This window comes from Pleurodeles waltl, chromosome 2_2, assembly GCF_031143425.1.
Source record: "Pleurodeles waltl isolate 20211129_DDA chromosome 2_2, aPleWal1.hap1.20221129, whole genome shotgun sequence".
NCBI lineage: Eukaryota > Metazoa > Chordata > Amphibia > Caudata > Salamandridae > Pleurodeles > Pleurodeles waltl.
In genome coordinates, this window is record NC_090439.1 from 492,008,810 (window position 1) to 492,152,988 (window position 144,179).

The window sequence follows — 144,179 nt, forward strand, 5'->3', positions numbered from 1 at the left end:
GGGGCAGTATTTCTATCCTGCATGTGCACAGGGGATGTAAAAGAAGAGGCATGTTACACTGAGGGGGTCATTCTGACCTTGGCGGACGGCGGAGGCCGTCCGCCAAGGTACCGCCGTCAGAACACCGCACCGCGGTCAAAAGACCGCGGCAGTGATTCTGAGATTTGCCCTGGGCTGGCGGGCGGCCGCCAAAAGACCGCCCGCCAGCCCAGGGCAAATCAACCTTCCCACTAGGATGCCGGCTCAGAATTGAGCCGGCGGAGTGGGAAGGTGCGACGGGTGCAGTTGCACCCGTCGCGTATTTCAGTGTCTGCTAGGCAGACACTGAAATACTTTGTGGGGCCCCCAGGGGCCCCGCGGCACCCCCTACCGCCATCCTGTTCCTGGCGGGAGAACCGCCATGAACAGGATGGCGGTAGGGGGTGTCAGAATCCCCATGGCGGCGGAGCGCGCTCCGCCGCCATGGAGGATTCTGACGGGCAGCGGCAAGTCGGCGGTACACCGCCGGCTTTCCGCTTCTGGCCGCGGCTGTACCGCGGCGGTCAGAATGCCCGGCGGAGCACCGCCGGCCTGTTGGCGGTGCTACCGCCAACCTCCGCCATGGCGGTAATTACCGCCGGGGTCAGAATGACCCCCTGAGTGTTGGTCTGTGATCATATCGTGCTCTGAGGACACATGTGTACCCCTCAGGTCCCAGCATGTTGCGTCATGACCCTCACAAGTGTCAGCAGGTGTCCTAACTACACCCTTTTCTCAAGGCTTCCGTTGGGTTACCTTTGGACTTCTTTGTTTGGTTCCTTGGGCATTTTTCTAGACTTCTCATCTTTACTTGCTGTGAACTAGAGATGGTTGGAGATTTGTTCTGCGGTCCCCATGTGCCTCTGATTTAGAGTTCGATATTGGGATTGCTGCTCTTTTCAAAAGGTGTGTGTGTCCTTGCATGTTGTCTGATTAGTAGGCCTACTGCAGGGGTGAGAATATTTCTGCGTTCTACTCTTCTCGGAGCTGCAATGGGTGTTCTGGACTCCCTTCCCCAGTGCCCCGCTCTCCCTCGGACCATATCCTTTTTGGGCCTACAGTTCCCAGCTACTATTGAGAAGCTCCGAATGAAAAAGAGGATGCAAGGATATTGCCACCTGGAAAGTCTGGAGCAGGGCCGGGAACTCCTCGGAGTTTACCTAGATTATGGGAATGGACTGGGATGGATAGATGTCCTGGTATGCCACCACTACTGACTCGATGCAATGTGGTGTTCCGTTAGGGACTCATGCGTGTGCTGTTAGTGTCACATGGTTTTCTTCATCCCAAGTGCATGGAAAGCCTGGCCCCCAACACAGGAGGACACCTTCATTTTGGAAACAAAAAGAGGGCCCCCATTTAGCTGGGGGCCATGGGAGGCACTATTGCTGTTGGGTCTAAAAGACACTTTGGTTACAGCTCGGGGCCCGAGAATGGGGACCCTTGGACTTCATTATATAAACGTCTCCAACCTGTTTGTGGGTGTGAGGACCTGGGCTGTCTGTTTTTTAAGCACCTTTCAGGGAGACATACTATCCCCTCCTTATCAGACAGGCATCAGTGCTGTCTAACCAACCCTGCACTGATTGATCAGCAGTAGGATAGGGCTCATGCCTCAGCCGGCACCTGGAATGGCAAACTTCTGTGGCAGATACCCAAACGCCAACTGCACAGCTACCCAGCATGGTAAGTCCTGGCGAGGATACCCAGTCGACAGCCACACAGCAACCCATTGTTTCTCCGAATTAAAGCTAAGGTTTTCCATTTTTGTTGTTGCCTCATTTGCCTGTCTGTTGAATTTTTTACTGTAGTGAAGTGAAAGGTATGTATGAAATGTAGATTCTGCATTGGGGGTCTTACGGCTTCCTGTGGGCTGGGTTTCCTGTCTGTATTTACGAATGCCATGCACTGGTCCAATTATCTGACCCCTGTTGTGGCAGTGCAGCAGTGGACTGATCTCTCTGAGGCTGAATATAAGGTGTGGTCAGGTTTCCCTGGGCTTAATTCTGTGGAGGGGAATTTTGCGGGACCTGACCTCCACTCAATGACTTCTGCTTGCGGTGTGCCTTTAGTCAGCATCTGTCAGCCATGTGGCCCATTCTGTGGTAATAGTAGCATTATATAGGGATTGGCTGCTGCCAATCTCCCTGGTTTCTATCAATATGGCCATACAGGAGCTCTCTTGGATTTTGTGTTGGAGCGCGCTTCAGAACAGGTGCAATTTGTATGCTTGCAGCCAACGTGACTCCCTCAAGGGTGGTCTTAGTCACCTTTTGTTGGACCAACATAGCTTTATCTCTCTGGGCCTGTTCCTGTTTCTCCTTCTCCTTTTCCTGTTTTCTTTTGTAGAAGTGCAGCATGTATGCTTGCTGTCCGAAATGGTTTGCTTTTCCATGGGCAACCCCTTTTTCAGGATACTGTAAAAGAAGACAACTTGAGGGCCTGTGTCAGTCCATGGTTTTCCTGTCCCCACCGTTCTCTCATCCTATCTAAGAATTTAGAGATGGTGACCCTAGGTTTCATGGTTTCAGCCATTAACCCTCCTACATCTGGGTAGTCAGGGAATAATTTTCTCATGGCCGTCCATATTTGATGCCTATGTGAATTGTACGCGGCTCCGCCATGCTCCGTGTTGGTCAGCATTATTGCTAGGATGTGAGCCTGGGCAAAAACCATGTTAATCTGCTTGCTGATAGTGCTACTTGGCAGACTCTTAGCATCACCTATTGCTAGGGTTATTCCCACAGTGTTCTTCTCCAAACCCTTCCTTGTCCATCTGAGCCCAAGGCACATAGATGGTCTCTGATGTGCCCTTCTGTTGTAACAGGCATATTCTCATTTTGGGCTGCTCCAATGGTTTTCCCTCAACATAGCATTCCCATCTCCTCAAATACTCCTGCATCTACAGAACTTCCCCCCAGCCCTCCCCGAATGCAGACTTCTACAATTGCTATGTCCGCTGGTTCGAAGGATCCTTCCTCGGCCATGGTCTGTCATATTTATGACTACTCTCTGACCTGCGGGCTAGCAGGTGGCAAAAGGGTAGTGCAAAATGTTCACCATCACCCGGAACTACTATGTCCTTGGGGGTTGATTTACCAGTCCTGTGCATTCGGGTGGGAGCAGGGGAATTCCTCATCACTGCTGTCCTTGTGCACACACAAAGGTGCCATCTCGGTCCTTCTGTGTCTAAACTAGGTTTGAACAGGTTGCCTTGGTACTTAACTTCCTGCTCAGCGTTTCTCCTTTCCTGACACTCTGATGAGGTACGGACCCCAGTCAAAAACTTTCCTTCTGATTCTACCTCAGATTCCTCCATGACTGGGGCTCTGTACCTATCCCTGTTCTACTCAGGCGGAAGGTGTGCTGCTAAACTCTCTTGTTGGGCCTCCAGCATGCCAGCTCTCTATCTCTCCCTCATTAGTATGTGTCTTTCCTCTGACTACCATCTAGTTTGCCTCCTTCGCTTGGAGCTTTGTGCTGTCCTTTTAATCTAGATGTGCTCTCAAGCTCACGCTCTGTGGTTCCCTCTGCTACCTAAGCATACCCTGTGACTCCCTCCTTGCCATCAGATCCCAGAGGACTGGGACCCATTTCCTCCTTAATGATAGCTTTCTCATTGTCCAAGACTGCTATGAATCTCCCTTTTACTCTGGTTCACTCCCAGAACCATAGGGGGTATGTATCCTCTGTGCCTCTGAGTTTCAGTCCATCAACCGCAACAGGTGGGGAGGTTTGAGTTTCAGGGTGCTCTAGTGTTTTTCTAAGGTAGTGCAGGGATTGTCGAGGCCTGTAGGCCTGTAGTCTGCCATGCTTAGACCTAGCAGCCTGTTGTTCTGTGGGGGGCCCCTTGGGCTCCCTCGACTGGTGGGTTAGTGTATCCTAACATGGGGATAGCAAGCATCAGGGAGAAAACCTCCATATGGCAGAGGAGGTACGGATGCCTTTTTTGCCAATGGCAGGTCAATGTTATTGGCCTGGGCTTCCTCAACAATGGCCTATATTTCTAATAATGCTTCCTGTTTTGCTTTATTTTGGCCTGTGCATTTTGTTTGTATGTATGTTCTTGTGTGTTCAATTAAATTGGTGTTGAAGGTTCCCTCTTTGGCCAGGGGAACGTGTGTGTCTTGGTATATGTGTCTAACTCACAGCAGAGCTTGCTAAGCTTCTTAGTCTGAGAGGGGAACTTACTCTCCATATGTTTTGAAGAGGATTTCCATGATGGGTTTGGGTATTCATTTAGGGGAGATATACTGTTTTAGTGTTTTACGTTTTTAGGGTATTTTCAACTTATATGTGTCCTATTTTTATAGTTTTCCCTAGGTTTTACTCTGATGGTAGGGGAATATGTAGAAGGGTATTACTAGATCTGCTTTGTAGTGGGAAATATATACATAAGGGAGTAATTGGATCTAATTTGGTGGTAGAGGATATACACACAGGGAATTCCTAGGTCTATTGAGCTCAACGTTATTCACTGATGCATTAAAACATTTACCAAACAAATGCATATGAAGAATCATAATCCTAGGAAAAACTGTTATTGTTAACGCACAGCAAGATGGAATTTGGCAACAAAATAGCAAGCATTACTTTAACATCAAATACCAATTTGTATGAATCAGCAATGACCTCAAAATGCATTAAATGATTGACAAAACACAGCATTCACAATTTAAGTCAAACAAAGTCACATTGAGCTACCAGTATCACAAAATCAAAACAACACCATTTCAACTGGCACAAGAGAAGTTGACAAGGCCCCAAGAATAAAGGGAATGGCCTGTCTGCAATACCTTAGCCCACTCTGAGCACACTTTATACTATGAACAAGGGAAGCTCTGTGCAGTGCAGGATTAGGGAAGCCTGATAATCCTAGGGCTATCAGATCAGGGGTAAAGATTTCAAAAATTTAGGTGGAGAAAGAAAGGAATCACTTCCAATGACTATAGACCTTTCTTTGGCAAAAACACAGGCTATGCCTGATATCCTGGATCCTAATCATTTTAGTTCCCTAACATCTGAATTACCCCTATGTCACACCCAGAGTTCCTGCTTACCATCTGTGTGATGCCTATTGGTCCAAGTGAACACAACTCTGACTTCTTTCAAATACCACCAGTGTTAAGAAACCAGTGGCACTGAGAAAACCAGGTTAGCCTAATAAGAGATGTGGGACCTGTATCACCTACACCCAGGACCTAGGCATGCCATCTGCATCATGCCCAGCAGTCCAAGCAAAAGGCACCTCTTAAAACAGAGGGCTGGCCCTTTGGCACTCTCAGATCCTTATATATACCATCTGTGTCACGTCAAGCAGTCCAAGCAGCCAGCAGCCGAAATACCCTGTTTCACACCCAGAGGACAAGTGGACCATCTGTGTTACACTCAGTGGTCCAAACGATCACCCTTCCTGACACTGACAGTCAAGAAAGTAACTTCCGTGGATTATGCTTTTTCCTAGTTTTCCAAACATCAAATTCTAGGACTAAGGCTCTGATGTATCCTCTTACCCTTGTGACGGTGTATTCAGGACAGACCTCAACCCCGGGGATTCAGCAGAACCTCATACCAATTGTGGTGTCTGCTCACCTTTCTTGTTGTGCAAATGTGAATCCATCCGGGTGGGGTCTCCTTCCTTTGATCGCAGTCAGGTTCGAAGAACCAATCAGGTTCTGGCTGGCTCGCCAAACCTTTGCTCGAATGAGATATTTACCCTAAAAAACTAAAGACAAGAAGCGTCTGGCAAAACAGGAATGGTTCATTCAATTAAACATTACAGCCAGGAAAGCATTTATAGAACTCGGGTCTGAGGACAGTCTCTCCTTGTACATTGGATTGAAGCAAGTTTTTATACAGTGCAATGAAACCATAAAATATATTCTTTTCTTGGTGCAAAAAATTTGAACAGTTGTCAAGGAATAGTAAATACACTTCTAGATAGTGGATGCATGTGGGCCTTCCCTGGGTGGATACAATGTGGGCCAGCAAGTACGTTTTTAGATGTCCAGCCTGAGGCATGTGGGGTCGCTGCATGTGCTGTATGTGCTGGGTCCTGATTGGCTTAGTGTACCATCTACATGTGAAATCTAACTTTATGATGCTTTGGGAATGCACACATCACTCTGGCCATGTGTACTTTATAGGGACCAGTCTGGGGAGCCATTGTGGTGTTGTTGCCTATCTGTGGAATCTGATCTAAGTTTTCCTGGTTGCGTTTGGCTGCAGGCTAAGTGTTACCCCATCTATGACCTGCCAATCATTAACATCAGGCCTAGGTCTCAGAGCCTGCCTGACCACGTACCTACATGTTTGGGTTGATGGACAGTTCAGGACAGGGGAATCTAGCATGTATGTATCGCTGGTGCACAGCAACATTTTTTGTTAGGGGAGCAGGTATGTGGCCCCATTCCCAGGTACTATTTTGGCTCCAGGGACTCCATATCCCAGCTTTAAAATAAATGGGAGGGGGCATGCAACCCCCTGGGCTGCTTTCTGACCCCAGAGACCTCATCACCTGGAGCTCAGTCATATTTAGAAGGTGGAGGAAACACATGGCCCCCCTCCCCAGGACATATTTCGCCACGGGGTCCCATCTCCCAGGGCCTGGCCTTATTGTAAATGGGAAGGAAGCACGCAGCCACCCTCCCTTGGCTGCTTTTTGGCATCAGAGACCCATCTCACAGGGCCCAGCCATATTTGCTAGGCCAATATTGGCCTCGGAGACCCCATCCACCAGGGCTTGGCCAGTAAACTGTTTGTGCCCTGGAGCCCATCCAAGGCACCCACTGCTTCTTTGTTTGGTGGCCGCATGGGGTGCCCCAAAGCTCCACTGCCCCAGTCTGCTCTGACCTCCAGTGGGAGCTGAGATTGCTAGCCCTGCAGGGTTCAGCTAAAGATGATTCTCCCTGGGAGTGGTAGCAATTTTTGCTGGGAGATTGCTATATACCGGGACTGGGAATCCTCAGGACATAGCTGGAGCCAACCATAGGGGATGGGGTGACCAGGGCCATTAATGGCTCTGAGAGGGAAGCCATGCAGCCCCTCCTCCCTTTTGCATTCACAGCGAGGCACTGGGGTCACCAGGGCCAAAACTGCCAGGGAGGTGGGCCACATGCACCCCCTCCACCAAATAAATGAACTAAATTCCCCCAGGGACCTGACTCACCTGATGTGACCAACAAAAAACAAGTGCGGGTAACTGCACTTGCTTTTATAAAAACACTTTTCCCACAGATTTGTGGATCCTCCATGAGTTAATGGGATAATTTAAAAAGAAAACATTGTTGGCCTCCAGTAGGGCCCCTGTGGGACTCCACCACCAGGCCTAGGGGGTCAGAGTTTTACTACTCCTTCTGTTTTTTTTTTTCTTGGAACTGGGCTAAGTCTGAGTCCTAAGATAGCACTCACTTTCTGGTTGAAGTGGTGGCAGCCAATCAGATCTCATTGTTATATCTCTGGGATGCGTTGAGACTGTGCATCCCTAGTTAGACATAAATCTTTTTTCTATATTAAATCCAAAAATACTGAACAGATTTACACCAAATTTAAAAAAAAACACTCTTTCTGGACAAAAAGAATTCAAGCTCTCTCTCAATGTGGTGTATTCTTTTCAGTAGTTAGAGCTATAGTCATGTCTAAAATCCTTTAGAGAAATAGCATGAGGGAAAATGCATTTTGGGCTCCCCCCTTTTCTCGGTCCCTGCTTGACAAATCGCCTTAAACTTTCAATACAGAAGCTGGATTGGAAAACCAGTTTTAAAAATTTCATGAAGATTTGTTAAATGGTGCTGAAGTTATTAGCAAAACAAAGAAGCTTTTCCTAAGAAATCTAGGTCCTAATTATAACTACCTGCTAGTGACACACATCTATCTATCTATCTATCTATCTATCTATTTATAGACAGAGCATTTTTTGTTTTGCCAATATCTTTGGCACTGCTTGACGAATCTCCATGAAATTTTCAAAACTTATACTTTGGTCAGTTCAGCTCCTGTGTCGAAAGTTTGACTGTGATCTGTCAGGCGGGTGCTTAGCTAAAGAGGAGGCCCCAAAACACTGTTTCCAAATTTTACGTCAAGGGGATTTTTCAAAATGTCTTAACACAACTACTGCATGTACTGCTGAATAGAATTGCACCAAATTCGGCCGAAAGCTAGCTCTTGGTCCACAAAGCAAGCGTTTTGTGATTTGGTGTAAATCCCTTTAGTAGATTAGGAGAAATTAGAGTTTAAAAAATATGGATATATAGGGATGCGGATCCAATTGCTCCTGTGCTGATATCTGGTTGTCTGTCAACACTTCAACCAGGAAGTGTTGGCAGCCATTTTGGGACTCAGATATATATATATCGACCGAATGCCAGGAAATGTTCCTTCACTCACCAATCACACAATTCATCCACTTTTGGAAGAACTTTAAAGGTACTGTTTCAGGTATATATCCTATATTAATTGAACATTCTTTTTCTATTGACACATCCAATATTTTGAGATCCTGGTGGTCCTCCCCACTGACTACAACTTTTTCAGACAAGGACTGAGCCACGTTACTGGAAAATAATAATAAAGGTCTTAGAGATTCACTTCTCAAATGTATTTACTTTAAAACATTATATTGATGGCACAGACCTCCTGCACAACTTTATGCAGCCAAGCTTTGTCCCACTTCAAAGTGCTGGAAATGTCAAAAGGATGATTGTGATATAGTTCACCTAATATGTGAAATACAAAAATCTGCTCCTTCTGGTCACAAACTGAAAGTTACCTAAAGGACATATTCATCGGCTGATCTTTCGCTTACTCCCTGACTTTCACTGTTACAGGATATAACAGGTTTGACTTCCGCCTCAACACATTCTTTTAAAGTGCTTTCTACAGCTCTTAGTTTAGCCAAAATTAATATATTTTGTTTCTGGAAATCAGATACTGTTCTAACACTTAACTCATGACTGAAAGATATGTTTGATGTAGCACATTTTGAAAAAATGGTTTATAAATTAAATGATAATCTACATCATTTTGAATATATATGGGTCTCTTCTTTAGAACTGTAAGTCATTTTTATTTTTGTAAAGTGTTATGTTGTCAACATATTTCTTTTTGAAGATATTTGTTTGAATTGTCAATAAAAATTATTGTAATATGTTACTACATCTTAGAACTGCCTTATTACTGTATCTATGTTGAATCTACCTCTCAGTTAACTGTTATTTCATCTCTCTCGCTTTATATCCATTTATGATTATTACTTTAACCTTTTGAACACTGCTTTGTATTGCATAAATATTGTTTTTGAATAATGATTGTTGTTAGAATGTTTTATACTTGAAAATGTAATAAAGAATCTATATATATATATATATATATATATATATATATATATATATATATATCTGTATGTGTGTGTGTATATATATATATATATATTTATATGTATATATCTTATTGGCAGCCACCAGTAAGTAGTTATAGTTAGGACCCAGTTTCCATAGGAAGAGCATTTTTTGGTTCAGCAATAACTTTGGTGCTGTTTGACAAACGTTCATGAAATATTCAAAACTAATACGACAGTTGGTTCAGGTGCTGTGTTGAAAGTTTTAGGGTTATCCATCAAGTGGCTGAGAAAAAGGGGGGTCCCATAGGGACTTTGAAAATGACTACTGCATGAACTGCTGGACAGAATCACAACAAATTTGGCAGAAAGGTAGCTTTTGGCCCAGAAAACTTGCTTATTGTGATCTTGTAGCACGACAATCTGCAGATCCAACCATGGTGGGTTAGCAGATTCACGCATCAAAGCATTAATCTGATTGGTTTGCCACAACCTGACAGAGAAGTTGTGGTTGCCATTTTCTTTTATCAGGAAACGGTCCCCTGGTCTAAAATTTTCACTGCAATGTACATGAAGGGGTCATGGTAGAGAGTCCCTGACCACATGGTGTGATATAAATGGGGAAAACAGTAAATTATGGTCTTGAAATATGTAGAAATCATTTTGTGATGGTTTTCGAGATCTGCAGATCCACTTGTGGGGCTAAGCGTGACCCCCTGGTGTAAATCCGTGGGTGGATCCACTGACTTAGCATAATGTTAAAACAATTATAGGCATTTTGAGCCCAATAGTTAGTGTTCTTTTTACATTTATATTTCCCCCATGGGGTTAGACAACCTCTACTCTGACCCCATGATCTACAACCCAATCTATATTTCAACTCTGGCAGACAGTTTTCTACTAAAACAAAATGGCAGCCGTAGTGGTCCCCTGGGCTGAAATGTGGGGTACAATACATAAGATAGGGTCATGGTAGAGGTTCCCTGACCCCATGGGATGAATAAAAATATGTAAGGGCAGTGACAAATGGATTTTAAATGCCTATACTTTTTTTTTTACTTTAACCGAGATCTGTGGATCCACTAGTGGTGCGCAACACGATCACTAATGTAAATCTCCGGTGGATCTATATATATGTATAGAGAGAGAGAGAGAGAGAGTGAGATGAGGAGAGAGAGAGCGAGATAGAGATAGATAGATAGATAGATAGATAGATAGATAGATAGATAGATAGATAGATAGATAGATAGATAGATAGATAGATAGATAGATATTCTCACAGCCACTCAGCCACCCAATACGGGCACTCTTACAATGACATATATACCCAAACACTCTCACATCCACTCACACACCCAGACACACCCTCTTATACCCATTCACACCCACTCACACATCCAGAGCCACACTGTCACACCCAATCTCACAACCATAGATAAACTCTGATACCCACTCTCACACCCACTCTCGCACCCAGACAGACACTCTCCCTCCCACTCTCACACCAAGGCACAAACTATCACACCCATTCTCACACGCAGAGAGACACTCTCACACCTACTCACACCCCAACACTCTTGTGCCCACACTAACACCCACAAACAGACTCTTACACTCAGTCTCACACCGAGCCAGACATTCTCACACCCATTCTCACATCCAGGGACACACTCTCACACCCAGACACTCTCACACCCACTCTAATACCCAGAGACACACTCTCACATCAACTTTCACATCCAGATACACCCTCTCACACCCACAGACACCCGCTCACATTCACTCTCACAACTGGAGACATCCTCTCACACCCAGTCTCACAACCAGAGAGATATTTTGATACCCACTCTCACACCCAGACAGACGCTCTCACACCCACTGTCACATCCAGACAGACATTCTCACTCCCACTCTCACACCCAGGAACACACTATCATATCCATTCTCACACCCAGGAACACACTATCATACCCATTCTCACACCCAGAGGGACACTCTGACACCCATTCTCCCACCTAGACATATACTTTCGCAACCACTCTCACACCTCGACACGCCCTCTCATACCCACTCTCACACACAGACATATATTTTCACACCAATTTTGATGTATCTGTAAAAGGGTCCTGGGGCTAAAATGTATGCTTTAATGCATATGAAGGGGTCAGGGTAGAGGTTCCCTGACCCCAGTGGCTTGATATAAATGTGGTACAATAATTAATAATGGGTATAAAGTTTAAAACATATGTTTTCTTTGGCATTTTCAAGATTTGGGGATGGATCCTCAGGTCTAAATGTTATTTAAAAAGAATAGGAATACAAAAATAAAATATTATATCTATGATGAAGAGCGTTGGCTCTGAAAAGAGTCTTTGTTTGTATAAGGCTATTTAGTATCTACATATGAAACAGTATGCAGTCTTTCAAGTTCTGCAGAAACACTCAATTGCCTTTCTATGTCAGGGGAGCTCCATCACTTCTACATTTACCATCTGTATCAAACTGTAAATTATTGTGCTATATAGAGCCCCTGTTAGAGTCTTTGAGGAACGTCGAAACAATTTTATTAATATGTTTCGTGGATTTGACTATTTGTAGACAGAATTCACTTGACTAATCTGTCAACACCAAAGCAGTACACGCTCTATTGGTGACAACAATGCAAAAACCCAGCACTCTCAAAACAACGCAATTTATGCATTGGGCTGATATGTTGTGGTTTAACCTTTTGCATTACAGAGTTCAATCCTGAAAACTTATTTTTAATATGCTTACAAATACTGTTCCTTTGCAATGTATTGCTGCAGGTTTTCAGAGTGTGTCAGGGTGTGGCCCCTTTCCAGCTCCTTCCAGAGACTTTCCCTGCAACATGCCTGGGCGTGGTTCTGGGGCTGGGCCAAGACTCTATAAAAGAGAGCCAGCCCAACTCCCAGTGCTGACTATTCAGAGGTCCCGGTGCAGAGCAGCAGCTTCTTCCTGAGCTCCTGTCCTGGCGGCCTATTTGGATCTTCCAGTCTTCTGCCCTTCATCCTTCATTGGTGATCATTGTTCCAGGCGGTAAGACGGTGGTTGGACTGTCCCAACACCGTTATTGAAAATTTTCATATTCTTGGTTTAATTCTTAAATTAGGAACAGATTACTTGCGCGCTACCATTTCTTGACATTTATATGGTAGTTTACAAATAGGCAAGACGCGCGATTTGTTTCATAAAGGTTTGACTTTGTTATTCATTGCGTGCTACCATTTCTTGACATTGGCATGGTGGCTTAAGAAGCAGCAAGACGCGCAATTCGTTTTATGGTGTTTAAACATTGTTGTCCATTGCGCGCTACTATTTCTTGACATTTACATGATGTTTTACGAATTGGCAAGACGCGCAACTCGTTTCATGAGGATTTAACTTTGTTTTTCATTGCGTGCTACCATTTTTCGATATTTACATGGTGGCTTAAAAATCGGCAAAAGAAGCGTGATTCGTTTCATTGTACTTTGATCTTGTTATTTATTGTGAGTTGTTATTTCTTGACATTTACACTGTGTTTTACGAATCGGCAAGACGCGTGATTCGATTAATGATGATTTGAGTTTGATATTCATTGCGTGCTACCATTTCTTGGTATTTTACATGGTGACACTCGAATCGGCAAGACGCACGATTCTCTCCTCGAGTTTATTTCATGTTGTTTATTGTATGCCACTATTCTAAGATATTTATTATGTAATATTCGAGTTGACAAATTATGTGATTTGTTTCCTGAATCTATATTGTGTTATTCATGGTGCACAATCCTTTTTATGGAGTTTACTATATATATATATATATATATATATATATATATATATATATATATATATCTGCAATATGCGCCATTTGTGTTGAAACATTTTAAGAGTACACAGAAGGCCAGAGTTTCTAGATGCAATATTGTATGGTCCTAGTATACAGTCTCAAAACAGGATTTTTATGACTGGTTTAAAATTTAGTCAAAATGTTTTTCTGATTCTCATGTAAAGGAAAGTACTTGAATAAGAACGTTTTCATTTAATTCATCTTGATTCCCCTACAGGTATCTGGCCATCTTGAAACTTAGTCATTTTAAACTTAACTCTTAGATTGTTCATGTTTTCAGAGTGACTAGGCTCAGAATCATAGTCTAGTATTGATTTCAGGAGATATAGGGGGTGATTCTGATTGAGGCGGGGGCGGTAGCCGCCCGCCTCGCGGGAACCGCCATATGGCCGCTCCGCGGTCAAAAGACCGCGGAGGCCATTCAGGCTTTCCAACTGGGCTGGCGGGCGACCACCAGAAGGCCGCCCGCCAGCCCAGCGGGAAACCCCTCCCCACGAGGAAGCCGGCTCCGAATGGTGCCGGCGGAGTGGGTATGTGCGACGGGTGCAGTGGCACCCGTCGCGTATTTCAATGTCTGCATAGCAGACACTGAAATACAAAGTGGGGCCCTCTTACGGGGGCCCCTGCAGTGCCCATGCCATTGGCATGGGCACTGCAGGGGCCCCCAGGGGCCCCGCGGCACCCCCTACCGCCATCCTGTTCCTGGCGGGAGACCCGCCAGGAACAGGATGGCGGTAGGGGGTGTCAGAATCCCCATGGCGGCGGAGCGCGCTCCGCCGCCATGGAGGATTCACAAGGGCAGCGGAAAACCGGCGGGAGACCGCCGGTTTTCCACATCTGACCGCGGCCGAACCGCCGCGGTCAGAATGCCCTGCGGGGCACCGCCAGCATGTCGGCGGTGCTCCCGCCGACCCTGGCCCCGGTGGTCTCTGACCGCCGGGGTCAGAATGACCCCCATAATTTTCATATTGTGTGTTCTAACCTTTTTTTACTACAGGTCTCCTTCCCAGCTGTTCCCTTCCTAATCCCCTCTTCCCCTCTTGAACTCTCTCTGTGATTTATCTATCAGGGTCTTTGAGCTGTTCAGTGGTGGACGTGTTGGGAATGTGCACAGACCCCGAGGATCTGGTGACTCTGACATAATCCCCTTCTGACTTTGGGAAATGTTAGAAAAATAGAGGCAGTGTGTGGGAAAAGTGCCATTAATTTCCCAAAGGTATCTTTCATTGGGATTTCCAAGCCTACCCCAGTACTTGTGCCCAGGTCATTGCCATCACAGTGCACAACATAAGTTGCGGATGTTGGCAATTCATAATGCTTTTGACCAAAGGCAGCAATTGATGCCACATTAACCTCTCAGGCCAGCCAAAGTAATATCTGCTTTAGATAAACCTAGGCCCCTGTCAATACAACTCTCTCTAGCAATCTCTCTGGTGCAAAAAACAAAGCTGTGACCCACAATCCTAACTCTGGGCACTCTGGAGGGAAGCTAGAGTACCACACAGGACAAGGTTGCAGTTTAATGAGACCGTTTTCAAATGAAATTCAGTTGAAATGTAAGATACTAGTTACAATTTGAAAAAACACATTTGATTTGTTGTTCTAACTATGTCCATACATAAAGCTAGGTAGTGATTTTGTGAGAAAAGTAAATCAATGTTGGATTGGGTTGTGAGATATTAGAAAAAGTATTACTGTTTGGGGTATGTTTATCGTTTCAACTGTTCAATCACGCCTGTTGCATTTGCTTTAGAAGTAAGCCTGGTGGTCTCAGAAACTGTTATGAACTTGGGACTTACTGCTGCAAGAGAATGTTGCAAATTATGTTACCATGGTACACACAGCTACAGAAGAAAAGGGGAAGGGAATAAAAAAAGACTAGACTGTGACTTTGTAGTTGCCGTTCTAGTGGAAAAAATTACTAAAAGTCTGATCAGGTGTGTGCACATTTTTTTATCAAACGGGGTCAAGTCAGCATTGCTTGACAATAAATAGCAAAAGTGAATTTCATGCTCCAGCCTAGATCTGCGGATCCACCACTGAGGTACACTAGTGCTGTGCTGAGCACCGCAGAGGATCCACAGATCCAGCAAAAACCCCTATCGAATTGAGCTTTTTTGGAGGAGTGTTGGAAAGGGTTAACTATGTCAGCCAGTCAGAAGGCCTATAATGTAAGTTAAATATGTAAGGGAGATTGTGATTGTTTTTTCTCATTGAGTACCCTTGAAAGCAAAGTTTAAACTTTTGCCATTAATGGTTACTTTGTATGAGAATGGTGTACCATTCTTCTGCTTGGTTTTTCATAGAGAAGAAATTCTAACTGATACTGAAAGACATACATATAGGGACATATTTATGAGCCCCTAGCGCCACCTCGTGCCACATTAGCGTCATTTTGTTTTATGCTAATGGGGTTCTGCTTGGTTTTTCAGAGACAAGAAATTCTAACTGATACTGAAAGACATACATATAGGGACATATTTATGAGCCCCTAGCGCCACCTCGTGCCACATTAGCGTCATTTTGTTTTATGCTAATGGGGCCCAATGATGCCAAATTCCTTGTGCCATATTTACAAAGTGGTGCAATGCGGGCATTGCACCACTTTTTAACCCATTGGACTACATTATGTTTGCACCAGGCGTAATGTATGCAAAGGGGGTGTTCCCCCATTAAGAGGGCCCAAAAAATAGTGCAAGAAAATCGAAGAGATTCCCTTGCGTAATTTTTTATGGCACTTTTAATGCCTGTTCAGAGCAGGTATTAAAAGGGGGCTTCCATTATTTATAATGGGCCCCTGTGTACTCTGCTGGAGTAGCGCCAATATTTTGGCTGTACTCCTGCAGAGTACATCAATAGCATCAACAAAAATTATGCTATTGCCCTCTCTCTTGTACCATGGTGTGCCATATCTTAGTTACGGTGCACACATGGTGGCGATAGGGTTGTGCTAAGGGGCACAAGGAAAGTGGCACTGCACTTGATGCAGTGCCACTTTCAATAAATCTGCCCCATAGAACAGCAAACACCCTTATCAGCTATGTGTACTAAAATGTAGTTTACTTTAAAATGCATTAGTAAAGGCATGGCTGTAAATATGGTAAATGAATGTGAGTAACTTGTTCATATAAACTACAAATTAGGAAAATTTGAATAATCAGCAAATGAAGAATTAAAGGATCAACTTGGAATTAGAAACCCTAGTTCACAAGCCTTGAGCTGTTGTTTTACTATGCAAAGCTCACCCCTTAGGTAGGTTACAGCTAGGCCACAGAGTAGGGTGCATTGTGATTAAAACGTGAAATATGTAATTCTGAGTTTCAGTGACTTAGATGTACAGTTGAAGACCAATATGCCTAGTTGCATATGCAATATCTCACCCATACTACAAGTCACATACCTATTTAGAAAACCATAGAGACATTCACACAATCATTCACTCACTGAAAAAGTCACTTATATATTTACACACACATCCAGACACATAGGGCATGTTTATGACCTTGAAGCATGGGGTACTCCATCACTAACATGATGGATATCCTGCCCACCATTTTACAAGTTCCATATGATATAAAGGAAATTGTAATATGGCAAACAGGATATTCACCACGTTGTGATGGAGTATGGTATACACCAAGATCGTAATCAGACCCCAAGTATTTATGCAGTAGTGTCACACCCACTTAGGGACTGATGCAGTTGGATTGATGCGGCCATTCCAATATGTAGAGAACTACTCAGACTACCAAGGGAAACGTGGTCTTTTAGCATGACTTCAGCTTACTACTACAGGGCCTGACTGTGCAGTTTTACTACCAGCTTCACTTGGCATTCAAATATAATTATTCAGGTGTTTAACTCTCCTTTTAGTACAGAAGGTTTACTGCTCAGCTAGGTTGAAGGTAGTCCATAGAGGAGAGTAGTTTAAGATTAAAAGCTGAAACGTGTTTCTGAGTTTCACTGAGTTGAATAAACACTTGCAGAGCCTTATGCCCAATTATATATGCAGTGTGCCACCCATACTGCAATTCACATACCAATGAACAAAAGGATAGAGACACCGACACACCCAATCTGACACTGAGAGAACCACTGATACATTCATACACACACCCAGACAGCAGTTATATTTGCAGCACTATTGGACCCAGTTGCATCCACGGTTACATACCCTTGTACTCACCATATTTACTTAAACATCTGGTGGCACACATATGGAGGCATTGGTATACTCAGTCAGATATGTAGCCAAATACTAACACAACCTACTCACCCATCCACATAAGTAGTCCTTTAAACATGGTGCAGGCCTACTACTGCAGACCCAGGGTGTGCAGTTTGTCTGTTAGCTTGACTTTCCATTGGACAAGCTGCTTGAAAATCCTTAAACTGTCCTTTCACTACAGAAAGTGGAGCACTCAGCTAGACTGTCAATGGGCCATAGAGCAGGATGCTTTGTGTTTAAAAGATGAACCATCTCCTTCTAAGTTTCACTGAGTTAGACGTGCACTTGCAGACCTTTATGCTCACTTATATATGCAGTGACCCACCCATACTGCAACTCATATACCTATTACCAAAAGGATAGAGTTGCTAATACACCCAGTCAGACACTAATAGAGCTGCTTATACATTCATGCACGCACCCAGACAGCAATTATGTTTACAGCAGTATTGAAGACAGTTGCACACACGGTTACATGCCCTTGTACTCATCATATTTACTTAAACATCTGGTGGGACACTAATAGAAGTACTGATACACTCAGTCAGATATGTAGTCAATTACTGATTGGCACAACCTACTCACCCATTTACACAAGTACTACTTTAAACATAGCTCAGGCCTCCTACTGCAGACCCTGAGTGTGCAATTTTACTGTCAACTCAACTTGCCATTAAAAAAGCTGTCTGACAATCCATAAATTCCATAAAGTGGCCTTTTACTACAGAAATGTCAGCACTCAGCAATGCTATTTGTGAGCCATAGAGCAGGGTGCTTTGTGGTTAAAAATGTAACATTTCCTCTTAAGTTTCATTGAGTTAGATGTTCACTTACAGACTTCGATGCTCACTTATATATGCAGTTTCCCACCCATACTGCCACTCATATGCCTATTAACCAAAGTACAGAGCCACTGATACACCCAGTCAGACACTGAGAGAGCTGCTTAAGCATTCATGCCCACACCGACACAGCAGTTATGCTTCCAGCAGTATTGGAGCCAGTTGTGGACACAGTTACATACCCCTGTATTTATCATATTTACTTAAACATCTGGTGGGACTCTCATAGAGGTACTGATACACTTAGTCAGATAAGTAGCTCAGTACTGACACTATCTACTCACCAAGCCAGACAAGTAGTTCTTTAAACACGGCTCAGGCCTACAACTGTAGACCCTTGATGTGCAATTTTACTGAAAGCTCGGCTCATCATTACAAATTACTTTGCCACACCTTAAAGTCTACCTTTACTACAAATATCAAACCCCTCACCTAGGTTCAGTGACATCTGTGTGCATGGCAATGAACAAACTGACAAACCTAATTATTTGTAGCATGTAATTTAATACTGTTTTCTGAAGAACTAAATGTATTTTATATTTGATTTACAGATGTCCTCTTGTATTGAGAAAAGATGAATCAGAATATCTGATAAGAGGCAAAGAAGAAGCAGACAGAGGAAACAATACTTCATTGAAAGTGAAAGCAAAAAGAAAGATAAGGTGGCGAAGGTAGAAAAGAAAAAAGCAGCTGGTAAGAACATTTAGGAGTTTCTGAAAAAAGTTTGTCAGAAATTGCTAACTGAAAGAAACTTGTCCAGTAAAAGCAGGAGTTTAAAATCAAGTGATAAACAGCAAGGACTACATGCTTTTAAAAAGTAGGAAATGTAATAAGGAAAGAGAAAATGTAACAGTAAAAACATTTTGTACTAGAATAATTCAAAGTTTGCTAAAGAAAATGAAGAAGTATAAGAGGAGATATGCTGTACCGAAACAAAGACAACATATTGAAAGTATAGCTGACAATGCATTTGCTCCGAAGACGAAACTTTTTAATCTCAATAGTGAACAGAATGAAGACACTAGACTAAACTGTATTGTGCATGATAAAAAGATCATTAAAGAAAAAGCTTATGAACAGAAATAATTTTTGTAAAGTTTTTAAAGGTGGTGGAGGCACATATCTAATACAGAACCATTTTTAGTAAAGAGAGCTACTTACGAGAGAGCGTATTAGTGCATGCAGTTATACAAATGGTTGTTGCTATGAAGTTAAATATTGTATTCCCATAGAAAAAGAAGAGATATTACAAGGAAGACTTTGACAAGTGGAAGTGTATTAGTATTTGCACTCTCTGTAAGGAATCAGTTGATAAATTGAGATGTTTCCTAATAGAATTTTTATGCAGAAGTCAAAAACAGGAAATTATAGTTGTGCTAGGATTAGGTCCATGCAAAGTTAGGAAATGCACTAACTTACAGGGCATTCACTGGCATGTCTTTCGAAGAAAGTGTGCAAAGCCACTTTTCATCACTTTAGAATGTTAGCTGTACATCTTTCAAAAATGCAAAGTTTAGCTAGGAGACTTTACTATGTGTAAAAGCACAAGCTTTATGTTTAGAAGAGATGAATAGAGCTCTATTGCATGGTACTTTGTCAGAGGTAGAGAAGATTTATGAAAATGTTCAGTTTCATTTTCTTTTTACCTGACGAGGAGTGTAGGAAAAATGAGGAGGTAATGACTGCAGCTGTAGCGCAACAAGACACATTAGTATTGAAAAAGGTGTGCAATATATAGCCATGTTCAACACAGTGTCTTCAGATAAACCAGAGTATGTTTGTATGTGTTGTCGCCGCACTTACTACAAAAGCCAAACTCGAAAAGTAATTGCATTTTGTAAAAGTGAGGAAAAACTGAGATAAGTGGCAGGAATTTGGTGCATACCTATTTGTAGAAGGACACTTTGATTTAACCACAGAGCAAACTATATGTAGGTATTATTATGATAAACTAGAGCATATTAAAATGCAGATTAGGATAGGCATCGATCCCAGTAGAACTCCAACAATGAAATGTTTATTAATCAATTCTTATTCAAACTACGCATCCATTTCAAGCAATAGTTCGAATGGAACCGAAAACAACCAACAGAGCTACAGAAAGAACTTAAATGAAGAGTAGTCTATTTATGTCTAGATTTGTTGAAAATATGTTGAGACTGTGAGTATTTAGAGAGATATTGATGAACCATTCATCACTCTAGTGAACAGTGTGCCCATCAAAAAATTTAAAACATGACAAGAGATAGTAGAAAGGAATAAAGTGAAAAATGCTACATTACGCATAAGAGAAAATAATGATTTTTGACAAAAACATTTATATTATTGGAGATGTTACTTATATCGATGATTAAGTATTACAATCAAGTGGACAAATAGAAAAGGTGGACAATCAAAGTCAGAAGAAACATATAAGCACTACATTATCTATCCACTTCATTCCAAAGAAGCTGATAGGGATGTCATTGATCTATTTCATATGAAACAAGCTAGAGGATCTCATATGAGTGTGTGGGAAAAAAGCTTACAGGTTTGCTGCTTTCAACAGCTATTTTCCCGAGTCGTAGATTGGCTATATGATGAACGGCCTGTATAGTACCAGCAGCTGAATATAGGTCAACAAGACTATATTCCAACGACCAGAGGCTTCGCCAAAGTATATCCAACTAATTCCATCTATTATTTGAGAGCAACTTGTCAGGACTGTCTTACGTTGTGAACCATATTCTAAAGACAGGTGCTAATCTGCAAAATCTCTCTGCAAGGGAGTTTGTTGACAAAATACAAGGTAAGGATGAAAACCTAGAATACACCTTAATTTGATGACTTGCAAATGTAGTAACAATAAGTATTGGTATTGTCATCATGGAGAACTTAATATATGCTGTGAAACCTAGGTGCACTTACTCAGTTTGTCACACTTAGTTATACAGAGTATGCTTGGGATGATTTATTTGAGTTTATAAGAGAAGTAAACTCTAAAATTAAGGATATTAGTTTCAAGACAGCAGGAGAACTTTGCTCTTTAGATCCTGCTAATGTGTGAAGATATTTTAATAACAAGTTTCAAGGGATGATGGGTTTCATATGCAACAAAACAAATCCTCCTCTTGGTGAAGTTATAGATTTTTTGGGGCGTAAAGAGTACCAGGCAAGAGGTGCTCCTCAAACAAACATGCTCTGATGGATAAAGGATGCACCAAAATTTGGACCTGACAGTGATGAAGCTGTGCTTTCTTTTATAGAACAGTATGTTACTTGCACCATTCCAAAAGACAGTGATGACAAAGGCCTAAGACACCAAGCTGTACACTTCCCCAAACACATAGATGAGGCAAGTATTTTAGTCCGGCATACACTGACACGAAAATCACCATAAAATACATATAATCTGAAAAACACAGAGGCCTCCAAGTATATTAAAGATTATAATCCTGTCATTCTGAAATTATGGAATGCAAATATGGACATACAGTTTGTTGCAGACAACTCCATTTCTTTTGCTCGCTATGTCACTTCGTACATCACAGAATCAGACAAAACAGAGATGAAGAAAATGTGGGAGGAGCTTTCTACAGAAAAATCTCTAACCAAGAAACAGTATAGCTTCAGCTTGAAAATGCTTTCCTATAGGGAGATAAGTTCCTATGAGTGCTGTGATAGGTTGAGTTCAGCTAGCCTGTACTCAAAGTCACGGGGAATCTTTTGGGTTCGTCTAGGCCTTGCCAAAACACGAAAGAGTGGTGAAGTATTTCCCAGAAATTCAGTACTTAGCAGAGCAGTGGAGAGTATAGATGCTGTAAAAACAAATATGTTGGATACCTACCATCCAAGAAGAAGCCCACAACTTGAAAACATGTGCCTTTACAAAATTCTGCAACACTACAGGTAGGGAAATATGATGTGGTTGGTAACTTAATAAATAAAAAAAAACTTAGGGGCATATTTACAAGGAACTAGCGCATCATCTCTGATATGCAGTTTCCTTGCATTGCCCTGTGCCCCCCTAACGACTCCATGGTAGCACTATATTCACAATTCAGCGCACCATGGAGCACATTAGCTTCAACAGTTTTTATGCTATTGTGGCCCACAGGAAATAGCCTCTCATCACTTGAACGCCTACCCTGGGCAGCCATTAAGAAATGGTATTAGAATGGTGCAGTGAAATCTTGTAAATTTCACTGCACCATTTGTTTGGGCCACCCTTTGGGGGATCTCCCCGCTTGCATACATTATACCTGGTGCAGGTACAATGTGTCACAAGGGTTTGCAAAGTCGCACAATGCTAGCAATGCACAGTTTTGTAAATATGGCCCAGATGAAGGCCTGTTTAGCTCTGCAGTAATGTAAACAAAAAATTATGCTACAGCAGTGCTAAGGGGCAAAATTTGCCCCTTCATTGCCAAACTGCTGAGAAAAAAATAGTTTTTCTGCTTAGCACTTCTCCAACTATTTAAGGCTTTTTTTTAATGTATTTTATTGGTTTTCAATATAAAACAGATACTTCAATGTGCGTCCCCCCAAGGAGGGCTCTGGAGCTCAACAATAATATGTCATATCAATCTCTTTCAATAGTATGTATTTCATGTTCTACAGTTGCCGCTACCTGATACCATCCACTGAATCACATCTTATGCATGGGCATCTATCCATTAGAGATTCGGTAAGCCAAGTTTCATGGATTAACCAAGTAGACATTCTTAACGTTTCTATGGTATGGGCCTCTCTCTGTGGGGATTAAACCCCCTCCCTCCTCCCTCCATGCTTGTCGCTCGTGTGCCTAGTCAGTGCTGTATGTCAGAAGATTTCAGGGTTCTTGTGTTACTCTGTAAGGTGATGATTTATATATACTATTAGTTAGCTCTATTAGTTTGTTTCTGTCTCTGGGGATACTTATTGTGTTGTGGGTTGTTTCGAAGGTCTGTGCTAGTGTCCGGTTCTGGGGTGCTGCGGGGCACTTAGGATTTTTCTGTGGCTAGCGATGTTCCCTCCTCCCGTTGCTCCTAGACATACACTAATGTGCTCCAAACCCTGGCTCTCTCCACTGTACCCTGGTGTCTCTGTGCCTCTTGATGTCTTATCGTCTCCTCTGCCTTAGCCTATTTTAGGACGTCCTTTTCCACGTGTGTATCCGTGGCCCCGCTGTTGCTTTCCATGTTATTGCTATTTCTCTTTTGGTCAAAACCAAGGCAATTTCTTGGAACTGATTAGTGTTTTTGTGTTTGGCCTGATGGCGTTAGCCTCCCAACAGACAATGTCTGGGATAATTAGGTATCTCTCGCCCAATAATTATCAGTAAGGAGCTGCGTGATCATGTGCCAATATTCCAATAATGTTGGGCAGTGCCAGAACATGTGGATGAATTCAGCACTCTCCTCCCCGCATCTGGGACACCCGGCCCCTGAAGCTCCAAAGTGTCTCTCAATCCTACCCGGGGTCAAGTATGCTCTGTGTAAGACATAGGTGTTGATCAATTTAAATTGGGCGTTCCTAGAGGCCCTCGGGGTCCAAGTCAGGACTTCCTCCCAGTCCTTGTCTTCTATGGAGGATCTCAAGTCTGCTTCCCGATTTTAGTTATGACCTGTCAGTGGTTGGCACATTGTAGTCCTTATTTTTCTGTAAAGGCAGGTCACTGCCCTGTGTGTCCCCGTGGCACTTGCCAGGTACTGAGTCACTTCTGATGTAGGGGGATCCGTACTCCCAGTTTGCCAGTGTTGGCCTATCATGTCAGTGAGTGCCCTGTAGAGCAGGAAACTCCCTGCGGAAATCTGATATCGGACTCGAAATTCTTCAAAAGGCAACAGGGAGTCTGCCTCACACAGGGCGCCCAAGGTAGTTGCTCCCGCCACCTCCCATCTTCGGATTCCTCCCCAGTTCCCCCTGTGCGGCAGCGACAGCAGGCACCTCAGCGGTGTCTCTGGAGCATAAGGCCTAAGCCACTTTTTTTTTACGGAGGTGACGCTGCCAGCATTTATGGACCACTACTAATGCATGAGGCCTAGAGGTCAATGCGAGGCCAAGACCAAAGATGACCCTGGCCAATGTGGATAGATCGGGGTGAAAGGTGACACCTCATGTTCCTGCGTCGCACGGCTCGCCATCCATCTGGTTAGCCATTGTAGTTTACCTGCCAGATAATAAGCTTCAAAATCGGGGGTGGCCAGTCCTCCTTCCTCGAGTGAACGTTGTAGCACTGTGAGCAGCAGCCTTCGTCTGCCTGTTCCCCATATAAATCCTATGACTAGAGAATTCAGTTCTTTAAAGAAACTACTCGGGATCCATACTGGTAAGTTCGTAAAAAGATATAATAGTCGGGGCAGCACTATCATCTTCAGAAGCGCCACCCTGCCCGCGACTGAAATTGGCAAGGTAGCCCAGAACCCCATGGATCCCTGAACATCCCCCAGAGCCCGCTGCACATTGCCCTCGAACATGTTCTGGGTACCATGGTAAACATGGAGCCCTAGATATGTCAGGCATCTAGGTTACCATTGTAGTTCCCCAATGTTGGGGGCAGTTCTACCCTACATTGTCGGGAATTGGCAGGATTTCTGCCAATTCACTTTCGGTTCAGACAGTTCACCAAACTCTTTTAACAATGCCTGAGCTCTCTGCAGATCATCTTTCGCACACCTTAAAAAGAGTAGGAGGTCATCCGCATACAACGATATATGATGGGTTTGCTCTGCCAGAGTAATCCCCCTATAAACTCTCCCTTTTCTGGCTATACAAGCTAATGGTTCTATTGCTAATAGCAGAGGGGAGAGAGGGCAGCCCTGCCTAGTTCCCCTAGCCACCCAATAGCTTTCAGAGATAGTGTTGCCTGTTCGGACTCTAGCCGTAGGGTCACTGTACAACAGTATTGTCCAGGCTATGAATCAATCTCTCAAACCAAACTTGCGAAGTACTTCATATAAATAGCGCCATTCCAGACTATCAAAGGATTTTTCAAAGTCAATGGCAAAGACTACTGCTTCCTGCTTTTCATATCCATCGCCATGGAGTAAAGAAAGGAGGGGTTGTATATTCATCGCCGTTTGGCGTCCTGGAATAAATCCAGCTTGGTCCATATGTATCAGGTGTGGCATGTGGCGCATGAAGCAGAGCACCAGTATTTTACTCAGTATTTTATAATCCACTGCCAACATCGATAGAGGGCGGTACGAAGCCACATCTGTCTGGATTTTCCCAAATTTAAACAATGGGATGATCAGGGCTTTACGGGCAGACACTGGGTGAGTCTGACATTCAACAGCTACTTCATAAACGGCTGCTAGTCTTGGTCCCAGCTTGGACAGATAAGTCAAATAAAATTCTATTAGGAACCCATCTGGGCCAGGTGTTTTATTACGTGCCATAGTTGCTATGGCCTCTTTCACTTCCGCTACCGTGATCGGTGCACCCAGTGCTGTTGCTCCTTGGGCTGACACTGTAGGGAGCGGCAGATGTTGCAGAAAGGCATGTATCTCCTCATCTGTTGGGTGTACCTTGCTAGTATAAAGGTCTGCATAGTATTTACATAATTCATCATTAGTTGCCAATTGGGAACCAATGCTATCCCCCTCAGGCTGTATGAGTTCTACTATAACAGAGCCTCTCTTTGCTGGGTTCGCCAGCCATGCCAACAAGGAACTCGTGCGGTCTCCATCTGCATGCGTTTGTGCCAAAAAAGCAATATAAACATAACAGTCTAACCGGTCCATCGTCACTATAGTTGTTTCTCGCACGGTCAGGAGTGACACTTGTAGCTCTGGGGCATTTGGGCGTTGTCGTTCTATCCTTTGCTGATTCTGTTCGTCATCCTCTATATCTCAGAGCAGTGCGTGATTTTTGCCGGCCACTGCTGAGAGACAATTTCCCCTGATGACCATCTTAAGCACATCCCACCCTAGTAATTTGAAGTCATCAAGCACTCATTATTCTCAAAATAACTGTCTATTGTTAAACCAATGGTGTGCTTAAAGGCCTCATCCTTTAGTAAAGAAAGTTGGAGCCACCATGCAGGTATTGGTGTTCGTACTCTGGACCATCCTAGACTAAGGATCAGTGGGTTATGATCTGAGATTGTACGGGTGAGTTATTCACTCACGTGGGCTAGCCCATGTATCTCTGGAGTGCAAAGGAAGGTATCTAATCTGACATGCAAATCATGCATAGGTGAGTAAAATGAATAGTCTCAGTCCACTGCGTGTTGGACGTGCCAAGTGTCCACTAGTCCCCAGTTTTCTTGCCATGTCCTGTATGTTTGGGTCATTCTAATGGTTGGGGATGAAGGCAGGGGTGGGGTGCGACCTATCTAACATTATGGGCCTCATTATGACCCTGGCGGGCGGCGGAGGCCGCCCGCCAGGATCCCGCCCTCCAAATTACCGCGCCGCGGTCAAAAGACCGCGGCGGGTATTACGAGTTTTCCCCTGGGCTGGCGGGCGGTTCCAGTTAAACCGCCCGCCAGCCCAGGGGAAAACGACCTTCCCACGAGGATGCCGGCTCGTAATCGAGCCGGCGGAGTGGGAAGGTGCGACGGGTGCTACTGCACCCGTCGCGTATTTCACTGTCTGCAAGGCAGACAGTGAAATACATTTTGGGGCCCTCTTACGGGGGCCCCTGCCGTGCCCATGCCATTGGCATGGGCACGGCAGGGGCCCCCAGGGGCCCCGCGACCCCCCCTACCGCCATCCTGTTCATGGCGGCTTTCCCGCCATGAACTGGATGGCGGTAGGGGGGGTCAGAATCCTCATGGCTGCGGAGCGCGCTCCGCAGCCATGGAGGATTCCAATGAGCAGCGGAAAGTCAGCGGGAGACCGCTGACTTTCCGCTTCTGACCGCGGCTGAACCGCCGCGGTCAGAATGCTCATTGGAGCACCGCCAGCCTGTCGGCGGTGCTCCCGTGGTCGGTGGCCCTGGCGGCCACCGGCCGCCAGGGTCAGAATGACCCTCTATATCTGCTATACAATTGAAGTCCCCTCCCAAGAGTATCGGACCTACTAAGTGCGCTGCCAGCCTTGTCGACACGGAGGCCAAAAATCCCCCCAGATCTGTGTTAGGGCCATAGATGCTACCCAGGATTATATCTCTGCCATCCAGTTTTCCAGAAATTACAGTGTAGCAGCCTAGTGGGTCAATGATGGTTGTCATGTGCTGGTACGGCTCCCCGGGCTTAACCCATATCAGTGTCCCTCTGGAGAGGGCGGAATAGGTGGTACAGTAATCCTGACCCCGCCACCGATTCTGATGGGCACGACCCTCATTAGCATCTAAATGTGTCTCCTGGAGCATCACTATGTGGATTCTCGACATAGTGAGAAAGGAAAATACCATATGGCGTTTAGTCATGGAGCGTATCCCTTGAACATTCCACATGAGGAATTTCAGATTCAACAGAGTACCCATTAGCAGTGAATTGGATAATCCATATTATATAGATATACGGCTTGTCTAGGCAACACGACATGGATTGAACCATAACCAAACAACTTTCATCCCAACTCCCCTTCCCCAGGGCAAAGGAACACATTGTCTTCGTCCAAACTATTAAACAACAACAGTATTTCGACAGTGATCATAGTCTCTACTGTGTGGCACACAGTGAGTGTGGGGATGATGACCTCAGTTTTCAACAGCTGGAAGCTAGAGGATGCCCCCGGCATGTCCCCCCTCTTCATCAGTTTGTGTATCAGATATGATGGGTAGATATTGCAAGAGGGAGTATTTAGCATCAGTAGTGAGGGCGAAGTATGCTTTATTAGTCACTTTGTCTTATTCAGAATCTTACCTACTGAGTGACCCAGTATAGTGTTAGTAAAGTCCTGTCAGGGCAGCCCTTCTCGTTCAAATTAAGTCATTAGCCATGCCTGGGGTAACCACAGGCAGCGCTATGCTCGACTGAGTAGAGGTCGCAGTCTCGCTGTCGGAGTCCGAATATCCATCTTCCTTCTGTAGGTTCGAGGGCAAAGCATGCCTGATCCTTCAGGTGTTTTCCTCCGAATAGTGCAACCGCCTCCATCACTCATTGTCTTTCTTGATGTACTTCTTCGGGTGGGTGGGCCAATCCTGTGTGATGGTTGTTGCCTCCTCGATCTAGACCGCTGTTTCCTTTTGTTGTGGTGTGGCATAGTGTTCGGGCCTGAGTCCAATCTTGACTCTAGCCAGGCCACAGGCCTCCTCTTGAGCTGAGAAAAATTCCACTCCTGTCGGCGTGATCACCCGGAGTCTAGCTGGAAACACCATAGAATAAGAAATCTCTAGATCACTAAGTTTGCGTTTCACTGAGGTGTAAGCTGCCCTTCATTGTTGCACTTCCTGAGAAAAGTCTGGGAATATAGAAATTTTACTGTTTGCTATTGTCATCTCACTGTTTTGCCGGGCTTGGCATAATATATGGTCTCTATCTCTAAAATGTAGGAGTCTCGCTATCACTGGTCTCGGAGGAGTACCCGGAGGTGGTGCTTTGCTAGGTATTCTGTGAGCTCTTCCAGAGCGAAGAAGGTAGATAGTCCCCTCCGGGGCAACCACTGTTTGCAGCCAGTTCTCCAAATATCGCACCATATCAGACCCTTCACTCTTTTCCGGGATACCTATGACTCTGATGTTATTACGCCTCGCTCTGTTTTCTGCATCCTCCGCCCCATTTTCCAGTACCTTGTGGCGGTTATCTATGGTGTTCAGTCGGGTATTCGCTATAGCCAAGGCGGGAACCACGTCCACTACGTCTCGTTCCATCGTGGTGTCTCTCTCCGCCAGTCGCTTATGGTCATCCTGTAGGATGCCCAGGTCTATACTCAGCGTGTCTATTTTAACCTCCAATGCTATCCAGGAGGCCGCTATGGCTCGAAGCACATCCTGGAGTGTTGGCGCGGCGGGTTCAATCTCCGTTGTGGGGTGCACGACCGGGTCTGCCACTCCCGTGCGTGGCCTGGGTCGTAAGGGGCCACCTATGTTGCAGTCTCTTTTTTGGAGGATATTCCCCATTCGTATATCAGGGGTATTTCTCTCGCTACTCACTCACGTTCGTAATTCTGGGTTGTACAGTGGTAATCAGCGTTATCTCGTAGCAGAGTGTATATTCAGCCTAAGCAGGGGGTTCACAGCGCTGCACGCTTTAAATTTGAAAATATATCCTATCTGTGCTGTGCCCCATCACCCGGGAAGCCTGAGGGTCTGTTGTGGCACACTACTTCTGGTTCCTGAAGTTCAGCAGCCGGCCCTGGCAACGGGCGGTTACGATTTTTCGTTTGCGGTCCCCGCCACGCTCTCCCTTCACCTTCTCCAGCTATGGGGCCCTTCCAAAGCACCTCCACCCCCTACTGGGTTCTTCATTCGTCTATGCTAAGGCACCTTTAGGAACACCCCAGGTGCCAGTTTTCTTGCATGCCCGCTGGGGACAACGCTCTCCCCGTGGTTGCGGGTCTTCAGCAGTATGTGTAAGTCAGAGCCCCATCATCGTGCCTCTCTCTTACTGAGAAGTCTGCAGGGGGAGCACACTCCGCCTTCACGTGTCTCGGTTGGGCGCTCTCGGTTCCCCGAGACCCAGGCGCCTAGTCCGTGGAGGTGTCGCTCCAGTCTCCCGGGCACACGGGTTTCCGGCAAGGGCTCCAGCGCTCGGATTCGTGCCTCTCTCGGAGTTCAAGTTTCTTGCACTGCCCCGGCCATCGCACCTCATCGGCAATGCCCCCTGGCTTTCAGCAGCAACCGGGCTCTAGCGTAGCCGCTATCATGGGCGTATGAGCGTCCGCTGACGTGGGCGTTCTCATTGGCTCCCGCGCCGGTGTCTCCTGGAGCTCCGTTGCCTCTGTCTCCCACCTGTGCCGTTAACTGCAGGCGTTAGCCTCAGTGTGGTCGCTCCACCTCACGTCAATGTTCCCGGCTCTCGGCCATCTCCGTCCGAGGGGATGGCCGCCATTTTAGGTAGCTGTGCTCTGTGGCACAAAGAGTCGATTGGGGGTTACACAGTTAACCACATGAGCGTCTACCAACCTCTCATGGTCCTCGGGGTCTTGCAGGATCTCCCCCACTCTAATCCCTTCTCAGAATGGGCACTGGGTGATAAAGGGAGGCCGCGGGTCCTGGAGCTCCCGTATTCCGCTGCCTACTCCATGCGAGACTTGGCCACGCCCCCCAACTATTTAAGGCTTGGCATTCTGAAACAGAGTTACTTGAACAGTATGACTGCTAAGAAGATCTTTTAGTGCTGTAAAAGGCAGCGTTGAGTGTCCAGTCTTTCCCAGCTACCTGAAAATGTTAAATGAAGAAATTCAACAAGAGGAAACAGTCTATACTGAGGTAGCAAAGGATAGTTCACAATGCAGCCAGGGTTCCAGACGTCTCAGTCAAGATCCTTTTGGACAGTCAATAATCAAAAATAAAGCAACCATAGTCATAAATGAGGTGCAGACAACAATGCAACGAGCAAGAGAAGAACATGTTGACTTGGAACAGTTAGTTGGACTACTAAATGATGAGCAAATAGAAATATATGTAGAAGTGAAAGAAAAAATAGGGCATGGATTACGCCATGAAAAAAGTCAATCTAAATGTCTAACATTTACGCCAATGTTATTGTATGTCAGCAGACAAGCTGGCACTAGAAAACGCGTTTTAATCCAAGTTTCAACCACTTACCTATAGAGGACTACAGACTCCATTTTGTTGTGTGTAGTAACCTCACCTACTAGATTAACTGCAAACAATATTAATCGAATTATCTTACATCAACTACTTATGCTGCCTGTGGAACACAGTAATAAACTTGAACACCACAATTTATCTAGTGAAGTTTGTCACAAAGTTTCCAGAGCTTTGAAGAAATTGAACATTTTAATCATCAATGAGGTGAACATGGTCTCAAATTTAATGTTTGTTTTTGTCCATTTGAGAATGCAAAAGATACTAAAGACAGAGTACGATGTACTTTTGGAGGAAAGCCTGTAATTGTTTTTGGTGATTTATTGCACCTCACACCCCTGAAAGGACAGCCCATGTTTAAGACACTTCTACATGAAGAAACTCAAAATTCTGTTCAAAGTATTGAAAACTTACACATTTGTTTAAATTTCTAATACAAAGAACTATTTAGAAATATGCATTAAACATCTGATATGCAATATGCTAATGTTCTGAAGTATGTAAGAGTAGGAGTGCTGTCAAAAGAAGAAAAACATTGCTTGCAAATTCGACTTATAAAGAAAATATTTCCTTCAGAAAATTGTGCAGCACAACTAATGTTTGACTTTATTTAATAACAAAAATCCATTGTGTGTCTAATGCCTACTTTTAGGAATGCGCCTCTTTTAATAAACAATTGCTACAACTGGAGAAAGAATAAATATTGGATCTCACATCAATTGATAAAATAGAACACTAAGGAGTGACAATACTGTTGACTGAAAAACTACTATCAAAATTGGATTATTTGGAGAAGTCTGTTTTCACAAATGCAGGATTGGAAAAGTGTTTACATGTTTGTAAAAAACTGTAGGGTAATTTTGCAGCTTGATGTAAATGTTGGGGAAGGATTAGTTAATCGTACCTGAGTAAAATAATTGATTTAATTTTCTAGTTGAACCGAAAAATGTAAAACAGATGGCAAGATCTGTTCCATGTTTCTTGCTTATAAAAGACTATTATGTCTGAAGGAAATAGTTCCCAGTGTCTCTAGCACATGCTCTAACAAGCCATACATATCAAGGTTTAAATGTAGATACAGCATTCATTAACATTGATAGTACCATATTTAAGGAAGGTATGTCATATGTAGCATTGTCATGGGTTAGAACTTTGTCCGGATTGTATCTCACAGAGTTTGGTGACAGGAAAGTAAATGCCAATTCAAGTTGTGTAAAAGATTATAATCATTTGCAAAGCTTGTATGTTTCTCATTTAGGACAGTATCCAGTTTAGGAAAGTTTAGAATATTTGAAAATAAAGGCTTCAAAGAATAATAGTGAAATTCCTGAGATAAAGTGCAAGAAAGGCAAGAAATAATATTTGGGGAAAAAAATAAAAGTGCTTGCACAATAGTTGGTTGTCTGTTGTCAAACCCCGCTGGAGTCAACTGATATGCCAATGTAGTTCTCAATGCTCTATTATCTTTGCCTCATCTGGTTCAAGCAATTGAAGTGAAAAAATAATAACAGGTTGCACTTGGAACTCTCTACCTAGTTACAACACTTGTGCAGTGATAGAACAAAGAAATATTCTGCATCTGGTATCAGCGATCTTGCAGATCTGTGTACTGGATCTGTACACTTCACTGAAAAAACACAAGAAGATGCACAAGAATTTTTGATGGTCATATTTGGTATTTTAGAAGACAAAATGGTAGCTATTGACAACCTATTTGGTTTTAGTTACACATTCCAACATGTCTGTGAAAATTGTTATTTTCTATCAAAAACAGAAATTGATTAAGAAAGATACATCTACATAAGTCTACCAGACTGTAAAACTGTCAGATTTGACACATTGTTTAACAATGCATCACAGAATAATTCATGGATGAAATGTCACTCAGAAATTCTATCAGCTTTGACTATAAGAAAAACTGGTATATCATCCTAATGCTAGAGCGATGCAGAGCCGATAGAACTAATTGGAAACAGGTCAATGAATATAAAGCTAAAGAAATCTCTATTTCTGGTAAAGCATATAGCTGTATAGCTATTTTTTTTCATGAAGGACTAAGTACTACATTTGGACACTACCCCATCTGATTAAAAAATACAACTTGATGGACAGAGTGTAACAACAGCAACCTTAAATTCAAGAAGAGATTACCTTATGAGCTACCAAATTCCAAACTGCTCTTTCTTACACCAAAATTCAAAAGAGGATTGCTGCTTAATAAAATGGAATAATACACTTCAGGGACTTCTAATACTATCAGTTAAGACACCATACGGCCTAGCAACAGTGCTGTCTACACAAGGGATTCCAAATAACGAAATGCACTTACTTATGGGACAAAACAACAAACATACCACTAAATTGCAAATAAAGATCCCAAACTAGAAACCAGGAGAGACAATTATTTGATACAGAAATAGATACTGCTAAAGTTATTAAAGTTAAACATATTGCAAAGTATTGAACTTGTTTTTAAAAAGTTAAACCAGATGGACGGAAAATCATAAGAACAATGTTACAATGAAAGTGAAATTAGAACACCAGCCACTAAAATATAAAATGAATTAGAATTGGAACTCTGATCTATTCTACTACTTTCTAAGGATTTACCAGATTCTATGACATCATGTGGCCTACCAAGTGTGATGTCTTTATAAGGCTTTTTATATAGTGCTATCCTTAATACATATTAAAAATATTATAATGCTGTTAAGATAAGAAATACTTTCCTTAAGCACATGTCTATTATATAACTTAATAAGTACAGTAAATCAGTTAGGAATTGAGTTGTAGTGAGTGTGATGCATATGAATGTTAATTTAAAATAATGGACTATGCTTTTATGGGTTTTTTACAGTCTATATGATTGATATTCCCCCACTGTTCAGTGATGAGTCTCTACACACCATTTCATTTATGGTGTAAATGTATGGAAGCTCAGAAGAGTAAAAAAGGGAAAATACATGCTTAAATTATATGTATAATAATTGCTTTAAAATGATAAACATTTGTTGTGTTTTATTATTAACAACACATTTTTCAATTCAGATTGTGAAACTTTAATTATCAAATTTATAATAGGAAACTTTAACTTCCATTTATGTTTTCTTTCTTTTTAAACAGATAAATGGACCATTTTATTGTAGACATGTAGGTAACTAGTTATGTATTTCTTTATTTATAGACCATTCATAACCATACCAAACCAGACATAGATAATGAGAGTGAATGCACTAATACACAATAATAAAAACACTGGCATATCCACATGCATACTTGTACATACAGTACACTAACTCACCCAGACACATATTCATGCATACACTAACAAATCCAGACAAACAGAGAGGCAGGCACTGACACACCCATACACACACTCATACACACACTAAGGGCAAGATGTAGGTAGCTAAAAAATTGCGAATCGGAAATTGCGAGTTGGTGCGACTCGCAATTTCCGACTCGCAAAATGGTATCCAACAAGAAAAAGCAACTTCATTTTGCGACTCGCAAATGAAGACGCACCGCAGATTGCGACTCCGCTGTTTGCGAGGTCGCTTTTTGCGACCTCGCTAAAAACAAACACGCAAATTGCGAGTGGGTGTCGCAAATTGCGACTGTGCCGCTAATTGCATGAAGGTGCAGCAGAACACTCTGGAAAACACTTCCTGGCTCTTGATGATGACATCACAGCCAGGAAGTTTACTAATACACCTGGGAGGGGGGAGGACCACACCCATTTCCAACTGCTGAACAGCCAACAGGAGGAACAGCAGCAACAATGGAGGAATCAGCCAGAAAGAGGAAGATCACATTTTCTGAAAAAGAACTGGAGGTGCTGACGGATGAATGCTGCCAGCACCATGATCTACTCTTTGGAAGAGCAGCCCTCAGTGTGCCAGAGCTGGAGAAAAAAAGGATTTGGACTGAAATCCAAGACAAGGTGAATTCAATGGGGGTGAGCTACAGGAGCATTGATTAACTCAAAAAAAGGTGGAATGACCTGCGCTCCCGGACCAAGGAGAGGGTGGCAGAGCACCTCCGGGAGATGAGGGGCACTGGAGGAGGCCCATCTACCGTACCACCACCCACACCCTTGGAGGAAAGAGTGGAAGGGAGCCATATGCAGTGTCTGGAATAGGAGAGCTGGACACATCAGCGCCAGGACCATCAACCAGTGAGTACAATGAAACATGCATGTACACCCATATCTGCCATACCCCCACCCACCCAGTACACAGCAGCATGCACAACCAAAATAACTCCATTTCAGAGTAGCAACCACCAGAATGGTGCATTATGGGCAATGTAGTCAAGTAGGCAGCTGATAGGCAACAGTTTATTAGGAAGCATACAACAAATGGTAGATACTGACAGTGTGTTCCCTATGTCCCACAGGTCTCCCACAAGACACCACCTCCAGCCACACCATCCAGGGGTCAGAGGTCAGCCACCAGGCAGCACAGGACCCAGGAGCAGCCACCACAGGGACCTGCACCACCCAGCCACAGTCCCCTCCAGATGCACCAGTGGCCATAGTGGAGATAGAGCCAGCACCCGGTCCCAGCCACAGTGACAGCCAACAGGACACAGATCCACCACCGCGTCGCAGGCGACGTGTCCTTGTCCCTACAGTGTCACAGGGAGATGTAGGGGATGCCTCCATGTCCGCTGCCGAGGCTGCACTCATTGAAGGACAGTGCCTGCAGACAAGGCAAATGAGATTGATTTCAGGGGCCATGCGGCGAATGGAAAGGAATCAAACAACAGGGCTGGCACAGGTCCACACAGAGCTACAACACCTGAACAGTAATGTAGGTGACCTTGCGCTCTCCATCAGACAACTAGTGGCTGAACTTGTCACAGAGAGAGAGGGTGCAAGGCGCCGTGACCGGCAACTGATCCACCGACTAGACCGCATGGCTGCCTCCATCGTCCGCCTGGCTGTAAATACCACAGTGCTGTCACGTCGCACAGTCAGCCTACAGGTGGACATGGGCCACTTTGCCAGCGATGTGGCTCACGGGCTGGGACGCATAAGCCACGCTGTGGACATGATGGAAGCAGACACGCCGCAAGACAGTGAGGAGGGCTCTACTATAAGTAGTGCATCTGCCACAGACACCAGGGTGTTGCATAGTGGAAGTGCACGGCAGGGAACTGCAGACGCTCCAGGCACCAGCCATGCTGGGCGTCCCAGGCGTAGGATGTGAACTACGCACTGACAAACAATGGAGGCACATGAGGTTAGTGTGTCCTCATAGCAGGTGGACTTTTACAGCCCCTGATCAATAGTTCATTTCAATAGTTTATTGGTTCACATCATTAAAGTCCTTGTTTGTTCCACTTCACACCTGGGCTCTTTGTGTGTGACATTCGTGTGTGTGGTGACTGTTACCACGTACCTTCCAAAGTATTGGTTTGCAATGTGGTCCCGTCTCTGTCTGCCTTGATTTGCAATGCTTCTATCCCCATGATGGCGATGTGGTAGCTCTTGCTCGTCATCCTCCGAATCTGGGTCTTCTGGGGTGAGATGTAGACCACGTCTGGTGGCAATGTTGTGCAGTATAGCGCATGCGCCAATGATCTTGAATGCTGTTATTGGGGCATACTGGATGGCACCTCCACTTCTGTGGAGGCATCTGAATCTTGCCTTCAACAGTCCAAAGGTCCTCTCTATAATATTTCGGGTCCTCCTATGTGCACTGTTGTTTCGCCTCTCTGTCTCATTGCTGGGTGTTAAGTACGGGGTAAGTATCCGAGGTCGTAGTGCATATGCATGGTCACCTGTTTGGCACAAAATGAACAATGTTAGCTGGGCATAGATGGGTTCCACATTGACCCTGTCTGCAGGGTGTATTCAGCTATACCTAGGAGATATCCGTCTCCAAACTTCCCACGTTCTAGGCGTTGGTGTATCCCACTGTGCCTGAAAATGTAGGAGTCATGTGTACTCCCTGGAAATTTGGCAACCATGTCAGTTATAACATAATGGGCGTCACATACCACCTGGATGTTCAGTGAGTGGGTACACTTCCGGTTGCGGAACAGATATTCCAGATTTGCAGGAGTGTATCTTTGTATATGTGTCCCGTCTACATACCCTATTACATGCGGGAAGTTGGCAATCCTGTAGAATTCCTACTTGGTGCTGTTGATTTCTGCCTCATTCCTGGGTAGGTATATGTATCTGGACATGTGTGTGTGAGTATGGCATCTAGGAATGCTCTGAAGAACCGTGAGAGTGCACTTTGAGATATCCCACCTGCCACAGCAATGACCCCCTGATAGCTACCCGAGGCCAAGAGGTGCAGTGAGCATAGCACTTGCACATGTGTGGGGATGGCGCTGCCGCGCACAGTCTGGCGCTGAAGCTGCGGATTGAGTAGATCTATTAATTTTAATATTGCTGCACTGCTGAGTCTGTAATTATCATATATCTCCTCCTCAGTTTGTTGGAAAAGTGTCTGTCTGGTTCTATATATCTTCTCCTGTCTCTGGCTCCTCCTCCTCATCTGCTGTGCGGCGTGGGCTCTCCTCCTCCTTGCTATCACATATATCTCCGCCATCTTGAGTGACCCAGGTGCCTTCTGGGTCTCCTTTTATACTTTGGTTCTGGTTACCACCTGCTCTGAGTTAGTGGTAAATTGGAAGTGCAAAATGGGCTTTTTGCGACTACTCGCAATTTGCGAGTGGCTATTTCATATGGTTTGCGACTCGCAAATTGCGACTTCCTATTTGCGGGTCGCAATTTTTGCGAGTCGGTAATGGCTCACGTCGCAATTTGCGATTCGGAAATGGGGTTTTTGCATCCCATTTCCGATTTTGTGGGGTCGCAAATTGCAATTCGGGCCATTTGCAACTCGCGAAATTTTGCTACATCTGGCCCTAAGGCACATAGCCATACACTGTCACATACACTAACGCACCCAGGCACATACAAAGGCACATACTAATAACCCCAGCCAAAAAATAATACCTCCAATGATACACCTTGCACTCTCTGATGCATAAACTGAAACACTCAAGTATACATTCATGTAGACACTGACACACCCAGAAACACACCAGTGCAGACCCTTAAACAGTCAACCATACACTCATGCAGGTACTGACGCACCCAGGCACACACATATATATACAGAGAAACCCAGGCATACACCAATCCAGACAATGACACACCCGCCCAATCACTAATGCATTCCATAACATACCCAGTCACACACTGACGCATACACTGATACACCAAGGCACATACCAATGCAGAAACTGGCATTCCCAAGTAAACAATAATGCATCCAATACCACACCCAGGCATACACTAATTCATACACTGACACAACTAAGCAAACAATCATTTATACAGTGACACACCGAGGTACATACTGAAATAAATACTATTACACCCAGACACATTTCCTTCCATACACTAACACACCCAGGCACATACTGACACATACGCTGCTATAACCAGGCACACAGTAACACATACACTAACACACCCATTCACACACTGATGCAGACACTGTCACCCCAGCCACGCATTCATATATACACTAAGAGACCCAGGGACACGTTCATACATACATGGACAGACTCAGGCACACACTAATGCATACACTGGTGCACACAAACACACACTGATGCATACACTGATACACCCAGTCACACACTGATGCATACATTGACACACCTTGACATGCTGATGCATACACAGAAACACCCGGGTACACACTCATACATACACTGACACACTCAGCATACACTGTTACACATACTAACATACCCTGGCACACAGTGTTACATACACTAAGACATCCAGGCACACACTGACTCACACACTGACACACCCAGGGAGACAGAAAACCTTGCAAAAACATATTAAAGTACACAGTTAGACACCTAATAACATACAAACAACACTACTCTACAATAATATATAGACAGACACTGCTCCTTCATTGATGAAATGGTTGTTCTAACAAGAAACATTTTTTTAGTTTTGTAAAAAAAGTTACAATTTTGGGCTTTTTTGTTATTTTTTTGTGAAAAAGTAACCGAAATGCAAACCAATAAACAGGATGCAAGAATGTTGCATTGCTTAGAAGAAATAGGCCCTCATTCTGACCCTGGCGGTCTTTGACCGCCAGGGCGGAGGACCGCGGGAGCACCGCCGACAAGCCGGCGGTGCTTCAATGGGGATTCCGACCGCGGCGGTAAAGCCGCGGTCGGACCGGCACCACTGGCGGGGTCCCGCCAGTGTACCGCGGCCCCATTGAATCCTCCGCGGCGGCGCAGCTTGCTGCACCGCCGCGGGGATTCTGACCCCCCCTACCGCCATCCAGATCCCGGCGGTCGGACCGCCGAGATCCGGATGGCGGTAGGGGGTGTCGCGGGGCCCCTGGGGGCCCCTGCAGTGCCCATGCCACTGGCATGGGCATTGCAGGGGCCCCCGTAAGAGGGCCCCTACATGTATTTCACTGTCTGCTGCGCAGACAGTGAAATACGCGACGGGTGCAACTGCACCCGTCGCACAGCTTCCACTCCGCCGGCTCGATTCCGAGCCGGCTTCATCGTGGAAGCCTCTTTCCCGCTGGGCTGGCTGGCGGTCTGAAGGAGACCGCCCGCCAGCCCAGCGGGAAAGTCAGAATTACCGCCGCGGTCTTTCGACCGCGGAACGGTAACCTGACGGCGGGACTTTGGCGGGCGGCCTCCGCCGCCCGCCAAGGTCAGAATGAGGGCCATAGTGCCCTGGAACAGGAACAACAAACCAGAAAAAACCTAACCATGATGCTGCTTAATAGCATTTAATTCAGTACAAATAGCTAGTAGAATATTCCTAGCAGGAGTTGGAGTTTGTGCTGAGCTTGAAGCACCTGCACCATCACCAGAGGTTGTCTCTCTCTCCCTCACTAACCATAGGTAGGCAATCTCTGGAATACATGTCATGGCTATATTTTTTGGCAGTGCCACGTGACAGTTCTGTGCCACAAATTTTGCACTGCACAAATCCTGCTGACACTAATTTCTCCCCTGTGGGGATAATGAAAAACAGCAAGACAACACTGCCCTTTCTACTGGCCGATGGTTGTTGATCTTCATTGTCAGGACTAACCTGTGAATCTCCAGATAGAGGTGGAGCACTTATTTCTGCCATTGACATTTGTTCAGGAGCCAGGAACTCCAGAACAGTGATGCTTCTCCAGCAACAGACAGCAGAAAAATAACTTATTTGGATGTGATCTTCTCAAAGTAATGGGTGTAGTTAAACATTAACCAATAGAAAAGGAACTTTTATTTTTGACGCTAGCTGGATCCTCTGAAATCGTACACCTACTGATTTTTGGGGAAAATAAACAGGGTTGTTTTTATGGTTTCAAATAAGTTCACCCTTATACTACTATAATTCAACAGATAGGGCCTGATTCTAACTTTGGAGGACGGTGGTAAACCGTCCCAAAAGTGGCGGATATACCACCTACCGTATTACGAGTCCATTATATCCTATGGAACTCGTAATACGGTAGGTGGTATATCCACCACTTTTGGGACGGTTTAACACCGTCCTCCAAAGTTAGAATCAGGCCCATAGATTCCTATATACGTAAAATTATATATTTTTTTAAAAAGGCAAATCCGCAGATTCGGATCTGCAGATCCATCCCAATCATGTGAGTGGAACAGAAACCATGGAATATGTCCCGTCTGCACTTGCTGGATGGTAGAGGATCCACAGATTCAATTTTTTTTCAAAAATGAATGCAATGGATATAGTTATATTTATATTTTCAATACTTTCTTATTATTTTTTTAAACCTATTTTGTTGGACCTCTCCTTGTTTGTCTCTTATTAACACTACTTTGTCCTTCCTATTTCACCAGTTTTTTTACGGTCCTTACTTTTTTTCCCCTTATTCTCAATACTTTCTACTTACTTTTTCTCCTCAATTTGTATGTCCTCTTCTTGTTTTCCTCTCATTTTCGCTGTTTTCACCTTGCTTTTCTTGTTGTTTTTTGAGGACCTTCTCATTGCTGTGCACTATTTTTCATTATTTTGTCCCCGCATTGGTTGCACACTTTATAAGTAATTACTATAGGTTTTCTTCTTATAGTGTGGGATTGGAACATGCTAATGCATACACTTACACTCCCAGATACACACTAATGCACATGCTGACACAACCAATCATACACTCATGCATGACACAGCCAGGCACACACTGATATGTGCATTAACACAACCAGGTACACACTGATACATACACTGACACACCCAGGCACACACCGATAGAAACACTGACACGACCACGCACAATAGGTGCATACACTAATTAATACAGGCTAACAATTATGCTTACACTTACGCTCCGAGGTACACACTAATACACACACTAACAAAGCAGGCTCACACTGATGTATGCATTAACACACCCAGACAGACAGTGAAGCATACAATGTCATACCCAGGCAAAAACTCAGACATGCACTAACGTATCGAGACACTCACTGATAGATATACTAAGACACTCACACATACACTTATCCATGTACTAACCCACTGAGACAAACACTCACTGATACAGTCAGGTACACACTCATAACGTGTACTTTGAAACTAACCCCCCCACTGTGTGTTTAAAAAAAATATGGCAATTCAGTGAAAAAACTTAGGTTACAGGGACATTATAGTTGGGGAATAGAATCACAAACACTTTTAAAATGTGTTGCCCAAATGAAGATTTAATGTAACAAATCAAGGGACAAAAGGCATCTGGCAAAAAAGGAAACAGTTTGTTTAATTAATCATTACAGCCAGGAGTGTTCCGAATGCATCATGCTCAGTGGTCCAAGAGAAGGCAGCTCTTAAAATAGAGAGATGGACCTTTGACACTCCCAGAGCCTTATGCGTACCATCTATATCATGCCCAGTGGTCCAAGCAGCCAGCAACCCTAAAACCCTATATTACACCCAGGGGTTAAGCGGAACAGCTGTGTTACACCCAGTGGTCCAAGTGATCACCCTTGTCTACGCTGACAATCAAGAAAGTTTATTCAGCTGATTATTATTTTTCCTAGTTTGCCACACACCAAATGCTAGGAGTAAGGCTCTGATGTACTCTCTTACCCTTGTGATGGAGGCTTCAGGATGGACCTTTGCCCCGCAGATTCAGCAGAACTTTCAATCAATTGCGGCATCTCCTCACCTTTCTTCTATGCTCAAATGTGAATCCATCCAAGCGGAGTCTCCTTTCTTTGTTCGCAGTTGAGTTAAAAAAAACAATCAGCTCCTGGTTGGCTTCACAAAATATTGCTTGAATGAGGATTTACCTTAAAAAAACAAGAGACAAGAGTCGTCTGGCAAAACAGGAAATGGTTCTTTATATTAAACATTATGGCCGGGAGAGCAGTTACAGCATTGAGGTCTGAGGACTGTCGCTCAAAGAACATCAAAATGACCCATGTTTTACACATTTCTCTCGGAGCAATAAATACATAAAACATTCCTTCCCTGGTAAAATATGTGAACTATTGACAAGGAGTCAGAGATACAATTTCCAGATAGTGAATTCAGGTGGGCCTCGACCTGGGGTGGATACTATGTGGGCCAGCAAGTATGTGTCCAGATGTCCAGCCAGGTAAGTGAGAGAATTCGTCATTTGAAAAGGATGCTTTCAACATAGCCAGACCATGAGGTTTTTGTCCTTTGCCTCTGTTTTATTTAGTTTTCTTCCATTTTCTTGATCTGCTGTCTGTCTCTTTCCTTTTGAATATTCTATATGTAGACATGGGGGTTTGTTGGTGAAACATAGGGATTTATTCTTTGGGGAATTAACTCCTGCTGGTCTTTAGATTCCTCTAGCCCTATTTTGCAAAATGTTAAACACAATATTACTGTCAGGAACAAGGCCAGGCGCGGTCCAGGTCTCGACTGAAATTCCGCTGCGCAACTCTGCAGCGCTTTATGCGTACCACTGGTCATCCCCGCTTGTTCCAAGAATGGCCATCAGCATCGTCTGCCCTGTGGTAAAGCTCACGTAGCTTCAGGTTCAGGCCATTGGTGGACAAGATGCACTTATCAGTGCTATCCTATGAATGGACTACATTTCCCGTGTTTTTGGAGGCAGCGGCCATCTTGGGGTGTGGCAGGCCTATAAAGCAGAGCCACACCCAAGCACGTTGCTCACTATTTTGAAGACTTCGATGCAGCCAGACATCATGGAGGTTTCTCTGGAGAAGTCCAGAGTTTCTGAATGGCAGAGTATCATCTAACCAATGTCCATGGTGCGTTCTAAAAATGAGTAGGTCGTACTCGTAGCGATAAGGCCTTGCTGAATCCAAGTTTGGAGGAAGTTATTACTTCCAAAAGGTAACACAATTTTATGCCTAGTAATTCAAGGTGTTTCCGTTCACAGATGTAAAGCGCTCTTTCGGCTCAGTAATTCAAAGCGTTTCAGTTCACAGAGATAGCGCACTTTGTGCACAAGTAATTCAAGGTGTTTCCGTTCACAGATGTAAAGCACTCTTTTGGCTCAATAATTCAAAGCGTTTCAGTTCACAGAGGTAACGTGCTTTTGTGCACAGTAATTCAATGTGTTTTCCGTTCACAGATATAAAGTGCTCTTTGGCCAGAGTAATTCAAAGCGTTTCAGTTCACAGAGATAACACACTTTTGTGCACTAGTAATTTAAGGTGTTTCCGTTCACAAATGTAAAGTGCTCTTTTGGCACAGTAATTCAAAGCACTTCAGTTCTTAGATGTAAAGCGCTCTTGCCATGATAATTCAGGCGCTTCAGTTCTCAGATGTAAAGCGCTCTTTGCTTGATAATTCAGTCGCTTCAGTTCCTAGATGTAAAGCTCTCTTGGCATGATAATTCAGGCGCTCCAGTTCTTAGATGTAAAGCGCTCTTGGCATGATAATTCAGGCGCTTCAGTTCCCAGATATAAAGCGCTTCAATTTACAGGAGGAAAAGGTCCTTGGCACAATAATCTAAGTGATTTAGACTACTTGAGTAAAAGCTCTTCCTGGTGTTATTAAGTAAGGCCCTTTAGGTTTAATGAGTAAAACCTTTTTGGCATTTATTGTTATGAATGTGAAAGTATTGCTGGAGATAAACAAATCAAAATTTTCATTGTTCTTTGAATAGCTTAAGATATGAAATGATATTTAAGTCTTTCAGATTTTCTAAGTCATGATCAAAGGTTTACGTTGTGAATACATAAATGTTACAAGATTGATATTCTGTGTTTAATCACAGTTCAACGTTCTTGCCATCTCTTGACTCTGAGGTCGTGTTTTACAAGGGGCTTCACCCTCATTTTAGAAGAGGTCTCCTCCTGATATCTCGGAGACACATTTAGTCAGGAGTCCATAAATGATTTACCTTTCTATGAATGAGTAAATGCATATTGTTCTAACCTTTCCTTTTCAGATCTCTCCCCCTGCTGTTTCCTTCTCTAATTCCCTTCCCCCCAACTGGCTTCACCATAACTCTGTGCTATAATAGCTTTCTGAGTTGGTGATGCCGGGAGGTGGGCCTTTTGTCCAGCGACATGCAGATCCAGAGGAAAGGACCACGTGACAATTACACATAATACATAACTTTCTCACATCTTGGGATACACCACGGAAGGAGATGTCTGTAGTCTTCTGGTGGTTGCAGTTATGATAGTTTCAACATCTCAAAGAGTTTGTGGCGAAGTTCATGGGGATGTGCTGTAGAAGGCTTCAGCCACATGTAGGTAAGGTAGACCCATACATCTCTCCCCTCCACCTTGAGGGCGGAGTGGCTAAGATTATTCAGTATAGTCCTTCAAATGTAGCTTGCTTCCAATTTCTTACAAAGTCCTGAATGTAAAATTCTTGACTGGGTTGAGGTATTTCATACTGTAACTTGGCGGTGGTGCACTTGATGGGCGACCTATTTGGATGAGAACTTGGCCATTTTGATTTGTTCTGAGATATACACATGTAATTTGTCCCCCAATGCTAGAGAGGTGCTCTAAGCACTCAATTTGGTCCTAGTTTGGAGGAAGGGTTTCTACCTGTTACTATCTGGTGTGGTGTGAGGTGTTGAGCACAGTTGGGTGTATTTCTCAATGCAAACATGGATGGGGCAGGCAATGGAGCCACTTCATGTTGAGGCTGGTGCAAATTTTGCATTTTTTTTCAGTGGGCTGTTGAGCCTCTAAACAACTCTGTTGCTTTGGGGGTTGTATACTGAGACTATTTTATGTATAATCCCTAATTGGGTAGAGATGTGGTCAGTCATGGAATTAACAAAGTGCTTTCCATTGTCCAACTGGATGACATCCCACACCCCCCTTCTGGGTATTACCTCTCTGGCAGGGAACTATGCCACTGCCTTGGTCTTGCAGTGCATAGAAAGACCGGCTATGATCCACCTGGTGTATGGGCAGACCACTACAATCAGGTACCTACAGTAAGCACATCAATCAATCATGTCAAGGAAGTAAATGTGTAGTACCCTGAAAGCCCCATTGATCTGGGGATAGCTGATGATACGACCTTGAGAGTAGGTGTGGGGGAGTGCAGTTGGTAGATAGAGCATTTATTCAGGTACATTGTTACTATTTCAGAGAGGTTGGGAATGAACTAGTCACTTTATAGCTCTGCATTAATGCTATCCTTGGATGTGTGTGTTGGTAGGTGTAATTGGGACAGAACTATGTTGACTAGGTGCTGCTGCATAATAGATTTCTCTGTGGGTATGTGCCTGTATATGATGTTGTGTGATGTCTATGTGCAGCCCCTGGCTACCCATTTCTCCTCTTTTCCATGTGAGGAGACTAGCCCCAAACCTCTGTACTTACCCAAGGTGTGACCTCGCAGCAGTTGGGAGGCTGCAACACCCATGAAAGAGACAAAGAAAGGGGTACATCAGAAAAGGAAAAACTACCTACTTATCAGAAACCAGACTCCTATCTCTTTAAACAGGGAGGCAGGGCCACCTCTGAGGAAATTCAATTGAGGAAGCGGGAAGGAGGAGAAAACAGGACTTTTACCAGGCAGGATAAGGAAGCCAGGAGGATGGAGACGCTGGATGAAGGAAGACATCATATGCCAAACAAGGACTGGCCTGAGAAGAAAGAAACCCACAAGGGCAATGCCTATCAGGAAGAAGGTAACAAAACTTGGAGCGCGGAGTTGTGGTTGGTTCTGGAGGATGCTGAGTCCCAATAGGAGGGAGTGGGAGCAGGGTTTTGCTGACATTAGGTTTTTGGGGGGGTATGTCTTGTTACATAAAAAGAGTCCATCGTGTTAGAAAAACTCAAGCCAACCTCTCACTACTAAGCAGTAAAATGATGAGTTTATACAATAACAAACCCAACTTGGTTCCCCTACAATGAACCAGGAGAACGGACAACCTGGTAAGCTCACACCTGCAGTTTCTTTTGATGTAAAGGATGAGAACCGAGCAGGGGCATGCAAAAAACTCCCATTGAAGATATCCTTTCCTAACCCCTTTTGTCCCCAGAGCACAACAGGGAGCGGTAACAGTATATGGAAATTCTTTGCCCTATTACATACTTACCCCTATTTTGTTCTTTTTCTGAGACTACGGGCCAACTTCAACTAGCAGAAGAACCTCTACAAAAGAAAGACAAAACAAGAGAAGCCTGTCATTATCATTTTCATGTGCCTTGCTATCAATCAATCAATCACAGATTTGTAAAGCAGGGTTAATCACCCATAGGGTCTCAAGGCGCAAAATGTAGGCGTGCTGCTCAGTCGAAGAGCCATTTCCTGAGGTCCTTCTTGAACTGCTCCAGTGATGCGGTCTGCCTGAGCTTGAGGGGAAGTGTGTTCTGTGTCCAGGCTACTAGGTAAAGAAAGGATCTTCCTCCTGCTGTACTTTTTTAGATATTGGGAATGGCTGCACAGACGAGCTGGGAGGAATGTAGACTTTTGTTGGGTATGTAGAAGGTGAGGTGGTGGTTGAGGTGTGCTGGTCCTATGTTGTGCAGTGCCTTGAAGGTGTGGTATTTATATGTGATGCGCTTGTTCAGGGGGAGCCAGTGTAGGTCTCTGAGGTGGGAGGAGATACGGCTGTGAAGGGGGATGTCCAGGATGAGTCTGGCTGCTTCATTCTGGACTCCGTGTAGTCTAGATTGAAGTTTCCTGTTGGTGCCGGCATAGAGTATGTTGCCGTAGTCTAGTTTGCTGGTGATGAGTGCGTGGGTGACTGTCTTCCTTGTGTTAGGGGAAATCCATTTGAAGATCTTCCGCAGGAGACAGAGGGTGTGGAAGCTTGATGAGGAGACGCATTAACATGTAGGGGCCCTCTTACGGGGGCCCCTGCAATGCCCAATAGTTATATTTATATTTTCAATACTTTCTTATTATTTTTTTAAACCTATTTTGTTGGACCTCTCCTTGTTTGTCTCTTATTAACACTACTTTGTCCTTCCTATTTCACCAGTTTTTTTACGGTCCTTACTTTTTTTCCCCTTATTCTCAATACTTTCTACTTACTTTTTCTCCTCAATTTGTATGTCCTCTTCTTGTTTTCCTCTCATTTTCGCTGTTTTCACCTTGCTTTTCTTGTTGTTTTTTGAGGACCTTCTCATTGCTGTGCACTATTTTTCATTATTTTGTCCCCGCATTGGTTGCACACTTTATAAGTAATTACTATAGGTTTTCTTCTTATAGTGTGGGATTGGAACATGCTAATGCATACACTTACACTCCCAGATACACACTAATGCACATGCTGACACAACCAATCATACACTCATGCATGACACAGCCAGGCACACACTGATATGTGCATTAACACAACCAGGTACACACTGATACATACACTGACACACCCAGGCACACACCGATAGAAACACTGACACGACCACGCACAATAGGTGCATACACTAATTAATACAGGCTAACAATTATGCTTACACTTACGCTCCGAGGTACACACTAATACACACACTAACAAAGCAGGCTCACACTGATGTATGCATTAACACACCCAGACAGACAGTGAAGCATACAATGTCATACCCAGGCAAAAACTCAGACATGCACTAACGTATCGAGACACTCACTGATAGATATACTAAGACACTCACACATACACTTATCCATGTACTAACCCACTGAGACAAACACTCACTGATACAGTCAGGTACACACTCATAACGTGTACTTTGAAACTAACCCCCCCACTGTGTGTTTAAAAAAAATATGGCAATTCAGTGAAAAAACTTAGGTTACAGGGACATTATAGTTGGGGAATAGAATCACAAACACTTTTAAAATGTGTTGCCCAAATGAAGATTTAATGTAACAAATCAAGGGACAAAAGGCATCTGGCAAAAATGGAAACAGTTTGTTTAATTAATCATTACAGCCAGGAGTGTTCCGAATGCATCATGCTCAGTGGTCCAAGAGAAGGCAGCTCTTAAAATAGAGAGATGGACCTTTGACACTCCCAGAGCCTTATGCGTACCATCTATATCATGCCCAGTGGTCCAAGCAGCCAGCAACCCTAAAACCCTATATTACACCCAGGGGTTAAGCGGAACAGCTGTGTTACACCCAGTGGTCCAAGTGATCACCCTTGTCTACGCTGACAATCAAGAAAGTTTATTCAGCTGATTATTATTTTTCCTAGTTTGCCACACACCAAATGCTAGGAGTAAGGCTCTGATGTACTCTCTTACCCTTGTGATGGAGGCTTCAGGATGGACCTTTGCCCCGCAGATTCAGCAGAACTTTCAATCAATTGCGGCATCTCCTCACCTTTCTTCTATGCTCAAATGTGAATCCATCCAAGCGGAGTCTCCTTTCTTTGTTCGCAGTTGAGTTAAAAAAAACAATCAGCTCCTGGTTGGCTTCACAAAATATTGCTTGAATGAGGATTTACCTTAAAAAAACAAGAGACAAGAGTCGTCTGGCAAAACAGGAAATGGTTCTTTATATTAAACATTATGGCCGGGAGAGCAGTTACAGCATTGAGGTCTGAGGACTGTCGCTCAAAGAACATCAAAATGACCCATGTTTTACACATTTCTCTCGGAGCAATAAATACATAAAACATTCCTTCCCTGGTAAAATATGTGAACTATTGACAAGGAGTCAGAGATACAATTTCCAGATAGTGAATTCAGGTGGGCCTCGACCTGGGGTGGATACTATGTGGGCCAGCAAGTATGTGTCCAGATGTCCAGCCAGGTAAGTGAGAGAATTCGTCATTTGAAAAGGATGCTTTCAACATAGCCAGACCATGAGGTTTTTGTCCTTTGCCTCTGTTTTATTTAGTTTTCTTCCATTTTCTTGATCTGCTGTCTGTCTCTTTCCTTTTGAATATTCTATATGTAGACATGGGGGTTTGTTGGTGAAACATAGGGATTTATTCTTTGGGGAATTAACTCCTGCTGGTCTTTAGATTCCTCTAGCCCTATTTTGCAAAATGTTAAACACAATATTACTGTCAGGAACAAGGCCAGGCGCGGTCCAGGTCTCGACTGAAATTCCGCTGCGCAACTCTGCAGCGCTTTATGCGTACCACTGGTCATCCCCGCTTGTTCCAAGAATGGCCATCAGCATCGTCTGCCCTGTGGTAAAGCTCACGTAGCTTCAGGTTCAGGCCATTGGTGGACAAGATGCACTTATCAGTGCTATCCTATGAATGGACTACATTTCCCGTGTTTTTGGAGGCAGCGGCCATCTTGGGGTGTGGCAGGCCTATAAAGCAGAGCCACACCCAAGCACGTTGCTCACTATTTTGAAGACTTCGATGCAGCCAGACATCATGGAGGTTTCTCTGGAGAAGTCCAGAGTTTCTGAATGGCAGAGTATCATCTAACCAATGTCCATGGTGCGTTCTAAAAATGAGTAGGTCGTACTCGTAGCGATAAGGCCTTGCTGAATCCAAGTTTGGAGGAAGTTATTACTTCCAAAAGGTAACACAATTTTATGCCTAGTAATTCAAGGTGTTTCCGTTCACAGATGTAAAGCGCTCTTTCGGCTCAGTAATTCAAAGCGTTTCAGTTCACAGAGATAGCGCACTTTGTGCACAAGTAATTCAAGGTGTTTCCGTTCACAGATGTAAAGCACTCTTTTGGCTCAATAATTCAAAGCGTTTCAGTTCACAGAGGTAACGTGCTTTTGTGCACAGTAATTCAATGTGTTTTCCGTTCACAGATATAAAGTGCTCTTTGGCCAGAGTAATTCAAAGCGTTTCAGTTCACAGAGATAACACACTTTTGTGCACTAGTAATTTAAGGTGTTTCCGTTCACAAATGTAAAGTGCTCTTTTGGCACAGTAATTCAAAGCACTTCAGTTCTTAGATGTAAAGCGCTCTTGCCATGATAATTCAGGCGCTTCAGTTCTCAGATGTAAAGCGCTCTTTGCTTGATAATTCAGTCGCTTCAGTTCCTAGATGTAAAGCTCTCTTGGCATGATAATTCAGGCGCTCCAGTTCTTAGATGTAAAGCGCTCTTGGCATGATAATTCAGGCGCTTCAGTTCCCAGATATAAAGCGCTTCAATTTACAGGAGGAAAAGGTCCTTGGCACAATAATCTAAGTGATTTAGACTACTTGAGTAAAAGCTCTTCCTGGTGTTATTAAGTAAGGCCCTTTAGGTTTAATGAGTAAAACCTTTTTGGCATTTATTGTTATGAATGTGAAAGTATTGCTGGAGATAAACAAATCAAAATTTTCATTGTTCTTTGAATAGCTTAAGATATGAAATGATATTTAAGTCTTTCAGATTTTCTAAGTCATGATCAAAGGTTTACGTTGTGAATACATAAATGTTACAAGATTGATATTCTGTGTTTAATCACAGTTCAACGTTCTTGCCATCTCTTGACTCTGAGGTCGTGTTTTACAAGGGGCTTCACCCTCATTTTAGAAGAGGTCTCCTCCTGATATCTCGGAGACACATTTAGTCAGGAGTCCATAAATGATTTACCTTTCTATGAATGAGTAAATGCATATTGTTCTAACCTTTCCTTTTCAGATCTCTCCCCCTGCTGTTTCCTTCTCTAATTCCCTTCCCCCCAACTGGCTTCACCATAACTCTGTGCTATAATAGCTTTCTGAGTTGGTGATGCCGGGAGGTGGGCCTTTTGTCCAGCGACATGCAGATCCAGAGGAAAGGACCACGTGACAATTACACATAATACATAACTTTCTCACATCTTGGGATACACCACGGAAGGAGATGTCTGTAGTCTTCTGGTGGTTGCAGTTATGATAGTTTCAACATCTCAAAGAGTTTGTGGCGAAGTTCATGGGGATGTGCTGTAGAAGGCTTCAGCCACATGTAGGTAAGGTAGACCCATACATCTCTCCCCTCCACCTTGAGGGCGGAGTGGCTAAGATTATTCAGTATAGTCCTTCAAATGTAGCTTGCTTCCAATTTCTTACAAAGTCCTGAATGTAAAATTCTTGACTGGGTTGAGGTATTTCATACTGTAACTTGGCGGTGGTGCACTTGATGGGCGACCTATTTGGATGAGAACTTGGCCATTTTGATTTGTTCTGAGATATACACATGTAATTTGTCCCCCAATGCTAGAGAGGTGCTCTAAGCACTCAATTTGGTCCTAGTTTGGAGGAAGGGTTTCTACCTGTTACTATCTGGTGTGGTGTGAGGTGTTGAGCACAGTTGGGTGTATTTCTCAATGCAAACATGGATGGGGCAGGCAATGGAGCCACTTCATGTTGAGGCTGGTGCAAATTTTGCATTTTTTTTCAGTGGGCTGTTGAGCCTCTAAACAACTCTGTTGCTTTGGGGGTTGTATACTGAGACTATTTTATGTATAATCCCTAATTGGGTAGAGATGTGGTCAGTCATGGAATTAACAAAGTGCTTTCCATTGTCCAACTGGATGACATCCCACACCCCCCTTCTGGGTATTACCTCTCTGGCAGGGAACTATGCCACTGCCTTGGTCTTGCAGTGCATAGAAAGACCGGCTATGATCCACCTGGTGTATGGGCAGACCACTACAATCAGGTACCTACAGTAAGCACATCAATCAATCATGTCAAGGAAGTAAATGTGTAGTACCCTGAAAGCCCCATTGATCTGGGGATAGCTGATGATACGACCTTGAGAGTAGGTGTGGGGGAGTGCAGTTGGTAGATAGAGCATTTATTCAGGTACATTGTTACTATTTCAGAGAGGTTGGGAATGAACTAGTCACTTTATAGCTCTGCATTAATGCTATCCTTGGATGTGTGTGTTGGTAGGTGTAATTGGGACAGAACTATGTTGACTAGGTGCTGCTGCATAATAGATTTCTCTGTGGGTATGTGCCTGTATATGATGTTGTGTGATGTCTATGTGCAGCCCCTGGCTACCCATTTCTCCTCTTTTCCATGTGAGGAGACTAGCCCCAAACCTCTGTACTTACCCAAGGTGTGACCTCGCAGCAGTTGGGAGGCTGCAACACCCATGAAAGAGACAAAGAAAGGGGTACATCAGAAAAGGAAAAACTACCTACTTATCAGAAACCAGACTCCTATCTCTTTAAACAGGGAGGCAGGGCCACCTCTGAGGAAATTCAATTGAGGAAGCGGGAAGGAGGAGAAAACAGGACTTTTACCAGGCAGGATAAGGAAGCCAGGAGGATGGAGACGCTGGATGAAGGAAGACATCATATGCCAAACAAGGACTGGCCTGAGAAGAAAGAAACCCACAAGGGCAATGCCTATCAGGAAGAAGGTAACAAAACTTGGAGCGCGGAGTTGTGGTTGGTTCTGGAGGATGCTGAGTCCCAATAGGAGGGAGTGGGAGCAGGGTTTTGCTGACATTAGGTTTTTGGGGGGGTATGTCTTGTTACATAAAAAGAGTCCATCGTGTTAGAAAAACTCAAGCCAACCTCTCACTACTAAGCAGTAAAATGATGAGTTTATACAATAACAAACCCAACTTGGTTCCCCTACAATGAACCAGGAGAACGGACAACCTGGTAAGCTCACACCTGCAGTTTCTTTTGATGTAAAGGATGAGAACCGAGCAGGGGCATGCAAAAAACTCCCATTGAAGATATCCTTTCCTAACCCCTTTTGTCCCCAGAGCACAACAGGGAGCGGTAACAGTATATGGAAATTCTTTGCCCTATTACATACTTACCCCTATTTTGTTCTTTTTCTGAGACTACGGGCCAACTTCAACTAGCAGAAGAACCTCTACAAAAGAAAGACAAAACAAGAGAAGCCTGTCATTATCATTTTCATGTGCCTTGCTATCAATCAATCAATCACAGATTTGTAAAGCAGGGTTAATCACCCATAGGGTCTCAAGGCGCAAAATGTAGGCGTGCTGCTCAGTCGAAGAGCCATTTCCTGAGGTCCTTCTTGAACTGCTCCAGTGATGCGGTCTGCCTGAGCTTGAGGGGAAGTGTGTTCTGTGTCCAGGCTACTAGGTAAAGAAAGGATCTTCCTCCTGCTGTACTTTTTTAGATATTGGGAATGGCTGCACAGACGAGCTGGGAGGAATGTAGACTTTTGTTGGGTATGTAGAAGGTGAGGTGGTGGTTGAGGTGTGCTGGTCCTATGTTGTGCAGTGCCTTGAAGGTGTGGTATTTATATGTGATGCGCTTGTTCAGGGGGAGCCAGTGTAGGTCTCTGAGGTGGGAGGAGATACGGCTGTGAAGGGGGATGTCCAGGATGAGTCTGGCTGCTTCATTCTGGACTCCGTGTAGTCTAGATTGAAGTTTCCTGTTGGTGCCGGCATAGAGTATGTTGCCGTAGTCTAGTTTGCTGGTGATGAGTGCGTGGGTGACTGTCTTCCTTGTGTTAGGGGAAATTCATTTGAAGATCTTCCGCAGGAGACAGAGGGTGTGGAAGCTTGATGAGGAGACGCATTAACATGTAGGGGCCCTCTTACGGGGGCCCCTGCAATGCCCATGCCAGTGGCATGGGCACTGCAGGGGCCCCCAGGGGCCCCGCAACCCCCCCTACCGCCATCCGGATCTCGGCGGTCCGACCGCCGGGATCTGGATGGCGGTAGGGGGGGTCGGAATCCCCGCGGCGGTGCAGCAAGCTGCGCCGCCGCGAAGGATTCAATGGGGCCGCGGTACACTGGCGGGACCCCGCCAGTGGTGCCGGTCCGACCGCGGCTTTACCGCCGCGGTCGGAATCCCCATTGGAGCACCGCCGGCCTGTCGGCGGTGCTCCCGCGGTCCTCCGCCCTGGCGGTCAAAGACCGCCAGGGTCAGAATGACCACCTTAATTTTTACATTAAGACCACATTGGCAGATTTTCCCTTCATTTGCAGAACCTCCAGATTCCCTGACATAAAGATTAGGTTTATTACACATTGAAACCTTAATATACTTTGGTGCATCCTCATGTTCGGAATCTTGTCTCCGAGGAATTTTTTAAATCTGAGACTGAACATTTATTACACAGGTACAAAAGATCCTCTTCCCTAGAGACCTGTTGTAATAATCTTTTAAACTCTGCCTTACTTACTGCCACCTCAATACCCCTTGTTAACTGATTTTTTAATGCCCAGGCACATGCCTGAATTCCTCCTCTTACTCCCCATGCCCAAGATAGTTCACTTTTTAGAATCTCCATTTTGTATAACAGGGAGATTTTGGATATTCCTGCACTATAAATTCTTGTCCAAAATATTAAAATCTCTACACAAGCGAGCTGTGTCTACCCTAATAAACATGTGTCTACTCTAACAGCCTGCCCCATGATGGAAGATGAAAGGCTGAGTAGCTTTTTCAAGCAACTTCCTTCTTCCAGGTCCCAGCTCTTTTTACCCCTATAACCATCAACTCCAACCCGTACATGAATTGCGTCTTGCCATTGCTTGATAAGCCCATAGTACTGGTTGAAGAGAAGGCCCCCCATATTGTTTGTCGAATTTCCTAAGCCCTGCTATTGATACCAAGGCCTTATCTTGTGAAGTGGTGAAGTGGTCTTCCAACCTAAATTGTGTGAAAACCATACGCCTAGGTATTTATATTCATCACTCTCTCTATTTTAACTTTATTAATTATCCATCTCATACTCTTCCCATGTGTAGGAAAGTCCTCCTTTTTGCCCTGGTCACCCCTACACTTTTTGGACAGGTACTGGTGGTTACTGACTCTTGGCTGTGCCCTGGGTACTGCTTACCGTCCCAGGGCCAGTGCTCTGTGTAAAATGGATATGCAAATTAGGCTAATTATAATTGGCTAAGTTTACCTACCTATAAGTCCCTAGTATATGGTAGGGCATGTAGGTTTAGGGACCACAGCATAGATAGTGCACCCATAGGTGCACTGCTGAGGTGCCCAGTGTCATTTTAAAGACAGGCCTGCCTTGCTGGCTGCTTTTAAATTAAAGTTATATGCAAATTCGACTTTGGAATTAAAAGTAGTTCCAAAGTCTTAAACTACCTTATTTTTACATATAAGTCACCCCTAAAGTGTGCCCTATGTGCCCCTAGGGCTGGGTGCCATGTAACTATAAGCAGGGACTTTATAAAAATAGTTTTATAACCCCTGGTGAGGTAAAAACAACCACATTTGTTTTTCCTTCATGGTAGTAAATGGCCTTCATAGGCTAGAATGGGGAGACTTTATTTTAATTTTTAAAGTCTCCTTAAATGATGCATACCAAGTATTTGGTATCAAATTAATTGTCGTAATAAATCCCACAACTTCCAGTTGTTGGATTTAATATAACTTGTTCAGGTAAAGAGTTTTAAACTTTACCTGAAAAGTTGCCAATTTCAGCCCTGCATTGTTTTTGCTGCTGTGCTCTGATTGGCCAGCCTTTAGCAGCCTGGCCAGGCTACCTTGATGAGGCGTAAAGTGGCCTGGCTTCACACAAAGGAATGTGCCTGTGGGAGGGAATCTTCCCTCAGCAGATGGTGAGGCAGGAAGGGGAGGGCTGCCGAACTGGTCTTCAAAGGCAGAGAAGGACATTTGGAGCAACCAGCAACACCCCCACACCCTTGATTACATTAGGAGCGGGCAGGAGAGGGGTGTGTTTATGATTTTTAGCCACACCAGTGGGTGGGCTCAGCCAGGTGTAACCTCCAAAAATCAGATTCAGCCATGATGGATTTTTGGAGGATGTTGCCTCCTGGGATTGATTTTTGCCACACTTCCCAGGAAGTGGTCATCACAAGGGGAAGGACCCTGCACCTGATTGGAGAACCAGGACCTCCCTGCTTTTCACCCAGGAGCAAGGATAAAACTGGCAGACCTGCACCCACACCTCAGTTCCCTACCACATCCAACAAGGAAGAACAACATAAGAAGAAGGACTGCCCTGCTGGACCCCTGGCCTGCACCTGGAACCTGCACTCAGAAGGACTGCACCAGCTGCACACTTGGGCTTCACCACAAGAAGGACTTTGCCTGGCTTCCACTGGTTCAAGGAGGGACTCCCTGTTTGCTACAGGTGAAAAATTGCTATCCAGAGTCCCCTGCACCAACTCCTGAAGAAAGCGACCAGCTGACCACTGTCCAGTGGCCAAAAAGGAGTTTGCACCAGGTGCATTCTGGGAGTTGTAGTCCGCACCCCCCAAGGACCATCTCAGAACTTCTGGACCCTTGGGGTGAGCTGTGGACCCCAAAAGAACCTTAAAAGGACATCTGGGAGAAGCCCCAGAAGTTTGGAGAAGTTTGGACAACTTTTGTAAAAAAGCTCCATAGAGGGACCGACCCGCCGCGGCATCTCTAGCCGGCTTGCCTCAACCGTGACTCGGCCTGATTTGCTGGTTCATCCCGGTAAAGAAAATCTCAGAAAAAGAGACTAAGGGGGTCATTCTGACCTCGGCGGTAAACGGCGCTTACCACCGGTCAGAAGACCGCCATTACACCGCCGCGGGCGCGGTAAACCGCCACGGTCATTCTGACCCACAACTGCCAAACCGCCAAAAAACAGACATCCACTGAAGCCCGCCTCATCAGCGGTCAGCGATTAACTGGAGATGACAAAACCTCCACCGTCACGCCAACACAAACACGCCCATGCCATTACGACCCACGAATCCACGCGGCGGTCTTTCAACTGCGGTATTCCATTGGCGGTACACACCGCCGCGGTCAAAATACACACACCTTTACAAAACACAGCCACATTGGACAATTCGAAATACACACACCTGATACACATACAAACAACACACCCACACACCCATCACTATATAAAACACACACCCACATCACCCACAAACCCCCACAAATCGAAATACAGAGACAAGGCGCAATACACAGAGAGAGAGCACAGGGAACGCAAAGCACAACACACACAGGAACCCAACCTCATTACCCACACCACATCTATGCACAAAACACCACACACCACCACACTCATCACCACAAACACCACCCCACACCTCATCCACACCACCCCATGGCACCCCAAAGACACCCCAGGTTCTCGGACCAAGAACTCAGGGTCATGGTGGAGGAAATAATGAGGGTAGAGCCCCAGCTCTTCGGCACACAGGTGCAGCACACCACAATAGCCAGGAAGGCGGAGCTATGGCAAAGGATCGTCGACAGGGTCAACGCTGTGGGACAGCATCCCAGAAATCGGGAAGACATCTGAAAGCGCTGGAACGACCTACAGGGGAAGGTGCGGTCGATGGTGTCAAGACACAATATCGCTGTGCAGAAGACTGGCGGCGGACCCCCACCCACTCCACCCGAATTCACAGCATGGGAGCAAGAGGTCTTTAACATCCTGCATCCTGAGGGCCTCGCTGGAGTAGGCGGAGGAATGGACTCTGGTAAGTCTAATCTCAACTACTTCACCCCCCCAACCACCAGCATGCCAACCCACACCCCCACCCTCACCCCCAATCCCCCAGCACACATCCTCCCTGCTAATGTCTCACCAGCACAACCCACCCAACCCAACACCAACCCCTGAATGCCAACACAAACCATGGACACCCATCACCTAAGCATGACCACTGCACATACCCATCCCCCCCCCCAAACCACCCTCACAACTCCTCCCACAAGGGACTGCCAGCACTGGGGGACAAGGGCACCCACAAATCGCATGCCATGGCACACACAAAAGTAACAACCATACTCTTTTACCCCTGCAGGGCCCGAACGCCAACACACCGGCCAGGAGGGTCCAGAATTGTCCATCCCACCCGCAGAACAGGCCCCCAGTGATGACAGCAGCTCTGTCGACCTAGAACCTGATGACCAGCCTGAACCATCGGGGACCTCGGGACAGTCGGTTACCCTCAGTCAGCCACAGGCCACAGCAGACCTACCCCCCTCTGAAAACACCAGCACAGCACCCACCCAGCGGGCCCATGCCTCTGTCTCCAGGACAGGTCAAGCAGCGGTGTGTCTACCAGTACAGGGCACCCAGGGTAACCCACCACTCCAACAACAAAAGGGACCTGGGGGCAGTGGTAGTGGGCACACCGTCCAGGGGACAGAGGCCCAGGAACAAAGGGGAACTGGGAGTGCTGCTGTGCGACAGAGGGAGGACAGGCCTAGGGAACCCACTGTCCAAGAGGCCCTCACCACTATCATGGGAGCATACCACCACTCCCAAGAGACGATGGCGACGGTCCTGGCCAGGTTGCAGGAGATCCTGCTTCTTCATGAGCAACAGAATATGGGGTTCCGGGAAGAACTGCGCAGCATCAGTTCCGCAATGGGTACAATGGTGGTGGCACTCAACCAGATTGTCACCACTTTGCGGGACCATGTGGCCCCCCAAAGGGCCCCTGCCACTAGCATGGAGGAAGAACAGCCCACCACCTCCGCCGGCGCTAGTGGTCAGGATGCCCCGACACAACAGCAACGGCCCACCCGGACCCCACCCCCTGCAGAACAAGAACCACCCCGCAAGAAAGGCCTGAGATCTAGGAAGAAGACAGAGTAGGATGTCAAGACCCCCGCCATGCACGGATACCCCCGGATGTCATCCCACTGTCCCACTTGTTTACCCTGTCCAACCTTGAACTGCCCCTGCTCCACCTTCCACAGGCATATGGACAATGGACCTGTAGGAACAACAGTCTGGACTCTGCCATGGACATGCCTCCACCATCACCCTTTTTTAACTATACACCTCTTTTAAAACTTCAATAAACACAATTATTGCACAAAAACCAACTGGATTCTGCTATCTATTTATTTAAACCAAATGTATTCGATATAACCAACAAAACATTTCTATTTACATTGTGATGACAACATACCAGTGTCACACAGCGGTAGTCCATGGGGAAAAAAACCAGAGGGCACTCCGTGGGGATCAGATCACTGAAATAGGATGTGAAATACACAACTAAGTTACCATACATTGGGGTGAAAGGTCAGACAGTAGAGAGCCACTACAGTTACAGATATAATACAATGCAGGAGTAGATTCTTACCTGTGTGTTACTGGAAATACTGCAGTATCACTCTGTCCCTGTTGTCTGTGTCGTCCTCTTCGTCTTCCTCCTCTTCACTCTCCGCAGGCTCCACAGCGGCCACAACACCACCATCTGGACCATCCTCCTGCAGGAAAGGCACCTGGCGTCGCAAAGCCAGGTTGTGAAGCATGCAGCAGGCCACGATGATATGACACACCTTCTTTGGTGAGTACATTAGGGATCCACCAGTCATATGCAGGCACCTAAACCTGGCCTTCAGGATGCCGAAGGTCCGCTCAATCACCCTCCTAGTACGCCCATGGGCCTCATTGTACCGCTCCTCTGCCCTGGTCCTGGGATTCCTCACTGGGGTCAATAGCCAAGGCAGGTTTGGGAAACCAGAGTCACCAATTAGCCACACACGGTGTCTCTGTAGCTGTTCCATCACATAAGGGATGCTGCTATTTCACATGATGTGCGCGTCATGCACTGACCCAGGGAACTTGGTATTTAAATGGGAGATGTACTGGTCAGCCAAACAGACCACCTGCACATTCTTCGAATGATAATTTTTTCGGTTCCTTTACACCTGTTCATTGTCTTTTGGGAGAACCAAAGCCACATGGGTACCATCAATGGCACCAATGATATTGGGAATGTGTCCAAGGACATAGAAATCATCCTTCACTGTAGGCAAGTCACCCACCTCAGGGAAAATGATGTAGCTCCGCATGTATTTCATCAGGGCAGACAACACTCTGGACAACACCTTTGAAAACATAGGCTGAGACATCCCAGATGAAATGGCCACTGTAGTTTGAAATGATCCACTGGCAAAAAAATGCAGTACTGACAGCACCTGCACTAGAGGCGGAATCCCTGTGGGTTGGCGGATGGGTGACATCAGGTCTGGCTCCAGCTGGGCACACAGTTCCTGTATAGTGGCACGGTTGAGTCTGTAGGTGAGTATTGCGTGTCTTTCTTCCAGTGTCGACAGGTCCACCAGCGGTCTGTACACGGGAAGATTCCTCCGTCTCCTCGCAAGTCCCAGCGGACGGTGCCTAGGAAGGACAACATGGGTCACAGAGTCAATCAACCCACAGGTAAGTGCCCACAGCATGCACATAACACGAATCTCTCGGGATTGAATGGCTAGTATGAATGTCGGTGCAAGGCCTAGCCATGTGTGACGCAGTAGGAATTAAGCCATGTGGGCCCTTGAAATGGCGGCTGCCTGACCTGTGAAGTGTGACAATGTGAAGTAAGGTCATTGCGCTGGCGTGGCACACCGTGGCGGTAGGCGGTCGCAGTCCGCGGCGCAAAGCCGCATTGGACAACATTGAACCCTATGGGTTTCAGGAGCCAATGGCGATGAGCGCCGGCGGTCGCGGTACGCACCGCCGCTGTACGCACCGCCGCTGCCGTAACTGCCATTTTCTCTATGCTTAATCACACGAGACCTGAGCATCCACAGGAGAGGACCCATACTGCAAGTGCTGCTGTGACCTCGGTCTGGAAGTGACAATGGCTGCTGCGACTGGGGAAAGGGCCCCCGCCTTCAGTTCGGAAGAGTTGGAGAAGCTCGTGGACGAGGTCCTCCCCCAGTATGCGCTACTCTACGGTCCTCCAGACCAACAGGTGAGTACACGGGGGCAATGCATAGTGGGTATGCCTGTGATGAGTGGTGAGGATGTACGATGGAGGGGAGGGCAGCGACTGACGAATGCATGGCACAACAGATGAGAGCATGTGCCACAGGTCTAGTTTGGGGAGGGGGGGCAACTCACATCGAGCATGCAGAAAAGTGATGATGTTTCTCTTCCCCCCCTGTACATGTCACATAGGTCAGCGCCCATCAGAAGATCGACATTTGGCGTGCCATCGCCAAGGACGTCCGGGCCCTGGGGGTCCACAACAGACGGGGCACCCACTGCCGCAAGAGGTGGGAGGACATCCGCCGCGGGAGCAGGAAGACCGCCGAGGCTCAGCTGGGGATGGCCTCCCAACCTAGGAGGGGTGCCAGTCGTACCTTGACTCCCCTGATGTCCCGGATTCTGGCGGTGGCCTACCCCGATTTAGATGGGCGTTTGAGGACATCACAGCAGACACAAGGGGGTGAGTACCAGCACATTCAGCTATTTAGCGCGCAGTGGAGGTGTCTGGGTGGGGGAGGAGGGCTGTGGGTATCCCTAGGCCAGGGCGATTTCAGTAGGATAGGCCCCTCCGTGAGGTATGGTCCTGTGTCCCTGCCCCTCACCTCAGTAGGGTGCCTAGTAACGCGATTCATGGACCTGTGTATTTTTGTGGGCAGTTGTCGCCCATAGGCTTGTAGGGCATGTCCCATGGAATGAGTTGTGTACCCCAAGTGCACAGCGTAGTGCAGGGGGCTTCTGTGTCTGTCCTCTCCGCCAACGATGTCTCCAATGCATGCACTCAACTTGTCTTTATGTTTTCCACCCCCCCATTTTTTTTGTTTTTCTGTGATTGTGTGCATTAGCATCATCAGGCGGAGGAGAAGTGGCATCGGCGCAAGAGGGAGCTGCATCTCACATGGCCCCGGAGGGCCATGCAACGGACTCTGACATGACCAGTGAGACGGAGGGCGAGGGGGGCTCCACCACGGGGACCCGTGCAGACGTCAGTGACACCGACACGTCCTCGGATGGGAGCTCCCTTGCGGTGGCGGCAACATCCGTGCCCACCGATACTACAGGTACAGCCGCCACCCAGCGCACCTGCACCGCCCTCCCAGCAGCCCCTCGGCCTTCGGCCCGTGCCCGCACGGCCAGGAAGCCAGCCATCTCCTTCGCCCCAGTTACCTCAGGCCCTGCCCCAGTCACCCCTGCTGCCCTCAGTGAGGAGGTCATTGACCTCCTGAGGACCATCATTGTTGGGCAGTCTACCCTTTTGAATGCCATCCAGGGTGTGGAGAGGGAGGTGCATCAAAGCAATGCATACCTGGAGGGCCTTCATTCGGGTCAGGCTGCCCAGCAGCGATCGTTCAACGCTCTGGCCTCAGCACTGACGGCAGCAATTGTCCCTGTCTCCAGCCTCCCTCTTCTAACTCCCTCCACCCAGTCCCACTCCCCTGTTCCTCTGCCTATCCCATCCACACCTACAGACCAGCCTGCACACACCTCAACACCCAAGGGAAGCTCATCCAGACATAAGCACCACAGAACACACAAGTATTCACCCAAGCAACATACAGATGCAAACATGCCAACAGCCACTACCTCTTCTGTGTCCCCCACCTCCTCGTCTCCCTCCTCCCTCCCTGTGACGTCTCCACTCACACCTGCAAGCACACCACCATCAGCCATTACACCCATCACCAGCACACCCTCCAGTACAGTCCGCACACGTGCAGTCACCACCCCCACAGCCATGTACACGTCCCCTGTGTCCTCTCCCAGTGTGTCTGTCACCCCCGCTTCCAAACCACACAAACGCAGGCAGGCACCCACCCAACAGCCATCCACCTCACGTCAGCCTCCAGCCCAAGCACCAGCACCCAAAGACAGCACACTTGACTCTCCTACAACCACATCCTCTTCCTCCACTCCCATACCCACTCCAGCTACCCTTCCCATGGCTCCTAAAAAACTTTTCCTCTCTAAAGTGGACCTCTTTTCTTCACCTGACCCACCCCCTCCATCCCGTAAGAGTTCCACAAACACCTCAGCCACCACCAGCCCAGCAACTCCCAAGAACGTCGTGTCTGGTATTTGGAGTCCGCCCTTTCCTTGGGCTGGGACATCGTCCAGCAGCAAAGGCACAGCCAGACCCCCCCCCCCCCTGGGAAGAGGACCAAAAAACTGAAGGCCAGGCGTGACAGGCCTGATACGCTTGCCCCCAAGGAGGGTAGCCTTGCACCGTCACCTGCCACATCGGGTAGGGGAGCCAAGGGCCACGGCGAGTCTGCCAAGGAGGCCAAGGGCAGCAAAACAAAAAAGGCAGGGAGCAGCCGACCTGGCCATGAGGGCCCCACCAGCCCCATTCCGGGGGTATCAGAAGAGACCCAGAGACCCAGGACTCCATCACAGGAGGGCCCCGCAACGGAAAGGTCCGATGCTGACTGAGCGGCAAGTATTGGCCAGGTGTGGTTCACTCGAAACACAAGACAGGCACCTCTGAACAGGGACCGCCGTGAGAAGCACCGCTGAACAGGGCCCCGCTGTGAAGAGCACCGCTGAACAGGGCCCGCCGTGGGAAGCACCGCTGAACAGGGCCCGCCGTGAGAAGCACCGCTGAACAGGGGCTGCCGTGAGAAGCACCGCTGAACAGGGCCCCGCCGTGAGAAGCACCGCTGAACAGGGGCCGCCGTGAGGAGCACCGCTGAACAGGGCCCCGCCGTGAGGAGCACCGCTGAACAGGGCACCGCCGTGAGGAGCACCGCTGAACAGGGCCCGCCGTCTCAAGCACCGCTTCGCTGGGCCCTTCCTGTCAAGCACCGCTCCGCTGGGCCCTTCCAGTCAAGCACCGCTCCGCTGGGCACCGCCGTCTCAAGCACCGCTCCGCTGGGCCCTTCCTGTCAAGCACCGCTCCGCTGGGCCCTTCCTGTCAAGCACCGCTCCGCTGGGCACCGCCGTCTCAAGCACCGCTCCGCTGGGCCCTTCCTGTCAAGCACCGCTCCGCTGGGCCCTTCCTGTCAAGCACTGCTCCGCTGAGCCCTTCCTGTCAAGCACCGCTCCACTGGGCCCTTCCTGTCAAGCACCGCTCCGCTGGGCACCGCCGTCTCCAGCACCGCTCCGCTGGGCCTTTCCTGTCAAGCACCGCTCCACTGGGCACCGCCGTCTCAAGCACCGCTCCGCTGGGCCCTTCCTGTCAAGCACCGCTCCGCTGGGCCCTTCCTGTCAAGCACCGCTCCGCTGGGCACCGCCGTCTCAAGCACCGCTCCGCTGGGCCCTTCCTGTCAAGCACCGCTGGCCCATTGGCAGTCCTGGTTCTGTGTCGGGCAGGGCTTCACGAGGCACTCTGCCCGCCATGCCTCCTCCATGACCAGTGGAGACTGTTATCCACTTGAGAGACTGTGACTTTGCACTCCCCAGGATGGCACAGTGGCCAACCCACCCACTGTAGAGACTTGTGAGACTGTGGCTTTGCACTCCCCAGGATGGCACAGTGGGCAACCCACCCACTGTAGAGACTTGAGAGACTGTGGCTTTGAACTCCCCAGGATGGCACAGTGGGCAACCCACCCACTGTAGAGACTTGTGAGACTGTGGCTTTGCACTCCCCAGGATGGCACAGTGGGCATGGAGGCCCTTCGTGGATCTGTCATCGTGGACTCATGTGGCTGAGGTGCCCCCCCATCCCTTCCCCCTGAGGTGCCTGTTTTAAATTTTTGTGATGCCCCAGCAGTGTTCTCTCCAATGGACTCGATCTTGTGTGAGGGCTTTGCCCATGTGTTGCTGAACATTGGCCCACGGACATTTGAACTTTGCATAACTGTGCCGGACTTTTGCTACTTGTATGGATATGGTTCTAGATGTGTTATAATTCTTTATATATTGCTAAGATCGCTATATTTTATTGTTGCAATAATATAGTTCTAATTTTACAATCATTGCCTTTTGTCTTTGCTTTTTTTTTATGGGGGTTTGGGGGTGTCACTCTGACTTTTTAAACTGCATTGGTGTGTAGGTATATCGGTGGGGGTGAGGGTGGGGGTGGGTGTGTGGCGTATGTGTGTGCCCGTAACCTTTCCTCCTCCCCCCTCCCCTGTGTCGTAGGTGCAGTACTCACCGTTGTCGTCTGCGGCGAGGTTCGTGATCCTGGAAGAAGAGCAGGAAGGCAATGGCTGGGAGGATGTGGAGTTCCGGTTCCATGCTGTCCCGATTCCGCGTGGAGTATGTTGAGGTGAGCGTTTTCCATTGGAAATGTCTGTTTCCGCCGTGTTTTTATCGGCGGGGATCCCGCCCCGGAAAAGGTGGCGGATTGGTGAGTCGTGATAGTGTGGGCGGTACATTGTCTGCCGCCTGCCTGTTGGCGGTGACCGCCGGGCTGTTTGTTTGTCCCGCCGTGGCGGTCGGAGTGTTAAAGTGGCGGTCTGTGTTGACGGTTCCCGCCAGGGTCAGAATTCAATTTTTTTGACCGCCTGCCTGTTGGTGGGTTGGCCGCCGCTTTAACCCCGACCGCCAGGGTCAGAATGACCCCCTAAGTCCGAAGGTAAAAAGTTGACCGGGACCTCGCTGCCAGCGTATCCAAGGAGGGCTCCAAGGACGTCGGATCAAGATCCAAGTTTACCCCGGTCAAAGGATTTTCACCTCGAAAAAACGACTAAGTCCGAAGGTAAAAATCTCCACCGAGGATTCCAGCATCGCGTAGCCGGAGAAGGGCTGCAGGAGGTCGGATTGGACTGGTAGGTTCGTCCCTCTGAAGAAACTCTTCGAAAAAAAGACTGAGTGTGAAGGTAAACTTTTAACTGAGGCCTCCCGCGGCCTGTAGCCGAGCAGGGCTCCATCGCGGTCAGCCTTAAACTTTGACTTTGCCCCGGTCGAGGTGCAACCAGATGACCCGATTGCCGCTTTTTGTTTCTTGGCGCTAAAAAAATATTAATTCTTTAAAAATTCATATCTCCGGTTCCCCTTATCCAATTTTATTCGTTTTGGTGTCATTTTAAAGATAACAATATAATCTATTTTCATAAAGTGGTTTTGGATTTTTAAACTGTTTCCTGTGTTTTATTTAAATACAGTTTTGTGATATTTGAATGCATTACACTCTGGGGGTTATTCTAACTTTGGAGGAGTGTTAATCCGTCCCAAAAGTGACGGTAAAGTGACGGATATACCACCAGCCGTATTACGAGTTCCATAGGATATAATGGACTCGTAATACGGCTGGTGGTAAATCCGTCACTTTTCCGTCACTTTTGGGACGGATTAACACCTCCTCCAAAGTTAGAATAACCCCCTCTGTCTCCTAAGTGAAGTCTTGACACTCGTTGCCAAGCTACCAAGGGTTGAGCTGGGTTTAATTTACTGAGACCTAACTGGACCTTAGTGGAGGTTAGTGGCCTATTGCTAAGTGTAGGTACCTACCTGCCCTTACCAATAACCCATTTTCCAACACCATGGTTCCCTATTTGGAGCACTGTCTTTTTTTCCATATTTATTATTAAATGTTTCTTAATGCAGTAATACCTGAATATATTCAATTTTCGATTTAGTCTGTTTCTTGTCCGATCGAAAATCAATAAGTTGTCCGCATATTAAAGACAACTAATATGCCTGCCATTCATTTTAGTGTTAAAAACATTTGGCAGGCTGAAAACCTTAGGAAGATGAACCAGAAAAATGGAAAAGAATGTTGGGGCCAATATGCACCCTTGCCTAAGCCCATTTCTTACATTTATTTTCCTCAAGATTGAGCCCCCCACTTTCCAGCTCCACTTGGGCCCAGTTAACCCTGTGGAGTTCCTACAGAATTCAAAGCAAGTCTTTTGGGATCTCTTTATTACCTTCCACAGCAATACATGAGCAACTGAGTCAAAAGCAGAGCTAAAATCAACAAAACAACAATAAAGTGCTCCGCCCTGCTCCAGGGATTTCTTTGCAATGGCCCACGAACTAAAACAGTGATAAATCATCAAGTGACTCTCCATGAAACCACCCTGCTCTTGGGGTATGATAGAGGAGTTTACATCTGCCTTAATCATCTCCAATAACATTTTGGAAAAAATCATCTACTTAATCATCTCCAATAAAATTTTGGAAAAAATGTAAACACCTACGTCCAACATATTAATTTGACTGTAGTTTCCCGGGAGGATATAGTCACCTTTTTCATCGAGTTGTTTAATCACTGCCCCCTTCCAACTATACAGAAACCTTCCTGTTGCTAGGATTTCCTGGAAGAGGGTGTAAAACAACCTGGACCACCATACAATATTAGTTTTTATTACCTCGGGAGGTGGGCCTTTTGTCCAGCGACATGCAGATCCAGAGGAAAGGACCCCGTGACAATTACACATAATACATAACTTTCTCACATCTTGGGATACACCACGGAAGGGGATGTCTGTAGTCTTCTGGTGGTTGCAGTTATGATGGTTTCAACATCTCAAAGAGTTTGTGGCGAAGTTCATGGGGATGTGCTGTAGAAGGCTTCAGCCACATGTCGGTAAGGTAGACCAATACATCTCTCCCCTCCACCTTGAGGGCGGAGTGGCTAAGATTATTCAGTCCTTCAAATGTAGCTTGCTTCCAATTTCTTACAAAGTCCTGAATGTAAAATTCTTGACTGGGTTGAGGTATTTCATACTGTAACTTGGCGGTGGTGCACTTGATGGGCGACCTATTTGGATAAGAACTTGGCCATTTTGATTTGTTCTGAGATATACACATGTAATTTGTCCCCCAATGCTAGAGAGGTGCTCTCAGCACTCAATTTGGTCCCAGTTTGGAGGAAGGGTTTCTACCTGTTACTATCTGGTGTGGTGTGAGGTGTTGAGCACTGTTGGGTGTATTTCTCAATGCGAACATGGATGGGGCAGGCAATGGAGCCACTTCATATTGAGGCTAGTGCAAATTTTGCATTTTTTTTCAGTGGGCTGTTGAGCCTCTAAACAACTCTGTTGCTTTGGGGGTTGTATACTGAGACTATTTTATGTATAATCCCTAATTGGGTAGAGATGTGGTCAGTCATGGAATTAACAAAGTGCTTTCCATTGTCCAACTGTATGACATCCCACACCCCCCTTCTGGGTATTACCTCTCTGGCAGGGAACATTGCCACTGCCTTGGTCTTGCAGTGCATAGAAAGACCGGCTATGATCCACCTGGTGTATGGGCAGACCACTACAATCAGGTACCTACAGTAAGCACATCAATCAATCATGTCAAGGAAGTAAATGTGTAGTACCCTGAAAGCCCCATTGATCTGGGGATAGCTGATGATACGACCTTGAGAGTGGGTGTGGGGGAGTGCAGTTGGCAGATAGAGCATTTATTCAGGTACATTGTTACTATTTCAGAGAGGTTGGGAATGAACTAGTAACTTTATAGCTCTGCATTAATGCTATCCTTGGATGTGTGTGTTGGTAGGTGTAATTGGGACAGAACTATGTTGACTAGGTGCTGCTGCATAACAGATTTCTCTGTGGGTATGTGCCTGTATATGATGTTGTGTGATGTCTATGTGCAGCCCCTGGCTACCCATTTCTCCTCTTTTCCATGTGAGGAGACTAGCCCCAAACCTCTGTACTTACCCAAGGTGTGACCTCGCAGCAGTTGGGAGGCTGCAACACCCATGAAAGAGACAAATAAAGGGGTACATCAGAAAAGGAAAAACTACCTACCTATCAGAAACCAGACTCCTATCTCTTTAAACAGGGAGGCAGGGCCACCTCTGAGGAAATTCAATTGAGGAAGCGGGAAGGAGGAGAAAACAGGACTTTTACCAGGCAGGATAAGGAAGCCAGGAGGATGGAAACGCTGGATGAAGGAAGACATCATATGCCAAACAAGGACTGGCCTGAGAAGAAAGAAACCCACAAGGGCAATGCCTATCGGGAAGAAGGTAACAAAACTTGGAGCGCGGAGTTGTGTTTGGTTCTAGAGGATGCTGAGTCCCAATAGGAGGGAGTGGGAGCAGGGTTTTGCTGACATTAGGTTTTTGGGGGGTATGTCTTGTTACATAAAAAGAGTCCATCGTGCTAGAAAAACTCAAGCCAACCTCTCACTACTAAGCAGTAAAATGATGAGTTTATACAATAACAAGCCCAACTTGGTTCCCCTACAATGAACCAGGAGAACGGACAACCTGGTAAGCTCACACCTCCAGTTTCTTTTGATGTAAAGGATGAGAACCGAGCAGGGGCATGCAAAAAACTCCCATTGAAGGTATCCTTTCCTAACCCCTTTTGACCCCAGAGCACAACAGGGAGCGGTAACAGTATATGGAAATTCTTTGCCCTATTACATACTTACCCCTATTTTGTTCTTTTTCTGAGACTCCGGGCCAACTTCATCTAGCAGAAGAACCTCTACAAAAGAAAGACAAAACAAGAGAAGCCTGTCATTATCATTTTCATGTGCCTTGCTATCAATCAATCAATCACAGATTTGTAAAGCAGGGTTAATCACCCATAGGGTCTCAAGGCGCAAAATGTAGGCGTGCTGCTCAGTCGAAGAGCCATTTCCTGAGGTCCTTCTTGAACTGCTCCAGTGATGCGGTCTGCCTGAGCTTGAGGGGAAGTGTGTTCCATGTCCAGGCTACTAGGTAAAGTAAGGATCTTCCTCCTGCTGTACTTTTTTAGATATTGGGAATGGTTGCACAGACGAGCTGGGAGGAATGGAGACTTTTGTTGGGTATGTAGAAGGTGAGGCGGTGGTTGAGGTGTGCTGGTCCTATGTTCTGCAGTGCCTTGAAGGTTTGGTATTTATATGTGATGCGCTTGTTGAGAGGGAGCCAGTATAGGTCTCTGAGGTGGGAGGAGATACGGCTGCGAAGGGGGATGTCCAGGATGAGTCTGGCTGCTTCATTCTGGACTCCGTGTAGTCTAGATTGAAGTTTCCTGTTGGTGCCGGCATAGAGTATGTTGCCGTAGTCTAGTTTGCTGGTGATGAGTGCGTGGGTGACTGTCTTCCTTGTGTTAGGGGAAATCCATTTGAAGATGTTCCGCAGGAGACAGAGGGTGTGGAAGCGTGATGAGGAGACGCATTAACTTGGTGGGTCATCGACAGAAAGGAATCCATGATGATGAATCCCAGGTTGCGCACATGGTCAGTGGGGGTGGGGGCATTACCCTGAGCGGTGGGCCACCAGGAGTTATTCCAGGCAGAAGGGGTGGAGCCGAGCACAAGGATCTCTGTCTTGTCTAAGTTGAGCTTGAGGCAGTTGGCCTCCATCCAGATGGTGACTGCTGTCATCCAGTTGTGGAAATTCCTCTTGGCTTGTGTTGAGTCCTCGGACAAGGAGAGGATAAGCTGGGTGTCGTCGGCATATGAGACTATGTTTAGCTCGTATTGTTTGGTGATCTTAGCGAGCGGGCCATGTAGATGTTGAAAAACGTTGGGCTGGGTGAGGATCCTTGGGGCACTCTGCAGCAAGTGTTTTTAGGTTCTGATGTGAGCGATGGTAGTCTGACCCTCTGCGTTCTTCCGGTGGGGAAGGACCTGATCCATTTCAGGGCTTTGTCTCGAATGCTCGTGTCGTGCAGTCTGTCTGAGAGTGGAGTGGGCAACAGTGTCAAGTGCAGCAGAGAGGTCGAGGAGGATGAGTGCAGCTGTGCCTCCGCAGTCCAGTATGAAGCGTATGTCACCACTGGATATAAGAAGGCAGTTTCAGTGCTGTGGTTCCTTCTGAATCTGGACTGGGAAGGGTCTAGGATATGGTGTGTCTTGAGGAACTCTGTGAGTTGGTGGTTGATGGCTTTCTGTTACCTTGGCAGGGAAACAGAGCAGAGAGATGGGTCTGTTGTTCTTCAGCTCTCCATGGTCAGAGGTGGGTTTTTATGAGTAGCGGTCTGCTTTTGGCGTGTTTCCAGTCTGAGGGGTGTGGTGGTCTTGAAGGATGGGTTAATTGTTTGGCAGAGCTCCGGTGCTATGGTGGCGCTGGCCAAGTTGAGGATGTGATGAGGGGATGGATCTGAGGGTACTCCCGAGTAGATGAAGTTCATCAGTCTTTGGGTGTCCTCTATACTGATGGGGGTCCAGGAGTTCAGTATCTCGTGGTGTGCACGGTCCATGGTGGTGAGCAGTGAAGGCGGGCTTTGGATCCTGAAGCCTTTGCAGATGTCCTGGATCTTACAGTGAAAGAAGGTGGTGAGTTCATTGCAGAGGTCTTGGGTGGGAATTATGGTTGAGGTGCCTGCCCTGTGGTTCGTGAACTCTTTGACGATAGTGAAGAGCTCTTTGCTGTTCTAAGAGCTGGTATTGAGGCATGCTTGAAAGGCAGCTGTTTTGGCAGCTCCGATGTTCTGGTGGTGTGTGGTGAATGCATTTTTGTAGGCTGTGCAGTCTTCGGTGGATTTGCTGAGTCTCCATTTCTGTTCCAATTTCCATTTCTGTTCCAATTGTCCAATTCCTCAGGAGGGCTATGTTGTTGGAAGCCAGCAGTGTAGGTTGCTTGAGGCTTCATTAGTGTCAGCTGCGTCCAGTGGGGGAGAGTGCTTGAGAGCATTGGTGAGCTGTGCTTCTGTGACTTTGCCCAAGCATCTGCCGGGGTGATGGGATGTGTGGTGGCATGCAGTGTTCTTCATGTAGGTAAAGTAGACACACGTGTATGGATACAGTGGTGTTCAGAGGTGTTGGAGATGATTATGTTGTCCTCGAACTGAGAGTCAGGCAGGCTCTCAGTTTGTCCTAAGCAGAGGCAGAAGCAGCAGCAACAGCTGGAGGAGCTGCGCTGGGAGGGCAACAGCTGGTGACCAGGGGGTCAATGGATTCACCCTCTCACAGCACTACAGAAAATTATCCTCATCATTATTTTCTTAATTACTGTAAAACTGAAAAAAATACATTAAAAAAACAAACCCAGCCTCCTTGTCCATACATTCACCCTCCCGTCAGTCAAAAACATATTTTTATTTAGGCCATAGCATTTGCAACTGTTCTAAAACACTTTATAACATAAACATTGCAGTATGCATAATTAAATACTACACCATAAAATACAATAAACATTTCCAAACAATATAAAAAATCACGATGTAAAAAACTCTTGTTAAATAAAATCATTTTTCCCCCTCAACCTGGTAAAAAAATCACATTAGAATCTTTTAAAGATGCACTAATGGAAATTAAAAATCGACCCATAGCACAGGTCACATCTAAAAATGTCATGTTCATCAATAGGTTAATTGTTTGTACCCTATCTCTAATACCATATTTTAAAGAAATAGGCCCTCATTCTGACCCTGGCGGTCTTTGACCGCCAGGGCGGAGGACCGCGGGAGCACCGCCGACAAGCCGGCGGTGCTTCAATGGGGATTCCGACCGCGGCGGTAAAGCCGCGGTCGGACCGGCACCACTGGCGGGGTCCCGCCAGTGTACCGCGGCCCCATTGAATCCTCCGCGGCGGCGCAGCTTGCTGCACCGCCGCGGGGATTCTGACCCCCCCTACCGCCATCCAGATCCCGGCGGTCGGACCGCCGAGATCCGGATGGCGGTAGGGGGGGTCGCGGGGCCCCTGGGGGCCCCTGCAGTGCCCATGCCACTGGCATGGGCATTGCAGGGGCCCCCGTAAGAGGGCCCCTAAATGTATTTCACTGTCTGCTGCGCAGACAGTGAAATACGCGACGGGTGCAACTGCACCCGTCGCACAGCTTCCACTCCGCCGGCTCGATTCCGAGCCGGCTTCATCGTGGAAGCCTCTTTCCCGCTGGGCTGGCTGGCGGTCTGAAGGAGACCGCCCGCCAGCCCAGCGGGAAAGTCAGAATTACCGCCGCGGTCTTTCGACCGCGGAACGGTAACCTGACGGCGGGACTTTGGCGGGCGGCCTCCGCCGCCCGCCAAGGTCAGAATGAGGGCCATAGTCTTTAGGTGCTTCACTCGTTGGGGTAATAACCACAAACAGTCTGCCAAGATATGAAGAGAGTTAATTTTTTACATTAAGACCACATTGGCAGATTTTCCCTTCAATTGCAGAACCTCCAGATTCCCTGACATAAAGATTAGGTTTATTACACATTGAAACCTTAATATACTTTGGTGCATCCTCATGTTCGGAATCTTGTCTCCGAGGAATTTTGTAAATCTGAGACTGAACATTTATTATACAGGTACAAAAGATCCTCTTCCCTAGAGACCTGTTGTAATAATCTTTTAAACTCTGCCTTACTTACTGCCACCTCAATACCCCTTGTTAACTGAATTTTTAATGCCCTGGCACATGCCTGAATTCTTCCGAACTGGTCTTCAAAGGCAGAGAAGGACATTTGGAGCAACCAGCAACACCCCCACACCCTTGATTACATTAGGAGCGGGCAGGAGAGGGGTGTGTTTATGATTTTTAGCCACACCAGTGGGTGGGCTCAGCCAGATGTAACCTCCAAAAATCAGATTCAGCCATGATGGATTTTTGGAGGATGTTGCCTCCTGGGATTGATTTTTGCCACACTTCCCAGGAAGTGGTCATCACAAGGAAAGGACCCTGCACCTGATTGGAGAACCAGGACCTCCCTGCTTTTCACCCAGGAGCAAGGATAAAACTGGCAGACCTGCACCCACACCTCAGTTCCCTATCACATCCAACAAGGAAGAACCACAGAAGAAGAAGGACTGCCCTGCTGGACCCCTGGCCTGCACCTGGAACCTGCACTCAGAAGGACTGCACCAGCTGCACACTTGGGGTTCACCACAAGAAGGACTTTGTCTGGCTTCCACTGGTTCAAGGAGGGACTCCCTGTTTGCTACAGGTGAAAAATTGCTATCCAGAGTCCCCTGCACCAACTCCTGAAGAAAGCGACCAGCTGACCACTGTCCAGTGGCCAAAAAGGAGTTTGCACCAGGTGCATTCTGGGAGTTGTAGTCCGCACCCCCCAAGGACCATCTCAGAACTTCTGGACCATTGGGGTGAGCTGTGGACCCCAAAAGAACCTTAAAAGGACATCTGGGAGAAGCCCCAGAAGTTTGGAGAAGTTTGGACAACTTTTGTAAAAAAGCTCCATAGAGGGACCGACCCGCCGCGGCATCTCTAGCCGGCTTGCCTCAACCGTGACTCGGCCTGATTTGCTGGTTCGTCCCGGTAAAGAAAATCTCAGAAAAACAGACTAAGTCCAAAGGTAAAAAGTTGACCGGGACCTCCAAGCCAGCGTATGCAAGGAGGGCTCCAAGGACGTCGGATCAAGATCCAGGGTTACCACGGTCAAAGGATTTTCACCTCGAAAAAACGACTAATCCGAAGGTAAAAATCTCCACCGAGGATTCCAGCATCGCGTAGCCGGAGAAGGGCTCCAGGAGGTCGGATTGGACTGGCAGGTTCGTCCCTCTGAAGAAAATCTTCGAAAAAAAGACTGAGTGTGAAGATAAACTTTTAACTGAGGCCTCCCGCGGCCTGTAGCCGAGCAGGGCTCCATCGCGGTCAGCCTTAAACTTTGACTTTGCCCCGGTCGAGGTGCATCCAGATGACCCAATTGGCGATTTTTGTTTCTTGGCGCTAAAAAAATTATAATTCTTTAAAAATTCATATCTCCGGTTCCCCTTATCCAATTTTATTCGTTTTGGTGTCATTTTAAAGATAACAATATAATGTATTTTTATAAATTGGTTTTGGATTTTTAAACTGTTTCCTGTGTTTTATTTAAATACAGTTTTGTGATATTTGAATGCTTTACACTCTGTCTCCTAAGTTAAGCCTTGACACTCATTGCCAAGCTAGCAATTGTTGAGCTGGGTTTAATTTACTGAGACCTAACTGGACCTTAGTGGAGGTTAGTGGCCTATTGCTAAGTGTAGGTACCTACCTGCCCTTACCAATAACCCATTTTCCAACACCATGGTTCCCTATTTGGAGCACTGTGTTTTTTTCCATATTTATTATTAAATGTTTCTTAATGCAGTAATACCTGAATATATTCAATTTTCGATTTAGACTGTTTCTTGTCTGATCGAAAATCAATAAGTTGTCCGCATATTAAAGACAAATAATATGCCTGCCATTCATTTTAGTGTTAAAAGCATTTGGCAGGCTGAAAACCTTAGGAAGATGAGCCAGAAAAATGGAAAAGAATGTTGGGGCCAATACGCACCCTTGCCTAAGCCCATTTCTTAAATTTAGTTTCCTCAAGATTGAGCCCCCCACTATCCAGCTCCACTTGGGCCCAGTTAACCCTGTGGAGTTCCTACAGAATTCAAAGCAAGTCTTTTGGGATCCCTTTATTACCTTCCACAGCAATACATGAGCAACTGAGTCAAAAGCAGAGCTAAAATCAACAAAGCAACAATAAAGTGCTCCGCCCTGCTCCAGGAATTTCTTTGCAATGGCCCACGAACTAAAACAGTGATAAATCATCAAGTGACTCTCCATGAAACCACCCTGCTCTTGGGGTATGATAGAGGAGTTTACATCTGCCTTAATCATCTCCAATAACATTTTGGCAAAAATCATCTACTTAATCATCTCCAATAAAATTTTGGAAAAAATGTAAACACCTACGTCCAACATATTAATTTGACTGTAGTTTCCCGGGAGGATATAGTCACCTTTTTCATCGATTTGTTTAATCATTGCCCCCTTCCAACTATACAAAAACCTTCCTGTTGCTAGGATTTCCTGGAAGAGGGTGTAAAACAACCTGGACCACCATACAATATTAGTTTTTATTACCACTGCTGGCACATTATCTGGGCCAGCAGCCCTTGCAAGCTTTATCCTCTCAATAGTTTCCTTTATTAGTGGCTCTGAAAATCCAATCTGTGTTTCCTTATCAGTACTAAAAGGGGTGGGGCTCTGTTCTGTTGTGACACTGTGTTTATAAGCCTCCTCTAGAAATTTTACCCACACGTCCTCTCCCACCTGCCCCAGTGACTGCTTTTGTGAGCAACCTGCCCCACACTGTACCCACCTTCAAAATGTCCTAACATCATTAGAATCGCTTTTATCATCACACCCCAACATTTTTCATTTGATTCCCATTTCTTGCAGGCTACCAAACTTCTGAGTTCCCTTTTTAAACTAAGGAGCTGCCATCCCCCACTTGTGTTTCTTGAGCACCTTTGGCACCTTTCCAACTTCCTAATATTACTTTTTAATTTCCTACATTCTTTATCAAACCAATTATTTATATCATGCTTCCCCGCTTTATCTTTAATTTGTCTAGAATTAAAGATCATAACTTTGATTATAAGGCACACACCCACCTTTTTTATTACATTCACATACCCGGCTAAGGGATCTTAGGGAACTACCGCACAATGTAGATCAATATAATTATACTGCAATTTCTTTAAAAAGCTCAGTGCTTTTCTATAAGCCTTGTTCGTAACTGCTTTGAATAATCAATTTTCATGGTTAAAACCCCCATCTGTCTTGGGGCAATATCCATTTTAAAGATAGTTCTTAGCGGATAGTGATCACTCTCCTCCACCCACAGGACCTCAAAGTTCATAACCAACTCAAATGCCCATAACACTACAAGCACATAATCAATTTGGCACATCCGATTGCCTTGTATGAACTTTTTTCTACCCAGGATATCTATAGGCACACAACCATTTAAATTCACTCGTCCACTTGACAAAAGGAAATCTATCAGAGCAATATACTTCCTGGATGCCACGCTAAACGGCATACAGACATGTTGTATATTTAAAGCAGCTAAGCACTCCCCATACTATTCATCCACGAACTCGGACATCAATTTGTGATTGAAATCTCCCATCATAATGGTCATAGCTGGGGGTACAAAACACCTATGGCAATAACATCATCCTTAAATAATTCAATCTGTCTGGTATAATTGGAGGTACCATGCACATTCATATATACGTTTAAAATGATAATATTTTTGTTTCTCCTACATATATCCAACAATTGTATGTCACAGGCTGATATCCAGTTACAATATGTTTTAATCTGCCATACCCTTGAGACAATATGGGTATAGACCAGAGTTAGCAATCCCCCCGAGGAACGACCTGAGTTATTTATTACAGCCTCTTGCTGACTCTCCAAGAAACCATCTAACGGTGGGGGCTTTCAGTACAGCCATGTTTTCTGTAAACATACAATAGAATGCTGCTTTATAATCCATTAACTCCCTGCCATTTCCTTGTGGTACTAAACCCATGTATGTTCCAGGAGAACAGACTAATGCTGTGCAAGGTATTGAATTTTATCCTCTAAAGAGATAGTGAATTTAATCCCATCCACTCTGTTTTCCAGAACTAATCTGTTACAAGTAGAATCTTCCTGCAGCACCCACTTTACTTGGTTTACCTTTAGGCCACTGTGACATTTCAAAAAGCTGAGATTGTGAATTGAGAGATGTTCTCCATCTATTTCCCCAGCCAATTCCCTAAATATTTTCACACCATGGACCTGTAACTCGCTTTTTGCATTGAGGATGATATCTTTCACTAATCCTGGATACAACAGGAGCTTTGTAAAATCTCTACCATCTCTATTCTGTAGAAAGCCTACTTGTTTCAAGTCAGTTGTTGAGACTAACTTTAAATTGGGACACAGGGAAAATACTTCGAGGAGCCCTGACCTATTTAAGGGATATTACTTCCTTACCCTTTTCCTTCAGCATCTGCCAGATGTTGGCTTCAGATAAACCTATAACAAGTTTACCTCCTTTTCTTTACATTCAGAGCAACTCAGGGTTGGACCACCTTCCTTGGACGGCCCACTAAAACTTTGCTCCTGTATTTTTCTACACCCCTTCCCTGTCCTTAACTGTCCTACTCAGAATGCAATGCTTTCCTTGGTGAAATAAAGAAGATAAAACAGCTATGCAAATGTGGCTATTACAAGAACATTAAAGCAATGTTGAATAAAAGGTAACTGGAAAGGAGAGCAAGGCGGCAGGCCTAGTAAGCTAAAACAACTTGTCTAAAACATGACTAAAATAGCTATACAACACCCTCCCCTTGTTGTTCAAAGGTGGTTTATAAGCTTGAGTTAAAAAGAATGTAATAAACTCTTACACTAATTAAGATAAATATATATGTCAATAGTGACAAGTGAAGAGACACAGAGACAAGAAAATTACAATTTGAACAAGTGAAGAAAAAAATATGCAAATTCAATAGTCAGTGTCACTTTGGAAATCGCCAATCACATCTGGGACAATTGAAGCCAGGAGACGTTGTACTTCAGCAGGTGTTAAAACATCCGGATCATATCCAAGGAAAGCCACAGAGTACTTGTGTTCCAAAGCCTGAGCACCAGCTGAGGCAGAAGCATTTTGTGTCATGCCCACCAGATAGGTAAGAATCGCAGAATCCACAAAAGGCAACTCATAAATGGCTTCCCATAGCAAATGCACCCTCAACATGCATGTATGATAATGAGCCCTTATCAAGAACATCAACAGATCAGCGTCCAATAAAAGTAAGCGCTGCGTAGAAAGACAGCCTTGCAGTGCACATTCCAAGAGGCACCAGAGGCATCGAAACGGGGGCTGCACACAATCCAAAACGGGTCGGAATGACAAAGACCAGTCACACTCCAGTTGTTCCAGGAGTGGTGCTCCGAAATACTGCATCATACGTTCACAACACAGTTGTGCTGGTGGGAGCGCTTTCAGTACTCCTTGCTGTGATGGGACAGCCATTGCGCAGAAAAAGTAGCAATAGCAAAATGTCACCTATTATAGCCAAAGTAACCGGAAATCCCCTGAAAACACTGAAGAATATTGAATGTATAACTGACGGTATTAAACCGAATATACAGGAGGAGGTGTGAACAAAACCAGAACCTACAGTCTTAAAAAAGTGGGTGATTCCAGTAGTAGCAGGCAAATTAAATATCCGTCCCACGAGTTCACCAAAGTGTCTCAGAAAGTTTGTAGTTAAAAGGGACTGAATCTCCACTGATAACCGCGCAACCAGAAGTGCATAGGTTTCGTGTGCAGATGTAGGCGCCACATGTTTTTGAAACAATAAAGCCTTTAGTCTGCTCAACTTGCCAAAATTCACATCAGAAGTAGCACTAAGATGCCAAATGTCTGCTACTCCTTGAAACTGCGCAGGGGGAAAAAGGACATTACCACAGCACATAAGAATTTGGGAGACCGAAACGACATAAGCTATTCCGGCTTTCATTCCACAACAGCTCTCACTGTTAAGGAGCACATAGCTGTCATTTGAGAGCACCTGGAACACAGGTCTAATCAAGGAGACTGAGATTCGCTTCAGATAACAAGCCAAATTTGCTGTGGAGGAATTACATACCCCGTGCAAGGACAGCTGTTTACAAACCATCGAATGGCTCACAGAAGTCTTGCATTCATTGTCACTAAGAAAGACCTCTTTCATGCCCTTGAGACATTTGTACGAAAAAGGAAGCTCCCACACCTTGAGTATATAATTATCTCCCAGCCTTTCATATCTACCCACTAGAATGTGTTTCAAACAGGAAGTATATTAAAATGTTGAAATGGGCAGATTAATAACCCCATGTATTAGCCATTCAGCAGATGGTATTTCAGCCACAGTAAAAGGCAATCTTTCTAACTTTTCAATATTCAACATGACAGAATTTGCTTCTTTCTCAGCCATTATTTGTTGTTGTTGCGTTAAATTAAATGTTGAAAAAAATCTCCCTTTCGCTCACTTGTTTCCAGGGAATGCAACCTACTTTCAATGTTTGTAGTGTCCAGCCTAACTGCATAATGGACCTTGCTGGCTTTGACCATGTTGCAAAAATGACACATCACTCTGTACTATATCTATTGCAGAGGATACAATGTTATTCAAAGTGTATGTTTGGTCTGACAAGGTGTTAATCATATTATCTACAATGGCTAATGCTTTCTGTAAATGTTCCTGATCAATTTGCCTTAACTGGCAGCCGCCTCTTGTTGGGAAAATTTCCAAATTTCATTATATGCAGCATATAAGAAGCATTTTCTGCGTTGTCTTCTGGGGCCTAACAGGAAGTAAATCTGTGTTATTGGACAGGAGACAAAGATGTTGTTTGACAGCATCCAGCGAGGAACCCTTCAACCATTGCTGGTATAGTTTCCCTACACTATATGTTGTCACTATACCTGAGTGATCTGAGGACACATATCGAGGGTCTGGCCTATTCATTCTAACCCCCCCCAGGAGTTAACAAAATGTGTATGGTATCTACTGGTGTCTACAGGCCACAATAACCACCGACCAGGATGCAAAAGAGATGTGTTAAATGTACAATTGTGGACCTATTCATTGAGCTGATCTGCTGACACATTTATATAATTTTACCATTTGTAAAATTTTGCAGGCATTCAATTTTGAACACATTCAATTCCTCAATGTTTGCTAAGCCTAAACAGCTTGTTTGTTGCCATGTTTCATTTAAAAATATAATTTGAACAGGAATCATACATGGTCTAAATAAAGCTTTGTTTCCTCTTATTTGCCAATGTTTTGTTCCCCACACACTTTGTAGGTCAATTGACTTAAACCGGTACTCATAGCCTTCTATAGCCAATCGAGAAATAAAGGAATCATAATAAATACATTTTGTGTCTGTCAATAAAACATGTTGACTTCCATTTCTTGCAATTTAAAATCATATGACTCAGCATTCTTAACATTCTGCCCAAAAAAATATGCAATTTTTCCAGTATACATTTTAGAACTGCGTACTGGTGGAGTCAGGCAGTGTTCCCATTGGCTATCTATAAAAATAGTCTTTGGGGTACTTGCTCTGTGAATGAAATAATGGCCATAATAATTATAATAGAACATATCACCATAATTACCTTTAAACTGGTCCAAATCTTCATTTTCAAACACTGTATAATACTGCAGATAAAACATCATAGCATCAACAGTTTTCACATCCCAATCATCAGTCCGGGTGTGATTACATTAGTCATAGAAAGTTTGAATACATATGGTATTTGAATGGCCTCAGTAGATCCATACATATTGAATAATACTTTATCCCAAAAATCCTATCAGGAATTGGTATGGCTGTAATGTTCACTAGGGACAAGTCTCTGCGAACTTTGTGTGATAAAAAATGTGGTTTTAGGACCTCATCCACCAGTTCAACTGTGGAGCGTGCATAAGAAGAAAGAACATAATAACAAACCCATTCCAAAAAGGAAGGCACGGATAGTCAATAAAAGCCATAGATGAGTCCATGGATGAATGAAATAGTTAATTTTAAGCCAATGTATCAGCTTACGTGCTCTTGACAGTTCTTTTTCGCTAAATGTGTCATTAACGTTGACAAAATAACCAGAATCTATTTGTGCAAAAACTGGGGCTGTGTTTTGAAGAGTCCCTTGGTGGTTCATGATCAATTATGATATCCGTTTGTGTATAACTAATAAGACATTGCTCATTATTATCATTGCTGATTGTAGAATTAGTGGTAAGTGGGATCAATGAAAGCTAATTTTCCACCCTCCCCCAAGCCCGGAGAGGTGTCAACGTTGCTGTTGAAGACTTGTAGGGAAACATCCTGCTCTGTAGTGGGAGGGATTCACATACTACATAGGAGTCCTCTAGGTCTGCTTTGCAGGATCAGCCACATGGTGTAACATGACATTGTCGAAGGAGACAAAGCGATTTTCTTTAGAGCCAGGCAGCGGTGGTAGAATCACAGTTCTGGTACCGTGTATTCCCAGGACTGGGACCGGATCACGATGAGAGGGACCAAACTCCTTTTTCACAGCAATCTTTTCATGCACTAGATATCCAAGTTTAGGGATCCAGCCGGTAGATATTATTGGTGCATCCCTAATTCCAGATGAGGCAGCATTTGCAGATGTGATGTCATCACGAAACTGATGTAAGTCTTCCAAGACATGTTCATTTATGTCAATGGTTGTATCTGCCACCTCCATGGCAGGGCCATCAAGATCTGGAACATACATTTGAGTTCCAAAGAGGCATTTTTATGATGTACACCCTCCCAGGGACCTTCTGGGCAGGGTGTTAAGTGCTCTCTGGACTCCATATAGGTGTGTAAGCTAACTACGACCCATGCCTAAAACTCTAGCTGTTAAGGATTGCTTTAAATCTCGGTATCGTCGCTCCCTGATACTATTTACCTTGGGGTGAAATGGAGACGAGTAATACAGTTGGACCCCTAACAAAGCCATAGTGTTTCTGTAAGCCCTTGAGTCAAAAGCAGGGCCCCGGTCCAAGTGGAAAGCTGCAACAGCATATGTGCCGACAAAGACTTGCAAATCTTTAATAACAGTTCGAGCGTCAGCCGAGGGTTGTGGCCAAACCCACAGAAATCTGAAGCAGGACTCAGCAGCGACTAGAGTGTATCTGTATGAACTATCTGGGGTCAGTGGACCACAATAGTCCAAGTACACACATTGTAAATGTTTGTTGGAAATTAGGAGGGGTGTCTGCGGTGGGCTTTTCACAGTGGGCCCTTTATTTGCTGGCAGATGTCACAACAAAGGACATACTGCTTGATCTTTTTATAGAGACCTGGCCACCAATAGCGTGATTGTAATAACAAAATTGTAGCCACTACACCAGCATGAGCAGAAGCAACTCCCTCATGTGCTGCTTTTATTAGTTCAGGTCTTAAGTCTTTATTGGGAATTACTCAAACTCCACACCTGGTATGGTTACTTGTGCATCAAACAAGCCTGCCATTCGGTAGGAATATTTAGCAGGATACTCTTTAGGTGAAGACCTGCCATCAGCCAAAGATTTCACGGATGCCAATGTTTCATCATCCACTATTAGCTTAGAATGAGTTCCTGCAGCAACAGAAGCCAGGGCTGCTGCTGATTTGGCTGATTCATCAGTCAAAGTGTTGCCTTCAACAGGTATTCCAGTACTCTGATGTCTTAGTGTATGCACAACATGGACATTAGGAAGTGTTTCTTTCAGGTCCGCTACTTTCCCCAACAGAAGTCTGTGTTTAATGGCGTTGCCTTTTGAATCTCTGAACCCATTTTGGTGCCAGTAATGAAGATATTTATTGAAGGTCTGGACACAATAGTATAAATCACAGACAACCAATGTCATCTGCTCGGGATCCGTATGTTCCAGTGCATCACCAGAGTCTTTAGTTCTCAAGTTGGGCAGTGCAGTCTCCTAGAGTGTGCATGTAAATATTTTGTGGATGGAACTTGCCATCCTTCATGTAACCACCCACGACTGCGCAAGCAGCGGGGCATTGTTTTTGGTTCCTATTGCTGGTTGGGCTGAACTATCAGTATACAAAATTCTATGATATTGTTCAATAGGCAGCGTATTTGCTGGAACTAGGTACTCAAGTTCATATTGTAAAAATTCTTGGGTCTGTAATTTAAAGTCAAAAACATATTCAACCTCAGTGGCTGTCAGAGAAGTTGCCTATTGGATCCAACGTGGATGTAATGCTTTAGCATTAGGAACGCTTGCTTTGGTAAGAGCCTCAACGGCTGGAATGGGGGATTCAACAATGATGCGTTTCCATTGGGCCAGAGGTCTCTCTTTAAGGTCCGCTATCTGAACAGCAGTGAGAATTTTCTCAGTGGAAGCAAAGCGTTGTTCAGCTGTAGAGTATTAGTGTGATTTGTATGCAATTGGGACAGCCTCACCCTCATTGAATGTCACATAGGTGAAACCAATGGCACCAGCAATTACTCTGATGACTGAATGTTTTTTATTGTCCCTTGTATGCAAGTGTTTTGCTTCAAGCATGTCTTTTTGCAAAGCTTTTAGAATGTGTGTATGTTCGACTGTCCAAAATTTGCTAATAAAATCTGGACGTATTAAGTCGTACAATGGTTTAACGTGTTGTGCATACTCTGGAATATATTTTCTGCTAAAGTTTAAAATGCCTAACACTGACTGGAGCTTTTTTATTGTGTTTGGAGGTTGTAGCTGTGTGCATTTTTCTAAAAATTGGAGTGCCAGGCTCCTGCCTTCATCCGACAGTTCGTATCCCAAAAATAGGACACTAAGGAAGGCTATTTTTATTTTTTTGAAGATGAATTTTAGCTGATTCCTGCAAATCCTACAACAACGAGAGCTACCCATCTTAAATGTTGTATGAGGTTGTCGTTTGTGAGATAAATTTCATCTACTTTTGACAACACCTCAGGGTTAATGTCATGTAGAAAATATGTACACTAGCTGAGAACAGTCCTGGGCTGTTCTTGGAACCCTGTGGAAATCAGCAAAAACATTCTGAGAGCCAAGGGAGCTAAAACTTGTTAAGTTCTTACTTTCAGGCACTATGGCCCTCATTATGACATTGGAGGTAAATCCCGCTCACCGCCATGCTGACGGCCGCCAACTTACTGCCACGCTGGCAAATATCTGTTCACCATATTATGACACACACACACCAATCCGACAGAATATAGCCACATACACAAATCCGTGGGACAGCACCCAAGAACAAGGGACGACATCCAGAAGAGGTGGAATGACCTACGGGGGAAGGTACTTTCCATAGCAGCAAGACACCAGATCGCCGACTGACGGTGGACCCCCACCTCCTCCCCCACAGCCCACAGCTCACAGCATGGGAGGAGCAGGTACTGGCAATACTGCATCCTGAGGGACTCGCCGGAGTTGGCAGAGGACTGGACCTGATAAGTCAACTTTTAACAATTATCACCCCCCATACCTGCATGCCATCACACACCCTCACCCTCACTCCCATCACACCACCACATCCCACACACTCCACCAACACATCTCACTAATCCCAATTGCAGGCCCTGCATGCTGTACTAATGCATGGACACCCCTCCAAGGCCTGCATGTACCCTCAGTTACCAAAGCATGCACAGCATAGGGATACTAATAAACCCACAATACACCAACATACACAAACAAAAGCTGGCAGGGTAACAACAACCATAGAGGGGAAGCTACAGAAGTACGAATGGACTTCTGGATCTGGACAACCTACCTGGCCCAACTGGGACCACCGGACAGCCGGTCACCCAAGCCCACTCACAGACCACCACAGAGCCTTCCCCATCAGAAACCAACACCACAGCACCCACCTAGCATACCCTCACCTCTGTCCACATGACACATCAATCAGCAGTGTACCCACCTATAAAGGGACCTCAGGCCACACCTTGCACACAAGACAAACAGGGACCTGGGGTCAGTGGCAGTGGGCACACCGTTCAGGGGACAGAGGCCCAGGTCAACAAGGACACTGGGAGGACTGCTGTGCGCCAGGGGAAGGACAGGCCCAGGGAACCGACTCTACAGGAGGCATTCACCGAGATCCTGGGAGCATACTAACATTCCCAGAACACGATGGGGCAGATCCTAGACAACCTGCAGGAGAACAGGCGGTTGCAGGAGGGACAGTATCAGGGGATCAGGGAGGACTTTCAGGCCATTAACACCACCCTGATCTCCATAGAAGGGGTGTGGGCAGACATGGCCAACATCATGAGGGAGGCAACAGCACACCAGTGGGCCCCTACCACTAGCCAGTGATCTGAACAGCCCTCCACTTCTGCTGCCGCTAGTGTCCAGGAGGCCCCGCCACAGGACCCACAGGCCACCAACATCCCTCCCCCTGCAGAAGGTGAACCACCTCGCAAACGTTCCCTGCGAACCAGACATAAGTCAGAGACACTTGCCAAGACCACTGCCATGAAATGAGACTCTCCTGATTGTCCCCCTTGTGTCCCTCTCAGTCAGCTTGTCCAACTTGAACTACCATTGATCCCCTTCCTATGTCCCCATGGACACTGCACCTGTGCTACAAACAGACTGGAACAATACCCTGGACTTTCCTCCATCATCACCCCATTCCATGGAACTTCCCCCTCTATATTTTAGCACTTCAATAAACACCCTTGGATAAAACTCGACTACTAGTATTTCATGTATTGCAAATCTGTATTGATTAAAACAGCTACAACCATTGAAAATGAACTGTACATAGTATGAGCATAGAATGAATGACCTGTTGCTAGTTGTTGTGATCACATAAAGACACTATCGTCATATCACCAACATCTGTAAAATGATTATCCATAGGTAACAGTAAGTAGGGGAAAGAAGTGGGTAATGCCAGCATGCCAATGCCACACAGAATACACCAATAGTTATAGAAATGTGAAGTTGCATCATCTCACCTGTTTTTCATTGGAAGTACTAATGTATCACCAATGTTCTGTTGTCCACATCCTCATCCTCTGCCTCCTCATCCTCACTGTCCTCAGGGTCCACTGCTGCCACAGGGGCATCTCCAGTCCCCTCCTCCTGCAGAAAAGGTATGTCGTCTGAGGGCCAGATTGTGTAACATGCAACATGCCACTACTATCTGGCAGACCTTCTTGGGTGAGTAGCACAAGGATCCACCTGTCAGATGTAGGCACCTGAACCTGGCCTTCAGGAACCTGAAGGTCCTCTCAATAATCCTTCTGGTTTGCCCATGTGCCTCATTATAACGTTCTTCTGCCCTTGTCCTGCCATTCCTCTCAGGGGTCAGCAGCCATGAAAGGTTTGGATAACCAGAGTCACCTGCAAATATTGAGGAACAACATTTAGCTACATACTATTCTATATGGCCTATAGCATAGGCATATACCAACATATACTGGTTGGGGACCAAGGCTCACCTATTAGCCACACCCTGTGCCTCTGTAGTTGGGACATCACATTTGGGATGCTGCTATTCCTCAGGACAAAGGAATCATGCACCGACCCAGGATACTTAGCAGTGATGTGGGAGATGTACTGGTCCACAAGGCACATCATCCACACATTTATGGAGTGGAAACTCTTATGATCACTGAACACCTGTCCATTTTGCCGGGGGGGAAGGGACAAACTCAATATTCCGTCAATTGCCCCTATTATATTGGGGATATGTCCCATTTCATAAAACCCTGCCTTCACAGTGGCCAAATTCTCCAACTGGGGGAAAGCAATGTAGCTGCACATGTTTTTATCAGGGCAGACAAGGCTCTTGCCAGCACTAGTGAGAATGTTGACTGTGACATTCCTGCTGCCAAGCCCACTGTCACTTGGAAAGAACCAGTTGCCAGGAAATGGAACACTGGTAGAACCTGCACAAGAGGGGGGATCTCAGTGGGATGACAGATAGCTGAGATCAGCTCAGGCACACAAGTCTGTGATTGTGGCCCTGTCCAGTCTATAGATGAGTATAATGTGCCTCTCCTCCAGTGTAGCTAAGTCCACCAGGGGTCTGTACACAGGGGTATGTCTCCATCTCCTATTCATCTGCAGTGGTAGGTATCTAAGGGACACAAGAGTGAGTAGACTGTCACAATTTGAACAACCATACCACAACAGCAGTCTAAATCATGCATTCATGTTTTGGGACAGTGGAATTTGAAAGTATGTGTCTATGCATTCTGTGACGCAGAAATTATCGATAGGCCTGTTCACCCCCATGAAATGGCGATCGCCTGTCCTGTGTGGAGGGACAGGTAGAAGTGAGGTAATGCCGACAACGTTGAGTGCCGTGGCGGTAGGCGGTCGTGAACCGGTGTGCAATTCCTCATTGGTTTATATTGGGCCCTATGGGGTACAGTGGCCAATGGGTATCTACGCCGGCAGTGATGGTATGCACTGCCACGGACGTGACCGTCATTTTATTTCACATTCCTCACTTGTTTCCTGCCCTTCCATTGCAAAGGACCTACGCTGCATGTGCTGCTGTGACCTGTGTCTGGAACCTACCATGGCCTGTGTGACCAGGGAAAAGGCCTCAGCCTTCACTTCAGAGGAGTTGGAGCAACTGGTGGATGGGGTCCTACCCCAGTACAGACTGCTGCATGGGCCTCAAGAGCAACAGGTGAGTACACTGTGGGAACTATGCATGTGGCATGAATGCATGGAGCTATATGTGAAGGCATTGTGTAAGGGGGGTGGATGTCCTCTCAGCAATGTACATGTTGTGCGCTGGGCTATGTGTGAGCCAATGGTAATGCAAACTGGTATGGTGGGCCATTTGTGTGACAGGATGGACTGTTTCTCTAATGGTGTTCTCCTGTCTGTATAGCCACTGCAGGTCAGCGCCCATCAAAAGAAGGGAATATGGCGTGCCATCGCCAAGGACATGTGGACCCTGTGGGTCTATGGTAGGCGGAGCACCCACTGTCGGAAACAGTGGGAGGACTAGAGACACTGGGCACGGAAGACTGCGGAGGCCCAGCTGGGGATGGCCTCCCAATGAGGATGGGATGCCCGTCGAACCCTGACCCCCCTGATGGCCTGTATACTGGAGGTGGCCTACCCTGAGCTGGATGGGCACTTGAGGGCATCACACCAGCCACAAGGGGATGAGTACAGTGGCTATCATTACAACTTATGGCTGGTGGAGTGGTATCCGGGTGGTGGATGTGTGTTAGTGGGTGCCGCTAGGCCAGGCCTGATATAGCAGCTTAGGGTTGAATGAAAAATACTGGTTACCTAGCTTGTTAGTATTCACTTCTAGGCAGGGCTGCGTGGATCCCAGGTGTGCTGCATTTGACGGTGTGTGCCCCTCCCATGCCTTGGATGCTAACCTGTTCTCTGGTAGTGCTATGGCATATTGCATTGGCCTGTTCCCTGTGTGTGAGGGTGCTGTGTACGCCAACAGTGCTGTTGGTGCAGTCATTGACCCAGTAAATCCTTTGTCTCTCTCCCCCCTTCATTGTTTTCTCATCCTGTCCTTGTGTGCATTAGCATCATGTGGCGGAGAAGCAGAGGCACCGGCGAAAGAGGGAGCTGCATCCCACAGGACCCTGGAGGCAGAGTCCCCCGACACCGAGGGAACCAGTGAGACAGAGGGAGAGGGGAGCACCACAGAGGAGACTGGAGGGAACAACACAGACTCTGATACCTCCTCCAATCGGAGCTCCCTGGTGGTGGCAGACACCTTTGTGACCACCCCAGCTGCAAGTACAGCCGCCACCCCCATACCAGCACTGCCCTCCCAGTATCCCCTCAGTGAGTTGCCAGTGCCTGCTCACCCAGGATTGTGTGCATCTCCTTTGTCCCAGGGCCTTGCCTAGTGAGCCCTGCTGCCCTGAGTGAGGAGGCCATTGACCTCCTGAGATCCATCTCTGTAGAGCAATCAACCATTGTGAATGCCATCCAGGGGCTGGCAATGCATTCCTAGAGGGCATTCACGGTGGATTGGTGTCCCAACAGAGAATGATTCAGGCTCTGGCCTCCTCTCTGATGGCAGCCATTGTCCCTGTTTCAACCACCCCTCCTCCAACTCCCACTTCCCAGTCCCATTCTCCTCAATCCTAACCCATCCCAAGCACACAGGCAGATGAGCATGCACACAAGACAACACATAAGAGTGGCACAGGTAAACACAAGCACCACACTTCATCCCACAGGCACTCACACAAACACCATACAGTTGCAGACACGACAACATCCACTGCCTCCACTGTCTCCCCCTCCACCTCCCACCCATTTATGTCCACACTCACAACTGCATGCACTACATCAATATCCTCTACCAGCATCATCACCACACCAAGCAGAACACACACCTCACTGGCAGACACCTCCACAACATCCATGCACGCGTCCCCTGTATCATCTCCCCCCATGTCTGCCCCCCTCCTAAAGGACACAAACACAAGCACTCAGACACCCAACAGACATCCACCTCAAAACAGCATACAGCCCATGCACCCACACCCAAATCCAGCAGACATACACCTCCAACAACCACTCCCTCATTCTCCACTCCCATTACTTCTACCTCTTCCCACCCTAAAGTCCCTAAAAAGCTTTTCCTTTCCCAGATTGACCTCTTCCCTCCCCCTCCCCCCATCCTGCACATATGGGCAGGGTACCAAGGACTCAGCCCGCACCTCAGCTGAACAGTCCACAGGGACAGTGATAGCACCACCTACTTGTGGTGGTAGGGATACCAGACCAACAACACTGAAGGGGAAGGAGGCAGCACCACCTGGGATGAAAGGGAAGAGTTCGGCACCAGCTCTGAGGAAGGAGCCTGCACCAGCTGTGAAGAAGGTGAAGGAGCCTGCACCAGCTGTGAGGAAGGGGAAGGAGCCTGCACCACCAGGCAGAGAGGGGAAGAGCCCATCCAAGGGTAAGGGATCCCCAATCCATCACCTGGAGGACAAGAAGCACTCTACGCCAGCAGAAGCTGTCAGGCAAACAACACCACCCCCACCAGCTGTCACAGGGCCTCCACTGCCAGCCGTGGATGTGCTGCCATCACTGAGTGCAGGGGCTGCCCAGGAGCCTCCCCTAACCACCACCAGCATGCAGCCATCACTGAGTGCAGGGGCTGACCAGGAGCCTCCCCCAACTGCCACCAGTATGCAGACATCACTGAGTGCAGGGGCTGCCCAGGAGCCTCCCTAACCACCACCAGCATGCAGTCATCACTGCCGGCGGATGCCATGTAGTCCACCCTCCAGGGGCTACTTTGCGGGCTGCCCCCACCAGAACCAGTGGGAAAGACATCCACTTGAGAGACTGTGGCCTTGCACTCCCCAGGACAAAGAGCAATGGGCATGTTGCCCCTTCCAGAACCAGTTGGGAAGACACCCACTTGAGAGACTGTGGCCTTGCACTCACTAGGACAAAGAGCAATTGGCATGTTGTCCCCTCCAGAACCAGTGGGTGTATTCCCGCAACCGGCTGAGGTGCCCCCTCCCCCTGAGGTGCCTGCCTATTTGCAAACTGATGCCTCTGCAGTGTTCTATCCGGATGTTGTCAGGGCTCAAGTTGGGCCTTCGACTGTGCCCTGTGGCCATGTGGGCCCTTTGAACTTTGGACTGGGCAGTGTCCCTTTTTTATACAAGTGTACATATCTGTTTCATACACAAATCGGATTATTAATTTTTATGTTGAACTGATTACAATCACATTCGTCAATTCCTGTTGTCCTTGCATTCTTCTGCCGATTTTTGGGGTCAAATTGGTTTTTTAGTGCATCTGGTTGTGTGTATTGTGTGTGTGTGCCGGGTGTGTGTGGTGCGTGTGTGTGTCACTCTAGTTTTCCTCCCACCCTTCCTTGTGTGCTACGCAGCTGTACTCACCATCATCATCTTCGTCGGCGTTGGGGTTCCAGGTGGAGCATAACGTAGAAGATCATCGGGAAAACTTGCAGTTCGGGTTCCATGGTGGCGTAGTTCTTCCCTGTGTCTCCAAAGGTGAGTCCTTTCACTTCTGTGCTCTGTTTCCACCAGGCTTTTGTTGGCATTATTACCACCCTGGAAAAGGGGGCCTTTTGCAGGGTCTTAATATGGTGGGCGGAACTTTGACTTCCGCCTGGCTATTGCCGGCTACTGCTGTTGTGGCTGTTGTTTCCGCCCTTGTGCTTGGTGTGGTACATTGGCTATCTATCGGAAATATCATGCCATGGTCATAATTTGGCAGTACTTACCGCCAGCCGGTTGGAGGTATTACCGCCACTTTATCACCCACCCCCAGGGTCGTAATGAGGGCCTATGTTTTGGCAGAAAAAACGGTTGGATATTTCCAGGGTCGTCTTATGTTTTTTACGCACTAAATTGATCATAAGTGCTGTGCTGTGTGCATTTTGTATGGCAAATGTTTTTGAGTAATTGTTTAAATGTCTATAGTCTAAGACTATTCTATATGAGTGGGTGGGCTTAGCAACTGGAAATAGTAGATCATTCATGAATGAGTCCGAGGGTTCAATGACACCCTGGTACTCCAATTGGTTGAGGATTTTCCTCACTGGTCCTTTTGCATCATATTTTATTGGGTATTGAGGTTGCGATTGGGGTTTGGGTTTTATTGGAATTATGTTGTAGGGGGAATCTTTGTCCCACCCTACGTGATTGCGATATAATGCAGGTGCCTCCGTCACTGCCCAATCAGTGGCGTGTTTTTCAACGAGCTTTCTGGGAACAAGCGGCGAAAAGGATTTTTCAATTACATACTCTCCATAAGGGATATTGTGGATGAAATCTGGCGGACAATCTTTCTTTTAGCCAGCAGGATATAATAAATAGATACAACGCAGTCTCAAAAGATGGCGTCTATCTTACGTTCAATGTCCCCTTCTAACTGAATAGTTACTCTGTACACCCTTTCAGGTGTGGAGACACTCATGCCCGCAGTCTCAACTTGTAAGAAGTCATCAGTTGCTTTCACCTCTAGATGCTCTTGAAGATCCTGGCATTGTGACCTACGCTGCATTGTAGAGCAGTGTCAGTGCCCACTTCCTGTCCTTCAGTAAAGCCCTCTTCTTGAGTGGCATGTCCGATTGTAACTGCTGCCACTTTTTTCTTTTTAAATTGGGTTTTTTGTTGGGAAAGTTTTTCTTCTTTTTTAACTGAAACTTCAGACCAGCGTTTTGAGTCCTTTCTCGGTTTCACGTACTCAGTTCACTGCTCTTACCGCCCACCTCTTGCACTGCGTGAGTCCTAAAAGGAATGAGATTGGCGTGTATCAGTATATTGATATCTGTCAGGCGTTTTTATATTATCCCTATTTCTAAGGTTATACCTATTTTGTGGGGTCTCCGCATGCAGAGATTCTCGCCTTTCTTTTTTAGGTGTTTGTTGTTTTTTATCCCAGCATGTTTTTGGAACCTTTAGGCACTTGTTTGGTTGTATCTTTATTAGATCTGCTTAGAAATTGTGGTTTAATCGGTCTGGCCCCCAGTCTATCCCCACCAATACTTGATTAGGTCTCTGCGTTAATCTTTGGTAGCTCACGTTCTTGACCCTGTACAGGAACGTCCCAGAGGTGCATGCGCACTGCTAGTGCAACTGATTCCCCTTTAAGGTTACTTAATATGATTGAGGATACTGTGGTGAAATTGCCCATTAATTGCATCCACAAATCCAGGGCCGGGGCGACACCTACGGAAGATTGGCAAGTGCTGCTGTACCATGTGCGGTAGAATAGAGCGTGGCAAGCACAGTGCCGCATGTATTGCAGTTATCAACTGTGGGAACCATCCCGAATGGCAAGCACATAGTGAGAATTCTATGTTTATTCTGAGGTCGTGTATGAGGAAAAACTGCTTCCAGCGCATTTATTTTTTGAGCTAACCTATACGGAATTTCCTTCCGGTTGGAGATAACTTACCCATGAGTGAATGTACAGTTGCAGGGTTAATGCCTGGCTTAACGGCATGTTGTTGCACTGGGGCAGAATGTGTTGAGTTAGTATTTAAAGTTTGCATAACAAACTGTATTAATAGTCTGTGTATCATTGTGAGTTCTATGTATTGGTGGAGAACCTCAGCTACCACTAAGGTTGCTGCATCAGGGTATGGTGTATATGTGGCTAATAAAGGCCAGGTTAGGCCATCGTTGCTCAGAGGGCCTAACCTAATGTGTAACATTGTATGTGGCAGGGTGACATCAAGCCAGTTATTATGGCCTTGATAAGATAAAGGTATTTTTAAATATACATAAGCTCTGTATTGTGCAGGTATGTTTGCAGGTATGTAGTTGTGAAATTAATTTGTGTTCCCATCTACTGCTGGAAAAGTGACCCAAGAGTAAACAATTTCTGTTCTATAGGCTGGATGAGCCTCAACAACAAATGTAACTGGACCCCCGGGCTGTTAGGCCATTTGCCAATAAATATGCCGTGAGGGGTGGTCGCATATTTACTTCGATTGCTACCCATTGTGGGTTTGCCATTTTAATGGTAGTTGTATGTTCATAGAAAAGGACACCAAGTGGGGATCGGTCCTTTTAAGGTTCAAGCTTGAACAACCTACAGTTTGAGATAGGTACTACCTATTTAGCTGCGGAGGAAATCCTCAATACCACGGGCGTCTCTGTATATAGTATCGAGGTGTCTTTAGACTTAAATGCGATAGAGATACTCTGGAGTATCTGAATATTAGTGGCTGACCAAACGTTGGCAGCGCAATGTCGTGTCGAGTATCATTCTGCTAATGAGACTACTGGATCTGGGAGACAGGATCACATGGATTGTGAGTACTAAGAGGCATGTTTATATTCTGTTTACGCCAGATTTGCATCATTTTTTTAACGCAAGTCCGGCGCAAACTTAATTACATTTTTATATTTTGACGCTAGACATGTCTAGTGCCAAAATATTGGAGTTAAAGTCATTTTTTGCCTGCAGAAAACTACCTTGTGCCAATGAGATGCAAGGTAGTCATTCCCAGGCAAAAAATGACTCAAAGGCCTTAGCGCCTTATTTATCCTCCCGTTCAAAAATCCCTCACAAGAGGAGGAGGGCCATAAATAATGGTGCTAAGACTGCTTAGCACCATTATTTAACGCCTGGGTCAGGCCAGGCATTAGGAGACCTGTGGCCCTTTTTCCATGGTCAGAGACCATGGAAAGAGCCCACAGGTGCCCTTCCCTGCCCCAAGGGACACTTCCACCCACCCGCACCCAAATCTGGAGGACACCTAAGGATGGGGAGACCCATCCCAGGTATGTCCAGGTAAGTATTTAATTTTTTTTTGCAAAGAGCCATAGGCCTAACCTGGGCTTCCCTACATGGCACTGTGCCCAAAGTTCCCTGGGCATGGCCACTGGGCTGGGGCGCATGACTTCTGTCTTTACTTAGACAGGAGTCATGTCCATGGGGGTTGTGCGTGGTAATAATGACGCTAATCAGATTAGAGTTTTTTTTTTAACTCTAATCTGACTAGCGGCATTCTTTCATGGTCAACCTCCAGTTTCCCCTACGCCTCCCCCACCCGGTTAGCGTCAATAATTTTGACGCTAACTGAGTCTTACCGCTGGCTAGCATCATAGCTTAAATATGACGCCCGGCTGGCATCCAGGAATGGCGCTAGCCGGCAGTATACTTTTTGACGCAAACCTGCGCTAATGCAGGTTTGCGTCAAAAAGTATAAATCAGGGCCTAAGTATAATTCCACACCTCATCACGCCCGATGGCCTAATCCGGGTTCTCCGGCTAACTAGAAGCACCTCTTCTCTGGCCGAGATGATTGTGGCAACCGGGTGCATGACAAGGAAGACTCCTTAGGGGAATCGTGGTCGGTCAGATCCCATCCCTTTCTCTCAATTACCAAAAGTCTCATATAGGCGAAGACAACAGAGGTAGAATATAGTTCAATAAGGATTTATTAACGTAACTGGATAAAGATATAAAAAGGCATGTATTTCAATAACTAAGATGATAAAACAAAATAAAAGCAAACAGGTGACTAACAAAGTAAAACACAAGAGCAGTCCTACCATACTGTCACTGGGAGTGATATATATATATATATATATATATATATATATATATATATATGTTTGAGCACAGAGTAATACACCTAATATGCCCTTCAGGTTTCCCCCCTGGGGGTACATCATCCCTCATACCTGGAGGAGGAAGCATGTAGTCTAGAGAGACAGTCCCCATGTGGATCAGGGGATAGGCCGTAGAAGCAAGTAGTTGCATTAGAGCAATCAGCATACAGTCGTGGTCATCTCGCTGGAATCTCCCTCTAACGTGTCTAGCACACATGGGTGTTTTTATAATAAAACTGTTGATATTCTAAGAAATAGTCCCCACGTATAAGTATGTGTTTTCTGTGAATGTTGGAGACACAGCATACCACGTTTGTTGGCAACCCTATCTGACTGTAGTCATGGAGAAAGCACAAAGTGAAATAAATGTTCTACTAAGAAGGCAATGCTTTCCTAGTCAAGATAAAGAAAAAAAAACAGCACTGCAAATGTGGCTATTGCTAGAAAAATTGAAAAATAATGCAATGCTGAATTAAAGGTAACTGGATTAAAGTGCAAGGCGGGAGGCCTAGTAAGCTAAAACAATGTGTCTAAAACATGGTTAAAATAGCAATACAACAGGTCCAAGCAGCCAGCAACCCAAAAACCCTGAATTACACATAGGGGTCAAGTGTACCGGCTGTGTTCCGCCCAGCGGCTGAAACGATCACCCTTTCCGATGCTGACTATCAAGAAAGTGACTTCCGTACATTATAATTTTTCTCAGTTTGCCACACCCCAAATGCCAGGACTAGGGCTCTAATGTAGTCTTCAGCAGCTTCAGGATGGACCTCCACCTCTGCTCAACTTTCTTATTCGCACAAATGTGAATCCGTCCAGGCGGGGTCTCCTTCCTTTGGTCGCTAACAAGTTCGAAGAACCAATCAGCTCCTGGCTGGCTTGCCAAAATGTTGCCAGAATGAGGTTTTACCTTAAAAACAAGAGACAAAAGACATCTAGCAAAACAGAAAACAGTTTATTTAATTAAACATTACAGATGGGAAAGCAGTTACAGCAACGGAGTCTGAGGAACACATAAAACATTCTTTTCCTGGTAAAATATGTGAACTATTGACAAGGAGTCGTGGACACGATTTCCAGATAGGGAATGCAGGTGGGCCTCAATCTGGCATGGACACTATGTGGGCCAGCGTGTATGAGTCCAGAAGACCAGCCTCAGGGATGCATGGTCACTGCGTCTGCTGTGTCCTGAGTGTACTTAACTAACACAAAGAACAAACATGCCCTCACAGCCAAGAAGCCCTATTTTGGCTTCACCAACCAATTAATAGAGAAATTCTTCTATTGTGGGTTTATTTCTAACTCATGGTGTCCCACCATTGAAATACTCAGGGCATTAGCTAAAAATGTTTAGGATGGCCTCACACATCCCCTGATGTTATGCTTTTTAATCGGCCATTCTGCACTCACCAAAGCATACTCTAATGACGGGCAGGCCCTCATTGTCTGACTAAGGGGAACTAGCTAGAGAAAGTCAGGGAAAAGGGTGAGTATTCAGATAAAAATCCCTATCACCTACTAAAAGCACACTCTGAACTTTATTCAGGGGCGGAGGAGGGATGTTTAAAACAAACACCAGGGCAAACAAAATACAATGATGATGTTCTAGCCTCCCTTAGGTTGGCATGTTTCAGCCCTTGAATGTTCCACCACAAGATGCAGAGCTTTCACCAGGACCAAACAGACCCTATGTGACCCTACCTTATTTCCATTTTCACAATACACACACACATATACACCCTTTTTACTGCACATGCAGCCAATACCAGGTCTCTTATCTCTGGTAATTCTTTTCAGGCAAATATTCTTTCTTGGAAGGAGGTCCTATAAAGAGAAAGTAAATACGCATTTATATATCATGAGATAGCAAAAATAAGACGTACATCAAAATGGCAAAACACACAGACTAAAACAAGACTTAAACATACCATGTGGTTGCAAAGGATCTATACACATAGTGGCTGTGGGGCGGGGGTTGCATTGAACATACTCCTGTACTGTATAAAGAACATATCTATTGAATATGTGCACTGCACACACAAAGTGGGCTCATGCTAGTGTGACCCAATCACCCATAACATGCCAGAAAGCTGTGTCACATCAATGCCCTCATCAAATTCATACTACTGTCTCTTACCCTAACCCAGGGATATCCAGACTTCATGGAGGAATGGAGGTACACAGCCCCCATAATTTGAATGAATTACCCCAGGGCCGTAGTGGTTCCTGAGGCTCCAGGGGAGGTGCATGGGCCGCCCACACTAATTTCAAGTTTTGCCACTGGGAAGATGGTGGTCCTCTGGCCTGCAGAGAGGCATGTGAGGCCCTCACATTCCTTTCATGATTTGCTTCTTTGGAGGTGGCGGCACCCGGTGCACGGGCAGGCCCATAAGTATATTTAAGTGTGGCACCAATGCTGGCTCCCACAGGAGGCAGGGAGCCACCTGAGACTGTGGGGGCCTTCAGGCTTCTCCCATGGTCCCCAACATTGTGACTGGGTGCGCTAGGGAGCATCAGGGTCACTTGGCTGGGCCGCGGGGGATGGGGTCCCTCAGTCTGAGATCAGCTTGGGGAGGGAGGCCATATGGTCCCCTCCTCTGAAAAAAAAAAATTTAGCCCAGGCCTTGAGGGATGGGGTCCCCGGGGACGAGATCTGCCTGGGGAGGAGGCCACTCAACCCTCCTCCCCAGAAACAATTAAGGCCTCATTTTGACCCTGGTGGTGAGTGATAAAGTGCTGGTAATATCGCCAACAGGCTGGCGGTAATTACCACCAAATTATGACCATGGCGGTGATAACTCCCTTAGACAGCCAATGTACCACACCAACCACCAGGGCGGAAACAATACTCACCACGGTGGTAGCCGTCAACATCCAGACGGAAGACAAAGTACTACCCACCATATTTTGACACATCAATCCGCCACATTTTCCGGGGCGGTACCAACACCATCAAAAGCCTGGTGGAAGCGCATCACAGAGGAGAAAGGTCTCACTATCGGAGACACAGGGAAGAACAACGCCGCCATGGAACCGGAACTGCAAGTCTTCCCGATGCTCCACCTGGAACACCAGCGCTGATTAAGACAACGACAGTGAGTACAGCCGCCTACCACACAAGGGAGAAAGGGAGGAATAGGAGAGTGACACACACATGCATGACACAAACCCGACACACACACACACCATACACACAACCAGCTGCACATGAAAAACAATGGCACTTGATACACGGCAGAATAATGCAAGGACAACAAGAATGCACTAATGAGAATGTATTGATGTAAACAGCTAATAAATAATCCAATTGTATGTGAAACAGATGTGTACAAATGTACACAAAGGACCACTGCCCAGTCCAATGTACTAAGAGCCCACTTGGCCACAGGGCACAGTCCAAGGCCCAACTCGAATCCTGACTTAATCCGGATAGAACTCTGCAGGGGCATCAGTTTGCAAGTGGGCAGGCACCTCAGGGGGATGGGTGGTGGGGGGCACCTCAACCAAAGTCGGGAACAAGTCCACTGGTTCTGAAGGGAGCTCCATGCTCATTTCTCTGTCTTGGGGAGTGAAAGACCACAGTTTCTGGAGCAAGCGATTTGCCCACTGTTTCTGGAGACGGCTCCATGCCCATTTCTCTGTCCTGGGGAGTGCAAGGCCAGTCTCTACAGTGGGTGACTTGCCCACTGGTTCTGGAGGGGGCTCCTTGTACAGCAGCCCCTGGAGGGTGGCCTACATGGCTTCCGCTGGTGGTGATGGCTGCACTGTGTCATCTGGAGGTGAGGGCTGAACTGCGGTGGCAGGTGAAGGTGCCTCCTGGGCAGCCTTTGCTGGTGGTGGGGGGTGAACTGTGGTGGCAGGTGAAGTTGCCTCCTGGGCATCCTTTGCTGGTGGAGAGGACTGTACTGTGGTGGCAGGTGAAGGTGCCCCCTGGGCAGCCTTTGCTGGTGGTGAGGGATGCACTTCCTCAGCTGGCGGTGGGGGCCGGTGACCATTGACAGCCTCCGCTGGGGTCGAGGGCTTCTTCCTGTTCATGGCATGAGGCGTGGAATCCTTACCCTTCCTGGCAGGTGTTGAGGGCTTCTTTCCCTTCATAGCAGGTTGTGTGTTCCTTAGCCTTCCGGGCAGGAGTCGAGGGCTTCTTCCCCTTCAAAGCAGGAGGTGCAGGCTCCTTCCCCTTCATGGCAGGAGGTGTGGGATCCTTCACCTTCTTTGCTGGTGGAGTGCGATCCTTCACTGACTTGCCACCACGACTTGGTGGTGCCACCACTGTCCGCGTAGACTGTTTGGCTGAGGTGCTAGGCTGGGTTGTTGTGACTCTGCTTTTACAGGCAGGACACAGGGGAGGGGGAGGGAAGAGGTCAAGTTGGGCAAGGGAAAGCTCCTTAGGGAGGAGGGATGGGTGGTGGAGGTTGAGGGAGTGGTTGTAGGAGGTGTATGTCTTCTGGTTTTGGGTGCAGGCGCATGGGCAGTATGCTGATGTGAGGTGGATAGCTGTTGTGTGTGTGAGTGCTTGTGTTTGTGTCCTTTAGAAGGGGGGACAGACAGGGTGGGAGAGGACACAGGAGATGCATACATGGATGTTGTGGAGGTGTCTAATAGTGAGGTGTGTGAGCTGCTTGGTGTGGTGATGCTGGTGGTGGATGTTGATGCAGTGCATGCAGGTGTGAGTGTGCAGGAGGTGGAGGAGGAGGGGGAGACAGTGGAGGCAGTGGATGTGGTTGTGTCTGCAACTGTATGGTGTTTGCTATAGTGCTTGTGGGATAAAGTGTGGTGCCTGTGTTTGCCTGTGCCACTCTTGGGTGTTGCCTTGTGTGCATGCTCATCTGTATGTGTGCATGGGTTGGGTTTAAGGAGACTGGGACTGGGAAGTGGTAGTTGGAGGGGGGACGGTAGTAACTGGGACAATGGCTGCCATCAGAGAGGAGGCCAGAGCTTGTATCGATCTCTGTTGGGCCGCCAATTCACCATGGATGCCCTCCAGGAATGCATTACATTGCTGCAGCTGGGATGCCAGCCCCTGGATAGCATTCACAATGGTTGATTGTCCTACAGAGATGGATCTCAGGAGGTCAATAGCCTCCTCGCTCAGGGCAGCAGGGCTCACTGGGGCAGAGCCTGAGGTGCCTGGGGCAAAAGAGATGCCCACCCTCCTGGGTGAGTGGGCATGGGCAACTTGCTGAGGGGCTACTGGGAGGGTGGTGCTGGTATTGGGGTGGTGGCTATACCTGCAGCTCGGGTGGTCACTAAGGTGTCCGCCACCACCAGGGAGGTTCCATCAGAGGAGGTATCTGAGTCTGTGTTGTCACGTCCTGTCTCCTTCGTGGTGCTCCTCTTGCCCTCCGTCCCACTGGTTCCTTCGGTGTCGGTACACTCTTTGGCCCCTGTGGCAACAGAAGACCCTGAGGAAAGTGAGGATGAAGAGGCTGAGGGTGAGGATGAGGACAAGAGAACATCAGATATCTGTCAATACTTCCAATGACACACAGGTGAGACTTGCAACTGACCATACTTATGACTATTGGTGTACTCTGTGTGGCTGTAGCATGATGGCATTAACTTCCTTTGCATCTCAACTTACTGTCACCTATGGCTTGTCATTTTACAGATGTTGGTGATATAACAACTGTGTCTTGATGTGATGAGTACATTTCTATGCTTTCACAGTGTTCAGATCATTTGCACTAGATGTGACTGTTTCCATTAATGCACACTTTCGACACATAAACTACTAGTAGTCAAGTTGTGTTCAAGGGTGTTTATTGTAGTACTATGAAGCTGAGGGAAAAGTGCAATGGAATGGGGTGATGATGGCGGAAGGTCCAGCCTATTGTTCCAGTCTGTTTGTAGCACAGGTGCAGTGTCCAAGGGACCATAAGAAGGGGAGCAAAGGCAGTTCAAAGTGGACAAGGTGACAGTGTGGGACACAAGGGGGACAATCAGGAGAGTCTCATTTCTTGGCGGTGGTCTTGCCAGTGTCTTTGGCTTCTGTCTGGTTCGCAGGGAATGTTTGCAGGATTGTTCACCTTCTGCAGGTGGAGGGGTGCTAGTGGCCTGTGGGTCCTGTGGCGGGGCCTCATGCCCACTAGCTGCAGCAGATGTGGAGGGTTGGTCAATGGACTGGCTAGTGGTAGGGGCCCACTGCTGTGCTGTTGCCTCCCTCATGATGTTGGCCATGTCTGCCAGCACCCCTGCTATGGAGATCAAGGTAGTGTTATTTTCCTGCAAGTCCTCCCTGATCCCCTGATACGGTTCCTCCTGGAGCCGCCTGTTCTCCTGCACGTTGTGAAGGATCTGGCCCATCGTGTCCTGGGATTGTTGGTGGGCTCCCAGGATCCCGAGCCTACCAAGACTGGAGAGTCAGTTCCCTGGTGCTGTCCTCCTTCTGGCGCACAGCAGTCCTCCCAGTGTCTCTGTTGGCCTGTGCCTCTGTCCCCTGAATAGTGTGCGCACTGCCACTGACCCCAGGTCCCTGATTGTTTTGGTGTATGAGGTGTGGCCTGGGGTCCCAATACAGTTGGGCACACTGCTAATTGATGTGTCCTGTGGACAGAGGTTTGGGTACGCTGGGTGGGTGCTGTGGTGTTGGATACTGATGGGGTAGGCTCTGTAGTAGACCGTGAGTGGGCTTGAGTGACAGGCTGTCCAGTGGTCCCTGATGGGCCAGGTTGTTGGTCCAGATCCTGCAGTCCAGAGTTACTGTTGGCTGGGGCACCTGTGGGGATGTAAGTGATGTATTATGCTTCATGTCTGTGACATATTGCACATCCCTGGTTTCCTCTCTATCGTTGCTGTTGACCTGCCAACTTTTTTTTGTGTATGTTGATGTATTGTGTGATTTTTAGTTTACCTATGCTGTGCATGCTTTGGTTATGGGTGTCCATGCAGGGCTGGGAGGGCTGTCCATGCATTGGTATGGCATGCAGGGCTTGCATTGGGGTTAGTCATATGTGTAGGTGCAGTGTGTGGGATGGAGTGGAGTAATGGGAATGAGGGGGTGATAAGTAGTAAATGTTGACTTACCAGTGTCCAGTCCTCCGGCTACTACAGTGACTCCCTCAGGATGCAGTAGTGCCAAGACTTGCTCCTCCCATGCTTAAGGGGGAGGAGGTGGAGGTCCACCACCAGTCCTCTGTATGGCGAGCTGATGCCTTGCTGCTATGTAACATACCTTCCCTGTAGGTCGTTCCACCTCTTCCTGCTGTCATCTCTTGTTCTTGGGTGCTGTCCCACGGCGTTCACCCTATCACCTCCATCTTCCTGGCAATGGATATCTGCTGTACCTGTGTTCCAAACAGCTGTGGCTCTACCCTGAAAATTTCCTCCACCATGACCCTTAACTCCTCATCAGTGAAACGGGGTTCCTTTGAGGGGACATGGGTGTTGTGTGGTCTGTGTTGGTGTGAGTGTGTTGAGTAATGTGGTGGGGTGTGTGATGTTGGGTGCGTGAGGAATGTATGGGTGTAAGTAGTGTCTGTGTCTAGTTGTCTCTGTGCTATTCATGTCAATCACCTGGCAGTAATTGTTGTTTGTAAATGGTTGTGGGTACTGTGGGTGTGAGTTTTATAGTGCTGTTTTTGGTGTATGTGTGAGAGTCAGGTGTGTGTTTTTCGTATTGGCCAATGTAGTGTTGCTTTGTATGTGGGTGTCCATTCTGAGAGCGGCGGTATGTACCGCCAATGGTTTACCGCCGCTGGATGTCCGCTGTGGGGATTCATGGGTCATAATGTGGTGGGCGTTGTTTTGTTGCCGTAACGGTGTGGGGGTTGGGACTGCCACTTTATCACTGGCTTTTGGGCTGGGAGATTTGTGTATGTGGCAGTATTATGTCGGATGGGTGGGTGTGTGTCATAATATGGCGAATGGATATTCGCCACCACGCAGGTATATTGGCAGCCGTCACCGCAGCAGTGTGTGGGATTTACCGCCAATGTAAAAATGAGAGCCTAAGGCCCGTATTTATACTCCGTTTGCGCCGAATTTGCGTCGTTTTTTTCGACGCAAATTTGGCGCAAAACTAACGCCATATTTATACTTTGGCGTTAGACGCGTCTAGCGCCAAAGTATTGGCAAATAGCGTCATTTTTTTGCGTGAACGCCTTCCTTGCGTTAATGAGATGCAAGGAAGGCGTTCCCGTCTAAAAAAATGACGGCGACGCAAATGCGTCGTATTTATACTCCCGGGCAAAAATCACGCCCGGGAGTTGGCGGGTCAAAAAACCCCGCATTTGCGCCACTATTTAACGCCTGGGTCAGGGTAGGCGTTAAGGGGCCTGTGGGCTCAAAATGAGCCCACAGGTGCCCTCCCCTGCCCCCAGGGACCCCCCCTGCCACCCCTGCCCACCCCAGGAGGACACCCAAGGATGGAGGGACCCACCCCAGGGACATTCAGGTAAGTTCAGGTAAGTATAATTTTTTATATTTTTTAATTTTTTTTGGGTGGCATAGGGGGGCCTTATTTGTGCCCCCCTACATGCCACTATGCCCAATGACCATGCCCAGGGGACACAAGTCCCCTGGGCATGGCCATTGGGCAAGGGGGCATGACTCCTGTCTTTACTAAGACAGGAGTCATGAAATGGCGTCTGGGCGTCGTAAAAAAATGGCGCAAATCGGGTTGAGGCGATTTTTTTGCCTCAACCTGACTTGCCCCATTTTAAGACGCCCTAACGTCATTTTTGCCCAACGCCGGCGCTGCCTGGTCTACGTGGTTTTTTTCCACGCACACCAGGCAGCGCCGGTCTGCTTGCGCCGGCTAACGCCATTCCATAAATACGGCGCCCGCATGGCGCTTCAGAATGGCGTTAGACGGCGCTAAATTTTTTGACGCTAAACTGCGTTAGCGCAGTTTAGCGTCAAAAAGTATAAATATGGGCCTAAATGTTTAGGCTGGACTTCATGGGATGGAGGTCCCTGGGGCCAAGATCAGCCTGGGGAAGAAGTCTGTGTGGGGTCGGTGGTTATAGGGGATGGCTGCAGGGGCTGGCCACATGGCAGGCCCTGTAACCAACCCCTGCTGCGCACGGTCAAAAGCCCTGTGAAGTATGGGTTTGTGTTGTGGTCAGGTTTGGGCAGTGGTTTTCCATAGGCCAGGCTCTGCAGCAAACCACCGCCATGCACAGCTGAAGGCCTTGCTCATTAGTGGTTGGATTAACATATATTAATGAAAATTACTTTTCATTAAAACAAAACCATAGAAATTCACTGAAAAACCAAAGGTTACAGGGATGTTATAGTTAGAGAATAACATTTTAAAAACCTCAGGAATTTACTGAAAAAAACAAAGGTTACAGTGACGTTATAGTTAGGTTCTGAACTTACTCGTACAAAACTATAGAAATTCTGCAGTTATAGTTAGAGTTCTGAAACATTAGCTGTCAAATTTATGAAGAAAAAGCTGTGATTGACTGGGGCATGAGTTATAGTTACCTTAGGGTGCAAGTTATCGTTACTTGAAAGAGCTCTAGTCAATAACTGCACAATTTTTATGGTTTTGTATATATATATATTACTATATATATATATATATATATAACCTACTGGCAGTATGTTACCTACTGGCAGCCACCAGTAGGCAGTTATAGTTAGGACCATGTTTCCATAGCAAAAGGGTTTTTGACTTGCCTATATATGTGACGCTGTTTGATGGATCTTTATAAAATTTGCCTTAAAAAGTGTGACAATATTTCTTGCAAGGCATGGAAGGGGTAAAAATAAAGTGTGTTTCCCTTGTAAAGTCACAAAGGAGATTTGAACATGACTAAAGCTCGAATCACTGATTGGAATTACACCAAATTTGGCAGAAAGGTAGATTTTGATCTGCAGATGGTGCTTTTTATTATTTGGTGTAAATCCAGTCAGTAGTTGTTGAGAAATTTAAGGATATCCAAATTTGTATTACTAGGACTGTGATTCTTCGTGACGACTTAACGAACAATAACGAGCTCATGCAGGGAAATGCAGAGATCTGATTGGCTGCCAACACTTCAACTAGGAAGTCTGACAAATAAATGTTAAAGACATGCTGAGGGGTAGGGTACCCTAACCCACTACCTTTAGTCCAGGGGTCCCCCAGGGCCCCCTCGCAAATTTCACTGCCAATTTTTTATTGCCAGTAGGCAAGATATATATATTTTTATTTTTTCTTGGCCCCCACTTCACGGATCACTCTGAAATTGTCTATGCCCACCACTTTTTTTTTAAAATGTTGTGAAGATTTGTCAAACAGTGCCAAAATATAGGCAAGTCAATAAACTTTTTTTCTATGGAAACATGGTCCCAACTATAACTACCTAGTAACAACGGCCACTAGGTAATATATATATATATATATATATCTATATATATATATATATAATTCACCAAAAGTAATCACTGCACTCCATGAGGTCCAAATAGTGCCTATTTATTAATGCCAAATTAACAACCACCAACGCGTTTCAACTCCCCAAGGAGTCTTGTTCACAGTGAATGAGTCCCTTTTCCCTTTTGCTATTTATACCCCATAGTGCCTCATTATTTACAGTGCATTCTGGATAATGTCGTTTTTACAATTAAAAAGCATTTATGTGATTTTCCCATTCTTGAATACAAATACCAAAAATAGTACAAACAACAAAAAATAATTCCTTAAGATAGTGCTGAAAAAAATTCTAAACCCACATAATATAATACTATAATACTTGTTACGTAAGTATTCCTATATTGTGCTATTTGTATTCAATTTTCAATTCGTACCTTGATACTGTTTGTATTTATCCCTAATTAATTTACTATATTCAATAGGGCTGAAGAGCTACACACAGATTGCACACAGAACCCAACAACATCTATTCTATTATTTCATACAAATCTTGGCAGAGGTATCGCTCTGATGTTTCAGTATCACTAATTCACACATTTCTATATGTCGTTATTAACCCTCTGAGATTCAGTATAGTCCTTAATAGATTTTGCTTTCTCAATTTTATACAGACATATATCAATTCTGTCCATAATACTGCCTATCATTATACGACTTGGGATGTTGGATACTTTTTACAAAATACTTTGTTAGTGACCTCTACAATTGTATGTCATTGTTTTCATATATTTACATATTCATCAGAATCACAGATGTACATGTAATTCTTCGTCCATGTTCAATCCATAAGGCATCTTTGTGCGTAACTGAATAATAAATTTGCTCTCCATTTGCCTAAGGTTTCGAATTCTGTCACCTCCTCTCTCATTTCTTTTCATTTGTGCAATACCTATAAATCGTAGTGATCTCCAATCATTAGTATGTACATTTACAAAGTGTTTTGCCATCGTGTAGCTCATGTCTTTATTTGTGATGGCTCTAGTATGTTCTAGAATCCTTTTCTTTAATGAACAGATTGTACTCCCAATGTATCTCAAGCCACATTCACATTCAAGCATGCAGACCACATATTGGCTATCGCAGGTGATTCTTTGTGAAATACCTTTCCGTTGTAATCCTTATAGGTATTTGTATTTACTGCAATTTGGCACACTTTAAATTTGTTGCATTTATAAAAGCCAGTTATTTCATTGTTCAGTCAATTCCTTGTAATTGGTGCTTCATAATGGCTTTTTACCAATATGTCCTTGAGTGAGCGTGATTTCCTTTATGATACTTGTGGAAATCCACCTATTCTTTTTGCCAGGTCTCGATCACTCTTCAATATCTTCCAGTGTTTTCTGAATATTGATTCAATTTCCTTACTTTCTTTGCTATAGGTGAGAATTAGGCGAGGACAAGTTTCCTCTTTATCAAGTCCTCTTCTTACACGCCTGTCTGTCAGTGTTTCCTGTCGAGATATCCTCCTAGCCCTCTTCTCACTCAGATCAATGTTAGTTCTCAAGTAGCCTCGGCGCAAGAACCGTTTCCGTACCATGTTGAATTGATTCACCATTTCTTTATCATCCGAGCAATTCCGTCTCATCCTTAAGAATTCACCAAATGGAATGCTCTTTATTAGAGATTTTGGATGGAAGCTGCTGCCAAGTAAGACACTGTTAGTGGAGGTTGCTTTTCTGAATACAGTTGTATTGATCTGGTCATTGTCTATATACACTCTTATGTCCAAGAAATCAATTTGTTTCTCATTGATGTCATAAGTGAAACTTAAACCATATTCATTCAAAATTTTGAAATATGTTGCAAACTCATCCTTAGTGCCATTCCAGATTAGAAATAGATTGTCTATATATCGTAGCCATAATACTACTTTGTTCAAATGTTCGGAATATCCATCTTGCCACGCTATTTCTCTCTCCCACCACCCCAAAGTTAAATTTGCATAACTTGGAGAAAGGGAGATTCCCATGGCCGTGCCGCGTACTTGTTTGTAGATGTTTTTATTGAATAGAAAGATATTGTTGGTTAGGCATAGTTCCACCATTTCCACTAGCATTTCCGAATGACTTTTTTCTTTGATTTTTCTTTGTTGTAAGAAGAATTTAAGTGCATTTAGCCCAACCTCATGTCTGATTGATGTGTATAATGATACTGCATCCACTGTCAACAATTTGTATCCCGATTGCCATTGAATGTTATCTACAGTTCGTAAAAAATCTCCTGTATCTTTGATGTACGAACTGAGCGAGGAGACTAATGGAGCAATGTAGTGGTCAACATATTTGGAGATATTTTCAAACAAAGATCCACATCCCAAAATGATAGGCCTATCTGGAGGATTGATTAATGTCTTGTGGATCTTTGGAAGGAAATAGATAGTAGACAGTATTGGATGTCTTGGATTTAAATATTTGAATTCTTCCTCATTGATTATACACTCATTGCGCCATTTTTCCAATTTCTTTGTAATCATCATCTGTATATGATTAGTAGGATCATTTTTTAGTTTTTCATAACTCTCTTTGTCATTTATTTGTCTCATTGCCTCTCTGACATAATCCTTTTGATTTAGAATCAGAATGTTACCTCCCTTGTCTGCGGGTTTAATAACAATATTTTGATTATCCGATAGTTTTTTTAAAGCTTCCCGTTCAGACATGGTCAGATTTTCTCCTCTGCTAGAGGGTTTAGCATATTCTAATCTTTTCAAATCATTAAAAACCAATTCATAAAACAGATCCACCTTGTTTCCTGCACTGTAAATAATGAGGCACTATGGGGTATAAATAGCAAAAGGGAAAAGGGACTCATTCACTGTGAACAAGACTCCTTGGGGAGTTGAAACACGTTGGTGGTTGTTAATTTGGAATTAATAAATAGGCACTATTTGGACCTCATGGAGTGCAGTGATTACTTTTGGTGAATTATATTTTTCGAGACTGGTCCTCTCCGTCACGAGCACCGGCAGTGGAGTGCACCACCCAGCACTTTTTAGAGTGCAGTGATTTCTTTGTTTGAATATTTATGTATATATATATGTATATATCTATATATATATAGAGAGCAGTCCCAGATAGCCCATAAAGAGCTAACACAAAAAAAAACGTAGCTCAGTGTGAAGTGGCGAGGGAGTGTGTTATAGTTGCCTTAGTGCACGAGATTTAGTTACTTGAAATAACTCAACTATAACTGGTGAATTTCTATGGTTTTGTATGAATACATTCAGAACCTCACTATAATGCTATAATGTCCCTGTAACCTTTGTTTTTTTCATAAATATATATATATTTCAAAGGAAAGAAACCACTCCAACATGGCATGGATTAAATACTGTGATTTTTCAGGAGAAACCGAGTGCAGTGGTTTCTTTCGTTGGACTTATAATTTGAGGATGAATGGTCTACCTCCTACTACTAGCACCAGCATTTTGTGTGCACCCTGTCTGATTTATGACCGATTGTTTTGAAATATATATATATATATATGTATATATATATATATATATATATATATGATGACAGGAGCAAGGGGGATATGGTATTATTTAAAATGTCCTCAGAACATTTGCATTTACTAAGAAGGCTATGTTCAGTGAAGCGGCAAGAAGCTGCAGCGAGTGTTTTTAACCATGAGCGAGTAACACAGAGTGCAGGAATGGGTGGCATGACGGAAACCCTCAATGCGAATCTTAGGAGAAAATTTGGCACATTAGAACGGCTATATGAGCACAATATCTGAAAATGGTGGAAAGCCACTTCCTTACAAAACTATGAGGCTGATAAACGTGTCCCTTGGAGCCTGAGAATATACACTGTACCCATTTATGAAATCCCAACCCACGATTATTGCAAGAATGGAAAGAGCACACCGCAGCCTCATCAAAAGGAATGCTCCTCATTCTAATTAAATTTGCCTGGAGTGACAGAAACTGCAAGAGGAATTAGGAGAGTCAATGAAGAAATGATTGACACAATATGAGGATAAAATTAAACAAAGGAAAGCAAACAACTTTTTTAGAGGTGTTGGAGATTACGAACAAGAGAGTACTGACATTATCAAAAAAGTTTGATTCCCCAGAAGAGAACTACAAAATAGAAGGAGCTTGAAAACTGCAGAACCACAGGTTGCCTCAGAGTCAGATGTGGGCACTGGTACAGAGTATTCAGGAGAAGAAGGAAATGTTCAAGCGCAGACGAGCGATTACATTTTCAGGAGGAATATGACTTAATCAGAAAAACACGCCAACTAGGTGGAAAAAACAACCCGCCAGATGTAAAAGAAAGAGAAAACTGAGGCAGTGAGGAAAGAGGAAATGGCAACAGTGCCCAATAATGAAATGCACACAGCAAACAAGTTGGCAGACAGAAAAGGAATCAGATACCCTGAAAGTAGTGAATGTGACTCCTAAAGTATTAACAAAGTCAGAGGAATCAGTACTAAAATTAGGACTTATGTTCAGCTAGATCACCAAACTATGAGCAGACTAAAATTGACCTCTTCAAGTACATACGCAAGATGAAACTACACAAATTCTTCAAACTAAATGGAAATTATCATAAAACCCAGAGTGGAGCAATCAATAAATTAACTGATATTTTAACTGGTAATTACCTTGATACATTACAGATTTTGGAAAGCCTAGCTAACAATGACCTAGTGAGGGATGAGAATAGAATAACACAACTATCAATGGCATCACTCAAGTGAGTGCATACACTAATTTCAAGCCACCATCTATGTTTATAGCTAAAATGCCTGTGGATGCAAAAGACATTTTTCATGAGCTGGTGGTAAAATGTCTTACCAAATCATGGTTATCTAAAAAGGGATGCACACTGATGAACATCTCCAGAACACAACAACAAGCATTGGAGAATCTGAGGAGGGAATCACAAATAGTCTGAAAACCATCAGATAAAGAGGGTAAAATAGTCTTATTAACAAAAGAATATTACTGCATGGAAGCATTAAGACAGATGTCAGACCTACATGTTATGCACCCATTATCAAGGAGGAATATGTTAAGAGTATTCATCAATATCATGATTTGATAAGGTATGCTGAACATTGAAGAATATCAATATCTCATATGGGTCCATCGAAGAGCTACCACTTCTTGTCACTTACCAAAGATTCAGAAGGATAAAATAAACCACCAGGACATCCTATTATTTCATCACAAGAAAGTCTAATAGAACACATGTCTGTTTTATTTGATTACTTTTATCAAGGATTTGTAAAACATTTGACATCATATATGAGATGCACTAAGGACTTCCTAACCAAAATTTTAAAGAACTATATGGGAACCGGAATTTTTTATGATTGTCTTGGACATAACTAGCCTATATGGCAGCATTGCCTATCTTGATGGTTGAGAAGCTAATGAGTTTTTCCTAAATGAGAGGTCCTTAAAGTATTTGGATCATATTAGAATGTTGATTGATTTCATAAAATTTTGTCTTAGTAATAACATCTTTCTGTTCCAGGGATAGCATTATAGTCCAATACATAGGACAGCCATGGGAACCTGATTCACCCCCGTTATGTGAATCTTTTTGTGGGTTGGTGGGAGGAGCAGGCTGCCTGCTCTGAGGCTGATCAAATGTGGACTGAAAACATAGTCACCTGATATTGCTATATAGGCAACCGTTTTTTGATTTGGAAAGGTACGAAGGAATCAGCTGAGGAGTATTTGTAAATCTTGAATGATAAAGAGGTCAACTTACATTTCTCTGGAGAACTGAGTACAGACAGAGTCAAGTTTCTTGACTTGAGAGTATTTGTGGAAAATCAAAAATTCTGTACCCCATTACATTAAAAAACCCACAGCGGGAAACTCTTTGCTTCATGCAAGGAGCTGCCATCCCAGGAAATTAAAATGGAGTATTCCGTATGGCGAGCTACTGCAGCTCAAACAGAATAGTGCCAAAGAAGAGGGCTTTAGGCATTCAGTTTGCAAAGCAGTTCAGAGATTGCATACCAGGGGACATTCCATGGGAGGATTAAATAATGCTCTGAAAAGGGTGGAATCGAAGTCTAGATCTGACCTCCTACAAGAGGTGACTAAAGAAGAGGAAGGGGAACCTCTGATCCGATTATTTACAGAATTCTCTTGCCAATCTAACGGGCTTTTTAGAACTCTTAAAAAGAATTGGCAAGTTTTAAAGCAGCTGGAATCAAGGTACATCATTGACCTTCGAACCAAAATCCCTTTGGACCTGTATGTGAAAGAAGAGTTATCAGTACACTTGGGTTGAATTAGCAAGTTGAATATTCAATTAGTTATCACACACATGATTAAGAAAGTGCAGCTTTGAGCCAGAGTTATTAGAAATTGAGGCGAGTCGAATTGGACATTTTTGCATCACACTAAGGGGGTAATTTTGACCTTGGCGGACGGCGGAGCCGTCCGCCAAGGTACCGCTGCTGAATGACCGCACCGCGGTCAAAAGACCGCGGCGGCCATTCAGACATTTCCTCTGGGCCGGCGGGCGCTCTCCTTAGCAGACACTGAAATACTTTGCGGGGCCCTCTTACGGGGGCCCCTGCAGTGCCCATGCCATGGGCATGGGCACTGCAGGGGCCCCCAGGGGCCCCGCGGCACCCCCTACCGCCATCCTGTTCCTGGCGGGAGACCCGCCAGGAACAGGATGGCGGTAGGGGGTGTCAGAATCCCCATGGCTGCGGAGCGCGCTCCGCAGCCATGGAGGATTCTGAAGGGCAGTGGTAAACCGGCGGGAGACCGCCGGTTTACCCTTTCTGACCGCGGCTGAACCGCCGCGGTCAGAATGCCCTCGGGAGCACCGCCAGCCTGTTGGCGGTGCTCCCGTGGTCGGTGGACCTGGCGGCCACCGGCCGCCAGGGTCAGAATGACCCCCTAAGTCTAGATAGGGTAAACTAGTTGTCCATCTAGGGCTCAATGCTATGGGCCTTATTACAACCGTGGCGGTAAATCCCGCTTACTGCCGTGCAGAAGACCGCCAACATACAGCTTCGGCAGCGGAATTCTGCTACATGTATTACGACCCACAGCCCGGAATCCGCCACAACACAGACACCCACACAAGTCTGCCACACCAAAGGTCAGTGATAAACTGGCGATAACAAAACCGGACACCGTCACGCCAACAGGAATACGCCCAGACTATCACGACTCACAAATCAATGTGGCGGTCTTTCAACTGTGGAAATCCATTGGCGGTACACACTGCCGCGCTCAAAATACACACACATTTACAAAACACAACCACATTGGACAATTCAAAATACACACACCCGATACACATACAAACACCACACCCACACACCCAATCCAATATAAAGCACACACCCACATCACACACAAACCCTTACTACCAGATTTTTGAAACCACGCCAGAGAGATACACTACCTAAAACACCACCAGCATCCACAGACACACAACACCATCACTTACACAACATCCACGCACCTCAAACAACACAAACCACACCTCCCCTCACACATCACAACAGACATCACCTCACACATCACCCACACCACATCATGGCCCCTCAACGACACCCCAGGTTCTCTGAGGAGGAGCTCAGGGTCATGGTGGAGGAAATCATCTGGGTAGAGCCACATCTATTCGGATCACAGGTGCAGCAGACGTCCATTGCAAGGAAGAAGGAGCTATGGTGCCGAATCGTCAACAGGGTCAACGCAGGGGGACAGCATCCAAGAACACGGAATAACATCAGAAAGAGGTGGAACGACCTATGGGGGAAGGTGAGTTCCGTGGTCTCCAGACACCAGATTGATGTACAGAGGACTGGCGGTGGACCCCCACCTCCTCCCCCACAACTAACAACATGGGAGGAGCAAGTCCTGGCTATACTGCATCCTGAGGGCCTTGCAGGAGTAGCAGGAGGACCGGACTCTGGTAAGGCAAATCTTTACTACTATAAACCCCCCACCCTACCTGCATGCCATCAAATACTCCCAGCCTTACCTTCACACCCATCACCCCAACTACCCACAGATACCTCACCAACACAACCCACACATCCCAAAACCAAGCCCTGCATGTGACCCCAAGCATGGACACCCATCACCCAAGCATGTCCACTACAGAGACTCACTCATGCCCCAAAATCACCAATCACACAAGGACCAAGCCAATAATGCAAGCACTGGAGTACAGGGTTCAACCACCCATTGCACACAATGGCACACACACATACAATAATTATGCATTTACACCCCAACAGGACCCCTACCCAACGTCACCGGACAGGAGGTGCCAGACATATCCAGTCCCCCCACAGAAGAGGCTCACAGTGATGACAGCAGCTCTGCACAACTGGATCAAGATGGCCAGCCCGGCCCATCTGGGACCTCGGGACAGTCAATTCCCCTGACACTGTCACAAGCCACCACAGAGCCTCCCCCTCAGGAAACACAAGCACAGCACCCACCCAGAAAGCCCATCCCTCTGTCCCCAGGACATGTCAATCAGCAGCGTTTCCACCACTACAGGGAACCCAGGCAAACCCACCAACCCAAGAAAATCAGGGACCTGGGGGAAGTGGCAGTGGGCACACGGTTCAGCGGACAGAGGCACAAGATAACAGGGAAACTGGGAGGACTGCTGTGTGACAGGGGGAGGACAGGCCCAAGGAACCCACTCTCCACGAGGCATTCTCCAACATCTTGGGAGCTCACCATCATTCCCAGGAGACGATAGCAACGGTAATGGCCAAGTTTCAGCAGACCCAGCGACTGCAGGCGAAACACTACCTTGGGATCAGGGAGGACTTGAAGTCCATTAACACCACCCTGGTCACCATTGCAGGGGTGCTGGCAGACCTCGTCAACACCAGGAGGGACACAGTGGCACAACAAGGGGCCCCTGACACTAACCTGGACAATGAACAGCCCTCTACCTCCGCCGGCACTAGTGGACAGGAGGCACCACCACAGGAACAACAGGACACCAGCACCCCACCCCCTGCAGATGGAGAACCACCCCGCAAACGGTCCCTGAGATCCAGGAACAAGACAAAGAACATTGCCAAGACCCCTGCCAGGAAATGTGACACCCCTGAATGTCACCCTTCTGTCCCACTATGTCACTGCCATTTCTCCACTTCCTATGCCCCTTTGGACAATGCACCTGTGAAACAAATAGACTGGACTCTGCCATGGACATTCCTCCACCATCACCCCAGCCCATTTTACAACTCCCTCCACTTATTAGCACAGAAATAAACACACTTCAATCACAAAACAATCTGGAGTCAGTCTGTGCTTTCACAAATGTGTGATTGCAATAACTATGGAATATAGCAATGTCAATTTACTTGTTCATATACCAATGTAACACAGCTGTAGGCCAGCAGTAAACATAGCAGAGGGCACAAAGTGGCACCCAAATCTGTGAAATGGAAAGTCAAAGTGACAAGTTAGGGTCCATACACTAAATGAAAATGACACACTTATGCTAGTTCCAACAACAGTATTGCCTGATGATGTTGGTTCGGTTGTCGATATCCTCTTCTTCTCCCTCCTCTTCTTCACTGTCCACAGGCTCCACAGCTGCCACAAGACCACCATCTGGCCCATCCTCCTACAGAAAAGGCACTTGGCGTCGCAAAGCCAGGTTGTGCAGCATGCAGCAGGCCACGATTATCTGGCACACCTTCTTCAGTGAGTAGTAGAGAGATCCACCTGTCAGATGGAGGCACCAGAATCTGGCCTTCAGGAGGCCAAAGGTGCATTCAATCACCCTCCTAGTTCACCCATGTGCCTCATTGTAGCGTTCCACTGCCCTTGTCCTGGGTTTCCTCACTGGGGTCAGTAGCCATGACAGGTTGGGGTAACCAGAGTCACCTGCAAATATCGAGGGACAACTGTTAGACACACACTAACCCTTAGGGACAACTCCATACCCAGACACCTATGTCAACTGTATTGGGACCTTGACCTCACCTATTAGCCACACACGGTGCCTCTGGAGTTGTCCCATCACATAAGGGATGCTGCTATTCCTCAAAATGTAAGCGTCATGCACAGAGCCAGGATACTTGGCATTGACATGGGAGATGTACTGGTCTGCCAAACACACAATATGCACATTCATCTAATGGTAGCTCTTCTGGTTTCTGTACACCTGTTCCCTTTCTGCGGGGGGGGGTCAAACGTCACATGTGTCCCATCAATGGCAGCAATGAGGTTGGGGATATGTCCCAGGGCATAGAAGTCACCTTTCACTGTAGGCAAATCCTCCACCTGAGGGAAAAAGATGTAGCTGCGCATGTGTTTCAGCAGGCCAGATGACACTCTGGGCAACACGTTTGAGAACATTGGCTGGGACATCCCTGATGCCATGGCCACTGTTGTTTGAAAAGACCCACTGGCCAGGAAATGACGTACAGACAGGACCTGAACTAGAGGGGGAATTCTTGTGGGATGGCAGGTAGCTGACATCAGGTCCAGCTCCATCTGGGCACACAGTTCCTGGATTGTTACACAATCAAGTCTGTATGTGACCAGGATGTGTCTCTCTTCCTTTGTCGACAGGTCCACCAGGGGTCTGTACACCGGAGGATGCCGCCATCACATCACTTGCCCCAGCAGACGTGCCCTATGGAGGAGAATAGCAGGCGGAGAGTCATCCAACACTGAGGTATCACAATGTTTTCTTTTCAGAAACGTAATTAATCCGCAATGTGCAGTGATCTGTCTATATTCCCGGCCTAGATAGGTGTGACGCAGTTAACATCCATCCCATGTGGCCTCCTGAAATGGCGGCTGCCTGACCTGTAAGGTGGGACAAGGGGATATGAGGAAACTGCACTGGCGTTCTACACCGTCGTGTTGGGCGGTCGAAGACCGCGGTCACAATTCAGCATTGGTTAACATTGGGCCCTATGGGTCCTAGGAGACAATAACGATTTACTGCCATTTTCTGTCTGTTCACTCACTTGATACCTGACCTTCAATAGGAGAGGACCTACACTGCAAGTGCTGCTGTGACCTCAGTCTGGAAGTGACGATGGCTCATGTGTCTGGGGAAAGGGCCCAAGCCTTCACTTTGGAGGAGTTGGAGAAACTAGTAGATTGGGTCCTCCCCCAGTACACGCAACTGTACGGTCCTCCAGACAAACAGGTGAGTACACTGTGAGTATGCTGCATGGGCAATGCCTGTTTTGAGTGGTGTGGATGGAAGATACGTGGGGGGGCTGAGGCCTGCATGTGCGGAAGGGGAGTGTATGTGCGTCAGGGCAAAAGTGGGAACTGGGGGGCAATGAGTATGATGGTCCGGACGGGTAAGTCATTTCCTTTCCCCCCTGTACCATTCCTCTAGGTCAGCACCCACCAGAAGAAGGGTATTTGGCGTGCCATCACCAAGGATGTCCGGACCCTGGGGGTCTACCACAGAAGGAGCACCCATGGTTGTAAAAGATGGGAGGACCTGCGCCACTGGAGCAAGAAGACGGCGGAGGCCCAGCTGAGGATGGCCTCCCAACGTGGGAGGGGTGCCCGTCACACCATGAACCCCCTGATGTTCCGGATCCTGGCGGTGGCGTATCCGGAGTTGGATGGGTGCTTGAGGGCATCACAGCAGCCCAAGGGGGTGAGCACCCTCTCATTCAGATGACTCAGCACGCATTACGAGGTGTCTGGGTGGGGGAGGTGGGCAGTGGGTTCCCCTTGGCCAGGGCGAAGTTTGTAGGCAAGGTCCCTTGTGAGGCAGGCTATGTGGCTCCCCAACCCCACCAGTGGTAAGAGCCATCTACACCTTGTCAGGCTTCTGTGACTTCCAGGTGTGCAGCAATTGGTCTTAGGCCTCGTACCCCATGGTCAGCTGAAATGTCTAGGAACTGTTAGTGCATGGCGTAGTGCAGAGGGCTGCTCCATGTGTGTTGTGTCCGCCAATGGTAGTGGTGTTGCATGCACTGAACATGTCTTTCTTCTGTCTTCCCCCCCTTTTTGTGGTCTCCCTGTTCTTGTGAGCAATAGCATCATCAGGCGGAGGAGCACTGGCACCGGAGCAGGAGGGAGCTGCAACCCACTTGGCCCTGGAGGGCGCAACAATGGAGTCTGAAGCCACCAGTGGGATGGAGGGCGAGGGAAGCACCCTGGTGGGGACAGGAGCAGACAGCAGTGACAGCAACTCCTCCTCTGATGGGAGCTCCCTTGCGGTGGCAGGCACCTCTGTGCCCATCTAATCAACAGGTACAGCCGCCACCCCCCCTACCAGCACCGCCTTACCAGCAGCCCCTAAGTGTGTGTCCCGTGCCCGCTCCCCCAGGAGGGTGGGCATCTCCTTCGCCCCAGGCACCTCGGGCCCTGCCCCAGTCAGCCGTGCTGCCCTCAGTGAGGAGGCTATTGACTTCCTGAGATCCCTCACTGTTGGGCAATCTACCATTGCGAATGCCATCCAGTGTGTCGAGAGGCATTTGCAACAAACAAATGCATACCTGGAGGGCATTCATTCTGGGGCAGGCAGCCCGACGGAGAGCATTTCAGGCTCTGGCCTCAGCACTGATGGCAGCTATTGTCCCTGTGTCCAGCCTACCCCCTCCAACTTTCTCGACCCAGGCCCAATCCCCTGTATCTCAGCCTATCCCAAGCACACCATCAGACCAGCATGCACACTCATCAACACACAAGAATGGCTCAGGCAAACATAACCACCACACATCCCACAGGCACTCACACAAGCACCATACCCATGCACACACAGCAACATCCACAGCCTCCAACGTGTCCCCCTCCTCCACGTCCTCCTCCTCACTCCTCACTCCCAGTCTCTATTCCACTCATACCTGCATGCACTACATCCTCAGCCACTGCCTCCATCACCAGCACGCCCATCACCACACAACGCTCATGTGCACTCACCACCCCACTACCATGCACACATCCCCAGTGTCCTCTCCCAGTGTGTCTGTGAGCCCTCCTCCCAAAGAACACAAACGCAGGCACACACCCACCCAACAGCCATCCACATCACAACAGCCTCCGGCCCACGCACCTTCACCCAAATTCAGCAGACGTAAACTTCCTACAACCACTACCTCTACCTCCACTCCCAAACCCCCTCCATCTTCCCTTCCCAGTGTGTCTAAGAAACTCTTCCTGACTAACATTGACCTCTTCCCTATACCTCCCCCTGTCCTTCCCCTAGGGACAGGCTTTCCAGGTCCAAGCCCAGCACCTCAGCCACCAAATCCCCAGGCACAGTGGTGCCAGCAACTGCGGGATCATGGAGTGCGCCACCCATCAGGGCTGCCAGTGTGCCACGTAGTGAGGCCAAGGACATTCCGCCACCTGCCACGGTGAAAAAGCTGCCCACATCCCAGAGGGAGAAGCCGAAAGTACCAGCCACCAAGGGCTCAGCAAAAACCAAAGGGGATAGTGGCAAGACAACTGCTGCACCATCAAAGCTGGGGAAGGGCCAAAAGCTGAAGTTCAGGTCAGGAGAGGGCATGGTGGCACCGACTGAGGGACCAGTGTCACACTATCTGTCCACGACCACACCAACCTGTACGGCGGCGAACACCGCTAGCTGCCCGGCCACCACAACCGCCACCTGCACCGTCACCTGCACCACCCCCGGCACGTCTACAGGCACAGCGACAGTCCCCAGCATCTTCCCCAGTGGGCAGCCGTCCGAGGCTGCAGGAAATGTCCTGCTGTGTCCCTCTGCAGTTGTGGACCCATGTACCGCCGCCAGTACCGCCACCAACACCGCCGCAAGCACTGCCACAACAGACACCGCCGCAAGCACCGCCGCACAGGCACCACTGCTGACATGGCTACCATCCCCAGTGGTCAGTCATCTGAGGCTGGAGGAGAGTTCCTGGACCCTAGGCAGCTTCATGAGGCATTTCTTCCATCACTTTTTACATCTGCAGGTGGAAGGCGCAGCCGCAGCAGTGTGGGGTATGTCGCTGCCTCCATGGCGTATCATGCTACCTGAACCTCGCAAATCTTGTGGCACGCACACCCAGGTGAGGGAATTGTACTGGCCACACTGCACCTGGAGCACTCTGGGCAACAGGCCCCCTCCAGAACCATTGGAGAATGACATCCACTACCTCTGTCCTTGGCAGGATGAAGCACTCTGAGCACCAGGCCCCCTCCTGAACCAGTGGAGAGATACATCCACTACCTCTGTCCTTGGCAGGATGAAGCACTCTGGGCACGAGGCCCTCTCCAGAACCAGTGGAGAGATACATCCACTACCTCAGTCCTTGGCAGGATGAAGCACTCTGGGCACCAGGCCCCCTCCAGAACCAGTGGAGAGATACATCCACCACCTCAGTCCTTGGCAGGATGAAGCACTCTGGGCACCAGGCCCCCTCCAGAACCAGTGGAGAATGAAATCCACTTTAGAGACTGTGGCTTTGCACTCCCTAGGATAAAGCAGTGGGCAAACCACCCACTTGAGAGACTGTGACTTTGCATTCCCCAGGATAAAGCGGTGGGCAAACCACCCACTTGAGAGACTTGAGAGACTGTGGCTTTACACTCCCCAGGATAAAGCAGTGGGCAAACCATCCACTGGAGAGACTTGAGAGACTGTGGCTTTGCACTCCCCAGGATGCAGCAGTGGGCAAACCACCCACTTGAGAGACTTGAGAGACTGTAGCTTTGCACTCCCAGGATAAAGCAGTGGGCAAACCACCCACTGGAGAGACTTGAGAGACTGTGGCTTTGCACTCCCCAGGATGCAGCAGTGGGCAAACCACCCACTTGAGAGACTTGACAGACTGTGGCTTTGCACTCCCCAGGATGCAGCAGTGGGCAACCCACCCACTAGAGAGACTTGAGAGATTGTGGCTTTGCACTCCCCAGGATGGAGCCCCCTCGCACAGCAGTGGCGTTGTGTGTTCATCAGGCTGAGGTGCCCCCCCTCTCCCTCTCCCTGAGGTGCCTGTATATTTTCGATCTGATGCCCCAGCAGTGTTCTCTCCGTTTCGAGTCAGGTATCATGTGTCGGCCTCGCCCATGCAATTTGGGCCCAGTGGTCCACGGACAATGATTAGTACACTATCCAGACTTGTGTAGTTGGCGTACATATTTGTATATACTATATTTTGACTTTTGAATACTGGATTTTTATTGATTACAATGGTTACAATCATTTCCTTTTGTCCTTGCGTTCTTCCCGGGGCTGGTGGGTTGTATATGTAATGTTGCTTCATGTATTTGTGTGTCTGTTGTTGTGTGTGGTGGTGAGGGTGTGGGTGTTGCATGTGTGTGTGTCACTCTGTTTCCTCCTCCCCTCCCCTGTGTTGTAGACGCAGTACTCACCGTGTTTGCCGCCGCCGCCGCCGGTCATACTCCTCATAGAAGATGAGGTAAACCAACATGGGTAACACATGAAGTTCGGGCTCCTTGGTGTCCTGGTTCCTCGTTGGGTGTCGAGAGGTGAGTGTTTTTCCTTCTGTGTACTGTTTCAACCGTGCTTTTGATAGCATTGGTTCCACCCCGGAAAAGGTGGCGGTTCGGCTTCTTCTAATAGGGTGGGCAGTACTTTGTCTCCCACCTGTCTGTTGGCGGTGACCGCCGCGCTGTTTGTTTCTACCGCCGTGGCGGTCGGAGTGTTAAAGTGGCTGTCTATGTTGGCGGTTTCTGCCATGGTTGTAATCCCATTTCTGTTTCCGCCAGCCTGCTTGTGGTATTACCGCCGCTTTAACACCGACCGCCAGGGTTGTAATGAGGGCCTATGTCTGCCACTTTGCTCTCATATTTCGACATGTGAGGTATAATTCGCAATTTGGTGGCAAAAAGGCTTCAAGCAGGGTTCACCTTGAAAACTGACATATATATGGAGGAATTGCTAAAGGTACACCTCAAATAGAGAGGATGAATTATTTGGTATACTTGCATGTTTATTTAATTCAAGATTGGTTTTGGGAAGTAGCATTGCCCGTGAGGGTGGGATTGATATTTATAAATTTGGAGATGGCCAGTCAAGCCATAATTAACCCCTTTGTTGCTAGGCCTTTTCCCCCTCAGGTGCCAAGCATTTTTTTGGCTGTTTGGGGCAGTTTGCGCTTAGGCCCTCATAACTTTTTGTCCACATAAGCTACCCACACCAAATTTGCGGCCTTTTCTTCCAACATCCCAGGGATTCTAGAAGTACCCATACTTTGTGGGTTCCCCTGAAAGATACAAAGAAATTAGCCAAAATACAGAGAAACTTTCTTTTTTTTTCAAACAATTGGAAAAAAGGGCAGCAGAAGAAGGCTTGTATTTTTTCCCCTGAAAATGGCATCAACAAAGGGTTTGCAGTGCAAAAATCACCATCTGCCCAGCTTTCAGGAACACCCATACTTGAATCAGAAAACCCAATTTTTCAACACCATTTTGGAATTTACTGGGACATACCCCATTTTTACTGTTTGTTTGTGCTTTCATCCTCCTTCTAGTTTGTGACAGAAATGGGTGTGAAACCAATGCTGGATCCCAGAACGCTAAACATTTCTAAAAAATAGACATTTTGAATTCAGCAAGGGTAATTTGTGTAGATCCCACAAGGGCTTCTTACAGAAAATAACAGCTGAAATGAAAAAACTATTGAAATTGAGGAAAAAAAACAGCAATTTTTCTCCACTTTTTACTCTGTAACTTTTTCCTCCGATGTCAGATTTTTTAAAGCAATATACCGTTACATCTGCTGGACTCTTCTGGTTGCAGGGATATATAGGGCTTGTAGGTTCATCAAGAGCCCTAGGTACCCAGTGCCAATAAATGAGCTGCACCTTGCAATGGGTTTTCATTCTATAATGGGTATACAGCAATTCATTTGATGGAATATGGAGTGAAAAATAGGTATCAAGAAAACCTAGGGGAATCCAAGATGGGGTGACTTGTGAGGCTCTCGCCAGGTTCTGTTACCCAGAATCCTTTTCAAATCTCAAAATTTGGCTAAAAAAACACTTTTTCCTCACATTTCGGTGACAGAAAGTTCTGGAATCTGAGAGCACCACAAATTTCCTTCCACCCAGAGTTCCCTCAAGTCTCCCGATAAAAATGGTACCTCACTTGTGTGGGTAGGCCGAGTGCCCGCAAAAGGAAATGCCCCAAAACACAAAAAAACACTTTTTCCTCAAATTTCAATGCCAGACTTTTCTGGAATCTGAGAGGCGCCACAAATGTCCTTCAACCCTGTGTTGCACTATGTCTCCTGATAAAAATGGTACCTCACTTGTGTGGGTAGGCCTAGTGCCCGCAACAGAAAATGCCCCAAATCAGAACGTGGGCACATCACATTTTTCCAAAGAAAACAGAGCTGTTTTTTGCAAAGTGCCTAGCTGTGGATTTTGACCTCTAGCTCAGCCAGCACCTAGGGAAACCTACCAAACCTGCACATTTTTAAAAACTAGACACCAAGGGGAATCCAAGATGGGGTGACTTCTGGGGATCTCACCTGTTTCTGTTACCCAGAATCCTTTGCAAACCTCAAAATCTGGCCCAAAAACAATTTTTCCTCACATTTCAGTGACAGAAAGTTCTGGAATCTCAGAGCACCACAAATTCCCTTCCACCCAGAGTTCCCTCAAGTCTCCCGATAAAAATGGTACCTCACTTGTGTGGGTGGCCTAGTGCCCGCAACAGGAAATGCCCCAAAACACAAAAAACACTTTTTCCTCAAATTTCAATGCCAGACTTTTTCTGGAATCTGAGAGGCGCCACAAATGTCCTTCAACCCTGTGTTGCACTATGTCTCCTGATAAAAATGGTACCTCACTTGTGTGGGTAGGCCTAGTGCCCGCAACAGAAAATGCCCCAAATCAGAACGTGGGCACATCACATTTTTCCAAAGAAAACAGAGCTGTTTTTTGCAAAGTGCCTAGCTGTGGATTTTGACCTCTAGCTCAGCCAGTACCTAGGGAAACCTACCAAACCTGCACACTTTTGAAAACTAGACACCAAGGGGAATCCAAGATGGGGTGACTTCTGGGGATCTCACCTGGTTCTGTTACCCAGAATCCTTTGCAAACCTCAAAATCTGGCCAAAAAACTATTTTTCCTCACATTTCAGTGACAGAAAGTTCTGGAATCTGAGAGGGGCCACAAATTTCCATCCAGCCAGCATTCCCCTAAGTCTCCCGATAAAAATGGTACCTCACTTGTGTGGGTAGGCTTAGTGCCAGCAATAGGAAATGCCCCAAAACACTATGTGGACATATCAAAATGATCAAATACAAAACTAACTGTTTTTGCGGCGGCACCTGGGTTTTTGGTCCTGGGCTCACAGCCATATAGGGAAACCTACCAAACCCAAACATTTCTGAAAACTAGACACCCGAGGGAGTCCAGGGAGGTGGGACTTGCATGGATCCCCCAATGTTTTCTTACCCAGAATCCTTTGCAAACCTAAAAAATTGGCTAAAAACACTTTTTCCTCACATTTCTGCGAGAAAAAGTTCTGGAATCTGAGAGGAGCCACACATTTCCTTCCACCCAGCATTCCCACAAGTCTCCTGATAAAAATGATACCTCACTTGTGTGGGTGGCCTATGCGCCTGCAATAGAAAAATGCCAATAACCTGTAGAGATTGAGAGGTTAGCACAGTGAGTTGATAAGAACATATTTTTCTTTTATACATCTTTTAGGTTGACTCTGCTGTAGGGACCCACACAAGTGAGGTATCATTTTACTTGGGAGACTGAGGGGAACGCTGGGTGGTAGGAAATTTGTGCCGGAGCGCTGATCCTACAGATAAAAGTGGGAAAAATATGCTTTTTTAAGCAAATTTTGAGGTTTGCAGAGGAGTCTGGGTAAGAACATTTTGGGGAATCCAGGCAAGCCACACCTCCCTGGACTCCTTGGGGTGTATAGTTTTGAAACATATCTAGGTTTGGTAGGTTTCCCTAGATGAAGGCCGCACCCGGGACCAAAAACATAGGTGCCCCCCCCAAACACAGGTAGTTTTTCAATAGATCATTTTGATGTGTCCACGTACTTATGTGATGTTCCAAACACTAAAATTGTGAAAAGAAATGCACTTAGGTTATGTTAAAAATACCCCTCATCCACCAACGAAGTTGGTGGGATGCTTCATCATCGGGGTCCCACCTGAGACACCTAGCGTGTCACGGGGGTGCTGCGACGCCTGATTACAGCGGAGCAGGTTTTGTTATTTTTAGCACACATACTGGTTGGATTTGGGATGAGGGTGAGTGATGGTTCAGTAGATCAAATTTTATTAACAAGAGATTTCACAAAAATGTAAATGCACTGTTAATAACAGAAAGGCCAAAAAACTGAACCTCGTGAGTGCTTTACAGTCCATTCACACACCTTTCATACATGACATGCACAAGACCATTCACGCCGCCAGCTACGGGCCCAGCACATTACAACAGTCGGGTCGACAGATAGCGCCACTCAAGGGCCCATCACTTACATACGCCCTTGTGAAATAAATTTACGAGTCTCTTCTTGTAAGAGGCTGAATTTGTACAAGATAGAATACAAGGATTCGGATTATACTTCAAGATAGCATTTTATTGGCTGCAGCGGTCACCTCCAAAGAGTATCAAAATGAAACCCTTTGGCCAAAGCAACTGACCTTTCCATCAGCCTTTGATGTCTTTTATTGCAAAAAAAAAAACAGTTTACCACACTATACATGGGTCACAATTTACAGACGCTTTCAAGCAAACATTTCCTGTAGAAGCTTTAAACCACAAGAACAGGATGTTCAAACACAGAGATAACATTTCTAGAACATAGGGCAGTTGAACACATCTACAAAGTTTCACATCTGCAACAAATTAAATTAAACAGGTGACGAAGGCATACTATTTTTGTTCGTAGCACAGAACAAATGGACAAAATGGAGCTTCACGCCAAGTCAAGAAATCCACTTTTCACACCCTCATGCCTGATACAGCAATCACACCAGCTGATGGGAGTGTGTGGAATGGCGTTTGCCTGGCAGTGTGTTGCAGTAGCCAATACCAAGTCAATATTTACACCGCCAGCGAAGCGCCACCCCATGCACACTGCCAGCCAAGTTCCACCCCACTCACACTGCCAGCCAAGTGCCACCCCACTCACACCGCCAGCCATGCACCACCCCACGCACACCGCCAGCTAAGCGCCATCCCACACACACCGACATCACTTTTTTTGTTTTTAAACAACAAAGAAACCACTAATAATAAATAAGTACAAAACTACAACCACAAAAGCTCTAACTGAACCAATGACAGTAATGCCAACTGTGAAACTGAACATATGAAAATATGAAACAGCAGTTTACGCTCACGGTTTTTCCCAATAATTCTTCTGTGTGTGGTAGCTCCTGAAACAGCCACCCCCACACAGCCCAGGCTTTGAAGGACAATCAGGGCAGTACATCCTAGTCTCCTTCCTAATACCTCTTCAAGCACAGACTCTACATCTCTTAGCAGGAAAGTTTTTTTGGGCCGTGGGAGGAGTGTGCTCAGCAAAGTGATGATCTTTCAATCTAGCCACATCCTCCACCACTGCTTCTCTAGGAACTATTGCCTGTTCCAGCACAGCAAGGCTTGCTATGATAGACTCCTGAAATTTCACAAATGTCATCCTTGACCCTGGAGAACTATCCTTGAACACAACTAAAGCATTAAAAGTTGCCCAGTGGAACAGGTGAACCGCTAATTTCTTATACCAAACATAAGACTTACGAGCAGCAGTGTAAGGTTCCAACCTCTGATCTACTTTATCAACACCACCTGTGTGCTTATTGTAGTCTAAAATGCACATAGGTTTGCGCACTTCAGCAACTTGACCCCCAAACTGCCACAGGTGAAGTACTCTGATCATGGATGGTCGTTAGCATGTACATATCCCACCTGTCTACACATTTCAGAGCTAGTAGCTCATCATTACGCAAGGCACTGCACTGTCCCTTCTCAAGTTTTTTAAGGACAAGCTCTCTTGGATAGCCTTTCCGTTTAGAGTGGATTGTGCCATAAGCAAGTGTCCACTCTGAACAACTCCTTGAACAACTGAACTCCAGTGTAGAAGTTATCTACACGTAAATGGTGACCTTTGTTAAACAGTCATCTACCAAGTTCCCACATAATTTTCTCACGAACTCCAAAAGTGGGCGGACAACCAGGGGGGTCAATACTGGAATCCCTACCAGTGTAGACCCGGAAAGTATAAACATATCCTGAACTACTTTCAGACAGCTTATACAATTTAATTCCATACCTTGCCCTCTTGCTAGGAATGTACTGCCTAAAAAACAAATGACCCTTGAACAGGACCAAGGACTCATCAACAGATATTTCTTTGCCTGGAACATCGATCTCTGAAAACCAATCTACCAAATGATCCTGGACAGGTCTAACCTTAAAAAGAAGGTCAGAATCAGTGTGATCTCATGGCAAGGCTGAAGCATTATCTACAAAATGCAACATCCGAAGAAGAAGCTCATACCTGTTATGACTCATGATTGCAGGAAATATAGCAGTTGCCATCAAGGGACTAGTAGACCAATATGAAGACAGTGATGGCTTCCTTATCAGCCCCATCAAAAAAGTAAAACCCAAGACCTTTTTCAACTCTTCCAGATTTGTGGGAAATCACCGCCTATCTCTAGAGTGTGGCCTAAGTCTGGCAGCGTTGTCTCTCAAATACTGCTCTGCATACAAATTAGTCTGCTTAACAATCTCTTCCAAAAATATATCATCCATAAACAACTCAAAGAAGTTGACAGGCAAAACGTTTTCTGTATGAACTCGACACCCTGGGAAACCAGTAAACGCAGGCAACTGTGGCTGCTCCATGTTTGGTGCAACCCATGTGTCAGGTCTTCCAATGGGAAGCCTTTCAGCCGCTGGCTGCTACACCATTGGCACATCAGTGTCCTCCTCTAAAACAGGCCCTTCATCAGCACTGAGAGTGAGATTCCTCTCTGACAGAAAATTCACTTCCAGAATCTTGCACTTCCTCCTCTGCCTTAGATGCAGAGTTAGTCTCATAATCATGGTCAGAAGACGACTCAAAAAGCACACCAACAACCTGCTGAGCGGTCATCCTACGGCTAGCCATGATTATTCCTACAAAAAGTAACTGGACAAATGCACCACCAACAACCAGCACTGTGTAAGGTAAGTAACAAAGTGTAGTTTATCACTTAACTCAAAAACTATACATCTCACTTGCCTGAAAAAGCTTGACTCACCAGCAACTACTCTGCACAGCCAGAGCAATCACCAATGATATCCCACAAAAAAAAAAAAAAAATTAGACATAAGGCAACACAACAATCATTGTGCATAAATCTAAGGACAATTTCACAGACAATCCTGCATTCAGTATACCACCTACAAACATGTCATTCATGCATGGCAACAATACTCCTGTGGAGTAAATTTATTTACTTACCTAAAACATGCAACTACGCAAACCACAGGACAACCACTGCCAAAACCGCAACAAGCCACAGCAAAGGAAGCAAAAGCTTTAAACTAGAACAAAAAGGAGAAATAAACTGTTATTATCATAAATGCAAATAATTTGCCAGTTGACAAACACCCTGCTACCAACCATTTTTAAATTTTCTCTGGTGTCTAGTGTTCTCTGCTTGGGGGCATATGGGCCTAAAAAAGAATAGGCCAATCTTCCCCCTTGGAGGGCAGAAATGCCGTAGAATATATAGTGCCCTTTGGGGGGGCGACCCTTGCCCAAAGTGCCATCCCTCCACAAAAAGCACAAACATGATCCCTGGTGCTAAGTGGATTCTGCCCCCTTGGGGGCAGATGGGCCTAAAGAAATAGGTCGATCGGCCCCCAAGAGGGGCAGAACTGCCCAATAGTGCATTTTGCCTTTGGGGGCGACCCTTGCTCAAGGGGGCGCCCCCCCAACACAAAAAAAACAAAAGAAAGAAAAAAATCCCTCTCGTCTTCATGGTTTCTGCCCCTCCTGGGGGCAGAAGGGCCTTCAAAAAATAGGCCAACCTGCACCCAAGGGGGGCAGAAATGGCGTAGATTATATTGCCTCCTTTGGGGGGAAACCCTTGCTCAAGAGGCCACCCCCCACACAAAACACACACAACCACATGATCCCTGGCGCTAAGTGGAATCTGCCCCCCTTGGGGGCAGATGGACCTAAAAACAATAGGCCGAAAGAGGCCAATCTGCCCCTAAGGGGGGCAGAACTGCCCAATAGTGCTTTTTGCCCCTTGGGGACGACCCTTGCCCAAGGGGCTGTCCCCCAAAACAAAAAAATCAACTACAAAAACAATCCCTGGTTTCTAGTGGCTATCGGCCTAAAAATAAAAGGCCGATCTGCCCCCAAAGGGGACAGAAACAGCTATAAATATTATGCCCCCCAAGGGGAGCGACCCTTACCCAACAGGTCACTCCCCCCAAAGGGAGCGACCCTTGCCCAACGGGTCGCTCCCCTATACTGTAAACAAACACACACACACACTAATTCCCTGGTGTCTAGTGGGTATTCCTGCTGCCCGATCGTGAATGTTGAAACAGACATCGAGGGAAAAGAAAACCCTTTCCTTTCCCCAATGCATATTTTACAGTAATGCTCCCCGCTCAGAGGAAAAACTTATCTCCTTTCTGTTGGACGCGCTGGAAGCAAATGGCTTCCAGCACATCTTGCACCCTTTGATGATGTCAGCGTATGATCACGCGCTGATGTCATTGGGGGGTTGGGGGGAGGCGGGGTGGAAGGGGAAGTGATTCCCCTTCCACCACTAACCTTGGGGGGTCGGGAGGCGGCCCTCAGGGGCAGCTCTAGTGCTTCCCCCGAGTGCCCGTACATGGACATAATGGTTACGTCCATGGTGCCCGAGATGCGCAGCCACGGACATAACCATTACGTCCATGGCGAACAAGGGGTTAATAATTATGCATATAGAAAGGAACTTCTTAGTATTAATTTAGTTAAAAGATACTGGCTATCAACAATAGATTGTCTCTGTATAATATCGCTGGATGCCAATTTAATCTGGTACTTGAATCGCATACTGACATTATAAAATGGTGCCAAAGGCATTTGTCGATGAGATCATGAATTAACTGTATGTTTCTATTTTAATGCGAATTATGCAATTGTGAATTAACAACTGAGATTTTTAAATGTTTGGTTTACGCAATGCACTGTCAACACTGAGGAAGGCGCACGCCACGCTGAAACACGCTTGTTTTTGTTTCTCAATAAATTACCTTCCCTGCGAGTGCAGAAGATTTGTGTTTGAAGTTTTTATATAGATATATATATATATATATATATATATGTATATGTATATATATATATATATATATATGTATATTTATTTATTTTTTTCCTAGATCACATTGATGTCAGCAACATGAAATATTCAACTCTAACATTTGGCTGGAGTAGATTTGAAGATCAAGTATGTTTGTCAGTCGTACTACTGTGTTTGTAGGTGTAACCTTGGGAAATAGCATTGGCCTTACTCTTTTGTGGGTGTGTTTTGGTATTTGCATTCCTCTCCTAAATTCCTCCTAGTTTTCTCTAAACTACCACCTTTCAGTAGTAGATATTCCACATTTTCTACCTTTCTTTCTTGCCCCTCCCACACTTAAACGTAAAGCAGAGACCTCCGTGTACCTAGTTCTCTTCATTCGTGGCAGAGACGTCTGCATCTAAATGGTGTGGCAAGCATAGATTAAGCTCTTCAGCTAGTTTTGTCTACAGTAGCTGTGAGTACCTAACGTAGTACTGCTGAACCTCTACTTTACATATTCAGAAGTGCTTCCATTAATTGACCCTTTAGACCATGCAAAATGTTCCTGCGTGCTTAATAAAAATGAAATAATCTGATGTCGGTATATCGATCATCTTAAATTGTGAAGAACTAGAGAAAATATCTTAAATACTCTTTATTTTGTAAAACAGTTCAAATACTATTTGTTCCTTCGTAATTACATAAGCAGAAAAACGCTGCAAATGGAGTTCTGACATTTTTTGTTGTTTGCACAGTTGAAACGTTTCTATTATATGGCCCCAGGGGAAGAAATGTATCAATAACTCCTGGCCAGTGTTAAGTCATCTATCTAAAAAAGGCCATTTTTAAGTTTCCGAGTAAAAAAATGAAATAAAAGTTACTTTTTTCTTCTTCCCAGTCGTGTAATATAAAAGGAGTGCACAGCAAGCATCAATCTTTGCTCAACAATGGTCGCCATGCCGGGTTCCATGGTCCACATGACAATATATTTGAAGGCTTTTGAAAGTTTATCTCACAGGGGCATTGACGGCTATTGACCTTAAGAACAAATACAGCCTACACAGTAGGGATATTCTTTTCATTCTCAGTGTGCGCAAATGGAGTCTTCCAGGAAAGAAGTGTTTACGATCTAGATAGAAAATTCAGTTAAAAAAATGACGCATCGCCGTATGGTTTGTCCTGGCTATTAACTTCCTACCCTTGCTGACAAAGGTGACGTCCTACTGTAGTGCTCCATCCTTGCATGGTTGACTTTGTGGACCGTGTCCGACTTCAAGCAAAAGATTAGCGCAGGAAGCGGAAATAATTGTGATGGACAAGCCTGAAGTATTAGTCTGCAAACGTTTTCAAACCAAACACTCCTTCCAGTGATTGATTTCTACCCCACCCCAAAACGTATTATTATCACATTTATCATGCTAGGTGTTTGGCTGAAGCTACTCGATTGCAGGTGGACTAGAGGGTGGAACCTCACACATATTTGTGCAGAACACTGAGGATGTGTGAGTGGCAGATAGGAGCCTTATTTCGACCCTGAAATGGAGTTGAAAAATGTCAGTAATAGCAAGTAACAGGGCCCATAAGTGAGTGCCCGAAGATGTGCACTTTTGCAGGGTGGAGCAGAAGAAGGTCTTGACATGTATACCATAATGTGAGGCCATCAGGTGATGGAGGGCCGGGAGATCCAGCGCATGGGGTGGCCCTCCCCTGGGCAGTCGCAGACTTGCACATAATAAATACGAAAATGTGTGACAGTGTCGCATAAATAAATCCCATTTCCCATGCAAGTTTGTAAAATGAAGCTACCGTTTGTAACAGAGAGTGGGCTGATGTAGAACTTTGAAATAGAGTTGTCACTTAATCATTTTGGAAGACAAAATATAGTAAGATAATCAGCACAGCATTCATTTATGATGACTGAAATGTACTAGAAACTCAACATTTCTTTATTTCTGGCATTTTATTTGTAACGGCGCATTTTATGTGCATTATATAAGAGTGACCAAAGTGGGCCATTTGAGAAAAAAAATACAACTGACATTTCCTACTCAGTTAAGAGAAAAAAATATTAAAACTGATATTGCGTAGTGACTGTCAGTTTATTACAAAAGTTATATCCGGTGTGCAACGCTTTATGTGAGACCAGTGGTCAGCTTGAAAATTATATAAATGCAATTATTTTTTGAGTGGTGAAACAAACATTTCAAGGGGATATTAGAAGCAGTAAAATAAATCTTCCAGAAAGCGTAATGAATGATAACTTTCATTTGCTCGTATTAAAATATTTACACACTGGAAACATTTCCAGTTATTCATTGAGAAAGGAAATTTTACTGAGTACATTGGCAAAATGCTGCGGTATTTAAAGACATGCGACGTGGTTGAGGAAACTTTAGCTATCCTTTAGGATTAGACTAACCGACCTCTGAACATCCCACTTCCCCGGCAGTTTAATGTGGGTGTGGCAAACACACCGAAGATAGGCATGATGGCTTGGTCCAGCTCAGCATTCAATTTTGTTATACTAAAACAAACTCTACAGTGGTTCTAACATGCCAAGAGCGTTTTATTTTCTAAATGTATCCAGGCCATTGTTTGTTATTCCCTCTTGGATCGCCTGTACTTGGCATGCTGGACCTGGGCAGGGAAAATCAGTGACAGGTGCCCCACTTTAAATGGTAAGTGGCGAGGAGCAACTACCACTGCGTGGCAGTCCAGTGATGGAGGCAGCTGAGACTCTAAAGTCAGAAACCGTGTAGTTCTACCAACTGTAAATGAGGTCAGGAACCAGTGACAATTTATAGCGGTGTTTCCATCCCACCAGATGTTAAATTAGGTTTTAAGTTATTATAGAATTGTGTGTGGTGTCAGCTGATCTGTGGAAAATGTTCTTCAACCAAGAAATGGTATATGTGGCTGTTTTTTTCAAGTGAAGTTTGTGAAAAAGATCTCTGGGCAGATTTCAAAATGTGGGTGTTTAGTACGTAATGTAAACATCTCAACTACCTTCGTTAGTATGTATTAGAGGTGGTTGGAGTGCATGGAGTCGTACTACTTGGAGCTCTGTGAAAGAGCAAAAAAACTCTGCTGCGCTACATGGAGTTACACTTGTAACACTGGTGTTACACAGAGTTCCCCGTAGCAACCGTTCGTGTTGCACTTTATATCAAACACAACTTGAAGAACGTTCTCAGGTTCAAAATCGTAAGCAAACGGCATCTCGCAATTTGCATGGGCATGGCTATCTTGTTATTCACTTTGTTTATGGTGCCTGGCCTGTTTTTTTTCCCTCATTAATATTTTCAATCCTCCACACTTCCAATTAATCTACCCTCATTTTTATTTACTGTATTAGTGTGTCTTTTTGTGTCCCACTATTTTTTTTTTTAATTTCTTTCCTACTTTTTTGACTTTTTGTATTTTTGTTTATTTTTCCTTTCTTCTCCTCCTGTTTCTTTTCTTCTTGACCCCACCACCCAGCACCGTAGCAGAGCAGGGAGGTCTACCTTGTGGGTGATGGCACCACCAAGGGGTGCAGCTTTGGCCAATCTTTAGTGAGGAGGAGGTGGCAGCACAGTTTCTTTACATTCAGCACCACCTCCCCTCCATGCTGGCAATAAGCAGGTCTGATAGTGGTTACCCCCTGCAGGAATGCCAGCTGCATTGGGCTAGTGTGCGCAAGTGTGTCCGATGCACCACCCAGGTCCAGGGCACCGCACACCACCCAGCAGCTGACACACTGCTGGGCACATATCATCAACCGTGAGCTGGTCCTGCTTGAACAGCCAGACATTGAGACTCAAGGGCTCAGTGAGTATTAATTATGTTATTTGCTGTGTTTGTGTTCTACAATGCTAACTTTTTTTTCCCCGAATAGCATACTGCTCACACTCAGAGGTAAATTATGTTTAGTTTACATTAAGATGATTATTAAGTGATCCAGTTTTATCCAGACAGGTGCTCAGCGCTAAGTAATTGTACTCCTTGGAGCTCACTCTGGCTGATTGTTTAAGAAGCCATTGCAATACATACACCTCTGTCCTCTGCTCACATGAATATAATGAATTAGTGATATCAGTGAGTTAGCATTCTTACAGTCCCCAGAAATGTCATAGTGATGTGTAGTACTAGTATGCATCTATGCATTGCAAAAAAGGGAGACTGTGCTGGTCCATCAAAGGGGTTGAGAAATGAGAATAGAATCAAAGATCACTCATTGCAAAGCATTAGTTCCAATTATAGTTTTAGTTAAGAAAATTTGGAATATGGATTTTAAGAATAAAGCCAACTTAAAGATAGTCAATAATACTAGTACTATAGGCGATCTGATTTCGATAAGTACAACGTTACTGTGTTTGCCTGTTACAATAATTTTGTGGAGATTACCTGTACCACTAATATATTTTTTTCTCTTCTTTATTTCTTACATCAGCACCCTATGGCAAGAAGAGGGGCACTGCAGAAGTGGGTCCGGCTGGAGCAAGGCATGCGCCGACCAGCAGCTCCAATGCTGCTGTCTCCGCTCATCCTAGTGAGTCCTATTATTTAATATTATTATAATTTCCCCAAATGTTACCTCTGCCCAATGTTAGACTTCTTTTAATTTTGCCTTATTTACTTTTTTATACTGTCTCCTTCTTCCAAATTCCCCTATCCAATTTTTGTTTAATTCTCCTTATCCCTGCATTATTTTTTTCTCTGTCTTTTATTGACCTTTTTTATTCCACCCCTTCATTGTGCTTCAATGATTCCAAGTCATCATCATCATAGGCTATACCTATGCCCCTCCATTTTGCAAAGTTTTTGTTGGCTTGACTACCTGGCAGTTCCAAAATTGTGAACCAACAAAATGCTCAGAGTGCTATTTCTGATAGAAGATACTACTAACCAAACTATAACAATGTATGGCAGTTGCATGTTTTTATTAAAAAAAAATAAGGGGAGGTGTACCTTGCATCTAAATAAATGTATAATGCCTTTTTCTAGCTACACCGACCACCAGTGGAGTTGGCTCAAGTTCCACTGCAGGACCAGATGAAGCGGGGGGAGCAGCAGCAGTGAAGGGCCCGGGTCAGTCACATTAATTGCTTGATAATTACTATTGCTCGGTAGCTACAAGGGCATCATCATGCTCGTGAACCCCCCCCCACATTACAGCTACATCTGTGGTTTGGTTACTTATGGCCTCTTCTACTTGCAATTTAGCTATGCTACGCTATAAATGACAGCCTAATGGAAACTGGAATGAATGGAAGGTTAAAAGAAAGGATGGGTGAAATGAGCAAAAGAAAAGGATGCATGGGTGGGTGAAAGAATGCGCGGGTGAGTATTAGGTAAATGGATGGATGGGTGAAAGGATGACTGAAAGAAAGGGTGGATAGTGGATAATGAATGCATGTGAATTTTTGTGAAAGACTGGATGAGAGAAAGTAAAGCGCTGAGAGGAGGAGAGAGGGCAGGAGCCCTTTAAACTTTGGTTTCGTGCTCCCGACGTCGCGGGAAGCGCTGAGAGGAGGAGAGAGGGCAGGAGCCCTTTAAACTTTGGTTTTGCGCTTCCCGCAACAAACTTTGGTTTGCGCTCCCACCTCGCGGGATGCGCGTGGGCGGCGCCCGGGCAAAGCCCGGGCCAAGGGCGGGCCCGTCCTTGCCCGTCATTGCCAGGAAGAGGCAGGGCAGGGCCACCCCCCTGACACCCATCTAAAGGCGTCTGGATTAGGCAGCCCAAATGTACATGGCTACCTGAAGGTACTGTGCCGGCGATTATTTATTTATTTTAAACAAAAGGGGGGTCTCCGGGAAGTGCGTATTTGGTGCTGTTGTGAAAGAGTACTGAACTCTAAACTGAAGGACGCGCTCCCGCCTCACGCAAGGACTGACATAGGAGAAATACGCGCAAGGCGTAAGACAGCCCTACTGCTCTATAACTGCAGAGGGTTTGGTGTGGTAAAAGGTTGTGACTGGACATTTAAATTAAACAGGATCTGAGTCTAATTTGGTTCTATTTTCCCCCAGTTAGGGGATCTGAGTCTGATATATCTGTTAAAGAAATATACGCGCCCTATCTCGGATAAAGGGACCAGCCTGTCAAAATGGGAAAACGTAAGGGAGACTATGGGGGAAGAGAACCCATTCAGGAGGCCCCCCACCTAGGTTAATAACAAGTTACCTAACGTCTGTAATGGGTGCTATTGAGACAGAGATAGGAGAGTAGAAGCTACTCTAGAGTCGTCTCTTGAGAAAGCAGTAAAGGCTTGGGGGGGGAAGGACTCTGCCGGCAACATCGCTGTTGAGTAAGACTAAGAAAAGAAACCCTTGTGTAATAACAGAAATTGATTTATTTACTCCTACAACTCCAGAGAGTCCACCCTAAAAAAAAAGTAGGCAAATAATTCCCCCCCCTACGGCAGTAACACCCATACACCAAGTGGGATCCTCTGTAGATAGGGATGGCTTTGGAGAGCCCCTATCAGGAATAAAGAAGATCAAGAATAAATGTCTTTCTAAAACCCAAAAAACAAAACAAATTATAGGGAAACAGCCAAAAGACTGTAAAAATTCGAATCCAATTAAAACTTGTTTTTTACAAATTGAAGATCAACTTAGAGACATTAAAAAGTTGTGCTCATCAGTTCTGGAGAGAGTGGCCATTTTTGAGCAGAAGGTTGAATCTATAGCAAATATAAAACCTATACCACCGAGGGCAGAATTTCAGAACATTCATTCCATTCCTGAATGTTTACCAGCTCCACCTACTCATCAGCATCAGAAGTTTAGAATATCTCTTCCCCAGAACCCAACCCAAAAACCCCTAAACATAAAGGCTTCACAGGATCCTACAAACCTACAGTCTCAGTGGGGTACAAACAAACGGGAAGGCCTGTTGGGCAAGGAGATTATAAGTACTCAGGTAGCCTGCCCAAGGATACCATTGGCATGTGCCCCTTATATTTTAATTCAGGAAAACGCCCCTATACTGGAAAGCACCCACCCCGAATTCCATATGTCACTGTTGAATATGGTGACTCATTGGGTAGGAAAACACACGGGAGGGCGGGTTGATTTCCACAGGGACATTTTAACTGTAAGAAGGGTACCTTGTGTTGGCTTTTCCCCTAAAACATCACCGGGGGACTGCATTATAATAAACTTTAGGACCCCCAGGACTGTCAATATCCTGTATCACCACCTCTCAACTATGAGATCAACTGTAGGGCCTATAAGAGTGCAACGTCTGACTAAGTTTATCCCTCCGTTATCAAACCCACGTTATCCTGATTCAACCTACTCCGGGAATCAGAATCCCAGCAACCTTGGTCTCTCTAACCCCCTTGACACTGCTCTGACATTATCTAATAGGTATGAGACTCTGACCTCACTAGAGCAGTTAGATTGACCATTAGTAACTGAGCCATCTTTGCAAGGCCCCTTGGAGACAAATGTACTCCCACAGCCCCCCCTAGAATTTAAAGGAGCCCCTGATATACATGATATACAGGGTATGACACCCCTAAGGATTATTTCATGGAATGTTGCAGGTCTAAAATAAAAAATTGGAAACCCTGATTGGATAGAATTAGTGATGGGAAACCTTATTATTTGTTGTCAGGAGACTTGGCTCACAGAATCACCACATATTAATGGATATACCACATATTGTGTTCCTGCAACCAAGGCCCCCGCAGGCAGAGCTAAGGGCGGTCTGGCCACCGTCTTATCTGTGGAGGCTGGAGGGATGGAAGCACATGCTGTGGGCATATCCCCTTTCTTTCTGGCCCTATCTCTGAAATTAGCAGAGCCATTCGATATACTACTGATCAACTACTATAACAACACCTTTGATAACTCAGACATCAGTGTGGTCAGTAGTCTGGAGACCTTAATACATAAGGTAACAATCTCCAGTAAAAAGGACCTAAGAATAGTCCGGGTTGGTGACTTTAATGCCCATCTGTGCGAGCCAGAGTTCTTTGACTGTTGTGGACTCCTGGACGAGAATGACAAACCCATCCAACACTTCAAACATTCCCCATATGGGAATGCCCTTAACTCCTTGATAACAGTAAATTCTCTTTCTTTCACCACACCCGCTATTAAAGGGATACCAACATTTGTAAGGGGGGACACTCATAGCACTATTGACTATATTACTTACTCTAGAGAACTGTCCCCTATTACAGGACAATTCAGGGTTACCCCGACCTGTTTTAGTGACCATAACCCCTTGTCCATTGTGATTAATTTAGATCTGACAAGCGACTCAAGAAGAGGGAAGCGACACCCTGCTATGAAGCTCTCATCCCAAAAAGGGCTCACAATCAAATGGGGGAAGATAAACAGCAATATTTTTTTTAGAGATTTATTTTTGAATAAATGGCCAGATGTTATGACATCTCTGGATGAAGATAAGGCCCCCCATGAAATTATTTGTGCATTCTCCTCTCTGACAAAATATATGGCGGAGAAATTACAGCCTCCACGAGCTAATAAAGCCCATGGCCCTAGATGGTTTAACCACACATGTACCACATCCTTAAGCAAGCTAAAAAAAACAACCAATGCATTCCCCAAAGATCGACAAGCAATTAAGATTGCCAGGAAAAACTATAAAGAAGTCCTTGCCAGAAGGAAAGTTCAACTAAGTGAATTTGCGTGGGAGGAATTGATGGCTGCAAGCAAAATCAATGATACAACTGCATTTTGGCGTGTGATTAACTCTTTACTATCGAGCGATAAATATGAGACGCCCATGGGCACTGTCATTCCAGCCAAGATTTGGGTGGACTACTTTAAAAAAACTTTCGCCATAGAGACAGATATCCAATCAGAAATGCTAAATTGTTTGAAACCTACAGGAAATGATCAGCTAAGTTTGGCTTTTAGTAATATTATAAGCGTGGATGACGTTAAACAAGCAATTCAAGATAGTCCATCTGAGAAAGCCCCTGGCCCAGACAGAATTCCTGCTGATTTATATAAAGCACTTCCAGATTTCTGGGGACCACTGCTAACCAACTTCATGAGATCGGCTGTGGTAGGCCCTCTAGTAGACTCTTGGAAAGAAGCGATCATCGTCCCGATCTTTAAGAAGGGAGATAGGGCAGACCCCCTGTGCTATTGCCCAATTTCTTTGCTGGACAGCTCAGTTAAAATTTTAGGCCGAGTAATTTTAAATAAGTTAGAAGAATGGGCGACTGATTCTCACTCCCTCTCAGAAATACAATTTGGCTTTCGCCCAGGGGTGGGCACAGTCGAACAAACTCTTAATCTGACACTTATAGTCCAGAAATATACTAAAGCCAAAAGGGGCTGTATACACCTAGCATTTATGGATCTCTCCTGCGCCTTTGATACAGTTAGCAGGGAGAAATTGTGGAAGGTAATGTTGGATATGGGAGTGGATAAAGACATAGTTATACTACTTAGTAAACTTCATGCCTGCACAGAGGCTCGGTCCGTTACTCCCGGGAGGGAGGCCTGACATAGAAATTCCCCTCACAAAAAGGGGTCAGACAGGGATGTGTTCTTGCCCCTTTTCTCTTTCTCCTGTATATAAATGGGCTGGAGAAATTTCTCTGTGAATTAGGGAAAGATTCCCCAGTTATCAATAACTCTCCAATCCCTGTACTTTTATATGCGGACGATGCAGTGCTAATTTCAAGGACAGCAAATGGCCTTCAGATATTACTGAATGCTTTTAATACTTTTATGAGGAACCTTGGTCTTAAAATTAACAGAACTAAGTCATTTGTTATAAAGTCCGGTACTAAATTAGCAAAAACGAAAAAATTTACTCTAGATGGGCATGAAATACTTAAGGTCCCACATTTTACGTATTTGGGGGTCCCCATTGATGTACCGTATTTATCGGCGTATAACACGCACTTTTTCTCCCTGAAAATAGGGGGCAAATGATGTGTGCGTGTTATACGCCGATAAAATGTAATGTTTTTTTTTCCTGAAATTTCCTCTTAAAATGAGGTGCGTGTTATACGCCGGTGCGTGTTATACGCCGATAAATACGGTAGATTTTAACTGGAAGTTTTTAGTTAATATACGCTCAATACAATTCCAAAAAACCATTGAAGCCGTTTTTAGGTTTGCAAATAGACTCCGGCATAAACCTGTTAAGAAAATGATGACTTTCTTCACTTCTAAATGTCTCTCTATCGCGACATTTGGAGCTGGGATTTAGGGGTTTGCAGAATGTACAGGACTCCAGATTATAGAAAATAAATTTCTAAGAAGGCTACTATCAGTCCCTCAATCTACATCAGTAAAGTTCTGCCATAAAGAAGTAGGTTTGAGATACATATCTAGCTATATAAAACTTCAACCTCTCATACTATGGGTGAAAATCTGGACTAAGCCTGAAGCGCTTCTCTGTAGAAAGGTGATACAGGACTGTCTCCTTCTGTCACGTTTTCTAGATATACCCTGGCTTAGATATGTTTATTTCTCTCTCCTATCATTAGGATTAGGAGATTTTTTCCTCAAACCAGATACTCTAACAAGACAGGACATGAAGAAGGTTAAAGACATATTCTGGCAGAAAAATCAGGACTTGGACCCAGCCTTCAGTTCAATGAGATTATGGACAAGTTATGAGATACAACAACTTCAACCAAAGTTGTATCTGACCATTATTAATCATGAACGACAAAGGTTCTTACTCACAAGACTACGTCTAAATACCTTACACTATCTGGTAGCATTTCCAGTTGCTGGAACCTGGTTTAAGAACCTTCCTCCTTGTTGTTGCGACGGAAAGTCATCTCAAAGTACATTACATTTTATGCTTTTTAGCACTTTATATACTGCTCCAAGAAAAAGGTTTTTACGTCCGATATTTCAGTCTAACAGTATTAGAACTAGCCAGCTTGCTTATTCCCACTTCCATGATTTGGGAAACATGGACATAATCCAGGCTGTGCTAAATTTTATATATGCTGCTCATGGTGCTCGGAAAATGTATTAACAATGTTTTTAGAAATTGTTATGACTGTGAAATCTGTATGCTATTTATTTATTTATTTTATGTCTTTTATGGTCTTTTTGCACTGAATAAAGTAACGTAAAGAATGAAAGAAAGTAAAGCTTAAATCAGGATCGCTATGGGTGAATAATATAGTGGAAGAATGAAAGGATGATTGAATAATTGCTTGGGTAAATAAACAAGGGAGCTCTTCTGTACAGGGGCATGCTGCTCACCTGCTTTGTTTAGTTAATTTTTTTATGGTTAGCAAAGCTATGGTACAAAGTGCAGGGTATTTTAATTTGTGTTCTAATCCCTTGACTCACTGTACATCAAATTCTAATGTCCCTAGGGTGCCAACAATGTAGTGCTACTGTGCCACCCACAACCTACTTTAAATGAAGTGCTTGTTCAGAGTAAATTTGTCTTGTTTGTTTTTGTTTTTCTTGATTTGGCTGCTCCTGCTGGACAACCACCAACCAGACTGGAGAAAGTAGCCCGTCTGCAGCTTCAGAGGCTGGAGAACATCCAGACCAAATACCGGCAGCTGGAGGTCTTGGAAGTGGAAGAGGGTGAAATAGCTGCCTCGGACTCAGCTCAGCAGCATGCAAGAGCCAGCGTCCCAGCCACTACATCGCCGGTGCTGCTGCCAGCTGTCAGGGTCCCTGGCTGCCACTCACTCCTGCATGGACAGGATATTCCAGTTTTGTATTCTGCAGCGGCTCAGCCACATTGAAAGCTGGCTACGGAGCATAGGGCAGAGCCTAGGCCAGTTCCAGACCTATATGGATGATGCCTTTTCTAATCCCTTTTTTATATTTTTTTGTTTTGGTAGGAGGGACTTGTTGTGGGTAGAGAGGGTGGGGAGGTAGTTCGGACAGGGCTTCACTATGGACTTTAGTTGGGCTTTTCGGGGATGGGGCTATTTGTTTGGGGATTAGGGTGGGCCTGTTGTGGGTGAAAAGGGTGAGTTTTTGTATTTATTAAAAATAAAAAGGGGGTAATTTATTTTACTTGATACATGCCTCATGTTTATTTTACTGTTTTAGTTTGCACTGCTGTCTTTTCTTGTAGCCTGCTTCCTAAATCTGCTAAGAAAAGGGTATTTCATTTACTTATATCCTTGCACAACTGCCCTCTGCAACTATATTGACAACTAGGGGATGATTGCCATTGCCTATTTTGCCCATAAAACCTAGATACACAGACATCTTCTTCAGTAGAGATGAATTACTAACTAAACAAGTTAATTCCAATTCATAGTTCTTCTCTTACTTGAATAGATGAAGCAAGAGAGTCTTCTTACTGCAGGGGTTTTCCCAAGATGGCTTCTAAGGGGGTGGTATATAGTAGTAGTAGTAGCAGGCTAGTGCGCTAACAGGCAAGAAAGAAGGTGCCACTCCCACCTTGGTGAACTCCAACTGCAGGATTAATTAAGGGGTTATCCATCACTGTCAACTAGATTGAAAAAAAAAAACAGATAGTGAGTGGGTCTACCACAATGACGATATTTGACACACAACAAAGAAGACCTTACATGATGGTAAAAAATAGTAATATCAACTTCTTCTGTACAATGTTGGGGAGCAAGTAGTTAAAAACTAAATTTAGGAAATGAAATCATAGAGTCAGGACAAGTTGGCTCAGAGTCAAGAGTGGTTGGACAAGGTTAGGCATTTATGCAACACACAGCACAACAGGCCTTAATGATGATGTTGATGGGGCCAGTGTGGAATACTGCTCAGATACTAGAGAGTCATGCAGTAACTTGGTGTCACTTTCATCACATCCGCCCCAGCAAGTGTCTGATCCATTTATGGTGAAAATTAAGTACCACCTCAATAAGTCACACGGCCCGGGACAAGAGGGTTAGGGGGCTTGATGAATGGATGAGAAAGGGGATTTGGGCAAAGGTGTGACAAAGACAAACACTACACAAAAGAAACCATAACAATCAATATTCATCAGGGTGACGAGCAGCACACCATCATCAATGTGTTGTGGAAGAAAATGCAGCAGGGATAAGTATGATACAATGAAGTTAAATGCATTGCAAACAATCCTACCCCAGAGAGAACCAAGATAGTATCTCTATAAATGTTATGTCTTTTTAGGTTTGCAAAATACAAATTATGAAGGATTGAAGTTACCCCACCCAGTTCTAAAAATTATGATTGTTAGAAGGATAATGATACTGTATTGCCAAATTGCTAAATTCTTAGAATATCTGTCACTCTTGGGTGCCTGGCTGAATCTGTCTGGTAGGTGAGCTGGAGTCTTGAGCCTTCACCAAGTTTTGTTTGTGCAGGAGAGGATGAGGAGAAGGCCTGCATATTAAAAAAGAAAAGTAACTGTATTATAGAGTAAAGGAGAAGGACGAAAGGAAGCAAGGTAAGCTTCAAGAGGAGTCAGGAGTGCACCAAGAAGACTCAGAGGCAGAGCAAGAACATAAAGAGATGTTTCACATTTGAGCTAGCAATGCAGCAAGCACACATTCCACAGCAGTTCCCAAATTAATACACCTGTCTCCCGTCCACAGAGCTGAGTAAGTACTAGGCCTCAGAGGCTTCACTATCATCATGGTTTCTTTTTGAAGTTGATAACTTTCTCCGTCTAGCTGCTGAGGTAGTCCTACCCTAAGTCCTTCCATCCCCCTCCCCCTGATTCAGGGGAACACTGCCCCTGTCCCAAGCCGAGCAAGGTAGACCTGGGTAGTCAAGTGCACTGTTATTGAAGAACAGAGCGAGAAACACAACTGGAGTATTTTGTAGATTTGTGTTTGGTAATTAAAATGATAGGTCTGGTCTGAGAAACCAGTAAAAAGGAGTGGACCCTGCAGGTAAATGTCACTAAGTTTGAAAGACCAAACACTTTCAGGTAAAAATGATCACCCATCAGCTCCCAAACATTGCAAATCATCAGAATCAAGTTTACACATTTGTTGAACTCCCTCCCTTACTGTCAGCTACCACATACATCATTGATCACCACTCACAGTCACTCAATATATCACCACTCATTGGTGCAATAGTTAGTAGTTACCGCTTCCAAGGCAAGCATGTGGTTGAACAAAATATTATCACCTCCATTGGTAGAATGTAGCAACACTCTGGATTTTGGCATTGGCACTGGTAGTCATCAATGATCTTCTTGGGAAGCCCTGCTAGGTGATATAAATAAAAGGATAGGCAATGGCAAAAGAGGAAGACAGTCTTCGTCGCCAATGTCCTGAAGGGAATGTGTTTTTTTTCACTGAACATTGGCCGAACTACAATCCAGCCATATAAAACGTGACTGAAAAATGGTGGTGCATCATGAAGTCGATGTAAACATAATATTCCACTAGCAGACTTGGATCGTGCTGCTTCTCCACCTCAGACAATCCCCTTAGCTGATTCAGTTAAGGAAGGACCTCAAAACCTGGCTCCACGACTCATCCGCGTCCTTCTCCACAGTGCCTTGATACCCTCCAGGTTATAAGCCACGCTATATAAATACCTGATTGATTGATTGATTGATTGAGGTGGGTGATCCTGGTGCACTGCTGGAGGCAGGGCTGCTTTGCTTGAGGATGTCACCCTCTCCTTCCTCTCCTTCCACCATGATTTGACCAGT